Source organism: Plecotus auritus, assembly GCF_963455305.1.
Source record: "Plecotus auritus genome assembly, chromosome: 11".
Lineage (NCBI taxonomy): Eukaryota > Metazoa > Chordata > Mammalia > Chiroptera > Vespertilionidae > Plecotus > Plecotus auritus.
Window position 1 is genome coordinate 52,187,310 of NC_137777.1, and position 109,546 is coordinate 52,296,855.

Genomic DNA, 109,546 nt, shown 5'->3' on the forward strand with positions numbered 1-109,546 from the left:
CTTTTGATGTAGTCACCGTGAAAACCAGCCCAGAGTTTTAAGAAGCAAAACAAATTGAAGGATTTCAAAGGAAGAACATGAAGAATTTTATAACTTACGTTCTAACTTCGTTTTCAAAGACTTCCGCTTACACACATCTTGTGTCCCCAAGACCATTGGATGGATGGGGGTGGGGGGGAAGGGAGGAAAGGGGGGAAGGGGGGGAGAGGGTAAAAATGCTGCATGTATTTTTTTTTAAAATGTTGTCAGAATGATCTGGGGGTGTCATACCCTGGTCAGGGCTGTGCAGTTCAGTTTTCTCAGCTCTGGGCTGGTCCAGGTGTTCCTCCCCTCCAGGATCCACACTGGTCTATGCTGAGATGCACTTCATTTGCATATTCATCCCATTCAGCATTCATTAAGTGACTATGTATGAGCACCTGCCCTAAGCTCTACACAAGAGTCCATGTTTGGAAAACAGTGTTCAACAAGCCAAAAGACACTATCTTATTCTTGTTACTAGGGGCTCAGTGCAAGAAATTCATGCACTGGGGAGGGGTCCCTCAGCCCAGCCTGCCCCCTCTCACATACTGGGAGCCCTCAGGGGATGTCCTACTGATGGCTCCAATGGGGAGCAGACCTAAGCCTCAGTCTGGCCTCCCTTTGCAGAAGGTGACCAGGCTGAACAGGGGAAGGCGCCAGTCCCATCACCCTGCTGCTGCAGCCACTGCCAGTCACCGCAGCCACCAAGGTATTTTCATCAACACGGAATCCGGTCCCTTCACCATGAAAAAATGACAACTTTCTTTAGGCATTTTCAAGATGTGTCTTTCATAGGATATGACATTTCTTTATTTTTCTTTTTATCCTCACCTGGGATATGTTTCCATTGATTTTATCCCCTTCCCTCCGATCGCAGGCTCTGCCCCTTCCCAAGCCTAAAGCTTCCCCCCCAGGCTTTAGGCTTGGGAAGGGCCCCCCTCACCTCCCCCCGCCCCCGCCGCCCCTACTATTGCAGGCTCGGCCCCTTCCCAAGCCTAAAGCCTCTGGCTGGGAGTGAGCTGGGTGCCGAGGAGGTTCCTGGGACCCAGGCATGTATCAAATTAACCACTATCTTTGTTGGATTAATTTGCATACTCACTCTGATTGGCTGTGGGCGTAGCAGAGGTATGGTCAATTTACATGTTTCTTTATTATTACCGTAGGTAAGATAGTCTTTTGACAGCTTATAAAACTACCTTTTAAAATAAAAATAAAAATGAGACATGTCCCAAAGGATAACTTCCTGACCTAGACGCCTGAGGAGACTGCGTGGGCTTAGCAAACGTGTCTGGGTTTTCTTTGTGTGAACTTCATTTCTAGAGACTTCATGGAGAGAGTTATCAATATAATACTTGACAATGGAATCCTAGTTTTAAATTGAAAAGTTTATTCAGTGACTAATAAAACCTCCATGGGAATGATGGAAAGAATCTAGTGGCATAGGATAATTCTCTATCTTTTAATAATTTTTTAAAGTCTTTAATATGTTTGAGGAGATTTATCACAATTTTATTTTGTATTTCTATAATTATTTTTTAGTACTTAAAGTATCAATCCAAGTCCGGCTGGTGTGCCCAGTGGTGGAGCATCGTTTGTAGGGGGCATGCAGGAGGCAGCCAATCAGTGTTTCTCTCTCATCGCTGATGATTCTATCTTTCTCTACCTTCCTCTCTGAAATAAATAAGAATATGTTTTTTTAAATCAAATCAATAAAAGCAACATGCTATGCCATAGTTAAAATAAGAAATTCTATTAAATTCCAGATTAGATACATGTTAAAGTGTATTCTTAATAGAAATTTTTAATAAGAGGAAATGGAGTAAAAGAAAAGTGACTCAGGAAAATAATTTCACCCCTAGAGACACTGGAGAAAGCTCAAGCGATACAAGATTCTAGATGTTCTTTATTTTTTAAGATTTTAAAAACTTGATTTTTAGAGAAGAAGGAAGGGGAGATGGAGAGAGAGAAATATCTATGTGAGAGTGAAATGTCAGTTGGCTGCCTCCTGCCCGCCCCCTACTGGGGATTGAGCCCACAACCCGAGCATGTGCCCTGACCGGGAATCGAACTGGCAACTTTTCAGTGCACAGGAGGACACCTTACCAACTGAGCCACATGGGCCAGGTCTAATTTTTTTAAGTAAATTTAGATTGTGGAACACGGTTACAATAAATTTTTGAATATTGTTTGTGAGCATATAGGAAGTGAAGTGGTGCTCTCTAAGAAATCAAAGAATCTTAATAACATCATACTTTTAAAAAATATTTTTTTGACTTCAGAGAGGAAGGGTGAGAGAGAGAGAGAAACATCAATGATGAGAGAGAATCATTGATCGGCTGCGTCCTGCACGCCCCCTACTGGGGATCAAGTCTGCAACCAGGGCATGTGCCCTTGGCGGGAATCAAACCTGGGACCCTCCGTCCACAGGCTGATGAGGCTCTACCCAGTGAGCCACACCAGCTAGGGCACAAATCATACTTTTGTAACGAGCAGAATAAAGCCTGCTGCAAACACAGTGCCTGGTGCTCATAAGCCAGTTCTACCGTCTTTCACAGCATCTGTGCTGGGAGTGTAAGCCCGCACGTGGGATGCCGCCGTGCGCCCGGCCGCTCCTGGCACCCGCACGGCCTGGTGGCGTGATGGAAAGTTGGCAGGAACACGTTGTATCTACTCCTGTCCTGTGAACACTTCCTGCACGGATCGCAGTGAAGATACGGAAGGCACATTGCTACAGGGGCCAGTGCACACGGTTCCGGATGAGAGCTGCTGTGTTTGAAACGAAAGGTGAGAGTGAAACATCTTGACTGACTGGACCCACTGAAGAGGGCCAACCCGGCGGCGACCGTGAGAGGAAACGTTGGCATGGCTGGCAGGGCTGCCCCTGGGGGTGCACTGAGCCCAGAGCCCGAAGTGATGGACGCCTTTTCCCTACAACGCAGTTCATCGGCTCTGGGGGAAATCACTGTCCCAAAACCCCTAGTTATAACGGGAATGATAACTAGGTTTGTTGCGATTATTCAAGTGAATGAAGGTGTCACATTTTAGAATAGGAAAAATCCCACAGAAATAACAATTTCACGTTGCTGTTCAGATTCTAAGACACCCTATACGAGCCCAGATATGTGGCTATCAGGCCTTTGGTTGAGTTCTTCCTGGCTACATTCCAGTGTTAGGACAATGCCTGGAACTTAGCACAACAAATATTTGCAGATTGAACGATTTTAGGGAAAGGAAGCTTTCTTTGGCACTGAATTGTGTTTCTAGAAGGTACCAGTGGCTAGGATGATTTTCCTTACACTGCGTCAAACTCATTTTTCTACAACTCCTAGTTATTAGATATAATTATGTGTCCCTGATCCAAACAAAATAAGCCTAGTTGTCTTCCAAATATGTTAAGACAGCTAACATTTTCCTTTTAGGTATGTGTTATTTTTTCCTGGAAGAAGGTAATAAATTCCAGAACCTTCTCTATATAACATGGTTTCCTACCCCTTAACCATGCTTCTCATTTTTCTCCATATGTGCCTACAGTTTCAGATTTGCTTATACGGTGGTGCCCTGAATGAAACAGGTCTCAGAGGGAGGTCCAGCTGAACCTCACGCGGTGTTGTTGTAAGATTGGACTAGCTGTGGGAAAGAGCGCCAGAAGAGTAGCAATGGTTTCAGTTTGGTCTGAAAACAATTAAAATCTTGAACTGTTTTCTCAAACTACAAGGAGGTCCTAGCTGACATCTGGGTTAAACGTGGTCATTCCCCCCCCCCCCCAAAAAAAATAAGATTTTATTTTCCATTTTGTTTTCTACAGCAAGTCTTTTATCAGCCAAAGAAGAAAACTAAGACATGTCCTTTAACAAAAAGGGTTTATTCGAAGCCTCATTTAAATGTGGTTTTAAAATGTCACATAGGCTGACCCAGATGAACACAGATTGCCCCCTGCACGCAGTCCTGAGGCCCCAAAGCGACGCCTGGTCCCGTGGCCTAGAGCCTCCGTGGGCAGGGAGCCGTGGAGGCCCTGGGTCAGCACCGGCTCGCTGGGGACAGGCTGAGAGGCCAGTTAGGGGAGAGGCCGCTGGAACACCACAGACCACGGTTGCCCAAGGGCCTTTCTGGGTGGACAGGATGATTGCATCAACATCAATGGCCCACGGAGAGCCGGCCCCTGGGGCAGGCGCCTGCTCCTGCAGCCCGTGCTGTGCGCGGGGAGCCAGGAGACCAGGAGGGAGAGGAGGAGAAAGGCCGCCGGGCCTGCAGGACGCAGCGCTGCTCGCTCACGGAGGGGTGGAATGCGGGTCAGAGGGGAGTCTGTCCTGCGTATTCCTAGGAGCTGCACAGCCATTCGAATACGGATTCTGCCAATCCCCGCGCAGGGGCTCGGATGCTGAGCCTTTAGCGGCCCTGGGAGGGGGACCGTGAAGTGGGGAGCCCCTTCTTTATGTTTCTGCACCACAGTGAGCGGGGTCAGCAACCACACTCCCCTCGGGGCTGCCCTGCCCGGAAGCTGCTGCACAGGAAGGCGACCACGGCTGACCAAGACTCACATGGGACTCACATGGCCAAGGTACTCTGCCTCTGCCATTTAAGTGGGTGGAGGCTGGGTGAGCTCTTGTGGGGGTTGGGGGCGGGAGACAGAGAAGGAGGACCTCTGGTGGCTGGAGAGAAGCGATCCTCTGGGAGCCTCTCTCAGTTCCGCACGATTCCGCTTTGGCTCCAAACTTGCACTTCACTCAGCCAAACACAGGATTGGCTTAAATAGGCCGCTTCTCCTTGACGGCAGGTTAGCGACACCTTGCTGCTCGGGCATTATTTTTCTTGGCGGTCCTATCCCGACCCACCCTCCCACTCCACAGTGTCCTCTCCACACTCAGCGGGAACTCCAGGGACGGCGTGCTCACCATCCTGTGGCATCCCAGGCTGCTCTACGCCCTTGAGAGTGCCGTCCTGGGGGTGCTCCTGGCCCACTGGCCGAATACGGGGCCAGCTGAGAGAAGCCCTCGTGCTGCCTTCTCTTCATTCCCGGCTCTGGGCCCATGTCCTGTTCCTGGGTCAGGATGAGCGAGGTCTGGTGCCGGCAGGCACAGTGACAGCTGGCAGGGTCCTTGGTCACCTGCCGCGCTGGGCCGCTGCTCTCGCCTGCCAGGCGCCTGGCTTCCTACGGCGACGATGAGGAAGGTGATGGGGATGCTGACCTGCCTCCCCGAGCCCCTGGGAGGGAAGCCGGCCTGGCGCAGCTCTGCTCGGCGGGTGCCAGCCCTCCTGCTCCCCGCCCTGCACGCATGCACAGGCAAGAAAGGGCCCTTTAGTTCATTTATAGGCCAAAGCGTAGATCTGGGATTCCTCCCAAGAGAAAAAAACACACCACTTTTTAATTATTTTGGAAACTATAGTGTTTTCCACACATTTCCCTGACATACACATTTCCTTCCCTTGCAGTGAAAGTGGATGCTGATTTTCCTGTGTTCGTTTAGAATAACACGGTTTCACGCGTCGTCCTTCGTGTCCACAGCGAGAACGATGTCTGCTGGAGTGAGAGGCACCGTGCGTGCTGCTCGCTTCTAGCCGAAGCCCTTCGTGGAGCCCTCTTTCCCGCCGCCACGGGTCCCTGGCATCCAGCACATGCCACGTACCTAACGGCCCCTGAACAGGGAAGAGAGGCCTTTCTGGGTTACTCTCCACGGGAGGGAGGACAGGACTGTGGGCCCCCGTCTGCGCCAGCACCCACCTCCCCAGGCAGCGGAGGAGGCGAGGTTCCGGAAGCTGCTGGAAGGGGCCGGAACCGTGTGGCCACATCAGCAAAATCCTGGTCCTCCCTAGGGAATGTCGTGTGAAGGCCATTCCTGCCCAAATAGCCACTTTGTCGGGATTTTTATTATAAAACGTTCATTTCTGCATCTTTGTCACAGCGGTGTGTCACACCACGATGTCACGTCATTGGTACAGGACAGAGACACGTGGCGGGAACGTGAGTGACACGGGAGGGGGACCAGGCTTCCAGAGCAGAGCCTGGGTCTCACCTCAGGGTCTGTCCGTGGGATCAGCTCCTCTTGGAGCTTCAGAGAATGACCGAGGGTGTCCCCGCCGCTCCGGCTGCAGGCCCCTGTCTGAGACTGAACTCCCTGCACGGTGGGCGGGCTTTGTCACAGACGTGACCCCTCAGCCCAGCCACAGGGCTCCTGGCTGTTGATCTGGCAGGCACCATGCAGTGCTGACCACCTGGGCCCGCCCGTGAGTCTGCAGGCCCCACACAGTGCTGACCACCCGGGCCCGCCCGTGAGTCTGCAGGCCCCACGCAGTGCGTGACTAAGTGCGTGACTACCTCTCTAGGCCCTACCCAGTGCTGACCACCCGGGCCTGGCCTGAGAGTCGGCAGGCCCCACGCAGTGCTGACCACCCGGGCCTAGCCTGAGAGTCTGCAGGCCTCACGCAGTGCTGACCACTCGGGCCTGGCCTGAGAGTCTGCAGGCCTCACGCAGTGCGGTCACTGTCCCGGGCCTGGCCCACGAGCAGCTACTTCCCTGTGCTCAGCTGTCCTGTGGGTGAGCTGCCTTCCAGTAACTGGGAGAAGGGAATTGTTCACTGATGAGCATGACCAGCTCCTGAAATCCCGTCACTACACCACTGGCCCAGAGAAGCTCAGAGGCCCAGGGCCCAGGCCCCAGGAAGCCGCGTACAGATATAGGAGCCTTGCGGCTGAGCTCTGGGCTCCTGGGTGCTCAGGGTCCCACCGCTGGACTCAGAGCTTTGGTTGCTGATCCAAGAGTGGGCAGTGAGCCGTGACTTCCAGGTCACCACCCAGGTGGCGGCACCACAAGGCGGGAGGCAGCAGGGCCAGGCCTGAGGGGTGGAAGGGCACGGTGGTCACTTTCATCTGACAACAGTGTGACAGCTGAGGGCCAGTCTTGTCCACTTCTGAAGGGGATTTGGAGGCTTAGTGAGACCAGTCAGCTGAACACTGACGGAATAGCAGCGACCTATCTATAGGCGCGCACAGGTGTGCACACACACATGCATGCACACACGCACACATGCCAAGGAGTGCCCAAAGGGTGTGAAACCCCACAGCCCGAGTCACACCTCACCTGACCGTTCCCGTGGCACCGAGGGGACAGGCCGACTGGTTCCTAGGGAAAGGGGCCCTCCCAGGACTATGCTGCATCTGCACAGCTTCGGCCGCTGGGAGCAAGCTGCCCTTTCCAGGAGGGACGGCCTCTGTTTCCTGAGCCACAGGTCCCCGAGCACGCGCCTGGCGTCCCAGGGGCCACTGGGCTGCAGTTCACACCAGTGAGTGGTTTGTGCTCCAAGATCCAAGCCACTGCGATTCCGAACATGAAGAACTACTCGCAGCATCTATATTCACACATGACCAACGGCACGCAGCTCAGCGTGTGCCCAACACGGTGTGATCGTGACCACTTACACATTACTAACCACACCGACATATGTCAGATACAAAGACTTTTGATTTAGACTATCTGACTCAAGCATGCAAGAAAATGTGCAAAAAGGGAAAGTTGGCCAACTTTAATCTCTGAAACAACTAAAGAATGACTTTCCAGTGATTTTCAGAGCACCGAGATTCGAGTGCCCGAAGATTAAAAACGTGCAGACACACTCCCTGTGGGGAACAGATTGAGTTCTTTTGAAGTTAATGAAATAAAAATTATTTCCTTTAATATTTCTTCGGAAAGACTACATGAACTACATTTCGATGATTTATTCTGGCTACCATTGATTTGATCTGAGCCTTTTTTAAAAACATCTACAGAGCCAGAGAGAGCGGCCGTGGCCCCAGCAGCTTCCCCATGAGCGCAGCCGGAGGGGTGAGGGGGGTGGGCTGGCTGGGGACCGGCTGGGTCATGCAAAGGGACAGGCTCCCTCCAGTGGGGACAGACAGGAACGCATCCAACTCCTTCCCTTGAGGATGACAGGTTTCCATTTCTGAGCACTAACTCTTGGTTTTGGGCTTAGATTCTCACTCCAAAAGCTGCACTTTGTGACATCCAGTTTACCAGGCTCCATCCAGCACCTAGGAATCTTTTTGGCAGTTTACGTGTGTCTCCTCTGTGGTCTCTTTTCCCCACCGTGATTCTCTTCGTTGTTAAAGCCACTGAGCCAACAAGTGTGTGTCCATGCCTGCCTCGTGTCGGGCGTGGCTCCAGGCACTGGGGACACAGCACAGTGTGAGCAAAATGATTCAAAAACTTGTCACAAGGAGCTTAAAACACCATCAGACACGTGGACTGTGTGCGAGCGATTTGTGGTTATCATTTAACCGGATCCTCCCACCACCCTACCAACAACCTGAGAAGCGAAGAAACTGGCCAGATCCCACAGGTGGCACAGGGTACACCACCCCCAGACAGCTGCCCGGACGGACGGACCCCACAGCGCCGAAGCCGGCAGCCCTGCGTGGCGTTTTTTCATTTGCCCGTCTCCTCTGGTGACACGCGTGCACCGTGAGATGGGGCTGTGTCTGCTTGATCCTTGCTGTACCCGCACCCAGCACGGGAGGCGGGTCCTGGGGGTGCTCATGAGCAGGAATCAATGGGCACACTGAAGGCAGGACCGCTGCCTCCAGCCCCTCCTCACCCATGTGTTCTGCCTCCATGAGTTTCCAAAAACAGGAAGCGGCCCTTCCCGGTGGCACAAGCGTGTTCTTCTAGGGCAGTGGTCGGCAAACTGCGGCTCACGAGCCACATGCGGCTCTTTGGCCCCTTGAGTGTGGCTCTTCCACAAAATACCATGGCCTGGGCGAGTCTATTTTGAAGAAGTGGCGTTAGAAGAAGTTAAAGTTTAAAAAATTTGGCTCTCAAAAGAAATTTCAATCGTTGTACTGTTGATATTTGGCTCTGCTGACTAATGAGTTTGCCGACCACTGTTCTAGTGACAAGTCCTCTCCACTTTCTTACGGAGCAAGCGAAGGAATCGTAGTCTAGTGACAAGATCTGAATCTTTAGGTTTGTGATTTTTAACAGACTCATGCTTGCCACGTCTGCTGATACAGCTGGAGGGGGCGAAGGAGCAAACCACCTCCCCTGGCACGTCACGCATGGAGGGGAGCGTCACGCGTGGAGGGGAGCGTCACGCATGGAGGGGAGCGTCATGCGTGGAGGAGAGCGGGTGGGCTCGGTGAGCGGCCCCTCCCTCCCCTGCGGCTGCAGATGGAACCTAATGCCTGCGGAAAGGGCTGCCCCCACAAAGTTATCCGGTGAATTACTGTATAGCAGCCGCTCCCTCAGTGTTGCACGCCCTGTGCCACCAGCCACTCAGCCCGGGCTCAGAGCCTGGCCGCCGGCGCTCGTGCCCAGGGGCCCGTGTGTGAGGGGCGTGAGCGCCTCGGCCCGAGTCACTGGCAGCAGATAGGGAAATACTGGAGGAGCAATCTCGCCATTTGAAGTGCTTCCGGCTGGAGCACTGTTTGCTCAGTGGCAGCGCAGCCAGGGGTCGCTGGGAACGAGGCGGAGCAGCGCCCAGGGCTGGGCAAGCAGGGAGCACCACCAGGCCCAGGAACAGCCGCAGCGCGAGGCGGTAAAACGCGCACGAGGAGAGGTGTCCTCCCTCCGGAAGCCCGGGGTGCCTGCCTCTGCAGGCTGAACTCCCAGGGGACCCCACACCGCTCGCATTGCCCCCAGATTGTTTCTCCCAGTCGGATGGGTTTAGGTTTCATAACCCCCACCTTATTATGAGAGGACAAAGGCCAGTTCCTGGAGTAAAACTGCTCTTAGTCACTGTTTTCCGTTTATTTCATACCTGCCGAGCTCCCTGGAGAACCCTCCCAGGTGGACGGACCACTGGGAAGACCTTCCCGGGAGGAGCTTTATCTCCATCTGCTCCTTCCGCCTCCTGTAGTGACCCCTTCTACAGTGTCCGCTGCCACCTCTGGGGGGACCCTCCTGGCTGACCAGTCCTCCCTTCCTGAAACCCAGGTGCCCTCCGGCACCTCTGCCTGGACCCTCCCCCCCCACCACTCCTGCTCAGCAAGTCCAAGGTGAGCTCCTCCCGACCTGCTCCGCTCTCCCTAACCTCGGCCGGAGTCCTGAGGAGGACGGTCTCCCTGCCCTTGGACCTGCCCTCCCCGGGTCCCACTGCTCACAGCCACAGCGCACAGGGTGGCCGTGGTTAGGAAGAAGCTGCAGCCTCGGATTCTAACTCGGACGCTGAGCACGTTCTGTGGCGAGTCCTCGTGTAATCTGGACTCAGTTCTCTAAAAGTGAGTGGGGCTCAACTTTTTCACATTCAGTTGAGCTCTATGTTAACTGCAGGCCCACGAAGCGCTGGCCCTGTCAGCTCTAAGCACACAGCATCTGCTGTCTGCACCCCAGGACCAGCCAGGCCTCGCAGCAAAGCGCTGGCTGTTAGCTCCCTAGTGAGAGCCCAGCAGGTGTGGAGGGCGCCCAGCTCACACCTGTGTCAGAGCCGATGCCAGGCTGCGTCACCCAACGGCTCACACCTGGGTCTCCCAGAGCTTCCTCCTGGGAGTGACCAGACAGTGACCCAAGAGGGAAGTCTGCTTGCCGGGCAGACGCATGGGTGCAGCGCCAGCTCAGCCCTTCTCAGGCATGTCGGCTGTGGGCAGACAGACGGATAGTGAGGGCATCTTCCCTCCTTGAAACCTACCCAGACAATCTACGGACCCCTCACTTCCGGTCATCCTGGGAATCGCTCTCCAAAGCGCCCAATGCCTTCGTGGGGACAGCTAGCAAGGCACGGGCAAGGCAGGGATGGAGGTGGAAAGGTTTGGGGCCGAGCAAGAAGGGCCCTACAGCGGGCAGGGCAGGGCCCTCAGACGTCCACATCATAGCTTCCCAGGCCAGCCCTCAGCTGGTGCCATGCATGAGTCTGATGAAGGGCCACGGCAAGTAGTTGCTTTTTGATAGAAAACTTCAAAAATCGTTAACTGATCAACACAAGTGTTTGCATGACCTCATTCATATACTTTTATTATTTTCCTCACGTCTCACCAGCGCACCTCCATTATCACCCCACCCCCACCCCTCGCCTTACAACCAGCCCGCTAGGAAAGGTGAGCAGGACGTCGGAATGGCTTTGTGCACGGGCCGGTTATTTGACAGTGACACTGGACTCTACTGGTGGAAAGGCGTTCTCAAGTATAACAAGGCCCACACTTCGCTTCTGTTTGTGGTTAATGAGCCCCTGAAAGCTAAAGCTGGACAATGCTGAGGTCTAGGCCACAGGACATGCAGTACCTATGGCTTTGCCAAAAGGAAATAAGTTGACCCACAATGCAGGGTATTTCACTTTATGAGGAAACAACCCTGGTTTTGATACTGTATTATTAAACTCGAATACTAGCCAATGAGGTTATTTGAAGGAAAAATAAAAGGTTTTCCATGATGAAAATGCTAAAGGATGATTCCCTATGTGTAGTTTGCCATCTAGTGGTCATTTGTGGAAATAAAAAGGCCGCTACAATAGTTTCAAATCCGGCTCTCGCCCCACCAGCAAAGGGATGATGACTCTCAATGACATTTCAGTGTGAAGACACCCAGTCGCACCATGAAGCCCTCCGAGGCTGTGGAGGTGGCGAGGGCGAGTCGCTGAGGAGGCCACTCCTGAGAAGGCAGGAGAGTGGAGCAACCGGTGCTCACTCCTGGCCACCCAGAGTCCCCGGGCCCCTGACCGAAGGACAGCCGGCCAGGCCACAGCGCAGACCACGTAAGCCCAATTCCCTCAGGTAGGACCCAGCAATGCTGTTCAAAAGCCCGGGTGGTTCTGCTGGCGGCCAGGTGAGGACCGCTGGGCCGGGGCAGGCTGTGGGCTCCAGCTGTCCCGCTCTCTACGTGCGTTTCACCGCTTGTACTTTGAGCAGGGGAAGCGGGCTCATTAAATAACATCCACGCGCCTCCTGAAAACGAGGACAACAGTTCTCCTGACTGTTGTGGGGATTAAATAGGGTCACGGTGTCAAGTGCTACACGGTGCCTGCTATAGTGCTCGACAAATGCTAAATATTAAGGCTATTTCTTATTTTTAAAATGTATTTTAAGTTAAAAGAAATAAACAAAAATGTAGTTTAAACTATAAACCTTAATAAAAATTTCAATTATAATTTTATTTAAAATGTTATTCATGATTGTCTTAATTAAAATGTATTTAATTGTAAGAATACAGTATGAGATGTTTTACTGCACGTGACCAATAGCACAAATGCACAACGATAACACTCAAGTCCTAGTGCCACAGTTTAATGTGAGACACGCACAATGAAACAGCCCGCCCTGAACACTTCCATCCCTCCAACACCAGGCTTGCATAAGCCTATACTAAACTTAATAGTCTGTTCACATGCCAATAAACAATAAATAAATCTCTAAAAGCATCTATGAACTGAAGCAATTTTCTTTTTGAGTGTGATAAGCCAAAGACCTTAAGGAATATTTAAAGGCTGAATAGAAACCGGTCGAAACGAAGTGAAACAAGGAGTTTAAGAAGGACCAAGCTCAATATTATCAACTCCATCTATCTGCCCCGTGCAGTCTCCGGCGCTCACCCGGGTCCCTATGAGCACAGGGAGCCACAGCACATGCAAGGCAGGTCCCGGCGATACACTCACTGCGGAAATGCCCACACCTGGCGGGGTGGTGGTGGGAACGTGTGGAATGAAATGTTTTAGGAATGGTAATGTGAAATATAAAGGGTGGCTAGATAAGTCTTACTTCAAAACCTGAAGTGATCACACAGAATGGTGTGTATCTGCTGTAACCAGGACCTGCTCCCTCCAAAGCCTCGTGGTTTCAACGCTTTACTGTGGACAGCCGACCACCTGACAGGTGCTATGCCAGGTGCTACCTGAGCAGCCATGCATAAAGCCAGGCTCTCTGCAGACAGAAGCCCGGCCCGGGCAGGACTCGGCATACTCCTTACAAACCAATAAAACACGGCTTTTCAACCTAAAATTACTTTCGATCTAAATTCTTTTCCAAAAGGTTGACTTTGTAATTAAGAATGCTTAGGTACATCAGTAGCGAGTCAAAATTTCAGAGGCTCATACCGACTCGGACACTGAATGCTTACTACTTTGGTGGACGAGATACCACCGTATCAGCTGCCAACAGGTACATTCTCACACACGGAATTTTACAGCAACGAAACATTCCAACCATCCGTGCCCATCCTGGGACAATGTGGAACAAGTAGCAATTTTTAAACCCGGACATCAAGACAATGTAAGCTGATCAGATTACAGGGCTGAAATGAAGTCCTAAATTTTGTGACACCATCAGTGTCAGCAAATCTGGCGAGCAGCCGGCGTGGCTGAGGGTGAGGCGGTGAGGCTCAGTCTTCATCGTCTCTTTGAAAGGGCACTACCTGGATTTCTCTGGCTATTCTCTCCGCTAAGGTTTTACTGCCCGCAGCAATGATTCTCCGTGACATCAAATCGAACGGTCCCCCTGAAATCAATCAAACAAGGAAGAGAATTACGGCTCGTACCAAAACCACTCCTACAGAACTCGTATGGTGACAGGCACTACGCCAATCATAACATTTTAACACTGCCAGTCATCTTTTCAAAAAGCTATTCTGTCACATGACCATAATAGTTAAGCTTTGGCAAGACACAAATGCGTTTCTAGGCATCTTATCGGAATACCAGTTGGGGGTCCTCAATCAGACCAGTCTGAACCTGCCACCTTTCTCTGTTCTCCCTGAGTCACTGTTATGCTCCAACTGCCTCTGTAACGCCTGGGCGTCGTGGGCAGGAAACCCCCGCCCACTTCCTGACTTCTCCGTTGCCCTTCTCACAGACACTGGAGAATTTTAACCCAGGTTCTCCCGACTTCTAAAAACGTCTCCATCAGTTTGAAGCAGTGAACCGTTCCGGCCCGAGGCAGAAAGTGACGGAGGCGGAGGTCCGCCATCAGCTGCCACTCGCTCACCATCCAAAGAGCTGCTGGCACAAGCCTCAGGCCCGCGGACCCGCCAGACTTTCCCCGGCCTCTCCAGAGCTCCTGCTCCTCACGTCTGGAGAGGCTTAGCCACGTAGCGTGAGCAACCCCACACTACCCTTAGCCTCCTGTCCTCGCCTCTACCCGCAATGTCTATCTGGAAGGTGCAGACCGTTACATGGCCCTTTTGTCTTTAAGAGCTCAAGTATCAACACAGCACACACTGGAAGACCACAGTCCAACAGATGGGGCAGGAAGATGCTTTCCCGCCGCATCCGCTACCTGTCACGTCCATCAGCACCCCTCCGGCCTCAGTGACAATGATGCCCGCTCCTGCCATGTCCCAGCAGTGAATGCCCATTTCGTAATACGCATCCGCAGCTCCGCTGGCCACAAGGCACATGTTGACAGCTGCTGTCCCGACTCCTCGGATCCTAGCAGACAGCATTTAGAAAGGAGATTGGAAAAGGAATTCTTTCAAATGAGGTCTTCCTTCGCGTCAGTTCATTTTCAGCGTCGACTGAGACCATCTGAACCCGTCTACAGGATACATACCTAATTTTAAATTAAATAAAAATACATGAAAACCTAATTACCGTGGCGCACCACAGAAATGACCACTCTCACAAAGTAATTTAATAAGATAAACATTATAGCCATGACATTTTCAGGGGGAATGGCTGAAGAAAATATTAAATTCCACTGCCGTGCACGGGCGTGTGCATAACCACATTTGTCGAAACCCGGTAGAAAGGACTGACTACTTTTGGTATCACAAAGATTTGACTCTGCTCCCTGCTCAGCTGCTAATATAATAAGTGTGTTGGGACTTTTTTGGCTGATAAAGTCTTTCCCGAAAAAAACAACAATGAAATGGAAGAAAACTGAAACTGACATCAATCCAATCTCAATGAAACATCTCAAAGAAGTAGTTGTAAACACAGATGTTAAATCAGAAATACAAAACCTACACGCAGAAAAAGCGGGGAACAAAGCTCAGGAAGAAATAAAACGAGACGACTGAGCTCAGGGAAATGATGACTGAGCTCAGACTGCGATTCAGGGAGCCCTAACGAAGCGGCTGCCAGTGAAAGCCAATCAAGGCCCCCCAAAAAAGCAGGACAAACACGAGTAAAGGGTCAGAGAGAAAGTGGCTGAAATGGAGGACAGAGACCTCGCCTATTGGTGTCTGAAGAAGAAAATAAAAGCAGACCTGAGTTAATATTTAAAACTATAACTCAAGAAAGCTTGGAGCCCTAGCTGGTTTGGCTCAGTGGATAGAGCATCAGCCTGCGGACTGAAGGGTCCCAGGTTCGATTCCGGCCGAGGGCACATGCCCAGGTTGCAGGCTTGATCCCCAGTAGAGGGCATGCAGGAGGCAGCCTATCAATGATTCTCTCTCATCATTGATGTTTCTATCTCTCTCCCTCTCCCTTCCTCTCTGAAATCAATAAAAGAAAGAAAGAAAAATATATATATATATATATAGAAAGCTTGGGGAAAAAAAGACACAAATCTACGCTGAAGGAGAAAACTCTCCCAGATGTGACATTCCAAAACAGGTCCTTGTAAAACAACCAGACCTCAAAAGTGAAAAGGAAAACAAAATCTCAGAGGCTCCATGTAAATCAAGAAATAGTTTAAATGCCAAAAAAATCAGGCTGGCATCAAATGTCTCAAAAACAACATGCAAAGCAGAGGTGGCTAAAGAGGCAGGACAGACCAAGGCCACCCCGCCTGGCGCCTGGATCCCCATGGAGGACGGAACCCTGCAAAGGATGGATGTCACTAGATCCCCTGACCACAGCGAACGTGGACGGAAGATTAGAGAACAAGTTTATAAAGTCAGCAACACACTGTGGCTATGGGGGAGCATATCCCTGCTCTTAGGAAGTAACAAGCTGAAGTATTAGGGATAAAGAGCTATGCTGTAAGTAATTTACCTCAAGACCGTTCAGGGGAATGATAAAAGGGTAAAACAGGGTAAAATATTGATAGGTGAACTGGGCAAAGGGTATACTGTTGTCTTTTTACCTTATTTTATTTCTGCAAATTTTGTTAAGTTTTAAATTATTTTCAAATAAAAGTTTTTCAAGTTACATTAGAAAATCAGAATTATGGTCCTGATCCCACGTCCAGTATGAACATCTCACGGCTACGAGGAAATCGCCGTGCTGCCCGTGGCCGCGGGCACAGCCCACCTACCCGTGGATGGGGAGGCACAGCAGCTTCTCCATGTTGGCGAGGACGGTCCGCACGGTCTCCGGCGTTCGGGAGGAGCCCAGCTCTGTCACCAGGAGTGCCTTGGTGACATCTAAAGGGAAATGACTTCAAAAATCACTCATTTAATGATAAGAATTCTGGTAAGAAAAAGCAACGCTTGTGATTCAGAGCTAAACAGGACATTCTTAGCTCTCTTTCTAGTTGTATCAAATCTGTTTACTCCTACAGCTTTAAATCTTAAAATATGGAAACATTTGTTATACCTCAGAGGTCATTTTATGAGAGTCTAGCTTTTTAGACCATCCCCCCAAAATGCAGAATATAACCAACTACCTGCTTACAGGATAGCTTTAGTGGGAAATGAGCAAATACCTTAAATATTTAATCACACGGTTTCATTAAACACTGTGTAGGGCAGAATAATTATAAAGAGAGGAAGAGTTGCTGGTAGGGAAGCGACCACTCCTTCAATTCTGAGATGGACATTTTTCACACATTAACGTCTTGACAGTCGGGGCTTAGAATTCAATAAAAAGATAATGAAATAAATGTCTGCTCTCAAATTAAATGTTTGAGGAGAGAAATTATGACAGTGTGGGAGGATTCTGAATTTAAATGGTTTTGCAAGTATCTGTAAGTTCTTGGTGCACTTAAAAATCTGATGTGCAAACTGACAAAAGCTGGGCGTGGCTTATGGGGAAAGGTCCTCAAACCCTCTCAGCTGTCATGCAGAGAGAAAGAAGGCTTACCTGTCCATCACCCAGCTCTTACAGAATGTGCAGGCGTCAGTTTTAGTGGTTCCTAAATTTAAGTTTCCCTGATTTACTGCCTAATAAGTGGTCCCACCGCCATCAGCTCAGAGCGAGTCTACAAAGAATCCACGAGGCAGTGGCTGCAATAAAGCGCCATAAACTCCGTCCCCAGCCCCGCAGCAATGTCCCGAAGTGTGGTTTGCTCAATTCCACCAGCTTCCCCACTTCCACTACCACATTCAAACTCCAGTGGGAGCAAAAAGCAGAGAAAATAAATACAATTTATGAGTCAGGTAACACTCAAAACCACAGAACAGGAGCAGATGCTATCTCCACACCCACAGTGAGCCTACCTTCCTGCCGGGAGACCTGCAGCTTCTGGCCGTTACAGAAGGCGCCCCTGCCCCTCCTGCCTGTGTACATCTTGTCCTCCACGCAGCTGTACACAACTCCAAACTCCATCTGCAGGCGGAAACCAGCTTCCTTACAAACCTGGGTGTTTGTGATGCTTACCCTCAGTAACAGGAAATCCGGTACACTGACAAATCATGTCTGCAAATGGCTACACAGTGGGACACTGAGAAGGCTGATTTCTAGATTCATCGGAGGGAAGAGGTCCCAGCCATTTAGAACCCTCGCAGCGCCCACTGTGGCCCCCCTCCCTCTCGCCCAGAGGACAGAGCTTGCCCTTTTTCCAGGGCCAATCCTTCCTCCTGAGTGTGGCTGCTACCCTCTCCTACTGCTCCCTGCTGCTCCCTCCTCTGGAATATGGATTCTGGTTCCTCTTCACCAAGCTCTCCCTCCCTTACAAAAGCTTTAAAATGTTCATTCTTTTCCCTTCCCTGCCAAAGAGTAGTCTATACTCCGCCTCTCCCCTCCCCCTGTAACACACTACAGTTTGGCCTCTGCCCTGACCACGCATTCTTCTGAAACTCCCGCAGAGACAGTGATGAACTCCACGGGCCCCCTGACTCCTCTGGGGCGGAGCCAGGTAATCCGGAGGCTCCGAGTTTGCCCAGGACTCAGGCCCCCACCTCACTCCCTAACCAGTGGGCGTGTCACTTCTTTTAGGACCTTCTTCTCTGCTTAACCTTCGAAAGTTGTGTACATCAGCATTTTCCATTCTCCCACGTCCCTTTTCGCTCTCCACTGTCCGACAGCCCACAAATCAACTACCACTGGCAACTCCACCATCACAGGGAAGAACCTCTCTCCTAGGAACCTCAACCAAAGAGGCCGCACACTCACCACCTGATCACACCTCGATCCTTCCCCATTCTCCTTCCAAACATTTGTTTTTAATCCTGAGATTTTTTTTTTCTTTATAGAGTGGGAGGGAGGGAGCGAAGGAGGGGGGAGAGGGGGAGTGAGGGGGAGGAAAGAGGAGGGAGAAAGAGAGAGAAGGTTCGATGTGACAGAGACACACTGATTGGTTGTCTTCCATACATGCCCCGACTGGTGCGTGCCCTGGGCCAGGAATGGACCCCAGACCCTGCGGTGCTGGGGCCACGCTCGAACCACTGAGACACTGGCCAGAGCTCCTTCTTCAAATTCCGTCTTGAAAACACTTCCTGGCTTTGGCATTTCCTCAGCTATTCTCACTGCACCATCTTAGTTCAGAATCCCAACACGGCTGCAAACACCTGTAACTGCACTTAGAAACCTCCCGACCCCCCGGCTGCCCCTGCAAAACCAAGCCTCAATGCTGTGGTGCAGACAGGCCCCAGCCTCACAGACCTCCACGACCAGCTTCTCCCTGGACCTCCCGGCCACGCCCAGACTTCACAAAGCCCTCCCAGCTCCCCACACACCAGGCTCTTCTCCAAGCTGTTCTTTCTGATTGAAATGCGTCCCTTTTCTTCGTATCCCAAGGCCCAAACCACCCGATCAAACCTTAAGACCCTTCTGTTAGCAATCTCCTCAAACCCCTCCTGGCAGATGCCTGGACCCACTCACACTCTCACGGTAGATTTTCAGCGTCCACCACAGGATCCCATCTGCCCCACATCTAACTGGCGCTGACTGGGAGTCGAGGGCGGGACCGCACACCGTGCAGGGTGAGCACAGGAGAACGCTCGCTTGCTCGGCTCCTTGGCACGTTCCCCGGCTCACAGCCCCGCGGCTAATTTCATGTGCACTAACTTGTGTTTTCATTTCCAGCAACTCTTAACTCTCTTGTGTCCATGCTGATCAATACATCACAAGCCCCGTGAAGACAGGTCCACAGAAGAGATGAACATCACTCACTGTTTATCAATCAAGCAGCCACGCAGCATGGCAATGCCCGAGCTACACTCTGCTCTGCTGGGCTTGCACACAGCGGGTTCGGGTTCCAGACACGCTGCTCTTCCACCCGGGCCCTGGCCTTTCACCGACACCCACAGAAGCGTGCTAGCTCGAACCCCACTCTCCCTGTAACCACCTGACTCACTCACATATGCAGTGGTGACTAAATCAGTGTGTGTATTTCTCCCTTAAAACTCCTGCTGCTCAAAAAACATTCAATGTTCTTCACTGGGAAAAGTACCATGATAATGTTAACACTCCTGTAGCTTATTTCACAACAATGCAGCTGTATAAATTGAATGCAGAGACAAACCTGTACGTACTATGGAGACAGTTACTCTTTCTCAGAAATGACAGCAGGCATGTTACCAGCCATAATTAAACAGCGTACCTCTTTATTGACAACAAAGCCGATGGAAACAGCCACAAAAGGAAATCTTAAAAAAAACACACACACATACAAATTTACCAAGATAGGACTTATTTTCAATAAATACGTCTTCTCACAATATAATTGCTTATAACATTTTCCATATAAAGTCTCATTCTTCTGCCCCACAGCGGTGTGTACAGTATGCAACCCTTCGTGTACATGGGGGCAGGGGCTCGGGGACACAGATGCAGACACACAGGGACTTCTGTGGCAGTGAGCAGCTCTGAGAGGAGACACCTCCAGCGACGGGCCTGAGAAACTGGGGGCAGAAATGGGAAGGCCACTTCGCTCTCACGCCATTTCATATCTTTTGAATGTCGAATACCACAAATAAAGTAATGATGTACGGTATTTTCTCAAAAAATAAAAACCAATTTTAAGAGATTTTACATTGACCGCAGCTAAAAAGAAGTTTCTTTTCTGTGGTCATTTCTCCCCCAGCCTGGACCTGTAAGCACAGGCGTGACCTGCACAGATACACTGTTCTTGTCTCCCTCGAAGCCCCACCCGGAGCCTCACACCTGCAAGGTGACTGGTAGCCACATGGTTGCTATGGCTGCACGGCAGTCTGAGACAGGGGCGGTCATTTCTGACTCAGAAGAGAACCGAGATAAAAGACACAATGGCTTCAATAGAACTATCTATAACAAAAAAGCATAATATGCTAATTAGACCAGACCACCTTCCGGACCATGCACACATTTCGTGCATCAGGCCTCTAGTTAAAAATAAAAATTTTTAGAAATATGTAATAGCTTTTATTTTAACAAAAATGAGACCACCTGCATTATACAGTGCATTATAATCTTCTCTCCATTACAACATCCCAGGGGCATCCTTCCACATCCCCCTCCATCACCTCGAGTCCAGGTCTTGGTTTACAATATAACAATTCTGTGTCTCTACAGGCATGCCAGCCACAGGGCAACTCCCTGATCCCACCCAGCGAGGCTGCTCATGTTCACTCACCGGCAACCCCAACAGGCTCTCTCCCATGCACGCGCTGTGTGCCGTCCCTGTGTGCTGCCCTGTGTGCCGTCCCTGTGTGCTGCCCTGTGTGCCGGGCCTGTGTGCTGCCCTGTGTGCCGGGCCAATGTGCTGCCCTGTGTGCTGCCCTGTGTGCCGGGCCTGTGTGCCGGGCCCTGTGTGCCGGGCCTGTGTGCTTCCCTGTGTGCCGTCCCTGTGTGCCGTCCCTGTGTGCCGGGCCTGTGTGCCGTCCCTGTGTGCCGCCCTGTGTGCCGTCCCTGTGTGCCGGGCCTGTGTGCCGCCCTGTGTGCCGGGCCTGTGTGCCGCCCTGTGTGCCGGGCCTGTATGCCGCCCTGTGTGCCGGGCCTGTGTGCCGGGCCTGTGTGCCGGGCCCTGTGTGCCGGGCCTGTGTGCCGCCCTGTGTGCCGGGCCTGTGTGCCGCCCTGTGTGCCGGGCCCTGTGTGCCGTCCCTGTGTGCTGCCCTGTGTGCCGTCCCTGTGTGCTGGGCCAGTGTCCCGGGCCCTGTGTGCTGTCCCTGTGTGCTGTCCCTGTGTGCCGGCCCTGTGTGCTGCCCTGTGTGCCATCCCTGTGTGACGGGCCCTGTGTGACAGGCCTGTGTGCTGGGCCTGTGTGCTGTCCCTGTGTGCCGGCCCTGTGTGCTGCCCTGTGTGCCATCCCTGTGTGACGGGCCCTGTGTGACGGGCCTGTGTGCTGGGCCTGTGTGCCGGGCCTGTGTGCCGGGCCTGTGTGCCAGGCCCTGTGTGCCGGGCCTGTGTGCCGTCCCTGTGTGCCGTCCCTGTGTGCCGGGCCTGTGTGCCGCCGTGTGCCGGGCCTGTGTGCCGACCCTGTGTGCCGACCCTGTGTGCCGGGCCCTGTGTGCCGTCCCTGTGTGCTTCCCTGTGTGCCGTCCCTGTGTGCTTCCCTGTGTGCCGTCCCTGTGTGCTTCCCTGTGTGCTGGGCCTGTGTCCCGGGCCCTGTGTGCCGGGCCAGTGTCCCGGGCCCTTGTGCTGTCCCTGTGTGACGGGCCTGTGTGCTGGGCCTGTGTGCCGGGCCTGTGTGCTGTCCCTTTGTGCCGGCCCTGTGTGCCATCCCTGTGTGACGGGCCCTGTGTGACGGGCCTGTGTGCTGGGCCTGTGTGCCGGGCCTGTGTGCTGTCCCTGTGTGCTTCCCTGTGTGCCGTCCCTGTGTGCTTCCCTGTGTGCCGTCCCTGTGTGCTTCCCTGTGTGCTGGGCCTGTGTCCCGGGCCCTGTGTGCTGTCCCTGTGTACTGGGCCTGTGTCCCGGGCCCTGTGTGCTGCCCTGTGTGCCGTCCCTGTGTGCCAGGCCTGTGTGCTGTCCCTGTGTGCCGGCCCTGTGTGCTATCCCTGTGTGCTGCCCTGTGTGCCGTCCCTGTGTGCCAGGCCTGTGTGCTGTCCCTGTGTGCCGGCCCTGTGTGCTATCCCTGTGTGCCGGGCCCTGTGTGCCGGGCCTATGTGCCGGGCCTGTGTGCTGTCCCTGTGTCCCGTCCCTGTGTGCCGTTCCTGTGTGCCGGGCCTGTGTCCTGGGCCCTGTGTCCCGGGCCCTGTGTGCCAGGCCTGTGTCCCGGGCCCTGTACAGCATCCTTACGTATGTATACCACCCGAGTCCCCACAGTTCCATGAGGCAGGCACCAATAATATGTTCATTTCACAGATAAGAAGAAAACAGCATCTGAGGCTTAGAAAAGTGAAGGAACTTGCCCAGGCCGCAAAGCCTATAAAAAACACCAGCTCAAGCCCAAGAGTGCTGACCTAAAACCCATGCTCTTTCTAAGCTTCCTGGCCTGGACTGAAGGTGGCACCACAGCACGGCAGTGGGGCTGCAGAGCTCCCTAGCTGATCTCAAAGCAGCGCGGTGCTGGCTTATATCGCCCTTGCTCCCTCGGTGGGAAAAGAAGTGAGTAGGCCGCTGGGTCGCACAAGTCCCACCAGCAATTTCATCACTGCTGCCATACCTGATGAAGTCTCCTAACAGTTCACTCTACGAATTACACGATTCTCTAAAGCATGAATGTTCGTGAATGGAGCACTCAAAAGGTCCCCTCAGTGCCAACACCCGCTCGTACCTATGCACAAAGTTAGTTGTTCCGTCAATGGGGTCGATGATCCACGTGGGGTTGTCGGTGAGGACACTTTTCTCCCCAGCGGCCACGGATTCCTCCCCGATGAAACTAAAAGCAAGAATGACTCTTTACACCAATTTCCGCAAGTTCCAGGTTTAACATTCCCTTAGCTACAGAGTCACAACAAACATACAAGCCTACACAGCACCCACTTCCATCCCGGCTCCTTCCTCCAGCGGGACGCGAGTGGGCAAGCTTCACTTCCCAGATCACTTGGCAAGCGGTACTGGAACCTGCAGCGCGGCGCCGGTGGGCAAAGGCGTGGGCGTGCACAGGGCACTGGCACAGGTGAGGCCTTACTAGGGCACGTGGTGGTTTTAAAAGATGCCCCCAGGTCTCTCATCCTCCTCTCTTCCAGAGGCAGGCTTAACGCTCGCGCCTCGAGTGTGAACTTGGACTTAGTGACTCGTTTCTAAGCAACAGAATGAAGCAGAAGTGCCAACGTGCCACCCTGAGGACCCGCTCACAGCACGCACTGTGGTTCGTGTTACCCACTCCACTCCCCGTCCCTGCCATGCCCGGGGAAGCAGGCCACCCGTGCTGAGCTGTTCTGAGGGGGGCCCAGGTGGCGAGGAACCGACGGGAGCTGCCCACAGACCTCGGGAGGAAGGGAAGTCACCAGCAACCACCCAAGTGAATGGATCCTTCGGCCCAGTGCAGGCCTCAGGTGGCTGCGGCCCCCACCCACAGATTCCCATGTGTCATTGAGACCCTGCTCTCAGCTACTGCCATATTCTTGAACCTAGAAAACTCTGCTATAAAAGTTTACTGTCTGGAGCTGCTAATGATTAGGGTAATTTGCTTTGCAGCAATAGATAAGTAAAACCGAACATTAGATAAGTCAGCAAAAAGGCAAGTCGCCCACCAAATTTATCTGTCTTCCACAAACACCCTGTGCAATAAATCTCAGGTGATTCCGGAAGTGATGCCCGAGTTCACTCCTTTCTCTCTTCCCTACTTTCAGCTTTATATTTTCCCTTTATCCGACCATGAGCCCTCCTAACAATCACTTGGTGATCTTTTGTCTCTTAGCTGCACAGGGTTTTTGAGAGGACGTGTACAGGGGGGCTTTAACACGACCGGGAAGAGGAGAGAATGACAGCACTAAGACTTAAAGTGGTGACAGTTCCTGCTCTGGCTGTGCCTGTGAGAGCCCTGCCTCCAGTGGTTTCTTTCAGGTCCCCAGAAGCTACCACGCAGAAGAGTCTGCGATACAGAGAACAAAACTGGCCTAAATCATGCCTGTGGCAGCCCTTTCTCACATCAGCTTCCCAGCATCCAAACACGCCCTATCCCTCCTGGCTGGTGGCCCTGCCCAGGACCTGTAATAGTGAGCAATCGGGAAATCAGTCAAGAGCGAGGCAACCGGTGCCTCAGCAGCCGTGGCTCCTGTGGGGGGTCCAGGTGCCCCTTCCTCCCTGGCTCCTGCCCGACCTCCCTGCCAGGGCTGCCCACCGCCACCCTCCGGAGGCACTCCCTTCCAGGTTCAGGGAACTACAGTCAACTTCTGTCTAGGTCGGCATTGCTGCCTCGGTACTGACTCCAAGCAGGGTCCACTCTATCACTTGGAGTGGCAGTGACACACCTGTGTGATGGGTACTTTTCCTTTATGAAGGAGAGAAGCATCTTTTCAACCTTCTGGTCCGTCACAGTTACCAAGTCGGCTGGAGAACTTTTAATCATAACGTTCACTTCATTTTTCAGAGCTTCACGAACTACCTGAAAATTTGTTTGGTAAGCAAATAGAAAAGCGTAAGTAAATTTAAATCAAGCTAAAAATGAAACAGAGAAATGGTGTAATGTCTTAAATGATATTCTTAAAATTTTCTTATCACAAGGTTTACAAAATAAACCTTTAGTGATTATGTCCTTCTAGGTACAAAATCATAGCATCTCACATCCTAAGACAGATCCAAAAGTTAATGACACAAAATTGGAGTGTTCTTTCCATGTACAGTGTTTAGTGAAATGAAAAGCAATGCAAGTGCTTAACCCGCGGCATCGGGGACATGGCGGCATTGGTGAGCGACGGCATCAGGGACACAGTGGCATCGGGACGCGATGGCAGCCGTACCTCTCCAGCTCGCCTTGCCAGGGTCACCGCGTAGTCCATGCACTCCTCCCAGGGGTCAGCCATCTTCGAACAGGTCTAACGCATATCAGGGCAGAGCCGTGCCGAATCTCTGAGTCTTAACCACAGAACAGTTAGTTTACAAGTGCATCTCAATTAGCAACGTCCTTTCATTCAGGATTCTCTCCCCTCCTGAATCTGGAGTCCCATTTTTTTCCAAGACTCACTGGTAGATCCAGTAAAAAACATTTTTACCTAAATGACTCCACTTCTATTGCAGAAACATTCTTCATAACAAAAAGCACTATACCAAAGTGTCTCCCAAAGTGCCCATATCATGTCACATTTAAACCCTGGCTTGGAGGATGGAGAAGAAAGGACACAGGAACATTTTCAAAGATAGGGGTTCAGAACAAGTCTCCCCTACATGTGCACTCTGCACGTGGATCATTTTGAGCTGAAGGCATCAAGGCCCACCGACCAGGAGCTCCCACCACCCCTCACCGCTCACTGGCCGGTGTTGTCTCGTTGGGAGGAGGCGGCGCAGTTCAGCTCAGAGGCTGGTCTCCGTCTCTGCTAGCGCGGGGGTCGCGGTGGGAGCGCCACACGCCAAGAACACGCAGGACAATCTCTCTTCACAAGCCAAATAAAGCAATGACACACTCCAAGCAGGTGACAGATTAACCTCACTAGTGATCACAGCCAGGAGGATGGCAGGAATGGAGTCCCAACTTTGACAGAGGTGTATCTCTTATGCCCGGAGGAGGCCCTCGGCAGACCCGGAGAGAAAACTCCAGGACTAAAAAGAATAATAATAAAGCAAAAAGGAAACTTCTCTCCCTGCGTTTCAGAGAGGAAAAACACACAACACATTTGGGTGTTTGCTGCCCAGCTGAAGAGAGGACTAAAGCCGCCCGCCCAGGCAGGGTGAGCTCTGCAGTCTGAGCCTGGGCAGGGAGGCCTTCAGCTCAGACTCAGAAATGCATCATTTACAAAGCGACCGGAACTAAGCACCTTCACAGCGGAAATGCCTGCCAGAGTTTCACCCGAGGCTGTCCGGAACCCTACTCAGTGCTCCCGGTAGGAAAGGGCAAGGGCAGGCACGAGCTGCTTCTGCTAGCTGCTTTCTCTTCCTGGGATGAGCGGTTTAAAATTGTACAATTCTAAAGTAACTGCTTAGGGCGCGCAAGAGCTGTTTCCAAACTCTTTTTCTTCCTTTCCTGTCCTCCCATTCCTGTCCTCCAGGCTGAGCAGCAGGAAGGCTCTGCTCCAGCCACCCTCTCCCCATGTAATGGCACTGACAATGCAGTCAGTCTTCCCGCCCCCACCCCCAAATCCGCCATGTCTTCTGGGGTCCTCCTCCAGAAAGGACCCCCCAGAAGTCATGGTTTGTTTACCACCCCCAACTACTTGCTGAATACTCTATGCTGTGCCCTGCATGGCGGTTCCCACGGCCTCCCTAGTGGGGACTCAGATATTGGTCAAAACAATCAGCTACATGCACTGCCATGGATGAGACAAAGGTGAAGGCGGAGAGCAATGAGAAGCAGGTGACAGGGAGCTCTGACCAGCTCCCCGTCTCAGACAACCTTTCCCTGAGGACGTGACAAGTGAACAGGCATTAACAAGCACAACTGCAGGGCACCTGGAAGGGAGAGGGACTGTGAATGGCCTCAGGTGACAGCTCCATCCAGGGAAAGGGAGGGAAGAGGCGGGGAGAGCAGGGGCCTGAGCAGGCCTGGGAGGTGACTGATGTGACCACGTGGATTGTAGGCAGATCAGCTCCAGATTTAGATTTTCAACCCAGGAGACCCAGGCCCCCTGATGCCTGGCTGACACCTTTGGGGGTGGGGTGGGGCTGAGGTGCAGGAGGCACTCGCTTTGGGAGGTGAGGCTGGGGGCACCGAGTAACAGACTGGATTGGGTCCAGGAGGGACAGGAGGAGCTGAGGATGCCCAGATTTCCCAGGTGGCAACTGAACGGAGGATGGTGCCATCGACCGCAACAGGGAGCAACTGAAAGGAGTGCAATTCGGCAGGAGGTGGGAGAGCAAGAGTTCAATTAGTGGAGACCCAGGGCCCTTCCGCAAACCAGACGGGCACGCCCACTAGGCAGCTGGACATGGGGATCCTGAGCTCAGAGGAGGGGTGCGGTCTGCAGGGAGAAATGTCAGCCACCACAGTAGGGAAACTGAGGCCTGCGTCTGAACACCCTCCTTACATTTCCGCCACGTGCGTGCGTGCCTCGCCTCCCCAACCTCTCTGCGCCCATTTCTTGGTGGACCGGGCCACACCGGATTCACTGTCCGCACCCCGCAGGCCCCGCAGGCCCCGCCGCCCCGCCCGGTGCCGCCCAGCCCCCAGCCCCCAGCCCCGCCCGCCCCGCCCGGCAACGCCCGCCCACAGCCCCGCCGCCCCGCCGCCCGCCGGGAGCCCCGCCCGCGGGACCCGCAGGACCCGCTGGGGTCGCGGGGTCGCAGGGGCGCAGGTCTCACCTCGGCGGCAGGGGACCCAGCTCGCTGGCTGCCCACGGAACCGCTAGGTTCTTCCGGGGGCAAAGGGAAGGTCCCGGACCGGAAGTCCCCGCCCCGCCCCGCCCGCCCGCCGTTTGGGGGCGGGCCTCAGACTGCCACTCCTGCCTGGCTCCTGGCTCATCTCTGCTCCTGAGTGAGAGCGTCCTGCCTGCACTTTCTTCTGTGACTTTAAAAAAATTCCTTTCCTCTTTATGCTGCACTCCCTTCTTCCATTCCTGCCCCTTTTCCCATCTCTCTTTTTTATCCCTTTCTCTTATCCCAGACTACTCCTGACAAAACACAAATGGCAGGTCTCTTGCAACTTTTCTTAAAGCTATACTAGGGAGTAAATATAAATAAATATCATATGAATTATTTATACACCATATAAATTATATGTAAACCATGTAAATTATGTACACCATACAAAGTACAAATACATAATAGATAGGAAGACTGGTAAGTGATGGCCACAACCAACGGCCCCTATTCTCAATAATTCACTTGGCCACATGCTGACCTGACAGCTCAGGGAAGGCCTGCATGGCGGTCTTGCAAACTCAGAGACCTAAAGTAACCACAAAGGATGGTCTGAAATTATAACTAAAAGCAGTTATGGTGGGTAGTTCCGTCCTAGGTGGGTATCTTCACTGACAAGGTCAACCTTAACTGAGCCTGTCTGTCTTTTTTCATCTATAATAATAACATACCCTTTGAAATGTCTGGGTAACTTGTAACCTCCCTTTCTCTGGACCCCTTGGGGCACAGCCTAATGTGCCTGGGCGCCAGGACAGATACCACAAATTCCTTCATTATCATGTTAATTGTTCCTGCACCCACCTAAGTATTTGTCTATCATTTTACTTTTTACCCAATCCCAGGGGTTCCTCTCCCTTTCCCCCACCCCCACCCGCCCCATTTTGCTTTCTCCCGCCTCTCTAATATATCACCAATGAGTTTTATGTAACCCACCTACATCCCCTCCTTTGATTGCAATGTATAAAAATAGATGAGAAACCGCCATTCTCTGGAGCATTATCTCAATCCGTTGAGGTTCTGCTTCCTGGCAACTGTCGATAGTTTGGCTCAAATAAACTCACAAAAATTCTTTACAGGTTTGAATGTTTTTATGTTAACATTACCATTTAGTGAGGACTTACCATGCTTCAGACAATTGCATTTTTATATGCATTCTTTTCCTTAAACATCGCAACAGTTTCAGGATGAAGATATGACTAGCTTCATCATACAAAAGAGGAAACGAAGGCCCAGAGAAGTCATCTGTCCTCAGGGCACACAGCAAAGGCAGAGAGTGGGACACACGGACCCAGAGTCCACACGCCGGGACGACCTGGCACGGCGAGGCTGCACTGTGTGAAACACAAGGACTGGTCTGGGACCCTGGAGGTCTTCAGATAGCAGGTCTGGCACTGTGGGATGTATAGTCTTCCCGTTTTAGTGAAAAAAGCAATGCACACATCCGAGACATCCCAGCCACATCAGGAACAAGAAAGTAGGTTATCTGGTTCCTTGCTTGTCAAGAGGTTGCTTCCTGTTTTTCACCAAAAGGCAAGGTGTTGTCACCACACGCTGCAGATGAACGAGCTCTCAGATGAATGACCAATTCTCAAACCTCACAGAGCCAGAATTTTGTTTTTATTCTTCTGAAAATGCCTTGTGTATCTGAATTGGATACATCGATTTGTCTAGCAAAATATGCTTATATGTTCTTAATAAAAAAGAAGAAAACCTCAGAAATTAGCTTTTTTGGTTCTTTGTTGTCAGACACTTAAAACAAACTTGCCAACTACATGGTGACGAGTTGATTCATAAGCAAATAAAATTTTCCAGGCATTTGCAGAAATGTCATCAGCATCCTCTTTTAACCTCCTTTAAATGAACGTAGTCCCCCTCATAAGTAGAAGATCAAATATCTTATTCTCTCAAATTAAAATCACTTCACACTTCCTACCTCAAAGGAGCAGGAGGTCCAACCTTTTTCTAGGAGCCTCCACTGCTGCCTCTCAATTGTTCACAAGTAACTGCGGGTTTTCAGTCAAAGAGGCTGTTCTGCTCCCTAAGGCCTGCCTGAAAGCAAATGAAGAGTCCTCTAGCGCACAGGGCAGTCCAGCGCCCGGCTCTCGTTTTGGATGTATTGCAAACTGGTTCCACAAAATCCAAGATTTTTGTCTGTGAGTCCAGGTGGCTGCAGGGTCCTCAGTACCTGGTGCGTTGCTCCCGAGTTCTCAAAGGGGCAATTTTGAAAGCCGCATTTGCAGTCATTGTTCCCAATCCCAAAGATCTACCACGCCAAGGTGGTTGGGAGATAGGGAAGGGCCAGGCTCCAGCCTCAGCCACACAGGGTGAGACTAACCACCCCTGGTGTGCAGCCCAGGTCACAGTCCCACATTTCACTGATGGGGAGTCCCTTAGGGGGCCTCTGATATCCCTTTTCACCAGCTGACTTCATCCCTGAGAGAGGTGCTAATGATGCTAACCTCAAAATGGAAGAGAGGGGAGATCTGAAGCCCTGGCTCCTCCCCAGACACCTGACTGGACATGGAGAGGCTTCTGGGGAGGATGGCCTCTGTCAGTCAGTGCTCAGGTCGGGCTTCCGCAAGGGCAAAAGGTGCCCAAGTTGCCCTGTATTTGCACTTGGGTATCTTGCTAAGCCTACTTCCTCCCAAGAGATGACTGCTTGTAAATGGCAACTCCTTTCACTAAAAAAATAAATCAGGTTCACATCACAAGACTTTCTTGGTAAGAGTTGTTTAGGGGACTGATTTTTTTTAAAAAGTACACGGGCAATGTGCAGGTCCTCAGGGGGTGGAGTCTCCTGGGTAGCTAACAGCACTTACTGTTTTGATGTAAAATAGGTTGGAGCTGCTGATATTGGTTAAACCCTGATGTGCCCTGTAATGCCAACAGCTTTCCCAGATCTGAGAATCCTATCTAATAAAAGGGTAATATGCAAATTAACTGTCACTCCATCACAAAGATGGCAGCGCCCATAGCCACAAGATGGCGGCGCCCAGTCCTCTCAGCCCTGCCAGACTCCCCCAGTCCCGGGGGGGCTGCTGCTGAGAGTGGGCAGCGTGAGAGGCCTGGTGAAATGCTTGTTTCGTCGCCGCAGTGACAAGGCAAGCGTTCCGTGCCTGGCCACAGATGGGCCTCTGGGCTGCAGAGAGCCTCTGGGCAGCTGGCACAGAGCGGCCAGGCCCTGAAGAGAGCTACTGGTGCACGGATTCGTGTGCAGGGCTACTAGTCTATATAATAAAAGCCTAATATACAAATTGTCCCCTCGACTGGGAGTTCGACCTGGAGTTCGACCACTCGCTATGATGTGCACTGACCACCAGGGGGCAGTGCGAAACATGGTGGGTGTTGGCGACGTGGCGCCGGCAGCAGGTGGCAGTGGAGGTGCTGCTGTCCCGATGGGCCCTGACGAGAGCGGGACCGCAGCAGGATGGTGGAGCAGGTGAGCGGGCGACGCCAGGCCAAGGTGGGTGCAAGCGGGGCCCCGATTACCCCACTGATTGCCCACAGACGGTGACCAGTGGCGGCTCTGACACTTCCATTACAGAGAAAGGGCAAATAGCAATATTAAAATATTTCTTCTAATTATTTCCCTTTCAATGTACACGAATCCGTGAACCAGGCCACTAGTATATATCATAGACAACATATCACAGAATCATCACTCTTAAGGGGTGAAACTTAAAAAAAGGAATTTCATCCCAATCCAAATGAGGTAAAATTTATTATGTAAAAATCTCCGTTTTCCACAATACATCTATGAGAGAAATAAAATAGATTCCAAGTCCAAGGACAGAGTGCATTTTCAACATGGAAGACCAATCAGATATTCACAGAGTAACAGTAACCTGTGTGTTGGGCAGCTCCGAGAGCCTTGCTCCTATTAACTCATTCAATCCTCACAACAAGAGCATGAGGTAGGCACGATCCTCACCCCACATTCCACATGCATTTAGGCAGAGAGAGATTCAGTAATTTGATCAATGTCATCCAGCTGATGGGTGACAGAGCTGAAATGGCAGACCCAGGCACAGTCTGGCTTGGAGCATATGACCTTGACCATTATAGATATTACTGATTAATTAATCCAATAAATGTTTAATGAGCACCTACTCTACTCGAGGCATGTGCAACACACCGTAGGAATTCAAAGAATGCAGGGTCCCTGCACTCAAGAAGCCGAATGCTGATCGCTGCCTCTACTACAGTGGCTGGGTGTGGTTCCTTTCATCAGCCTGAACCTTCTCTCCGCCCATCACCCTGCCGTGCTGCTGGGTCCTGGAGTTTCATGCCACAACCACAGACTCAGGAGTTGAGCAAAACCTTAAACCTCAATTGAATCTTTTCCTTTTACAGATGTGAAAACTGAAGTACAGAGTGTCTTGCAAGCTCTCAAGATAAATGATAAAGTGCAACTAGAATGCAGGTCTCTCATCTCCCGATCACTAGAATATGCTCATAGGAGTTAAATTGGTGCAAGTTTAATTATATTTTCTACCCCTAAATGGAGGTTTCTGTTGAAAGGACTCAGCAGTAAAAGATTCCATGAGTGCAATTATCATTTTATAAAGTAAATAATAATGAGCCACCACCAGGCTGAAGCTCATCTTTCCTCAATCTTGGTATCTGTATACTGAATTTGATGACATTAGAAAAAAGAACTTTGGCTGTCTTAGCTGGCAAACTAATTAACTAATACTGTGAGAATGTAGGGAATGCCCCTTCTGTAAAAAGTTGGGGTATTCTCAGAATCACTACAGGAGGTGTTTTTAAATTGCTCTTTCCCTCTTAAGAGACTGTAATGAAGTATCATAATCAAATGCCACTCTATAAAGCATTTCCAAACCAACACAGCGCAGGGGCCTCCTCCCGAGCTCCAGGTGAGGATGTATGCTAGGATGATGTACATATTATAATGGACACGCCTCCCTCTGGTGCCAAGTTTTCAATCAGATCAGAAGGGGCTGCGAGCCACATCACTGTAGATACCCTCTGACACCCCACAGCCCCTCAGGGCGGGCATGCTGCGGTGCTTTGGTTGCCAGAGCGGGGAAGGTGCTTCCTTTTCTCTCCTGTGATAAGGATACACCTTTTCTTCGCCTGGTACAACAGGAGAATCAGCAGCATTTCACACCCAGAGCACAGCGCCACTGTGAAGGGAGCCGCGGAAGCTGCGTCGGCCTGGGCCTGGGGGAGGGCAAGCTGGATGATGGCCAGAGCCAAGAAGCTGTTCAGTGCCCCGCTTTCGATAGCAACAGTCTTGCACACGGCGGGAGGCAGCCTGCAGATTTTAGCAGGGCAGTACCCGAACAGCAAGCCCAGAGCGGGAACTAAGACACCCAACAGAAGCACCTCCGGGCTCTCTGTTCTTAGAAACACCAATCCCATCCTGAACATCAAATAAATCCCTACAGACATTAAAATAAAACTCAGAGGTCTAATGATTCTCTCCAGGATGTTTGCTTTTTCAGGTATTCTATGCTTGATGACTATTCCAGCTGATATAGGTACAAGTATGAAGAGGAGTGTTGACATAATTTTCGAAACAGGAACATGGAATGTACCGGATAGCCCTAAGATCCTACTGTACAGGTAGGAATTGGCAGGCATCATTACCAGGGCCAATACCGTTGATGTGCAGGTCATCAAAATGGCCAAAGTGATATCTCCTTCTAGAAGCAGAGCAAAGAGGTAGCCCCCACCCCCTCCTGGGCACGTGCAGGTCATTACAAACCCAAAAGCCAGTGCCTCAGGCAATGCCAAAACCTGAGTCAAAAGATATCCACAAAATGGCATCAGAAAAAACTGTGTAGCTGCCGCCAAAATTACTGGCAAAGGTCTCTTCCATACCACGCGAAACACCTGCAACTCAATCTTGCAACCAAATGCGCACTTATTTAACAGGATCATTGGCAGAATGAGCAGGAGGGTATTTCTATCCATGCGCATCGACGCCTGGAAAAGACTGTCTGGCCTCTGTTTGAGCACTTTGACTCTCACATTCTTTATTTCTTCAATGAGTCTTTCTTGCCTACCTTCAGAGTCCCACAGCTGAATGGTCAAGTTCGTCTCTCCTTCTTCCTCTGCCACTAGTTTTATGATGAAGTTTGTGGCACCCGAGGTGGCCCTGGTCACATTCACCACCTGCAGCTTGTCAGGGTCTTCGAGCCGCACAGAGAGGAAGCTGGCGCTGGGCCGCTTAGCTCTGTAAGTGGATCGGACGAGGATGGTTTCTTCGGTCTTTGTGAAGAACAGTAGTTCAGTCCTCTCTGTACTCAGAAAATTGAGAAATGGCTTCCTTGCTTCTCCCAGCGTCACAAAAAGCAAGACAATAAAAAGGCGTCTAATCATTTTGAAAGCTTAAATCAATCATACATGCGAACGCATCAAAGGCAACTAGAGAACATTCCTGGGAGAGGCATCCGAATGCCGGGCTGAGGCTGAGGCAAGAGCTGTTTTGCTGATCAAAGTCCAGGAGGAGGGCCTGCACTCTCAAACAATACCTCGCTCCCTCGTGAGTGACACAACCTGCCCAACCTGTAGTTATGAAAATGCACAAGGCCCGGCACTCAGCTTCAGCAGCTCACAGCAGAAACCCAATCTCTTCCTCATTTCCTCGTTTCTGCTAAGGAGAAAACAGCCTCCTCTTCACCTGCATTTAAAAACTTAGACATTTTTTAGTTTTCTTTCTTCCTAAGGAAAATCTACACTAGAAACAGTCACGATCCAAAAATATAAAATAGATATTGAGGGGCCCTGCAGGTGGGTGAGTCACGTCAAAATCAAATGAGTATTTATTGGCCACGTTTGCTGGGCGCTGGGCCTGGAGCAGGGCGGAGCAGAGCAATCCAGCCAGTCACCGGCTCCACCCTCTCCTCCTGCAGCTCGCTCCCTGAGCAAGACTTAGACAGCCGCAGAGCCCAGAAACTAGGCTTGCCATATCCTGAGGTGGCTAATAGGTTTCCTACAACTCCAGAGAGAGTGCATCAGGTAGGCAAAATCTGAAAGTGGTTTTGGAATCCTTAATTAGAAAAACAATTTCCTGGATGGTAATCAGGGAGCTTGGGAACCTAGGGAAAGGGGGTGGCCAGATGTATGGCCAAAGGGACAGCCTGGTTAAGGGACCCCTGCCGCTGGACACCTGGAGCCTGACACCATGGGGCACTAGGAGGCCACGGGCACTAATTCTGTAACACCCATGCCTAGTCACAGCTAAGGGCATGTCATCCCACGGGCCCAACTGAGGTCAGATGCCTGTGCCTTGCCCGCCGGAAATAAGGAAAAGTATTGGGGTTTTTCTGGTGAGGACGTACTCCCCACATGCTCCCATACTGATGTATTCCCAAACAAGAGGGGGTTCAGATACTAAGGAGAGAAAAGGAAAGAAAAGAAGAAAAATCCACTGTGACTGTCTACTTACTATAGAGTGTCCCCAAAATACATATATATATACTTTAACAGCTGATAACTCAATTAATTTTCACTTCTTTTCAGGTTTAACTGATTTGAATAGGTGAAGCCAGGCTAAGCTTTGAACAAAGAAAACTTATCCTTAAGTGCCACTAGACTTTTTTTTATGGGGATACAGACAAGACAAAGTTTAAGGTAAAAAACTGGAAACAGTTGATGAATTGAGGGCGCCCAAATATCGAACGAAATGATTCTTGATGTTTGCGATTCCATTGCTTCCAGTTAACAGCAGTGCCTGGACCAGAATGGTCATCAGTTTGAAAACAGACACTGACAAAAAAATTTATTCATTTCTGTAGATTCTTTTAAATATTTTTGTATTGATTTTTAGAGAGAGAGAGGAAGAGGGATAGAGAGATAAACATCGATGACAGCCCTAGCCGGTTTGGCTCTGTGGATAGAGCCTCGGCCCTAGGACTGAAGGGTCATGGGTCTGAGCCAGTCAAGGGCATGAACCTCAGTTGCAGGCCAGATCCCCAGCCCTGGTTGGGGAGCATTCAGAGGCAACCAATTGATGTGCCTCTCTCACATTGATGTTTCTCTCTCCTTCTCCCTTCCATTCTCTCTAAAATCAACGGAAAAATATCCTCCGGTGAGATTAACAACAAAAGAAACATCGATGAGAGAGAAACATCATCGATCAACTGCCTCCTGCACGCCCCCTATTGGGGATTGAGCCTGCAACCCAGATATATGCCCTCACCAGGAATGGAACCATGACCTCTTGGTTCCTGGGTCAACACTCAACCACTGAGTCACACTGGCCAGGCATTTCTGCAGATTCTTTTAAATTTTGAAAATGAATTGTTTGTTAATAAATATTGCCTTTATAATCAAAGTGCGTATACATTTTTTTTTTTTTTTGGACACCCTGTATTAAACCTACAGACCTGGTAGTCTCTGAATATATTCCCACTTCAGCAGATCCTTCATGTAATCAAGGCAGAATCTGTGTTCAATGCAAGAAGGACAGTTTGGAGTAAGTATTTTTACACTATAACATCTGCTCCTCAAAAATTGTTAAAGCAATTTTATTGGACATTTTTTAAGATTTTAAAAATTCTACTTATATAGATTAGTCTTTCAAATGCAGTAGACTTTACACCTGAAACTAATATAATACTGAATGTCAACTGTAATTAAAAAATAAAATTTTAAACTTTTGAAAAATGCAATAGAACTTGTAGTTCATAAATTGTATTTCCATGTACCAAGACATTGGCTGATGCTAAAAATGGAGAACAGAACTAATGTTTCTGATATCTCAGTTGAATTCCCAGAGAACGTTCCTAGTTTAAAAAGACAAAAATAAAACAAACAGAAACTTCATAAAACCAAAGCCATCTGTACAGTATGTGAGCAAGTATTTTAGCTCCCAATTTTTGTTGCCCAGGTCACAGGTGTGAGGGACATTTTGTCTTCCGGATTGCTATCTGCACCCTTTCCCTTCACCAGGCCCTCTGGTCCTGCAAAGATATCTGTAGGGAATAAAACCGACACATCTAGAAAAGTTTAATGATCTATCCGCCACACGCCTTTCCTGGATAATGACATTTCAACTGGAGCTCAATTGTACCATTCTGTTGTTACAGCTACAGTATCTGAATTTAAAGCTGTTTGTGGGTTTCCTACTTATAATTCTAGTCGTCTGCAAGGCTATCTAGGTGGAAAGATATTAGGGTCGGGTGGGAACAGTCAAAACCTAAAATTTCATCGCGCATACTCAACGGAGAGCCCTAGAACTATGCCCGAGAAAGCTGTCTTGTCAGTCATTGGGACGTGCGAAGCTCGGGCTTTTCTCTCACCCACAACCTGAATCTTTAGGAGACGGCTCATGCTGGAGCCCCGTCCCTGGAGCCTCTGAGGAGGCGGGTACCTGTGCCTTCCGGACAGCTGGCCCACTGTCTGGAAACTGACCTCCCTCACCACGGATGGGACACCCACTGACACCAGTCCTTCCCTCCCCGCCCTGGCTCTCCTTTCCGTCTGATCACTGACAGGCCAGCTCTGCCTTCGCCTCCAGGTGCCTCAGTTCCTGCCACCTTCCCTCCCCTCTGCTCAGCCCCATTAGGACTTCCTCTCCCATATTTAGCCTTAGCTGAGTCATGAGACCTGTGTTGATCCCCTGACACATGCGAGTAATTATGGTACATGCTAAGGTATTCGCGTGTATGAAAACTTTCTGGTGTCTGGGAATAGATTTAAGGATTATTTCTACTTCTGGTCATACAGTTTGTGAAAAAAAGCTGTTGGAACACAGCTATACTTACTATCCATCTGTTCATTTGGTACTTGTCACACTGCTTTGCACGGTAGTTACCATGGAAACTAGAATCAAATCCTTATCCTTAGTAGGTACTCACATAATCACACTAATAAATGAGTGTATAAGCAGCTGATGAAAGTCAGAAGCTATCTCCATTCTTTGCATGAAAATTATACGATGAAAAATTAGAGATGAAACGAACATTCTGAATTTATTCCTTTAATTAAACCTAAAGCCACTCTGCAAGTCCATGACAATTAAAATAGCAAAGGGACAAAGAACAAACAGAAATAATTTCTGTTCCCTCTATACAGTAGTCCTTTGTTGAGGGACAACGTAGTCACTCTTGGCATGTATTTTGCTTTGGTGGGTATAGAGAGACTGCAATCGAGTTGAGCTCGCCATCTTTCTTCTCATTTGAATCCATTCCCACAAACACACACAGGTGGTGACTCCCAGGAGGAGAGCCTCTGTCAGAGCCATGCCCCACAGCGGGTAGGTGACAGCAGGAAAACCACTTCTCCTCCCCAGGCCTGAGATTCCTCATCCAAAAACTCGGAAGCGTGAATGAGACAAGCCCTCAGTGCCTGGTTCACATACACACATCAATGCGTACGCCATGAAGCAGGCACACGGAACAACCCCACTCCTGGCACCATGGTGTTACGCTTGCATGTTACCTGCTCAAAGAAGAGATGCATGTGTCCTGAGGAACATCTCTCTTCCTCTGCCACAGAACAGCAATGTCCCAAAAAGGACATCTAAACACTCAGTGTGGATCCGGAGTCAAGGTGACATGGAGCAGTCTCAGGCAAACAACAGCTCATAGCCCCATGAGCAACATACCTAATAAAAGCAAATTAAGTACGGTAACATGCTAATAACTGTCAATTCATAGTTAAACTTTAAAACAAAAAGTTTAAATTCAATTTATAGAAAACTGATAATGGACTTTATGACATAATGAAAAAAAATGTAAGAGCAGCTTTAAAAAACACTTATAGTATTTGTAGTAAAAGAAACTGACTTCACATAGAATTTTCCTCATGATTCCTGGATTGAATCCTTGAATGACTATTCCAAGTAAGAGTCGACATTCTTTAAAAACTGTTCTTCCTCACGAAGATATTCCAAGACAACATTCCCGCCGTTGTATAAAGGACAGTCCTCCCTGGCCATCCAGGCTTCCAGCGTGTGGTCCAAGGGCAACGCTTCTCCAGAAGTCACGTGACAGAGCCTTAACTTCTGTTAAGAGAGAGCAAAGCACACTGTTGCATAACAAACATGCGTGTGTGGCATAGCCTAAACCCCCACGGCAGAGCAGTTACAACCAGCTGGTACCTTGGCCGTGGACTTGTTATTGTCGTTTCTGAGACTGGCTGAAGAAGCTGCAAAGTCGATGACCTTCCCAACGCTCCATCGGTGACAGAAGAACATGGGTTTGCTCTTCTCTTTGCTCCCCTTGGGTAAGAACACCTGCAAGTAGATTCTTTCCGTCTGTAGGAACAAAACAGTTACAATAGATTACATACATGAACTAGACAACGGTTTTTGTCACTTCCTCTCTTCTCCTGGTCAGCGAGGGACTGCCCTCTGATGGTAAACCTGGTGGTGGGAGTACCAGTCAGAGTTGCCCAGCAGCCACCTGAATGCATGGGTAGAGGACTCAAGACCTGGCCAGGGTGACCTGTGCAAAAACGGGTTACGTGGCCTCGGTAAGCCAACTAAGGTCTTCCCTGGGATTTTACATTCAAAGGCTGGGTGGGAAGGGCAGCACTCTTTCTCCTGAGAGTTGAAGGCTATTGAATTAAACCTGGAATTGCCGACAGCTGTCGCCCAGGCCCCTCAGCCATTCCTGAACCAAAGTGGAAAAAGTCCTGTGGGATGGGAAAGAATGGGCCCAACACAGAGGGAAGTCAAGGACACAATGGGCTCTTTCTACTGTATCTGCGGCCTGGAACTCAGTCATCCTGGTGACCAGATCAACGCCACTCCCATCACACGAGGGGAAAACAGTTTTCAGTAAGCTAGTTGGTATCAAGTTTCTGTCATTTGCAAATGAAAGATCCCTGAAACATGGAACACATCTTCCTAAATGAAAGACAAAGTGTTTAGAGATAGCAGGGCTTTTGAGAATAAAGAAGCTAGAAAAAAAAGAAACAATAGACAAGTTTCATAGAAGATTTGGATGGTCCCTCCAGTATTCTAACACTGTATGCTTCCTCATATTGTATTTTCATGCTAAGTTAATAAATGCAGAGGGGAAAGAGTAAAGCAAAGGTGTTCCTTGATTCCTGAAAATTGCTTTAAAAAGAGTTGGCCTTACAGACCAATTCCTGTCACAATGAAATTGTTGGCATAAGAGGAGCATCTCTAAGTCATAGAGGAAAAATTACAATTATTTTAGGAAACATTAGATTCAAGACCATTCCCAGCACCAAAGAATTTAGATTTGTTGAAGACCAGTGGAGTGTGTTATTACAGATAACAAGAATTAAAAGAAAAAATAAGAAACCATTGGAAGTTCAAACTCTGGGCCAACTCTATAAAATCAAAGTAATAAGAGTATAAATATGAAAAGAGAATATTAAAAAGATATAGCCTCACCTAAAAAAAAAAAAGATAAATATGCTTGAAGATCACAAATGGAACAGAAATGCAGAAAGGTGAGTGGGCAGAGAGAGAGAGACCAGAAGCGAGTTCCTATTCAAGACCAACATGCACAATCTGTAAACTGAAATTTCATAGCAAACCAAGGATGAAAATAACTAAGTGTGAAAAAGACGTTTAAAAATGAGACAAGTTAAGGGATAATATCCATAAAAAAAGGAACAAGAAGTTATGAAACCAAAATCAGGCAGAAATAAAAGAAGCTATAAATGGCTAATAAGAAATATAAACATAAAAAAATACCAGTTTCTGAAATTAAAAGTTCAAACAGGATAAATTTCTCTAACCTTCCAGAAGAAGGCTTACTTGATGCCCTAACCGGTTTGGCTCAGTGGATAGAGTGTTGGCCTGCGAATGGAAGGGTCCCTGGTTTGATTCCGGTCAAGGGCATATACTTGTTTGGGGGCACATCCCCAGTAGGGGGTGTGCAGGAGGCAGCTGATCGATGTTTCTCTCTCATCGATGTTTCTAACTCTCTATCCCTCTCCCTTCCTCTCTGTAAAAAAAAATCAGTAAAATATATATATATTTTTAAAAAGGCTTACTTGATAGGGAGATGGAGTTGAGGAAGTCATCCAGAATGCAGCACAAGGAGACAGCAAGATAGAAACTGTATGTCCCCAAATATGTCTGAAACTAACAAGAGTTTCAGAAGAGAAGAAATGATGGAGGAGCAATAGTCAGAGAAAAATGACATAATTTTCTAAAAGTGAAGACATAAGTTAAAATTTTAAATGTATCTCAAGGGCCAAGCTGGGCAATTAAAATAAATCCATGCCCAGAAACATTGCACTGAAATTGAAAAATACCACAGGTAAAGTCTTAAAAGCCACTAAAAAAGATAGTTACCCATATAGCAATGAAAATCAAGAGACAGCAAATATTTCCCCTATACCAGATCACAGAGGCCACTGTACGTAGATCCAAGGAAGTGAGAGTCTAATAGACAACCAGCTCGAGCGAAGGTAAAATAGGGCACTCTCAGACAAGAAAGACTAAAAGAGTTTACCTGCAAAGACTCTGAGTGAATCACTAAAGAATGGAACTCAGAAAAATAAATGTAAGTCCTAAGGAAAGAAGAAATTTAAAAAAAAAGGTGTAGATTTACACAGGTATTGATGACAATAGTCTTTATGTGTGAACAAAGATGATGGGTGGGAGACATTCGAGTGGACAGGCACATCAAGCTCCTTGTGCTGTTTGAGAGGATGTAATACCAAGTAACTTTAAAGAGGAAAATTGGTTTTTAATTTTATACATAAAAAATATAAACACATGCCTGTTATCACCATTACTATAATGCATTATATTGGAGATTCTAGATAATGTAGAATAAGAATGAAATAACTAATATAATTATTATAAAATAAAAGCTTCCTGCTAATGGGGTGTGACTGCATATCTAGGAAATCAAAGGCACTAATGGTGAAAAAGAAACTTCTAAAATTAATCACAAGAGTTTGATGATGTGGCTGAATCAGATGAATATACAGAAATTAAGACTCTTTTCTCTATATTAACAGTAAGTATCTGAAAATAGAGGTAGATGTAAATATTCTGTTCACAATAGAAATAAACTCCAAAAATAATTGGAAATGAAAATAAATAAGGAAAGAGACTTAAATGAAGACAAGCATGTTACACAAGACAAGTGATCTGAATAACAGGAAGGACACATAAGGCTCCTGGATAGGAAGGCCACGTAATAAAAACATTTCTCTAAAAACTGATAAATAACATGTAATGCAAGTCCAGTATGAATCCTAAAGGGGAAGTTTGCTTTTTCCTTTACACATCTCTTAATAGTTACACTTGCTAAAAGTGTGTACTACCTTTGCAAATTTAAAAACATTAAAGAAAGATTTTTAAAAAGGAAAATACTAAGGATAATCACTAAAAGAAGAATACAATCAATGGTTTCTAAAAGAGTAGAATAAAAGAAAACATAGAAAATCCAATCACTATAAAAGAAGACAGGAAAGAGAAATAAGGATGATGAGCAAAAATCTTAAGATGGAAGATATACATTCAAATGTATCAGTGATCACAATATATATAAATGGATTCAACTCACCTATAAAAGAGGAATACTAGCAAACTGGATTAAAAAAACAAAGTCCAGCTATATGCTGCTTACAAGAGACACCCTAAAACAAAACAACACAGAAAAGGTGAACATAACATGATGAAAAAAGACATAGTAGTTAAATCTTAACCAAAAGAAAACTAGTGAAACAATCTATATATATATAAAACCCTAATATGCAAATAGACCGAACGGTGGAACAACTAAACAACCGGTCGCTATGATGTGCACTGACCACCAGGGAGCATGGGGGTCAGCAGCAGGCGGGAGAGCGTGGAATGTGGTGGGCATCGGCAGCAGCAGGATGGTGGAGCAGGTGAGCAGGGGTGCCAGACCAAGGTGGGGCGCCAGTCGCTGTCATTGGGCCAAGCCTCTAGTGGTTACTGAACAGTCTTTGCTCCTGCGCGCCGCGGTCCTGCCGGAAGCTCACACCTGCTGCTGGCGCCAGCCCTGCTCGCACCCACTGCAGCGCCGGCCACACTCGTACCTGCAGCTAGCACCAGAGCTGCCACTCGTACCTGCTGCCCGTGCCCAGCGCCAGTCCCAATCACTCGGCGCTGTCAGTGGGTGTGAGTGGTGGCTGCCCGCCCCGATTGCCCCTGAGAGCTTCTCCACCTCCCCCTGCTCCTGAGGGGCGATCGGGGCAGTAGCCGCTGCTCACACCCGCTGACGGCACTGGCCCCAATTGCTCTGCGCCATCAGCAGGTGCAAGTGGGGCTGGCGTCATCAGTGCATGGGAACGGCGGCGGCAGGAGCGGGGCTTCAGGCAGACAGGGGGCTGGGGGCCACGGCGGGAGGAGCCAGGCGGGGGGGCAGAGGATGGGCTGAGACCCGCCCCTGTGCCCACTGCAGCCTCGCAGCCCACAGTTCATTTCAAGGAGCACAAATTCGTGCACTGGGCCCCTAGTACTATTATAATTCAAAATAGCATTAAAGGAAAAATTAATAAAGAAGATATAATAATGGAGAATTCCACACACCTGATAATATACAACTCAGCAAAACCATTAGAATTACAAGAAAAACCCTGACAAAACCACAGCTCCAGGAGATTTTAACACACCTGTCTCAGAAACTGATAGATAAGCAAACCAAAAATTAGTATGCACACACATACAAATGCAGGTACACATGTGTAGACATATGTACAAAGAGAGAGACTGCAAATGATAAAGCAAGTGAAGGCAAAATGTAATTAACTGGTACATTTGGGTAAAAAATATGGAAAAATTCTTTGTACTATTCTTGCTACTATTTTGTGTTTGCAACTACATCAAATTAAAGTTACCTGAAAAACACACCCAAACAAGTAGGTTGAAAACAGGTAAGTTCATCATTGAATGAGAAAAGTTGACAAAAGAACATCAGAAAAAATATGAACAAAGAAAAAGGACACCCAGAGTTTGGTGAAAAAGAAAGCAAAGCAACAATACAGAGGACAAAACCAAAATATGGTTCTTTGAAAAGACTAAAATATAAATAAACAAAATAAACACAAACATCTAGGAAGACTGGCCAGGAGAAAACAAAGAGAGATGCAAATGAAAAAATATTAAGAATGAAATGGAATGACTAAAGACACAGCAGAGATTCTGGAATTCTCTTATTTAAGAGAATAAGTTGAACAAGTTTATAATAATAAACAGGAAAATCTACACCAGGAATTTTAAGAAAAATATTATTTACCAACATTTATTTCAGAAGCAACAGATTATCCAGGTAAACCAAGAACTATGTAACATTTTGAAATCATATTAGATATTCTCTGCTTTTTCAAAAAGGCTATAATAATTATTACCAAAGCTTCAACAACGAAGAGTCCCACCTTCTACAACTATTTCAAAGAATAGAAGAGGGAAAGCTACTCAACTAATTTTATAAGTATAATCTGGCTACTAATGGCACAAAATAATACTGAATAACACATTAGAAAATAAATTTAACAGTGCATTTTAAAAGAATTTATATACCAAAGTCAAATGGTTTATCCCAGAAAATGTGGGTGATTCAACAACAGAAAATCAATCAACATAATTTATCACATTGATAAGGAAAAACAATAACAAAAAATACATCAACATGATCATCTTATTAGATGTAGGAAAAAACCCACAGAAAAATGTAATATGTATTCATGACATAAATTCCTAGCAAGGTAGGAATAGAAAGAAATATTGTTAAGCTGATAAAGGCTTCTATCAACAACCTACAATAAAGATAATATTTAATGTTGAAACTTCAGACTCATTTGGATTAAAGTCAGAACTGTGATGAAGACGGCTGCTGTCATCCATATTACTCAGTCCTGTTCTGTAGAGCTCAACCCATGCATTAAGACAAATAATGATGAAAAGCAGGAGTAAGAGGAAAAAAATTTGGGGAAAGAAACACCAAAACACAAAACTGTCCTTTGCAGAAAATATAACTGCATGGAAACATCCCAGAAAGCCTATAAACCAGGGGAACAACCAGAGGTTTCTTTGCAGGAGAGAAGGACAACACACAACAACCAGCATAACCAATTAAGGAAACAAAGTGATCCTACAATTTTTACAAAAGAATAAAGAGCCAAGAATAGACACAGCTGAAAGCAAAACATAAGGTGGAGAAACATGTCCTGCTTCTTACACAGCTATGATAATAAGCCAGCTTGATATTGATGCAAAGATGGACAGACAGTCCCAAACTAGTCCCACATGTACTATTTGGTAGATGACTGAGGTGTAATTACAAGGATGAACTCTCAGTACCTTATGTTATGACCATAGGTAATCCATTCAGGTATGTGTGTGTGTGTGTGTAAATCTTTACTTGTACTTATAATTAAACGGAATAAAGAGCTACACAAAATAAGCAAATAAAATAAAGCTTTTAAAGGAAAATGTAAGAAAATATCTTAATTTATTTTGAAAAGAACAAATCTTAGAGAAATCACTAATAAATTTGAACATATTAAAATTTTAAAAGTCTGGACCACTCAAGAAATAAAAAACAAAGAGAAGAATAAACCACAAATTGAGAGAGGAAATGTGCATACATGTAGTAAAAAAAATTCAGAACATCTAGAGTAAAAAAAAAGTTCAACCGCCCAACAGAAAATATAGGCAAAGGATATGAACAAATAATTCACAGAAGAAAGTCAATAGCCAATAAACTCATGCAAAATAACTGAACCTTAATTGTCAAAAGGGAAATTTAACTTTAAACCTCAGTGAGATATAACTTCATATCTATCAGATTGGTAACAATGAATAACACCCAGTGTTGGCAAGAAACACTGAACCCTCAGATGGGAAGAAGAAAAATTAGCACAACCACCGAGCACAAAGTTGACAGTATCCAGGAAACCTGAGGATAAGCAAAGGCCAGGACCCAGCTTTTCTATTTCTCCGTATCTTCCCTAGGGGAGCATTTTCCAATCTGAGGGCCTCAATCCTTCAGGGGTTATAAATCAATACTCTTTAAAACAAAACAGAATTAAAAAATACCAGTGTAAGGTTAGGTGAAACTGTGTTAAGGTATGTATGTATGTATGTATGTATATATGTATGTACCGGGTTGCTGTATAAAATGCAATTATATTATGGCTTTTTAAAGGAACTGCCCTAGTGAGACGTTATTTATATACACACAAGGACATTCACTGTTGAACAACTTATAATAGCAAAAAAACTTGGAAAAATTCTGAATATTGTTCATCACAAGAAAGAATAAATGTGGTATATTCATACTATGGGATATGCAGTTATCACAATGAACAAACTAGACTAAATGTGTCAACATGGATAAATGCTGAAAACAGATGCCAAGTGAAAAAAAAAGAGCTGAAGAAGGATACGTATAGCTCCCTGCCATTTTGTTAAAGTGAAAATCTCACAAAACGATGTACCATTTTTTATGTAGCTAACACACCTGTAACACTAGGAAAGGTACACCATCAGGTTCAGGTTAGTTGTTACGATATGGGAGGGACGAGTAGAGAGGGGCTTCGACCGTATGTGAACATCTTGTTTTTCAAAGTCTCCAAGACCAACCTGGGGCAGTGACTTATCCCCATCAGCATGCATCTTCAATTTCATCAGTGCTACCTTGGCAGCTGTAGCGCTATTTTTTGCACCCTTCCGTCGCTTATTCGCTGTCTCTCCTGCCTTGGAATCTAAGAAATAAAAATAAGCATATAAGCACATAATGTTTACATTATATTTTCTAGACTTTTATTAACTACTAGGGACCCAGTGCACGAATTTGTGCACCTTGAAAGGAACTGTGGGTTGTGAGGCTGCAGTGGGCACAGGGGCGGGTCTCAGCCCATCTTCCACGATTAATTTTTTATAACATACAAAAACTACATACAATGGAGCTCTACAGAGACAACATATTGTGTACATATTATATTTAAAATATTGACAATCTCCACATCAAAACCCTTAGCATGGTGCTTCTTTCCAACTTAAGCTGATTTAATCTAATCACTAACACTTCTACAGAGAACTTTAAGATTTGGTTATAGAAGATTTTATTAAAGGTAGTGTCCTTAGCAAAGAAAGAAAATTCTGCTGAACTAACATGTTGGCAGAGACTGGTCTAGTTTATAGATATACTAGAGACCCAATGCACGAAATTCATGCAAGAGTAGGCCTTCCTTCCCCCGGCTGCCAGCGCCAGCTTCCCTCGGTCACCTGGGACCCAGGCTTCTGTCCGGCACCCGGGACCCAGGCTTCCCTCTGGCCGCCAGCAGGCACCCGGGACTTGGGCTTCCCTCGCAGCCCCGGCTTCATCCGGAAGGTCATCCGGTCTAATGAGCATATTACGCTTTTATTATTATAGATTCTTTCCTGGTACCTCAGATTGTAACGGCATTCTTAGGACAGTAGATTAGGTTTAACGTTTAGTCTTTAGAGCCTACAAACCACTACTTCAGCCCTGTGAAACCATTTCTAGCTGTGATGGTTAACCAGCTGATCTGAGGGTCGAGCAGGAAAACCTCTGGCCTTGTGAGAAATACTGCTGCAAGAATATCATCAAAACAGATTGCAAGTTGCAGCCCACAAGGGCTGTTAGCAATGCCTTCCATACCGAAAAGCAGACATAAGCAGCAGGAGCTTTGGAACTAACAGGCAGAGAGCAATACAGAAAGCAATGAAACAAGTTTCCTTGGTACTTGCCAATAATGTCTCTAACGAGTTTCTGAGTGGCAGCCATGCGAGGCTTAGGGAATTCCAGTTTTTCACATTCATGATCTGACTGGTGACGGTGTCTGTGAGCAGAAGAGTGACACCAGTTCAAGTATTTGCAAACAAATTAAACAGATACACTGAGTGGGATGATCTGAGTGATCACCTCAGGCAAAAGTTCTTCTCACAGTGAGGACAGGTCACGGGTACAAGCTCTTTCTCAGCACAGCCCTTGAACGCACATGGGTAAGATGCATGTGTATCTGACTTCAGCCTCTCCTTGACTACAGTCACCTGAAAATGTAAAAAAGGAGAAATTGGCATATTTCACATGGAGAATAAGTCAACAAATCTATTTTGGAAGGCAGGATTCATGTTACTGCTACTTTAATTTATAAGAGCAACTTAGATGCTCCCACAAAACAGATTAAATATTTGTGTGAGAAATGATTATTGTGTTGACTATTCTACATTTTCATAATCTTCCTACTGTGATATATTTATCTTCTAAATCAAGTTAACGTGACTACTGAGTTACTCTTTATAATTTTAGTCTTCTACTTTGTAACGGTCCAACACAAAGATGCCCCCATACTAACATGCTCAGGGAGTCATCTCAACATCAGTCCTCAACGGCAAGTCTACCTATTTTCTACACCAATTTTAAGTAGTTAAGTATATATAAATGAACACTTAAAATGATGTTTATCGCCCTAACCGGTTTGGCTCAGTGGATAAAGCATTGGCCTGCGGACTGAAAGGTCCCAGGTTTGATACCGGTCAAGGGCATGTACCTTGGTTGCGGGCACATTCCCCGTAGGGGGTGTGCAGGAGGCAGCTGATCGATGTTTCTCTCTCATCGATGTTTCTAACTCTCTATCCCTCTCCCTTCCTCTCTGTAAAAAAATCAATAAAATATATTTTAAAAAATTATGTTTATCCATGATACAGAGGGTTAAAGACAGTTTTCATAATGACATACTGCTTGCAATGGTGTGTTTAATATTGTATTTCCAGTAAACATTATATCAGAAAAAGATGAGATTTTATAAGATGAAAGAAAAATCCAGATCAACCAGTCTATTCTGACTACAGGTGTCCCCCTCTATCCAAAAGTAGCTAAGAATTCCTACCTATGAAACTTTCCATAAACCGAAATGGCGCAATTACCATTAATTACATGGAGAATTTTTTCACTGTTCCCAGACCCCAAAATGGGTCTCCCAGATGCTCAGACACAGTTCAAAGCCAGGGAGCCCTAATGCCGAGATGCTGAGCATGATTCCGGGGAAGGAGCTGGGTGGGCCGCTCTCACAGCTCGGGGTGCCGCCGCCCGTGCAGCGAATGGCTCACTGCAAAACAGGTGTTAAATGCTATTTTCACTTCTCCCCTTGTTTTGTAAAAGTGAAACCCTTTTTGGATTTCCTTAGGTTAGCACAAACAGATACTAATGTGGGTCTTTCATAAAAGTGAAGGGGCTTAAAGTGAACTTTTGAAAATGGGGAAGTGTATTAAATAACTACGTTTCTAGAGTTGAATGAATTTAGAGAAATAACTGCTTGAAATCCACAATCAAAGACACTCCTCCATATAAACAATAGTTGCATCTTGTTGGAATTGACTTAACTATTTTTCCAAATTTGTTCCCACAGTCTCAAGGTAAATGATTTTTCTTCACTATTTAATTGAGATCCAATTGAGAGACATTCTGTGAGAGACATTAAAAGAAAATCAAACGGTATCATAAGAAAAAGGACAGCACAGGGCAGATTTCCAAGTTGCATAAGAAACATCAGCATGTTTCTGTGACTTAAATGAGATTTTCCTCCCAGTTAACCCTACGTAATACCAATAAGTTCGTTAATTTTTAGTTCCCTCAAATAAATCACCTAAACTTCTCAGGGCCAGACTGTGACTGAAGCCATTTAACTTTAATTTTCTATAACTGAGAGAACAGATGTAAAATCCTTGTGCTTGGCAAACAGTGGGCAGGAATATGTGTCCCCTGCAAAGTGTGAGGCAAACGCTTCCTTCCAAATGGAGAATTCAGTTTAACTTCCCGCCTCTCCTGACCCGAGGGAGGCAGGGCCACTTGTCTGACTGTCAAATGTGAGAAAGTGGGCTCAGCTTTCTCTTTTTCCTCTTGGAACTGAACTTGGGAGTCAAGGAGGAGGCCTGGCGGGTCCAGCACTGCTGGGACTGGCAGGCAGTGTGCCTAATCCTGGCGTTCTCTGCAGACCTGCTGGGCTCTCCTCACCAAGCCTTACCATTCTCCTTGTCCTTTATCAATAACACAGATATTTTGGTTTCTGTCTGCCAGCCACTTTTTAAGCTCTCCATGTGGTCAGAGTTAGAATGGAACTTGGTGGGACCACAGGTTTGTTCCAGGTGCTCTAAGGCTGAGTCAGAACCATATGCTGTCACCAAATCCTATCACCAGGCACCATGCAAACGAACTAGTGGAGGAAACTGGCAGGGGTGCATGAGGGCGGCAATTCCGTTTCAGATCTGCAAACAGGGAGCCTAGAGCTACAAGTGGCCACCCAAACAGAACCGGAGTGTGAAGAAATAAGAATTATGAGACTAAGAAAGTAAAAATACCAAGTAGACCAACTTTTTAAAAAACAAACTGAGAAAAACAATATAAAGCAAAAACAATAATTTGCATAATTAGCTTAGTATGCCAAATTTTAATCTGCTGTATACTGGCTGGTTTGAAACCTCTTCAAAATTAGAAAAAGCCCAGCTGGCGTGGCTCAGTAGTTGAGTGTTGACCTTTGAACCAAAATATCACAGTTCAATTCCCCAGTCAGGACACATGCCAGGGTTGAGTGCTCAATCCCCAGTAGGGGACAGGCAGGAGGCAGCCAATCAATGCTTCTCTCTCATCATTGATGTTTCTATATCTCTCTCCCTCTCCCTTCCCCTCTGAAATCAATAAAAATCCATTCTGAAAAATTGGAAGAAAAGTACATCAATACAAATGTGAGTTATTAGAGAGGAGAACTATTAACATACCTCTGGACAGCCGTGCGACTCTCTGCTTCTGTGCTCAAGGCTTAAATAATTGCAAAAAATAGTGTTTAGTTAAATGCAATCAAATAATGTAAGGATAACTGCAATAATCTGAGATATTTCAGTTGTTAGCATCCTTAAGATTAATTACATTTATGCTACATTAAGAACTCTACAAATAAGGATAAGCTGAAATACTAGATGAAGATAGAGCATCTATTGCCTCAAAAGGTTTAAAACACAGTTGTTCAACTTCCATATGAGAAAAAACAATTCGCCACTCTAAATTACCTTTACTCTGAGTGCTTTCAGGTGTGTGAACTGATAAAAAAATCTTTTGATTCCTTTTATTTCTCAAAGACCATCAATAATAAAAGGTCAAAAATGTGCTCTAGTTCTGATTTTAAAATATGCATTACTTTCATTTTATTAATTAAAATAAAGAGTATAATCATTAACTAGATTTTTTCCATATTCTTTATATTGTGGACATGTTCTCTCCTTGTGATTAAGACACAAATACAACTTTTACATACAAAATCACACACAGCCCAGCCAGTGTGGCTCAGTGGTTAAGTGTGGATCTATGAACCAGGAGGTCCCAGTTTGATTCCGGTTCTGGCACATCCCGGGGTTTCAGGCTCAATCCCTCGGGGGAGGGGGGAGAGGTAGGAGAGGGGGGTGCAGGAGGCAGCCAATCAATGATTCTCTCTCATCATTGATATTTCTATCTCTCTCTCCCTCTCCCTGACTCTCTGAAATCAATAAAAATATATTTAAAAAAAAGAAAAATCACACAGATAATGCCATCTAAGAAGTTTAAAGATTAGCTAAATATATGCACAAATAATCAGAGCCATGACTAGTCTATTTTTTCCAAGTATTCATTTTACCATAATGAACATTAAATATCAATGGCTAAAGTAAGAGCTATTTTACATAATTCTACTGTTCAGAAGTAAACCTCATATTACAAACATCAAAGTTACTTTCAAATCCTGTACAAAAACATAACTTACCAAAATGTTCCTGAACAACCATCACATACAAATGGAAGAAAATCTAAAATTGAAGGAAAATGTTATAGGTACTGGTCAGTATTGGATTTTGATTTAGTTTTCTTAAGCATAGAGAATCTGCAAGCACTGCGCCACCTCCATCGGAGAACTTTCCTTCTTGACCAATATCCTAATGCAGCAGGTAAACAAACACCATCACAACCTTACGTCCTCTGGAGAAGGTTACTAGGTGATCGGGAGACAAATGTTACTTAGAGGAGCATGTTAAATCCAAAAAAATGTTCTGTTTTTTTCAGTTTGTTTTTGTTTCCCAGAGTTAGTAGGTGTTGCTTTCGAGGACTGCATTTTGCAAAATTCCTGCATTTTAAGGGAAAAATCTGGTTTCAATTCTGATCCACTATTTACTAATTTAGCAATGCTATGCAAGTTACTTAACAGTAGAGTTTTGGAGATTTTATATATAAATACATTTTACAGTATATAGACACATATATACACAAAACCAGAGCTATTATTAGGTATATATATATAGGTCTGTATGTATATGTGTGTGTATATATATATCTATACCATATGCTATATCTACTTCACAGGGTAATTATAAAAACCAAATGATATACATAAAAGGTATGAATAGTTAGAAAGCAACTATAATTCCTAAGATAATTACAACAATTAATTTGTCTTGAATAGGCTCTGAGGAAAATACTGTGGTGACTAGGTGGAGATGTTTTTAAAGAAAGTCCAGAAGTTCGATAGATTGATGGATTGATACTGCAAAATTTAATCCTGAATTGTGTTTTTCCTTGCTGTTGAGGAACAACTAAGTTAGTATTAACTAAATAAATAAATAAATAACTGCATTAGGAACAGAATTTTTGCAAAGCACGTGGAAGTATCCATTCCCAGATGTGACAACTATTAACCACCGATATATCAGTTATTCTGTTTTCAATGTACCTCGTATTAAATTACAGCTAAAGTAAGGCTGGCTATATCTAATTACACCACTTTTACAAAGTGAAAACAAGATACTGCCCTTTAGAGAAAGCTGCAATTTCCCCTCAAAGATCTCATCCTGCAGGTCATCTAACTTGAAACAAAAAGGATCTTATAACCGAAAGGAACCCTGGGTAATTCTGTGGGCCAAGAGGGCCCCATACAGTTCTTCCTTCACCTGAGAACGGGCTTGGGGAACAGCCCCTGTGGTTCTGGCTGCATGACTCCATGAGCGTTTCATACCAAGAAAGTGTGTATACATTTGTCAATGAGACAGAAACAGAAACTTCTGGTGTCTTTTTCAAATTGGAAAAATTGTACCTATTTGCTATTTTGAGACTTCTTCTAGTGACTATGTAAACATTAGATATAAACCAAGAGGACTAAGGGGGGAGAGTGAAATCAAGGTAATTTCCTGGTATCTGACACCATCTTTCTATCCATCAGGAAGCTAACAAGAATTTTAGGATACTCACACTCCCAATTTTAACTGCTGTCCACTAGTCCAAGAGCTAGGCCTTGGCCTCACTTCAGACATTCACACTTTAGAAGACCCCTGAAGTTGGCAAGGAAGCCGACCGTCTCACAAATGGCAGATGAGCTGGACTTATCAGGGTTAATCAGGTACACCAGAGATACATAACTCACAGTCAGAACCACTGGCTAAGCTTCCATATGAAAGTGCCAGGAAGCTGCTGAGGGGCTGGGACCGCCGCAGTGAAAGACACGGAGCGCCGTAAGCAACAAGGACCCAGCGGGATGCTGTCCTTTGCCCAGCCCACAGCAGGTGCACTACTCAGTGGCGGCACTCCCACTAACGGGGCTGAACCTGGTCCTCTCAGCAGTGACTGAAGCTGCAACGAGCGGGGAGACCTATTTGCCACCCTCTTGCAGTGTGAGCCACAAGTGATAACGCACATGCGAAACCCGGGGACCCAGGACGGAGCCTGCTGTGTGCTGTCATGTTTCAGGAACTCGCCCAAGGCCGGGCCACACTGCCCTGCGCTGCTGCCGGATGGGCTGTGCGGTCAGGGGCCTCCGGCTCAGGGGACAGAGCTCACATTATTATTAATGCTCCGAAGTGCCGCTACCTACCAGTGTGAACGCTGTTCTGGCTAACTAGCTGCTTGGTAGATGTTTGCTGCCTGGTGACAATCGGAGTACAAGAGTGACCGAGCTGGGAGAGCCATCACCTGGCGCAACAGTCTGAGGGTCAGAGCCCCTTGGGGGAGCTGGCAACGCGAAGGGCCTTCGACTAGAACTGGTCTCGGGAGGGGCCCAGGAACCCAGGTTAACCCTGATCTCCCCGCTGCCTTCGCCTGACAGTAGCAGGCTAAACATGAAGTTGGGGGAAGAGAAGCGGCGGCCCCGTGGTCGCAGTGCCAGGGCCAGAGGGGAGCGGCAGGCCCCCCGGGGCGCGACTTCCCGGCGGGCGCCCCTGAAAACCCAGGTGCACGCCCAGGTGTTTCCAGGAGCTCCCGGGTTCCATGCCACGGAGGCTATGCGTTTCCCTCCCACAGATAAGCTCCGCCCAGGCCACCCCTCCCGCCGCCACTGTCCGTGGGGCAGAGCGGGGCCGACTCCGCCATCACCTCGCTGCCGGCAGTGCTCCACCTGGCAGTGCTGCCCGACGTCCAGCTCCGCCATCTCTCCCCGCAGCTGGGGCGGGGCGGGGCGGGGCCACGGCGCGCGCGCGGCGCCTGCTGGGAACGTGGGGAGCCCAGGGGCGGAGCCTGCAGCTGGGGCGGGGCCAGGGCTGGAAGCGGCGAAGCCGCTGTGTTTAGGGTGTCCTGAGTGTTTGCGTTTTGTCCCCAAGTCAACCCAAAGAAAGGGCACGTTGTCCGTCTTTTTCCAGGACTGGAGTCGTCACGCCAGCCTTTAAGGAAATGCTCGACTCCCGCCCCGGAGGGCCCGTGCTGCAGCCGGCGTGGCGGAAGGTCTCACCGGGTTGTCGGTTGTTACTAGTGTAGCTGGGACTGGCGCGGTGCCTGGCGCAGGTACTTGCTAGAGTCAAGTGACGGAGATGACGTGGCTTGTGCGATTCCTGATTTGTTCTACACCAGTGTTACTTGATTATATAGTTTAAAAGAAATGCCCTTTGTAAGGAAGACATTAGGCTTTTTTATAAATAAAGGTTCCTTTTCTTTTTTCTTGCCTTTTAAAAAATTCTGGTAGAAAAAAGTCTCTAGCTCCCGAGTGCGTAGGGCACCGTAAAGGCCCCTCGTTAGAGAGTCCAGACTCGTTACACAAACCCCTGCAGCGACGGACGGGCGGTGGCATTGCTTTGGGATGCAGGAGTTCTCGCGCTTGATGAGCCACTTCAAAGGTACAGAGGAAGGAGAGGTTGGCTAGGTGAGGAACAGATGGATGCCATTCCCAGTGACCTGACACCAGACGCCAGTCAGAGTGCATAAATGACAAATCAAACTGTACTCATGATAGGGACTGGAAAGGTAGCCAGTGCCTCTTTCATGACCTTGGGCATTCCAATGCCCGCTGTATGACCTTGGATTGTCCCTAGTCAGTATTCATTGAGGAAGGGGGAAGGCTTAGGAAATAGGTATCATTACTTCAGGGTTTGCTCTTGAGTAACTCTGTTTAAGAAATCCATCTCTGACTTTCTTGGATCTCTGGAAACACTTTAGATTAGAGCTGGAAGCAAGCTAAGATATCATCTAGCTATCTCAGCCTCCTTACTGGATTTTGTATGTTTATTTTAGCTGATTGGATCAATCAATCAGTGGTTAAGTTTTCTAGAATTTTACTGTTCATTAGAATTTACTAAGTAAATTCTAATTTACTAGAATGTTCTAGATAGGTGGCAAATATATATTTTATCTGACCTATCATAATGAAAAAATTTTTTTATTGTCTAAAGTTTTACATATGTCTCCTTTTTCCCCATTTGACCCCCTCCCCCATCCCTTCCCAGCCCAGGCAAGCCCCCACCGCCCCAGTGTCTGTGTCCATTGGTTATGCTAATATGCATGCATACAAGTCCTTTGGTTGCTCTCTAACCCCCCCCCCCGCCATTTGTCTCTAGATTGATCTATTCTTGTTCATCAAATTATGTTGATCATTATATCCCACATATGAGTGAGATCATGTGATATTTATCTTTCTCCGTCTGGCTTATTTCGCTTAGCATAATGCTCTCCATTTCTATCCATGCTGTTGCAAATGGTAAAAGTGCCTTCTTTTTATGGCAGCATAGTATTCCATTGTGTAGATGTACCGCAGTTTTTTAATCCACTCATCTGCTGATGGGCACTTAGGCTGTTTCCAAATCTTAGCTATTGTAAATTGTGCTGCTATGAACATGGGGTGCATATATCCTTTCTGATTGGTGTTTCTGAAAATATTTTTCATTTTTTTCAGTTCACTTAGCCTGGGAGTATAGGTATTAAATAATTAGAATAGCCAAGATTGCAGTTGCTAGCTTTTCCATCTCTACTTAGTCTCCTTTACTGACTTCTCTCTAGTCTAGGTGCTACTTAAACATGCCTGTTTCCCCAAAATTTTGTCCTCGGTCCCTTTATCAGCTTACATCCTCATACGAAGAGAATTCCCATGCTTCTGTGGTAGGCAGCGAGAGAGGCATGAGCAGAGCAAGGATGATGGACCAGGCACGAAGGTCACCAGGGTGGAAAGCCCCTGGCGCCCAGCAGTGGGTGGAACTGGGCAAACAAGGACCTCACCCCCAACGTAACCTTTCCTCCCCTTAGCATATTGCTGGTCAGCGGTGCCCTCCCCTGACCTTTCCTCCCCTGGCATGTTGCTAGTCATGTGGGTTAGACCCCCTTAGAGGGGGAATGAAAAGGGAGCTAAAGAATAGCCCTTAAGCATTAAGCCCCCAGGGCAATGAGGTTGTGACCCACATCAATGCATCTAGGCCTCAGGTGTGTTTCAGCTCAGGGCCCAGAAAAGCAGCAAAACCAGACAAGCCTGACCTCAGGACCAGCTTCAGTGACTAAGGACCCCTGCCCTGGTGCTGACCAATCCGTGGAGACCGAGATCCTGAAAGGACACGCCTGGAAAACTGATACATAGTCTATGGAGATGTTCCCCTGGGACCTCTCCTAAAATATCCACCCTTCAAACCATTAGGATGGAGGACCCAGCGCTCTCCCTCCCAGGAGCACACCCACACCTTTCCCATTCCCCTCTCCTTCTTCTCCCTTTCTTCCCCTTCCTCCCTCTCCCATCCCCCTGCAGGCATATTACCATTACCTTCCTCTCTCCTAAGCTCCAAGGCCTCTTCTTTTGCCTCTGTAACTTGTTTCCTGAGCCCATTTCTCCTACCACTCACTTCTACCTCTGTGACTTTCTTTTTTTTTAATTTAATAAATCTTTATTGTTCAGATTATTACAATTGTTTCTCCTTTTTCCCCCCATAGCTCCCCTCCACCTGGTTCCCACCCCACCTTCTGCCCTTACCTCCCTCCCACTGTCCTCATCCATAGGTGTACGATTTTTGTCCAGTCTCTTCCCGTACCCCCCACACCCCTTTCCCCCTGAGAAGTAGCAATCAACTCCCATTCTATGCCCCTGATTCTATTATATTCACCAGTTTATTCCTCAGATTTTTAATTCACTTGATTTTTAGATTCACTTGTTGATAGATATGTATTTGTTGTTCATAATTTTTATCTTTACTTTTTTCTTCTTCTTCCTCTTCTTAAAGAATACCTTTCAGCATTTCATATAATACTGGTTTGGTGGTGATGAACTCCTTTAGCTTTTTGTCTGTGAAGCTCTTTATCTGACCTTCAATTCTGAATGATAGCTTTGCTGGGTAGAGTAATCTTGGTTGTAGGTTCTTGCTATTCATCACTTTGAATATTTCTTGCCACTCCCATCTGGCCTGCATAGTTTCTGTTGAGAAATCAGCTGACAATCGTATGGGTGCTCCCTTGTAGGTAATTAACTGTTTTTCTCTTGCTGCTTTTAATATTCTGTCTTTTGCCCTTGGCATTTTAATTATGATGTGGTCCTCTTTGGATTCCTTTTGTTTTGGGTTCTGTGCGCTTCCTGGACTTGTAAGTCTATTTCTTTCACCAGGTGGGGGAAGTTTTCTGTCATTATTTCTTCAAGTAGGTTTTCAGTATCTTGCCCTCTCTCTTCTTCTGGCACCCCCATAATTCGGATGTTGGTATGCTTGAAGTTGTCCCAGAGGCTTCTTACACTATCTTCAAATTTTTGGATTCTTTTTTCTTTTTGCTTTCCCGGTTGAGTGTTTTTTGCTTCTTGCTATTTCAAATCTTTGACTTGATTCTTGCGTTCCTCTAGTCTGCTGTTGGGTCTCTGTATAATATTTTTTATTTCAGTCAGTGTATGTTTAATTTCTAGTTGGTCCCTTTTCATATCCTTGAGGGTCTCGTAGAATTTATCGGTCTTTTCTAGGATATTTTTGGAAAACCTCATAACCATGGTTTTGAACTCTATATCCAGTTGTTTGCTTTCCTCCATTTCTTTCGTTTGTGATCTGTTTCTTTGTCTCCGCATTTTTGCTGCTTCTCTGAGTTGATAGAGTGGCCTTGTGTGCTAGGTGTCCTATATGGGCCAGTGGGTCAGCCTCCCAGTTACCTGAGGTGGACACTCTTGGTGCACCCCTTTGTGGGCTGGGTGCACAGTCTTCTTGTGGTTAAGCCTTGATTGCTGTTGGTATCACTGGGAGGAATTGACCTCCAGGACAATTGGCTGTGAGGACCCGTTGTGTCTATAATGGAAGAACTGCTGCGCTGGAGACATGCTTAGGGGGCAGGACTTGCTTCAGTGGGGCTTTGGTGCTCACTGAGTCTGCCTCTTGAAGCAAGTATTTGGGCATCTGTTGCATATCAGGTACTTCTCTAGGTCTGATACAGAAGACATGATCCCCGACCTCAAGGAGCTCACAGAGTCTACAGAGCAATGTCTCTACTTGGCATTTAAAGTCTTTCAAATCTTGGCCCAACCTACCTTTCTTTCACTCATTATCTCTCTCATGCCTCCTCCTATGCTGTGCTCCCCATGGCTCCCCGTCCCTGAATGCTGGCACCATTTTGGGGCTCATCCCATCTGGTTTCCAGATGACCTAATAAATTCATAATCCCTTACCACTTTGGCCTCGTGCGTTCCCCCTTTGGCGACCCTAACAGCATCCTCATGGCAATAGCTCACTAATGTACAGAGAATAAATAAAGGTAAGATAATCCACAATTCACATGACAAATAAATCGCTGAGTATCAGTTTATCGTGCATACCAAGTTCTAACTCAAAGCCTCCCCAGGAGTGAACAAAACAGTGTCTGGGTCAGGCTTCCAGACATAAGAGCAGACAGTGCAGAGGCTCTGCAGTGAGAACGTGCCTGGTGAGTTCCAGCCCAGAGGGGTGTGAGGCCAGGGCAGCTGGCGCAGAGTGGACCAGTGGGGGTTGGTCAGGGAGGTACTGGTGATGATGTAACTGGACAACCAAGGGGTCCAGGCTACCTGTCACTACTCCAGCCAATTAAGCAGGGACAGGGTTGAATCATATATGAGCGTTGATTCCAATAATACCCGCAGTATGGAGAGCAGCAGGTCATCCACACAAATCTGCTCTGCCTCTCCCCATAAGCCAGCTGTTTAAATTATGTAGAAGGACAAAGATTATGTGGGAAAGTAAGAATTACAGGCATAGGAAAGTAAGCACAGGATAATCATCATGCAAGTTGCAAAGGGGTGAGGAGGGGAGGTGGGGAGGGAGGAGTTTGCAGGAGGGTGGGCACCTCTGGGCACCCCGGGACCAGACTACAGGTAACAGGGGCTTGGGATTGTAAAGAAAAGGTGCCTCCTGGACTTGATTGTTTCAGCCATGAGGTTGTAAATCTTTCCGTGATGGTAGGCAGTTCTCGGAAGGAGATTGGACTGCATTTCGATGTTAGCTCTCATGTCCCAGGGTGTACAACTCTCAGCCAGGTTAGAATGTGCTTTCTCTAATCAGAGCAGAACCATCATGGTTAACAGAACAGGATTAATATTTCTTATAGTTTCTAATATTCTATTTCTGCCTCTAACATTCACCCCTGCTTTTCCTATCATCTCATAGCTATGAGATTAGCTTTAGATGAAAAATCTCATCCTGCTGGACTGCGTTTGCTTTTTGTCTTGAAAGCAGTTCCCAGGGATGGAATACAGCGAATGCAGGATCTTGGGAGATGGTTTTCCTAATTTGTTGAATGTTGTTTTCTATCAATTGAGAATTGTCAGAAAGATTAAAACAGCACATTCCTTTAAATTCCTCACAAGTGTGGTTATGCCGCAATAATAAATAATCTGCTGCTGCCTGATTCTCTAGAACTGCCTCCCTGACCTGGCTCAGCTCTTGCTTTACCCCCTGTATAGTCCTGGTGTGGCATTCAGGGCTTTCACCACGCTACAAGCCAGCCAGGCCACTTCTACAGGAAGGGAGCCAGCCTACCATGATCAGCATAACAAACATGGCTAAAGCAGTATGTTCAGCAGGGCTCCACAGGAGGGCATTGTCATTGCAGGCCAGTGCCACGGCCATGAGTTTGGTTCAGACCCTGTGATGTTTCTGAGAGATAAAGACAGTCAGTCGTCCTAAGAAACAGGCCCCCGCACCCCCGCCGCCAGTGCTGTTAGCGGGGATATATGAATAAACACCCCACATATCAGAAACCAAACAGCCAACAGCTTAGTATGTCCATTAATATAAAGGGGGGTGTGTGTGTGAAATTACCAGAACAATTCATATTGTAGTTATTAGATACTGAAAGACAATAACTAGAACACCCAGTAAAAGTCAGACATTTGCCACTGGGAACTACTGCCGCAACCTTTAGAGCAGTGTTTCTCAACCTTTCTAATGCCGCGACCCTTTAATACAGTTCCTCATGTTGTGGTGACCCCCAACCATAAAATTATTTTCGTTGCTACTTCATAACTGTAATTTTGCTACTGTTAATGAATCGTAATGTAAATATCTGTGTTTTCCGATGGTCTTAGGCCTTACAGCAGCGGTTCTCAACCTGTGGGTCTTAGGCAACCCTGCTAGCGGTTCTCAACCTGTGGGTCTTAGGCAACCCTGCTAGCGGTTCTCAACCTGTGGATCTTAGGCAACCCTGCTAGCGGTTCTCAACCTGTGGGTCACGACTGTAAGGCCTAAGACCATCGGAAAACACAGATATTTACATTACGATTCATAACAGTAGCAAAATTACAGTTATGAAGTAGCAACGAAAATAATTTTATGGTTGGGGGTCACCACAACATGAGGAACTGTATTAAAGGGTCGCGGCATTAGAAAGGTTGAGAACCACTGCTTAGAGAAAACATCCCTGCATCCTTTTCCCAGACAGTGGGTCCCAGTATGTGACTTTCTTCCCAAAATGAATGGAATAATCTATATATATATATATATATATATATATATATATATATATATATATAAAAGGCTAAGTGACTGACTGTATGGAAGTCCGACCGTCCAACCAACCGACCAGCTGGTACATATGACACGCACTGGCAATTTAAAAATAAACATTGACTCGCGCATGCACAATACATATAAAGCTCTCACTGGCACCAATCACATGCATGTGTTTCGATCTATCATTATCGATCGTGAATTTGGTTGACACTTCTATTATAGAGAAAGGGCGAATAGCGATATTAAAATATTTCTTCTAATTAATTTCCTTTCAATGTGCATGAATCCGTGCACCGGGTCACAATAGGTGTCCCAACTCCGACGAGGCAAAATGTGAAGATCTGTTCCGCACAGGTTCCTCCACTGCCAGCTTCAGAGCAGTTGAGTGATGAGAAGCATGTCTCAGGGTCCCATCCATTTCTCCCCTGGTTGGCCCCTCGTCCTTGCTCTGCCCATGTCTGTCTAACTGCCCACCACATCCCCCAGGGGCTTGGCTCTGAATTCTCTCAGAGAAAAGCGGTGCACTGTCACTTCTGTAGCTGCTTCAAGCTGAGGAGGGTTGAAATTTTCTTTCAGAGCCAAGAGATCCTTGCTCTCTGCCAGAGGGACGATGAGGCCTGGGCACAGAAGGAGGTGGCAATGGTGTCTAGAGGTGGTATTCTCTGAGTCTTAGTAGGGCTTGTAACCTAGTGGAGACAAACTTTGTTACAAATGTTAGTATTATTAGGGTAAAAGCTAGAGATAAATTCAGGATCCAGTTCAATTCACAGGTGAAAACAAAGTTTTGAGTTTAATATTCACAACTGTGTGTTATAGAGTCTACTGAAACATAATTTCCCCCCTAAAATCACCCTCATTTTTATTAAGGAGACAAATTAAGACCAATTTATATTCTGTATTAAGTCTAGTTTTAATTTGGCCTGATTGTTTGCATGAACACAATAAGAATAGCAACTGATCATATAAGCTTTTTTTTTTTTTTAATCGCTTTGCTGGCATCTCATGATTGAGCTTTAATTGGCTCCCCAGGGTGAAGAAGCTGAGCCACCTAATTGCCACCAGGTTTTCCTGCAATTCCTGTAGACTTAGGCAAATTCCTCACATTCTTGAGGTTCCCAAAATGTCTTGGGGTTCTTCCCTTGCCATGTCTTAGGAAAGCAACCTTCGTTCCTTACCTGGAAAGACTGCCATGAACCACTGACCAAGTAAGGTACCAGGCTATTTCTCCAAGGTGCTCTTATTGGCTTCAAAGTCAGTCTGCATTCCTTAAAGCTTTCTGGTAACATCCAGAGTCAGAGCATGTCTCTTTCAGACATGATATTCCAGTCATAGTCTTGGTTAATAAAACCACAATTGGAAACTGGTCTTATTGAATTCATAAAAAGAAAGTATTGCCATGACTCACTTATTAAGAATTGCCAAAGTCTGGAGGGGTAGGTAGGGTAGGGAGAAAAATAGATAATTTACCAAATAGCTTTAAGAAAAGTAACAAGTTTCCTTATGTCTGAAAAACAAAAATTAAAAATCAGGAATACTCTCAACAAAAGTACAAAAACTATATAATTATTTGTAGTTCATTCAGTCCCATATTTTTTGTTTCTCCTGATTTTTCCTGCCAGTACTTCTATAGACCCAGATACTCTATAGAGTTCTAATAATTTTCATCCAGTTTGAAGAGGATGATCTGAAAATGTCAGAGTCCTTTCCATGGATCCCTCAGAAGACGTAACATTTTCCCAAATGCATTATGACAAAACAGTGACTGTCTCTAAATAAGAAATTTAAAAGGACACGGTTATGGATTTTATTAAAATGCAAATTACATGGAATCTTGTCCTTTCTGCAAAACACAATATTCCAGAATAACAATTAGAGCATATCAGAATCTATTTTAATAATGTGTATATAAGTAGAATATAGTTATTATTTATTTATGTGACAAAGTTTCCCATGTACCTTAAGCAGAAAATTTTCTTCATAAAGAGAGAAAACAAATTCTTGAGGCATTCCAATGTCAAAAAAAAGTTTCTTAAAATTCAAACCCTGGGAAGGTTGTCAAACTTTTTTGACCAAAAGATTATATATCATCATTATTATTATGAAACAGTATTAGACTATTTATTTATTCAAAGTGACAAAAGGGTATTAAACACAAATATAGGCTAGCAAAACTTCAGTTCCCACAATTAAGAACATCACCTTTTATAAGTAATTAAGTACCTGATTAATATAACATAATATATAACAATTTCAATAATTTATAGAACTTTTGCTTCCTGTGCAAAATCTGGAAAAATTTTCTGCTTAAGGTACATGGGAAACTTTGTCAAATAAATAAATACTAACTATATCTATTTACATGCACATTATTAAAATAGATTCTGATATGCTCTAATTGTTATTCCAGAATATTATGTTTTGCAGAAAGGACAAGATTCCATGTAATTTGCATTTTTTCCCTTTTAACAGACTAGAAAAGACTTAACAAATTCTGCATTAGCTTACTTTAAATTCATTTATCTAATTAAATTTATTATTCAGATTACCTATAATTTCTTTTTAAAATTTCTCTTCACAGCCCTCCCATAACTTTCACAAAGCTTCTTACCCATTCAGAAATAACCAGCTTTAGAACTCGGTTTCTTTTTCCTTCCAAATGCGTCTCCCTGCCTCATGCTTTCTATTACCAAAACTACACAACTGCTTTCCAATTGGTTAGATTCTTAACTCTTAGAAACCAATTTTTAAGTGATCACCAAAAATTAAGCAGTTATCATTCTTTAAGATTGGCAAATACATTACACTTTTGAGAGACATATTTCTATTATAAAATATTCACTAAGTTTCAAGTGTATTTTCTAGCTTTTCTGTAATAAATGTCAAAGTGGGCAAACTCAGATTAATATTTCAGTATCCATTTATTTAAAAATACCTAGCTATTTAATAATTTCTACAGAAGGACTCCAAGGTTTTAAGTTACCAAGACCTTTACTTTGTATTTTCTTTACATCTCTGGAGTGGCCCCTGCCCAAGGGCACTTCTGCAGCTGGGGGGAGGGGGAGGGTTAGCAGGTTTACATCCAGTATTTTTCTCTCTGAATAGACTGAAACAACATGAAATCTTGTATATAAGAAGAAATATTATCCTCTTTCAAAACAGAAACAAAACACCCCCTAAAGTAAATAAATGAGTACTCCCCAAGGAAGGACTGGGACATTAGCCTTAGAACCTTACTTTACACTAACCCAGCACAGCAAATGACCTTTGCTTCTGCGTGGCACAAAGTCCAAACAGCAGAGACAGAGGATTCCCTGTGTTCATAAAACAGAAAAGAGTAAAATAAACTAAGTCCCCAAAAGATAAGAAAGCAAGCAAAGAACATCTTTAACCAAAGTTACATTACAGACAGACCAAACTCTCACTAGCTAAGCATTTCAGGCATCTGATGCCTTGAGAAGGAGAGCAGGGAGGGTCCCCAAGATTAAGAACTCTTGGCAGCTGCTGGGAAGTTCCTGCAGTCAATGCTATGGGGTCAGCCTGCTACAAGCAGCTGCCCCCCCAACCCCCTGCAGAGTGGGATATGCCCCATCTTTAAACAATTAAACCAAACAACAAAGAGACACAAAACAATGATCAACAGACACTCTTATATATGATATTTATAGGTGCGCACAACCCACAGACAGGAGCTTCACACCATGTGTTCCCAAACACTAATCTCTTGTTCCCAGTTGAGGATATTTAAGAGTGAGGCCAAGCCGTATTGCAATAAAACACCCTTTTCCTTTTTTTTTTTTTCCCCATTGGTGGATAAGCGTAAGTAGCCCAATCTTTTGGGATCAGGCCACCAGCACCCATCATTGAACAATGTAAGCAAGCTTACAGGCAAAGTTACATCAGGCAAAAACCACCCTAATATACTAGTACAATGTTTACAACTGTGATAAAACCCACAGACAAGAGCTTCACACCATTCTCCTTGTCTGTCCAGCCACAGAAACCTCAGGATGCCCTGCGTTTAAAAAACCACCAAAGCAGAACAATGTCTCTCATCCCAGAGTGGATCAGACTAAGGGCGAGGAGACCAGGCAAGGACCTCTGGAGGTCCCTTGCCACCAGTTCTTGATCAGGCTCACCCAGTAAATGCACGCCTTTAGCGCAGACGAGAGGCAGCAAATGCTTCTTGGGCCATATAAACACGCTGATTTCTCCTCCTGCACCCTGGGACCAGATTACAGGCAGTAGGGGCTGGGGGTTGTAATGAACAGATGCCTCCTGGACTAGACTGTTTTGGCCACGAGGTTGTAAATCTTCCCATAATGACAGGCAGTTCTCTGAAGGAGGATGGACTGCATTCTGATGGAGCTCCCAGGTCTAAGGAAGTACAACTCTCAGTGAGGGTAGAATGTGCTTTCTCTACTCAGAACAGAACCATCATGGTTAACAGATGATTAAAATCCTATATAATAAAACCCTAATATGCAAATCGACTGAACAGTGGGAACAACAAGTCACTATGATGCACACTGACCACTAGGGGGCAGACGCTCAACACAGGATCTTCCCCCGGTGGTTAGTGCGCTCCGGCAGGGGGAGTGCCGCTCAGCCAGAAGCCAGGCTCACAGGTGGTGAGCGCAGCGGTGGTGGTGGGCGCCTCTCCTGCCTCCGCTGTAGACAGACATCCCCCAAGGCGTCCCGGACTGAGAGAGGGCGCAGACTGGGCTGAGGGACCCCCCTCCCCACCAGGGCACGAAATTTTGTGCACTGGGCCTCTAGTTTATTATAATTATAGTTTCCAATATTCTACTTCTGCCCCTAACAATGTGAGGGTGGGTAGGGGTCTGTAGCACTTCATGAAGGGGCTTGAAAAGTCAGGGGGAGGGGATTGACCCTGGCTTACTAGGCAGAGAGACAGCAGCAAGGTCAAGGTGATCCGGGAGGTTGGTTGGAAGTCGACTATCTAGCAGAGAGCGGGGCGGGTGGGAGCAGGGTGCTAGCTGTGGTGGTGGTGGCCAGGGATCAGGTTTTGTAGCAGCGAGAGCCCATGGGCTTGCTGATGGGTTGGCTATGGAGTATGAGAGGAAAAGTGGGGGTAACTCCTAGGTCTCTGGCAAAAGGAAAGCTATAATTATTAACTGAGAGGTAAACTGCGTTCCTTACTTAAGTCCAAGATCACATGGGATTGTATTGAGGTACAATGAAACTCTAGAGGGCAAGGACGGTGTAAGAATCAGCCTTGGGTAGGTTATGCCCAATACAGGTGGTACTGTGGAAGAGCTGCATCTCACTGTATATCCATTAAGTGGTTGGCGTAGAAAACATTTTACAGCCAAATCTGTCCCCTTTTTTTAACCAGTTTAATTTTTTTTTAGTCTTTATTGTTGTATTATAGATGTCCCCCCTTTTTACCCCTTGCCCCCACCTCCACCCCCTAGCTCCTGCCCTGCTCCAGGTCTTCACTATCCTATTGTCTGTGTCTTTGGGTTAGGCATGTATGCAAACAAAACCTTCGTTAGTCTCTTTCTGCCCCTTCCCTCCGAGATTCACCAGTCCGGTCTACGTTTCCATGCCTCTGGTCCTATTTTATTCATTGTTTTATTGTGCTCATTAGATTCCGTCCCTTCTTGTCTGGTCAGGGATAGAGAGATAGGAAACAATATGAAGAGCTATGCAGGCAAAACTCAGTCACAGGCCCATAACTCTTCATTACCGACTAGGGCAACACAGCTTTTATTTTTGAAAAAATTATTATTTTTCATAATAACTACTTTTGTACTCATTATCGTGATTCGGTATTATATATGATGAATATTTGGTTCTAAGAAACAGAACTGCTGATGCAAAGAATGTGTACATTCTTGTTGAGCTGCTTAATAAATAACTATTTGATGATCATTCTGCAGTGTGTTTAAGGGGCAATTCTTCGGTTGCCTTAGAGAGTTCATTGGCATCTTAAAAATGGATGTAATTATAAGGGGTGGCCAAAATGTATCAATTAGCCTGACACTATGGTCTTTTCCACCGATCTATAAATTTCCAATTTCCTTCACCATCTTAACGGCGGTAAATCACCCTGAACAAGACCATTCTTTTGCACAACAGCCTCCTTATTAGCTGAGATCAATTGAGACTAGAAAATGAAAAATATACCAGATGTTGAGAACTCTTTATGAAACCACATTTCTGGGATGAGTATGGAATGAAGATTAATGTGTTATTTTTCAGCTTCTACATCATTGATTTAAAAATTTATTCTCTATATCTTATGCTGGATTAAGCACTGATATATATTTGGAGGGTTTGCTTGCATGCAAATATTATCTTTTTCCTACTGAAGTTATGTATTAATAGAAGGGAATGATACATTTCAAATGTATCTTGCTGTGCATACCACATGCATTTCTGAAAGTACTAAACATTACATTTGGGAAAACTGATTCCTTTTTCCGTTGAATTATAAATTAATGATTAAACCACTTGTTTCCATTTCTGATTGGTTTTCATTTGCTCTACAGATAAAATACAAGATCCTTACTGGCACATCGTGTGGACCCTGGACTCTGTCTGCCTTTGGAGATGTCTCATACCACTCTGCTCTGCCTCCAAGCCCCGCTGTCCTGGCTTCCTTTGAACCATAAGACTTCAGACTCAAGACTTTGGTATATGTTGTCTAAAACTTAAATTCGCTAACACTCCACGCTTTATTTTTCCCCTTCACATAACACGTATAATACGTTACTTCCTTAATTCACTGTCTGTCTTCCCCCAACTAGAAAGTAGGCTCCCCAAAAATGCATGGGCTGCCCTGGCCGGGTGGCTCCGTTGGTGGGAACTTTGTCCCATACACCAAAAGGTTGCAGGCGAGTATGGAAGGCAACCAATCCATGTTTCTCTCTCTCTCCCTTCCTCCTTCTCTAAAATCAGTAAAAACATATCCTCAGGTGAAGATTAAAAAAAAAAAGAATGCATGGGTTTCAGTCTTTCTTTTTTCTCTGTGACACTCTAGCATCTGGGACGGTGTTGGGCGTATAACACGCACTCAGGAAAAAAAATGTTACTGCTATTGGCACAGGCAGTGAGCCAGGACAAGGGGGACAGGGAAGCAGACCCCCAGCTGAGCACACTGACTGCAGTTTACCGCAGAGACGGGTCACCTCCCAGAGAGAACATCTCAGCCTCAGTTGTATTTCAGTTCCACACCCAGAAAGGCAGCAGAACCAGGTGGGTGACACCAGGACCAGCTGCAATGACTGATGTCCCCCTGCCCCGACACTGACCAATCAGTGGAGACCACGCCCTGGAGCAGCACACCTGGAAAACTGATAAATATTCTGCTGAAACCCTCTCCTGAGGCCTCCCCGAAGATTCCTGCCTGCAGAGAGAAATAAAAGCCTCAAGACAAAGGACCCAAAGGACCCAGCGAGCTCTTTCCCTCGGGGAGCAGCTCCCCATTCTCTTTCCCCTCTTCTTCCCCCACAGGCACACATCTCCTACCGTAAAGGACCCCAGAGGCTTGCAACCTGGGAACACTGGGCAGCGGCAGGTCATCGCGGGCTAGTGCCCCGAACCTGTTCCCGAGCCCCCTTTTCTCTGACTCCCCAGACAGCGAGGGCAGCCCAGCGCAGGCTCTGCTGTTGCTTCTTCCAGACCAGTGGTCGGCAAACTCATTAGTCCACAGAGCCAAATATCAACAGTACAACGATTGAAATGTCTTTTGAGAGCCACATTTTTTAAACTTAAACTTCTTCTAATGCCACTTCTTCAAAATAGACTCGCCCAGGCCGTGGTATTTTGTGGAAGAGCCACACTCAAGGGGCCAAAGAGCCATATGTGGCTCGCGAGCCGCAGTTTGCCGACCACTGTTCTCGACTAAGCCCGTTTGTGTTTTACATCCCCAGCTTTAACAACTGTTCCCTCAGGGTCACCTGGACTCTTGTGAAACTTCCCGTGTGATGTCAAGAACCTCACACTACAGGCAGCCCTAGGCAGACCCGCTCAGGGCCAGGCCCCTGTCCCGAGGCACTACCCCTGGAAGGCAAGCCCTTTGGGGCAGACTACCCCTGTACTGCTAGCACCTTATATAGAGACACACTCAACGAACCAGCAATGGGAACCTGAGCACAAAACGTGCTACTTCTCAACTCTCCAGGGCCTACCGTCTAACAGAGAAAATACGTTCTGAAACAGTTACAAAACATTCAATCATAAACTACAATACTCATTACAGTTTACAAGAAGATTAGAGCCAAATATGTGTTCCAGATCACAAGTGCTTTGGATGGCCGGGGGAGATGGGGAGAAGTGGCTGGCTGTGGTGACTGGGGAATGAGGAGCTTCTATGCTTGTGTGTAAGATATAAACCAATTAGTCTCCTATGAAAATGACTGATTTCTTCGGCAGAATTTGACGCTGGCTATTCCAGTGCTGGATAAAGTGGATCGGCCTGCTGCTTGTGTTGGTATGATGGCAGACGAATTGGGTTATTGATCTTGAGTGCCAAGGTGTATTTGTCATAGTAAGGGATGCTTTTTCCCCTGAGACAATCAGTGCTTAGCTAAGGATCACAAATAGATCCTGATGACGTGGGTGATGTTGCTCCAACAGGTGTGTTGTGTGGGGTACATACAGCCCTGGAAAACCCGGCTGCAGACTCAAGTCCATATGTACTGCGTCGGCCGTGGTCACTGTACATACTGGTGTCCTTCCAGCTTACCACACTGTCGGGGGTCTCCGAGATGGGATGAGAACGAGCATGAACTAAAGAGCATGTCTTTTCTCTGGGGCTTTTCTCTCTTTGTTACTGAGGTGTCTCTAAAGGCATTTGACACATGGGCAGCCTCTTACAGGCGATCGCTACACTAACCGTCACGCTGAAGGCTCAGCTTCAGGACAGAGCTGAACGCAACAACCAAACTTACTCGGAAGTCCTGACATTGGGACAGAGAGACCACCACCCTCCAGTCCCTTCCAGCTCCGTAAGGATGAGGTAAGGATGAGGTAAGGATGAGGGGAAATGACCCATGCCGAGGGCAGAGCACACAGGCACCTGCCCACATTCCTGCTCTGCAGAGACAAGCCCGGTCAGACCTGCTGCTCCTAGAGGGCTCGTCACACCTGCCGCTGTCATACGCACAGGACACACACCTGGATCCACATACCTGATGTTCTTATTCACAAGGGAAGAGACTGTGCAGGGACACCATGCACACACACACACACACACACACACACGCAGGCCCCCACAAAGACTCTGGAACATGGGTGTGCTGACCTCAGCCCCATGCACCCCAGCACGGACAAAGCCACAACTTCGTGGCGGCACCCCGGAGTTTTGTCCTTCTTCCCAGCCGTCCCCAATTCCCCAGGCCCGCGGCACCCGCGGCCACGTCCCACGGAGGCGTGTCCCCCTCCCCGCCCCCCGGCCGCCGAGGGCGGGGCGGCGCCAGGCGCCAGGAAATGCCCAGGGGTGTGTGTCACCTGCCCCGACGGCTTGTTGATCCCAGAGCGCCGCCTCGGAGATCAGAGCGCGGACCCAGGACGCGGCTCCGGCCCTGGCCCCGGCCCCGGCCCAGCATGAGCAAGTTGGGCAAGTTCTTTAAACGGGGGGGCTCTTCCCGGAGCCGCGCGGCGCCCAGCCCGCAGGAGGCCCTGGCGCGGCTCCGGGAGACGGAGGAGATGCTGGGCAAGAAGCAGGAGTACCTGGAGAACCGCATCCACCGCGAGCTCAGCCTGGCGCGCAGGCACGGCACGCACAACAAGCCAGGTAGGCTGGCTGGCTGCCCGGCCCTCCGCCCGCCGCCCCGCGTGGCACCTGCTGGGGGCACGGGCTCGCGGCCCTAGAGGCGGCCAGCTGCGCTCCCCCAGCCTTTCCAGGCGCTGACTGCAGGGCGCTGGGACCGCCGCTCCTGGAGGGCAGGGTGATTGAGATGAACAGCGCTGTAGGCAATATTTAAAACTCAAAATGAATGCCAAAAAATTCATGATGAACAAAATATCAAAATTTTAAATAAAAACAGGATCGGTGTTATTGATCCCCCCCCCCCCGGCCTTTCGATACTGGCTCTTGTTTTGTGCTCTCACTTCTTTATTTACAATTCTTTTTTAAAAAAATATCTGCTTTGTTCAACATGGATTTTTTTATTCATTCATTTTGAGTTTTAACTATAGGCACAAAAATATTATTTATCTCGATGACTGCAATTTTTGGCGGCCCCTTACATTTTGCTCCTGGCTGGCCTCACCCTAGTCCAGCCCTGCTGACCTCAACACTAAATATCAGGTTTTCTCCCGTGTGTTTGCATATGGAATCACACACTTCAACTTGCACGTAAACCTCCACTGAAGTGCATTCTAGTATGTTCCGGTGTACCAGGTGCCTCTGCTGTTGAAGACTTTAATCGGCTGTCGTGCAGTTGAGACATTATAACAACCACAAAAATAGAAGTCAGGGAATTAATTATTAAATTTGTTATCACTGGTTTTTGCCACCCTCAAGGGACTGAGTCGGTAACAATACCTAGTGTTTCTGTTGCACCTTGAACCCTTTATTCTTTGCCAGTTCATTGGTTTCTCCATGGTACAGCTCTCTGTATAGAGAAGAGATCTAAACAGCTCCTGTGGAACATATAAAACCAGCGAGACGATGAAGGGATTTGCTCTTGTAACTCGAGGTCAATGGCAGACCCAGAACTAGAGGTGGCCGCACAGGACTCTGCTCTCACCACCAACCCCTGGACTTGCCTTTTTAAGTCATAAAGAACCTTGGGAGATGGACTCTGTCCCCCCAAGTGATGCTGCCATCGTTAAACCCAGGACAGGAACACTGCCTCCTGGGCGGACCTTGAAACCCTGCTGCTCCCATAAAAATGCTTCCTGATACATCTGTGCCCATTATTACCAACAAGAAGAAGGTCAGGTTTCATTTTTCTCTGCTAGCTGTCTCACTTTTCACCATGGTATAGTCTGTTTTCCAGTGAAGTGCTGGTTTCTATTTTTATTTTATGCCTGAACATATGTGGGGAGGTTATTAAATGCTGTTTCTACGCGAGACTAGGCCCCTGGGGCTTGCTGAAAACTCACCACCCTTCTGTCCCCTGGCCTCTTCTCCCCTGTGACATGTACCTGCCATTTCCTTAGTGTTAGTCAGGGATTTTCTTTTCTTTTTTCTTTTGTCATCCATTTGGATCTGTAGAAAGCTTATTTACAGTAGTTGCTCAGGAAATATTGGTTTAAAAAGTCTGAAAAAATTGAATATTTGCTTCTCAGAAGTGATAAAAATATAGATTTGCTTTCAGAAGACAAAAATGTAAAATAAACACGAAAATATTCTCCAAATGGCAATTCACTAAAGTGTATATGACTAGAGGTGACAAAGACAGCAAAAATATTAAAGACAACACTAAGAACATCAGCCCAACTTCCTTAAGTCAGAGACGTTTCAGACAGATGCCAGTGCCAAGTGCACATTAGCGATTGGTGTCAGAAAGCCATTTCCTCTTTGTCCTGCCTCCTTGGGGACTTTTTTGGTGCTGCCCAGCCTGTCGTAGCCTTGGGAACAGGAAGAGGCTGATTAGCAAAGGTCATCTGTAATCTGAACTATGGAAGGAATTCGGTTGGACCCAGTTTTGGAAGCACTGTCAATATCCTCATCCCCAAACAGCCCAGATCATTTCCTATACACACAGTTACGGACTTCCATCAGCCACCAGGGAATACTGTCACACACATAGTAAGAGCCAGTATACTTGGTGCTAATGGACTTTGTTCACTCAGTGTCAGTGCTAGAAGGGCCATAATTTACACAACCAGAATGACATCACGCATGTGCAGTTAAGCTTTTGCTTCTAGAAGGGGCGGCCAGCTAACATGCTGTCAAGAACACGAGTTGAGTAGCCAGCTAGTATTGTATGAGGAAGGACCACACTCCTGGCCGGTGCAAATGCTTCAGCGATCTATTTCTCTACAACAACAGAAGTCTTGAGAGCATTCTGAATGTCAAAAATGGTTTTCTTGGTAAAATAAGTAACAGACTTGCATAAGAAATGTGAGAAATGGAAAAACATAGAAAAGAAACCAGATTAATTGAGTATGAAAACATGTGAGAAACGGGGTCTCACTGGTGAAGTTGTGGGCACTCTCTCTAAGTATGTGGACTGGCGAAAATAGTCAGGAAGCCTTCCCTGCTGCCCACGGGAGAACTGGTGATAAGAATGTGTCGGGTGGATAACTAACCTAACATTAGGGTGGTACCTGGGCTCCACCTCAGCTTAGTGCCGAGGCGCATCCTGGTTCGGGTGGGTCTCACCTCCCGCAGGGGACAGCACCCCGCCAGGGGACGGGGCTGTGTGTTCAGTGAGCCTTTCATTCTCAGTGTATTGAACCTAAAGAGACATAGAGTTGGGACTTCACTGAGCTCATGGGACAGGCTGACAAACTGCTTTTTGCCTGCTTGGCCAACGTATGTTTGTTTAATGCGTGTGCCTGTAGAACTTAGTCCGAGACATGCCTTCACCATAACATGTAGCAAGGCTGTGCCGTGGTAGCGAATCCTCACTTCAGACTTCTTTGGCAGTTACTGTAACCCACCAGAAAGACCCCCAGTCTGCATCCCCAAACTGGCTTGGCAACCGTCATGATGCTCCCGGCCCTGCTGATCTAAAAGAGGAATGCTTGGAGCAAGACTTATAATTTGGTTAGAAACTTGCGAGGTCAGACTTATAATTTGGTTAGAAACTTGCGAGGTCAGACTTATAATTTGGTTAGAAACTTGCGAGGTCAGACATCCTTCAATGCAGTTTATTCAGATGGCGACGTAGCTCTCCCGTGTTATAGCTAGTCATCTGCGTGTGAAAAGCACGGTTTCTATATGTCCCTGAAGTGTTTTCTACTCCTGCTGAGCACCGTCCTCCGGAGCAGTTTCCGTCCCGGCTGTGCATTCAAGTCCCCGTGAAGCCGGGCCCCACCCCATGGATGCTGAGCTAATTGGCTGGGGTGCGGAGTGGGCACCGGGTGATTCTTCCCTGCGTCCTGGGGTGGGTAAGGGTTAGGACCCTAAGTCCACAATCATGTTACTGAGGCAGAAGGACAAGTTCTCTTATCTTACCTTGTGCCCTCACCCTTTTCACAGCATGGCACCCATGGGCACTGATAATATTTGGATGCTTCACTGGCTGGTGGCCTCTGCTGACCCCTCCTGCCATAGGGATTGATGGGACCCTAGGGGTCACTGTTCTAACCTCCCTATGGGCGTGTGTGTGTGTACATGTAAGTGACATCATGAAGGGATAGAGGGATTTTGCTGAAATAGAATATCCTGGTCCGATCTTTTCACATTCGATAGGAAGTGACTGGGTGTTGGAGTGAGGAGCTAAGGGTGTCCCAGCAGGCAGCCCGGGTTTGAGTCCCAGCCGGGCCTGCCCTTGAGAAACCCGGTAGCTGTAGACCATGCTCAGAACCTCGTGCTCAGTTTCCTCATCTGCATCTCGGCGATGATGAGGCTGAGAGCGGAGTGGGGAGGATGGGTGACATTACTGTGTGAGGCCTTTCTCCAGTGCTCTGGAAGCAGCAGCCAGTGTGACAACAGTAGCTGTTTCTGTCGGGCTGAAACTAGGTTCCACTTACAGCCCAAACCGTGTCTTCTGGAATAACAGGGACTAACCACCCACCTGTGCCACGTGAAGGCTGTTTGCAGCATGAGGACAGCAGTCCCTTCTCGGGGTGGCGGGTTCGCAGCCACCTTTGTGGCTTCCTCAGGAACCTCTTCCTGGCTGAACGGTCCTCACCAGGCTGGGTCTGGGGCGAGCCGGTGAGACCCTAGGACACCCTGCAGGGTCTCACCCTGGACCTGAGGGTGAACGCCCCTTAATTCCCACCCCAGGGCCTCTCTGCCTCACCCCAGGCCCTGGCTGAGCAACAAATGCAAACGTGCCATCATGTGAGAGGGGTGTGCCCGGCCGGGTGTGCTGGGCCTCAGGGCTGTTGGGCTGACAGAGAGGAAAGGTTGGGGCAGCGAGGAAGCAAGTTTGGCCCAAACCCCTGCATTACATGCGATTGCAGTGAAAGCCTGGTGCCGGGGCCTCTCCCCTCTTTAGCTTCTATTTGAGTAAGAGGCCCGCCTGTGCCTGGGCGTTCTGGGGGCGCCTGGGGTTCTGTTGGCAGGCTGAACTCCCTTTCAGAGTCCTGGCTCCGATGTCGTCCTGGGCGCCACGTTGGGACCTCTTTGGGCTTTTGAATTTGCTTTTCATTACCTTCGCGGAGCTGAATTCTGCAGTATGGGCCCTGGGGACCGGAGGACTCTGTGCGGAGAACCAGACCCGTGTGGGCAAGTGCAGTGCCAGCGCTGTGCGGGCAGAGCGGCTCAGGTGACCGGCCAGACCCGGACTGCAGGGCCCGAGCACGCAGTGCCCCTGGGAGGGGATCACTTACCTGGCGGCCTCCTTTGGAAGAGAGTTTCCAAAGTGGGCGCCTCGGGTCCCCTGGTCAGCCGTCCTGAGGAGGCTGGTGAAATGTGCAGCCTCCAGGGGCCCCTAAATTCTGACTTGGTGGAAGGTTGAGTGCAGGACCCAGAAAGGAACGCGTGAAGCTGTGTTCTGAGGCGCACTGCCCTCCGCACCCCTCTGCCCCGCCCCGCCCTCAGGGGGTGCCTGGACCGGGAAGCGCTACCTGCCCTCCCCCTCGGTTTATCCGCGAAGGACCTGCCCCGGAGTTTCTGACCCATCCTCCCCGAAAACGGAGCTCACGTGGTCCCGTGGTCCCAGCCCTCTCGCCGGCCAGTTCTCCAGGCGCAGTGACAACCGAGCACCTAATAACGTGTCCTGTGCGCCCCCGCTATCTGGTCTTTCGTACCACACTCTGCTCTGGGGCCTGGGAACAGCGTGAGGTTATTCCTGGCTCAATAACACAACCAGTATCTGGGTAGTCTCTTCTGGAAAAGACAGATCCATGGAAATGTGACCCTCCTCAGCCCCCCCCCCCCCGTTCCCTCCCCAACCCCCCAACCTGGGGAGCTACTGCCGCCCACCTCTCAGTGGGAGGACCCAGCCTGGGGGGCCTGTCACTTCCTTGAAGCTCCTCACTTCCTCCCTCCTCCCTCTCCCCTGGGAGCCGGGCACCCTGCGGACTTGCCTGGCACTCACACTTCAGTTGTGGTAAATAGCCTCGTCTGCACCTGCTGATTCAGAGGCCCCCTCACTTGCTTTCCCCATTGGATTTGGAAAGAGTTAAAAATGCCAGCCAGATTGACCCTCTTCCCCTTATGAAATCAATTTGTTAAAATATATATTTTATATATATTTCTATGAAATCTCTTATTTTCAGTTGCCTTAAAATAAAGATTTAAACATTTTAAGTGTATGATATAAGCTGTTTCTTTTAGTTGAATCAGACACAGATTTGATGGGCGCCTTTTTTTTTTTTTTTTTTTGTGGCTGTCAGAGTCTCTAGTCTGTTAAAAATATTGAAGAAGACAGAACCGAGGGGAGAGCCTCGTGGCCTGGAGCCCCGTGCAGGCCCAGCTCCGTGTGAGCGGGAGGCTTGTCCCAGGTGCGCGGGCCCACAGGTCGCACTGCGGGGTCAGCGATCACTGGCTGTGAACACAGCTGACCTGCATCTGCAGCCCAGGTCATCTCAATTTCCCAGCCGCTTCTCTCTTCACCGTACCGTGTGAGTTATCCCTAAAACCAGTGCTGTTTCACGAGCTGATGGGGTGTTCCAGCCGTCAGCTCACCTGGGAGCTTTTTAAAATTCTGTTGTGAGAACCTGAGGGAGGCTCACAGCTTTCCTGAGGGTTTTGCTGTGAGCAGGTTTGCAGGACAGTGTGGGCTGCAGTGTTTCCTTAGTCGGCACCCAGGAACCCACAGTGAGGATGGTATTTCTCATCTTTGTGAACTCATCTTGGCTTCTGGTTACCATCGTCTTCGTGGCTCTTCCGGGGACACCGCAGGCTAGCGTGTTGCTAGTCCGTGCGGCTCGGGGTGGACAGTTGGCTGACTGAAGGGTAATGGTACTGCTTCCGGGAGGTAATGGTACTGCTTCTTGTGTGATGAATCTTACTTCGATCTGCCTTTCTCCTCCCTGAACTTGGAGCAGCATTACAAATTTTGGAGCATTCATTTATTCTTCTTCACGTAAATTCCCCAAACTGGGTAAGAGAGCACCGTATTTGCAAAGAATAGGATTTTCCTCAGTTTATGCTATTTTGCTTATGGAAACAGAGTTTGTATGGTCCTGTTTTAAAGCAGGCAGAGCTCCTAAACCTGGACCGTGGCTGCTCCAGCCCACGGCAAAGCCTTTACCCAGGTGTCTAACTCATGGGTATTTCCAGGGAGGGACAAGGGTAGCTAGAAGCCCCACACCCATCCGCTCTGGGCCACACCCATCCGCTCCATCAACCCTTCCTCAGCCTAGCAAACTACAGACCCTCAAAACAAAGGAAACCCAAAAAAAGTGACAACAAGAATGGTGATTTTAAAATTACAGGAAATGAAAAGTTGATTATTCTCTGTTAAATTAAGTCAGGAATCCTTGCAGTAGAAGTTAAATTCTTTATTTAAAAATTAAAATTTAATGCCAATCATTTAATTTAAATGAAATAAAGTTTACAGTTTTATATTTGGCTTACCTATAAATTTAGAGGAATAAAATTATGCATCCAAATATTTGACAGGCTCTTAGGACATTTTCTTTTTTATTTTAACATGAATTTCTAGAATCTCTTTATTCTTCCACAAAGGGGTATATGCCACCTGGCCATACTGGGTGTGCCTTATTTGCTCAGCAGTAACATTGTTCAACAGGCCTGTTTCAGTGCACAGCGCTATTTACACGACCAATTCTCTCCATATATTTTATGTATATAAAGTGAAAGCAAATATAGCTTTGGAGCTTGAGTATTCTAACTCAAAATTTCTAAAAAACTGCAGCAAGAAAAAATTATGATTATGTTAAATCAATATATACATATTTTAAAGATCACAAATACAAGCCTATGATTTTGTGAGCAGTTTGAAAAGATCTATTTCTGTAAGCACTCTTGATTTATTGGGTATTGTTCTCCTACTTATATTTGAGAAATTAAAGAACATTATAGTTCATCACCAGTTTCATGGTAAACCTCTTGGTAGAGAACGTTAGATAGCAGTAGTCATCATGAGGACAGGAGCCATGTAAGCATTTCTTGAGATTTCGGTAATAGGATCTCAAAGGAATAATCTCACAATTACAGGCAGTGAGAGCCGCAGGCAGGGGCTGTAGGGTTTTCATTTGTTGGTTCTCAGGGGTCCCTGCACAGTGTTAGGAATATCACTGCATCGTATGAATGTTACAGAAAACCGGAGAAGAACCAAGCAACACTTAGAGAGATGGAGTTACATTTATTACGCGCGGGTCCAGAGGAAAATGTCTCTCAAATTCTGGGCCCCAGCATGGAGGAACTTTCCCTATTTATATGTTTTTACCTTCTTTGTCTCCCAAATATGGGGTGTTTCCGGCCCCCTTTGCAAGTTCTTAAAGAGCCTCTATGTGCTGGGGCCTTGAGACCTCAACCAAAGGCTTGGCCTGGTGCCAGCACTGATAATTTCGTCTGGGGAAGGTTTAATGGCCTCTCTGAAGTGGGAGTAGTCTTATTTTCCTTATTATTTAAGCAAGCAAGCATTTACAGGAGCCAAATAGCAGGATTAAAATTTCAAACAGCAGTTTTTATATAAGATGGATGCTTCATGAACAGGAAACGTTGTTTACAAGTAGAATATCGAACCATATTCTAGAACACACACATGCAAACATACATATATACACATATACATACACATATACACACAATATAAAATTAAGCATAATCTTTCTGGAGATGGGAGGGGGCACTGATCACTCTCCTTCTAATCTTTTATACTTTATAATATTAATAATCACCCTTTCTTTTTTTGGTAAAATATTTATTTATTAGTTATTTACTCAATTTTCTAACAAAGATAACATAATTGAAATATTTATTTTAACATATCTCCATATAAAAATGGCTTTCCATTCTAGAACAGAAATCCAAGTCATTTTATGACTGGTTGAATTTATAAGATCAAATCCTGCTAAAGATTTTTAAAACATTTTTATTGACTGCAATTTTTGTTCATTAATTTCATCAATTATTATTATATTTTGAGGGGAGGAAATTTCATATTAAATTTATATGTTTGCTGAAAAAAATCTTAATATTGTCTACATTATATCCAAAGGAGTTTATAATATCTTATGCAATGCAATAAATAACATTTTTGCCACAACAATTTGCTATTGTCATTTCATGAAATTGTTGCATACCTTTTCTCTTCCTTTTTCTTTCTTTCTTCCTTCCTTCCTTCCTTCCTTCCTTCCTTTCTTTCTTTTCTTTCTTTCTTTCTTTCTTTCTTTCTTTCTTTCTTTCTTTCTTTCTTTCCTGCTTTCTTTCTCCCTTTCTTTTATATATATATTTTTTTATTGTTGATAGTATTACAGATTTCTCCCCTTTACACCCCTCCTCCCAGCCCCTTCCCACCCCCCAGGTCTTCACCGCCCTAGTGCCCGTGTCCATGGGTTATGCATATAAGTATATAACTTCTTTGGCTTATCTCTTCTGGTGCCCCCAACCCCACTTTGAAGTATGTCAGTCTGTTCCATGCCTCCATGCTTCGGGTCTTATTTTGTTGGTCAATTCATTTTATTCATTAGATTCCACAAATAATTAAGATCATGTGATATTTGTCTTTCTCGGATTGACTTATTTTCCAGGCCCATCCATGCTTTTTTATAGCTGCATAGTATTACACGGTATAAATGTCCCACAGCTTTTTATCCAGTCATCTACTGATGGGCACTTGGGCTGTTTCCAAATCTTAGCTATTATAAATTGTGCTGCTATGAACATTGGGGTGCATATATTCTCTCTGATTGGTTTTGGGGTTTTTAGGATATATTTCCAGAAGTGGGTCAAACGGAAGTTCCATTTTTAATTTTTGAGGAAACTCCATACTGTTCTCCACAGTGGCTGCACCCGTCTGCATTCCCACCAGCAGTGCACGAGGGTTCCCTTTTCTCCTCATCCTCGCCAGCACTTGTCATTTGTTGATTTGTTGATAGTAGCCATTCTGACAGGTGTGAGGCGATATCTTGTGGTTTTAATTTGCATTTCCCTGATGATCAGTGACTCTGAGCATCTTCCGTTCTTTTTCACACGGAGTTTAGCCCAGTTCCTGGCTTGCTTACAGCAGTAATCCTCTCCCAAACGCCCTTTCCTCAGAATGTCCCTCACCGCTCTGCAGGCCCATTGTCCCTGTTCTCCAGGCTCCTGCACCCCGCTGTCTGCACACGCCACTGCTGTGTCTTCCTCTAGCTCCCCATTTCCCCTTCTCTGGCATTTGATATTGATGACATTGCTGTGACCAGCTCAGTTCTGAGGATTGAGTCTCTGATTCCCAGTGGCGCTGGGCCTGGAACTTGGCGGGCTTCAGTGCGGGAGGTGTGGGCTGGTACCTGCGTCGTCAGGGCCCCCTGTGGCACCTCCCCTCACCCTCCAGAGCGAGCTTCCACATCCTCTGTGCATCCACTGACTCCGGTCCTGCTCCTCTCCTCTGCCCTGGAGGTGAAGGGTGTGACAAGCACACAGGCCCCTTAGGATCCCTGGGCCTAGTTCCTGAAACACAGTAGGTGCTTAAGCAAATGCTCCTTGAATGAGGACTGGGACTGAAGACCCATTTCCTCCTTGGCTCCTGTAGCCCCTGCCGTTGTCCCTGCAGGGGCCACATGGTGCTGGGCGTGTGCTAGATCCTCAGTGTATCCTGTCCCGTGACTGACAGGAAAGGATAAGGAATGGTTTATAAAAGTGACGAGGGCCAGGGAAATTCATAGCAGGGTGATGCCAGCCAAATGATAATAGAATTTTCTAGTATCCCCCCAACTGTTTCCGTCTAACTGTGACTTTGAAACACTTTGGTTTTTATTCCATTTGTGAAATGCTCATGATGATGGGTATCCAGATTGTGCTTTTCCAGAACCAATACCAGCTGCCACAGACAGAAAGCGGTGTTTGATTGACGAAGCGATTTGGACGTAAGAACAGGGCTTCCATTCAAGTTTCTCACCTAAAACAACAAGATGGTGAGACTTTCTAGTTAAAAGCTAAAGACGATGAAGTGTGACGTATGTCTTTTAAGCACCAAGGTTGCTCCTGCGAGCCTCACCTTTCAGTCCTTCCGTGGAGCTTGCCCTGCCCAGGACGGGGAGAGCGGTCGAAACAGTCTCCTCTTTCACAGACAGGGTGTCTGCAGTCATGGGTGTGATGGCTCCTAAAAGGTGCTTGCTTTTTGCCAACGAATGCATCAGCGATGCACGCCTGCACACACCCTGAGTGAGAGTCAACAGGTTGACCTTGAAACCCAAGATGCCCTACTCATTATGTGAGCAATCAAGCTGCTACGCTTTTCTGCTTTTTGTTGTTTTTTTCATCGGTGACCGAAGCCTTCCTCTGGCAGCACTGTGGAACAGAGCTGCATGGGGCTGGTTGGATTTCGTCAAGGGGGTAATTCTCAAGTTTCAGTCCCAATCCTCGGGGGGCTGGAGTGAGGGCTCTTCCCAGCTCCCCTAGCAGCCAGGACTCCATTGTTCTGTGACTCCAGCGCTGAAGGCGGCCCTGGCAGGCCGGGAGACCAGCCCCACCCCTGGCTGCTTCTCCACCACAAAGGAATACAGTGCGTTCCTTTGTTGTAGGAAGAATGCCGGCCAGTCTCACCTGGTGCTTTCATGCCACACGGGAGCTCGGAGGATTAAATTGCACCCTCTCCACAGGCTAAGTGACTCGGCTCCAGAGGCGTCCCTTTTTGCCTAACCCAGAGCGCTGCTGGATTTGCAGAGTCTGTTGCATGTCTTTGGAAAAGTACAGTTGTTACTCTCCCAAATCGTTTATTAGAAAACAAAGTCAGACGGAGCCTGTCCAGCCCAAGGTGGTGGCATCATCGTTTCACGTGCAGCAGCTCCCGGAGGGCGCCCTCCCGGACAGGTCTTGCTCTTTGGAACAGATCCCCCTTGTCTGAGTGTTTGTGAGAGGCTTACTGTGCCTGGCAGATGTCACCAGACGCATCAGGTGTCCTGGGGCCAGGTCCGGCCGCGCAGGAATCATCGGTTTTGCTCACACATGGTTCTGTCTGAAAACTGCAGATCAGTTTCTGAATGTGGGGATTTTGCATGCAAATCTGGATCTCTGGCTTCTTTGAGCGGGTGGAAGCCACAGGAGCGTGTTGCCTCCACGGAGCTCAGGCCTGTGTCCTCCGGGCACCGACTTCACATCAACGCCCTCCCCGCACCCCTCCTACCCTCACTCAGGTGGGAAGACAAAGAAGGCCTCTCCCCTAGCCTCTCTCTGCCCCCCTCCCCTCACCACCTGGCTGGCCCTGTGAGTGGAGAACTCCCTGGAGCCACTCTGAGTTTGTGGTGTGGTAATCACAGTGTAAATCGAGATCTCAGCTCTGGGTGAACGGTCTAGTTTCTCCCAAACATTTCAAAGGGCAGAAACTATCTATTAACATAGGTGTTGAAGACTGTGCCCAAACCAGGTCTGGTTATGATTTATAACGAACACTTGCAGGGGTGGGCATTAGACAAGGGGCTCCCACACCCTGGGCTCTGACAGCCTGTGGGGGAGGGGAGGGTGATGTGGAAGCCCCTGGCATTCAGTGGTCACTCACCATGTGCCGGCCACTGCACTGGCTACTCTACATGTTAATTTCATTTAAGCCCCAACAGCCGAATGAGTTATATCTCCATTTCCCAATAAGTGACTCATGGGAGGCCACAGAACTATGGCTAGATGGAGCCTGGATTTGAAAGTGGACAGCTGACTCCAGAGTACAGTGTTCTACTGTGGTCTTCTAGACGTTGTTGTCATTCAAATGGAAGAACACCACTAAAGAAGAGTGAAGGTCCCACGCCAAGGTCAGTGCGCACAGTGAAGGTCCCACACCAAGGTCACTGCGCACAGTGAAGGTCCCACACCAAGGTCAGTGCGCACAGTGAAGGTCCCACACCAAGGTCAGTGCGCACAGTGAAGGTCCCACACCAAGGTCACTGAGCACAGTGAAGGTCCCACACCAAGGTCAGTGCGCACAGTGAAGGTCCCACACCAAGGTCACTGAGCACAGTGAAGGTCCCACACCAAGGTCAGTGCGCACAGTGAAGGTCCCACACCAAGGTCACTGCACACAGTGAAGGTCCCACACCAAGGTCAGTGCGCACAGTGAAGGTCCCACACCAAGGTCAGTGCGCACAGTGAAGGTCCCCCATCAAGGTCAGTGCGCACAGTGAAGGTCCCACACCAAGGTCAGTGCGCACAGTGAAGGTTCCACACCAAGATCACTGAGCACAGTGAAGGTCCCACATCAAGGTCAGTGCGCACAGTGAAGGTCCCACGCCAAGGTCACTGCACACAGTGAAGGTCCCACACCAAGGTCAGTGCGCACAGTAAAGGTCCCACACCAAGGTCACTGCACACAGTGAAGGTCCCACACCAAGGTCACTGCGCACAGTGAAGGTCCCACACCAAGGTCACTGCACACAGTGAAGGTCCCACACCAAGGTCAGTGCGCACAGTGAAGGTCCCACACCAAGGTCAGTGCGCACAGTGAAGGTCCCACACCAAGGTCAGTGCGCACAGTGAAGGTCCCACACCAAGGTCAGTGCGCACAGTGAAGGTTCCACACCAAGATCACTGAGCACAGTGAAGGTCCCACACCAAGGTCACTGCACACAGTGAAGGTCCCACACCAAGGTCACTGCGCACAGTGAAGGTCCCACGCCAAGGTCAGTGCGCACAGTGAAGGTCCCACACCAAGGTCACTGCACACAGTGAAGGTCCCACACCAAGGTCACTGCGCACAGTGAAGGTCCCACACCAAGGTCAGTGCGCACAGTGAAGGTCCCACACCAAGGTCAGTGCGCACAGTGAAGGTCCCACACCAAGGTCAGTGCGCACAGTGAAGGTCCCACACCAAGGTCACTGCACACAGTGAAGGTCCCACACCAAGGTCAGTGCGCACAGTGAAGGTCCCACACCAAGGTCAGTGCGCACAGTGAAGGTCCCACACCAAGGTCAGTGCGCACAGTGAAGGTCCCACACCAAGGTCAGTGCGCACAGTGAAGGTCCCACACCAAGGTCAGTGCGCACAGTGAAGGTCCCACACCAAGGTCACTGCACACAGTGAAGGTCCCACACCAAGGTCAGTGCGCACAGTGAAGGTCCCACGCCAAGGTCACTGCACACAGTGAAGGTCCCACACCAAGGTCAGTGCGCACAGTAAAGGTCCCACACCAAGGTCACTGCACACAGTGAAGGTCCCACACCAAGGTCACTGCGCACAGTGAAGGTTCCACACCAAGATCACTGAGCACAGTGAAGGTCCCACATCAAGGTCAGTGCGCACAGTGAAGGTCCCACACCAAGGTCACTGCACACAGTGAAGGTCCCACACCAAGGTCACTGCGCACAGTGAAGGTCCCACGCCAAGGTCAGTGCGCACAGTGAAGGTCCCACACCAAGGTCACTGCACACAGTGAAGGTCCCACACCAAGGTCACTGCGCACAGTGAAGGTCCCACACCAAGGTCAGTGCGCACAGTGAAGGTCCCACACCAAGGTCAGTGCGCACAGTGAAGGTCCCACACCAAGGTCACTGCACACAGTTATTAATTGGTAGCGGTGGTATGTAAATGTAGATCTGGTGACTCCAAAGCCTCATCCTTTATAGCAAATCGAATTCCTTGATTTTCAGAAAGTAATCTAAAATGAGTTCTTATTAGGAAACGTAGCATACTTTTTAGTAGAGAACTTCAACATTTTTATTTTTAAAAAAAACACGGATCAATCAATAGGTCCAACTAAGTGTAGGTACTGAGCCAAGCTTGATGAGCCCGGGAGGGGACACACTTGGAACCTTCGCTTCTGGGTGTGGCGGGTGGAGATGTGCACTTGGAGTTTAGTTGCTTCGGACTCTGCCCAAGAGCACTGTGTCCTGTACCTACTGAAGTGTGAAGCTGTCTCATTATGTATGTGCCCGGTAGGGTGAGCTATAGCGAAAAAAACCCGAGTAACCTGTTGCTCAGTGGTCTCAGAAATAAGTTACACAATCTCATTAGTGAAAGAGTGTTGTATGAATTGCTGTTATTAATAATATCTAGTTGCCAAGACCCTACCATGCACAGGGACTGTATAAACTGTTTTGCATAAATTATCACTAATTCTGAACATCACCTCGCCTGAAGGGGATTACCTCCCCATTTCCAGAAGAGCAAACTGAAGCTCCAAGAAGGGAATGACTTAGCCACAAGCACACAGCTAACAAGTCATGGAAGAAGGACCCACACTCTGGCTCTGAGCCCACACTTTTTTCCATTAGGCCATGCTGTCATCATACTGTGTGCACAAAATTACCAGACTTATTCACTTAACGTTCACTCACTTCATCTGCTATAATAATGTCTTCTCTTGGAGCTTGTGAGTGTTAATGACATAAATCACATTGTGTACATAAAGCACATCGGCTTGGTACACAGCAAAAACTCAATCGATGCTGGTTTTTGTTATGTACTTTGTTGGCCATGTGCTAAGGATTGGGGAATTAGGAGAATAGAATATTGCCTCCCAGGGCTTATAATCAGTTTGGGGAGGTGGAGGGGAATAGATTTTACAAATTATTATAATACAGTGGGATACATGCAGCAGTAGCTGTGGGCCCAGGCGGGGCGTTCGCACGGGGGCCAGTTGGCCGTTCCCCTGTGTGGGGAGAAAACCCACAGCTCCGACCAGTAATGTGAGGAGCCTCTCTGCAGAGTGAGATTGTGAAAGGCCTTCATGCCAGAGGACTTTTAAAAGACTTGTTTTTGTTCTTTCCTGGAGGAAAGGTTAAACAAATAGAAACTGTTCTATAAATAAAGGGTAAGTACTGTTCAGCGAGAACTTAATGGTGGTGTGGCATCTGGGAGGGAGGCAGAGCAGAGCCACCGCAGTCCGCAGGGCAGGGAGGGTGCGGAAGCAAAGCCACTGCTCAGAAAAGTGCCCACCACCCAGATGAAGGCCTTTCTCAGGCAACTGTGGGAGCCCCCAGCCTGTCTGCCTGCTCCCTGCCCCCTGAAGGCAGCTGCCTCCGGCATGACCCACCACTTCTCCTGCAGAGCTGTGGGCAGCCTTCCCTTTCAAGGGAGAGGCCACAGGGGAACACACTTCTGTATATAGAAGAGGCACATCTATGAGCACTAACTATCCTAGTCTTTCATTTATACATATCAACCTATAACACAGGTTCAGAAGAATTTCGAGCAAAGGTAATTGCATAAAGAGAAACATCAAGGTAAGCAAAGCAAACAGCTGAATCCAAGAGAAGAGAGATATGTAAGAAATTTTTTAAAACGTTAAAAACAAAATGTATATTAGTATCTTCAGGGAGGGTCCAGAGGCCATTGTGTTATAGGACAAGAATGGCTGCCAAATAAATGAACAGCTAGAAGGAAAAGTTCTTAGAAATTTAAAACATAATTAAAAATAAGTAGGGTAAAAGAAGAATAAATAGAGCTGAGGACTAGTTAGTGATCTGGAATATAAAGTTACGGAATTCTCCCAGAACACAGAACAAAGAGATATGTTAATAGACCGAGGATGAGACCCAAGGAATCTAGCATCCATTGTACAGGGATTTCAAGAGGGAAACAGAAAGAATGGTTTGGGTAGAGTCGTGGTGTGGATAATAATATGAAAATAAGTAGGGATTTCAGAAGAAAGTAGAAAAAATGGAAGGGAAAGAAGTAATAAAAAATTATCCTATATAATAAAGAGGTAATATGCAAATTAACCCTCACAAGTTGGCTGTGCCCACAGCGGAGGCGGGGTTCCTGTAATGAGTAGTCATCAGGGACCTGAGGCTGTGTGGCGCCAGGCTGGGGCTGGGGACCTGAGGCCGTGCCCCCCGCCTGGTGGGGCTTGACAGGTGACCTCAAGGTGCGGCCCCCGCCCCGGCCTGGGCCAGAGGACCTCTGGCTCACCCCCTGCCCTGATGCCAGGCCGGTGGACCTCAGGCTGCGGCCCCCACCCAGCGGGGCTTGACGGGGGACCTCAAGGCGTGCGCCCTGCCCTGGTGCCAGGCAGGGAAACCTCACGTCACACCCTTCGCCCTTGGCCGGGGAACCTGAGGCCGTGCCTCCGCCCCGGTACCAGGCCGGGTGACCTGAGGCCGCGCCCCCCACCTGGTGTGCGCCAGGGGACCTGAGGCTGCACCCCCTGCCTGGCGCCAGGCCGGGGGACCTGAGGCTGTGCCCCCCACCTGGCGGGGCTTGACAGGGACCCTGAGGCTGCGCCCCCCCACCCAGCGGGGCTTGACAAGGGACCTGAGGCTGTACCCCCCTCCCCCCAGCAGGGCTTGATGGGGGTGGGGCCAACCAGGTCCGGATCTCGCCCAATGGGGGTGGGGCCAGTCGGGTCTTGGTCTCACGCAATTTTGAGGCGTGCACGGTTGGGGGGGACTTGACTCTGGGTCCCATGGTGCGCCCCAGACTCTGACAGGAGGAAGGTTTTCATATATATTTTACTAATTTTCTTTCATCTCTGACACTTCTATTATAAAGAGCAAATAGCAATATTAAAATATTTCCTCTAATTAATTCCCTTTTAATGTGCACGAATTTCATGCACTGGGCCACTAGTAAAGAATATAGTTTCCATAAGATGAAGGAAGATTTGACTCTTCAGAATAAAAATATGAATGAATGTTTACTTAAGAAAAGGGAAAAAAAGGCAAATGCCTAAACCTATACTTATGCAATTTCCTAACTACAAAGTAAAGAAGAAAGTCTTAAACATTTCCAGAGATGAAACAAGCAAATTGTTTTTCTTGTTTTTTTTCTACAAAGGGATGAGAAGAATATTATTATAGTATCAAACTTTTGAAATACTGGATACCCAATGATAATAGAATCATGTCATAAAATTTTAAAAATATCCTGAACCTAGAATTCTGTAAAAATTCAAACTATCATACAAATATGAAACAAAATGAAGACATTTTCAGTCCTTTAGGAGTTTAGAGAATCTATGCACCTTTTTCTGAAAAAAAACACTTCAAGAGTTATTTTGGTAAAAAAAAAAAAAAAAAAAAAAAAAAAAAAAAAAAGAAAAATCCAAGAAAGGATGATGTAGGAAACAAAAGCAATAGTAAGAAAGTAAGCCAGCAAACACTATAGTTGAGTGCAAATAACTTTTGAAATTGTGCCTACCAAGCTTAATGCAATTACTAAGAAAAGTTTCCTTAAAAATTAAAAAGATAATAAAAAACAATCAGTAATCATCTGGAACTAATAACATTGCAGATTATTTTAATCAAACATGGGAAGGTTTTGGGGGAAAGGAATCTTTTTGAGAACAATAAATTATATACTGACTAGAGGCCCGGTGCATGGATTCGTGCACTGGTGGGGTCCCTTGCCATGGCCTGTGGGGATCGGGCCAAAACCAGCAGTCCAACGTCACCTGCTGCTCCCACACATCCTGGCCCCACTGCACCTGCCGTGGGCCGCAGCGGCACTCACCAGCTGTGAGCCCTGCCTCTGGTGCCCATCAGTCAGCTGAGTGGCGCTCCCACTGTGGGAGTGCACTAACCACAGGGGGCAGCTACTGCATTGAGCATTTGCCCCCTGGTGGTCAGTGCATGTCATAGCAACTGGTTGACAGGTCATTCGGTCGCTTAGGCTTTTATATATGTAATTTTTAACATGGATAGAAAACTTAATTTTAATTATATGTGTATATTTTAATACAAGGATATTCATTAGAAGAATAAATTCAGTATATGTAACTATCCAACAAATTAAAGGGGGAAAATGTACAAAGAAAATTTGACCAATTTACATAAAGACAAGAAAAACAAAAAGAAAACAAAAAAATAACAAAACAAAAAACACACAAAAAGGATGACAGTAAAAAAGACTATATTAGATAACATATCAGTTACAACAATAAATAAATATAAGTTAAAATCTTACATTAAAAGATAGATACTATCTGACTGGGTTAAAAACAGTCACACAAATACCCAACTATATGGCAACTGTAATAAGTTTATAGAAAGAGCCAAATATAAAACACTTTTGAAATAGAGGTTCCCATAAAAATTATTAGAGGCAAATTGTAACAAAAAGAAAACTAAAAGGTTAATTTAAATATAAAACAAAATATACCTTAAGGCAAAAAGAATGGAACAGAGTGATATTTCTTTACATTTTTAAATTATTTATTGGTTTGAGAGAAAGAGAGAGATAATGTAGACAGAAAGAGAGATTTGTTGTTCTACTTCTTTATGCATTCATGGGTTAATTCTTGTATGTGCTTTGACCTGGGACAAACTGCGACATTGGCATATCGGGACAGTGCTCTACCTGGTCAGAGCAATATTTCATATTGATCACCAATAAAACTCAACAAGTATAATGACTATGTGCACCAAACAAAAAACATTGGAATAGATAAACCAAACCTACTGTAATTACAAGAAAAAGCTGACCAAAACTGAGTGAGAGCCTTCTCTCAGAAATCTGTAGCAATAACTTACATGTTTCACTCCAAAACCATTAATCTTCGAGTTCTTTTGCCAATTCCATTTCATTATCTTCATGGTAACACTCCTCGGCCATGCTTTCCCTGCGCTTTCTCCAAATGTCTTATCACAACTCACATTTTAGGGCCTGTTTTTGGGTGCCTTCCAAGTTGCGTAGTCAAAAGAACTCTTAGTTTTGTGATTTCTGAATGGAGCTGATAAGGTTATTTGTTAAAATGCTAATGGCAGGGTATCTAGAGATTCTTTGTCTGAAGGCAACACTCTTTTTGCTCACCAATATGCCAGCTAATCCTCGAGTGGGACTCTAGGATTTCATGGGGCTCATAGTTCCTTGTAATCTTACTGGCCATCTCATAACCATTTCAGACCAAGACAGGCAGCTCAGCATCCTGGGTATGGGACAGCCACTCACTGTTTACCTTCAAGCAAGCCATGTCACTTCTTTAGGTCTCCATGAACTTGTCTTTGAAACAAGGAAGCAGGGCTACAATAAACAGCTGTTAAATTCTTTCTTCCTCTTAAGTTTTATTTCTTTACTAGAGGCCTTGTGCACGAATTTGTGCATGGGTGGTGTCCGGCTGGCCCACCCTGATCTGGGCCAATCAGGCCAGGTGGTTGGCTGGCCAGCCCCGGCCCCTGGTTGAACTCCCGGTTGAACTCCTGGTAGAACTCCCTGTCGAGGGGACAATTTGCATATTAGCCTTTTATTATATAGGATTGCATGATTTCTATTCATATTTTTATGCCCATTCTTTGTTTTTTTAATCCAGTGTCTGTGGTCTACTTTATGGAATGTGAAAATGGACTTTTCACCCTCTGGCACTTGCCTGTCTTGGGAAGAAAAAAATAACATTGAAAATGTTTGAGGGGTGGCCCTTGGTGCAGGCAATGGAGGGGCACTTGTACCCCTGAGTTTCTCTGCTCCCTCTGGTTGTCTCTTGTCCGTAGGTGCCAACAATGCCCAGTCCCCGGTTGGTGCTGCGCGAATGTCTCTGGAGTAAGTGACGGGGCTCTCTCCTTATAAAGGTGGCTTCTTCCTTATTTAGCTGCGTTGCAGGCACTAAAGAGAAAGAAGCGGTTGGAGAAGCAGCTCTCACAGATCGACGGCACCCTGTCCACCATCGAGTTCCAGCGCGAGGCCCTGGAGAACGCGCACACCAACACTGAGGTGCTGAGGAGCATGGGCCTGGCGGCCAGGGCCATGAGAGCGGCCCATGAGGACGTGTGAGTGCCCCTCCCTCCGCGTCCTACGCGCCCGCAGTGTCGGGAGAGCCAAATGGTGATTTCAGCAGGAATGGCCTATCCTGTTGAGGCTCTTGGACACACCAGAGTGGAATGGTCCTTCAGAGAAAGATTAGAAGTTCCATTGGTAGAAAACAAAACAGAAAAAAACAAAACTCCATGACAACACAAAGGACCTTCATTCTGTCCATTAGATTTCCCAGTCGCCTCACTATTGTCTGACACTCTGCCGGTAACTTTCCATCAATAAATCACAGAGGCTTAGATGTCAGCATCTGGGCTGTTAGACACAGGACGGCGGTGGTCACCCTGGTGGCATTCCGCATCTCCCGGATAGTGGCTGACGAGAACGCCGGCGCCAGGCTCCTGGAAGCGGGCAGGGCTGGGCCTTCTGTTCTGAGCAGGTTCACCAGGTGACCCTGACACGAACCGACACATGAGAGTCATAGCTACGGGCACGGGATTGGGGCTCAGACTTTCAGAGTGAGGCTCCCAGTTCCCCTGCTGACTGTCCCGGGCAAGTTACCCTGGATTCAGTTTTCTTGCCTGTAAATCGGGGACAATACTACTCCTTATGGTTATTGTGAGATTCAGTAAGATACCAGACATCAAGTGCTTAGTCCCTGGTACGAAGTAAGCCATCCATAATCAACAGTCAGTGTGGTAGTGGGGCTAGCGGCAGATTGCTGTACATTGACACGGGGGTCAGTGTGGTACTGGGGCTAGCGGCAGATTGCTGTTCATTGACACGGGGTCAGTGTGGTAGTGGGGCTAGCGGCAGATTGCTGTACATTGACACGGGGTCAGTGTGGCAGTGGGGCTAGCGGCAGATTGCTGTTCATTGACACGGGGGTCGGTGTGGTAGTGGGGCTAGCGGCAGATTGCTGTTCATTGACATGGGGTCAGTGTGGCAGTGGGGCTAGCGGCAGATTGCTGTACATTGATTGACACGGGAGTCAGTGTGGTAGTGGGGCTAGCGGCAGATTGATGTACATTGACACGGGGTCAGTGTGGCAGTGGGGCTAGCGGCAGATTGCTGTACATTGACACGGGGTCAGTGTGGCAGTGGGGCTAGCGGCAGATTGCTGTACATTGACACGGGGTCAGTGTGGCAGTGGGGCTAGCGGCAGATTGCTGTACATTGATTGACACGGGGTCAGTGTGGTAGTGGGGCTAGCAGCAGATTGCTGTTCATTGACACGGGGGTCAGTGTGGCAGTGGGGCTAGCGGCAGATTGCTGTTCATTGACACGGGGGTCAGTGTGGCAGTGGGGCTAGCGGCAGATTGCTGTTCATTGACACGGGGGTCAGTGTGGCAGTGGGGCTAGCGGCAGATTGCTGTTCATTGACACGGGGTCAGTGTGGCAGTGGGGCTAGCGGCAGATTGCTGTTCATTGACACGGGGGTCAGTGTGGCAGTGGGGCTAGCGGCAGATTGCTGTTCATTGACACGGGGGTCAGTGTGGCAGTGGGGCTAGCGGCAGATTGCTGTACATTGACACGGGGGTCAGTGTGGTAGTGGGGCTAGCGGCAGATTGCTGTTCATTGACACGGGGTCAGTGTCATTGCCACTGGGAAGTCGGTGCCTGGGACCTGACCCTTGCTGAGTAGACGTGACAGTGAGGTCTGAGCCCCCACGCGTGAGAGCGGTGAGCACCGGGCGATGCAGCCATTCCCACGGGGTCCATCGATTTGACTCAGCAAGCCATCCCACTCACTGCCAGTGCGAACCCCTGCGGCTGCTGCTAACTGGTGCCACGTGCACCGCATAGCAGGGGGCTCGGCAGCCTCACCCACTGAGCTCGAACCCGCACCGCACCTCCCACACTCCCTTTCAGACATAGATTCCTCACATATTTGTTATAAAAAAAATTGGGATTAAGGGCCGGTAGCACGTGGAGAGTCTGAGAAACTTTCAAAGGTTTATCCCACTGGGAATCAAAATACCAGTGAGGAACCCACTTTCCCGGTATCCACTCAGTTCGGCCTCGCTTCAGAGCCGGGGCGGCGACTTGGAGACAGGGTCCTAGAGCGCAGGCGGAGCCTGACCCTGGGCCCCGACCGCTCAGGCTGGTGGTGGGGGGCCAGGGGCTCAGGGTCCTCGAGGCAGCCGCCCGCTGGGGCCTGTGGCGCTGCACCCCGGGATGCAGGGGCCAGGTCTGCTGAGGGCTTCCCAGGCCTGTGCTGCCCTCGGGGTCAGGATGGCAGAGCTGCCCGGCATCTGGCAGACGGTCCTCTGGTTCAGAGCTCGGCCTGAGGGCTGCTGGGAGGTGGGGCTGCTGAGAGCTGCGGGTCTCAGTCATGTGGGCCTGGGGTCCCCGCACCATTTCTTGCAGAGTTGATACAGAGCAGCATATATTTAAAGTTTACATATGCCCTACCAGACAAAATTTCAACATGGGTCTACAAATATTGTAAACTATAAAGTAATTTGCTCATTCGTGATTCCCAAATGTGATGGCTGTTTATTTAATATTTAAAATGTCTGTGCTTATGCAGGGTTATTTTTTTTTGAAATGCAAATTATTTTTAAAGTTGATACATAATATCATTTTTGTTATCCTACAGGAATAACTAAGAGTTTACATTAACTTGACTCATGTTTTTTCATATGGGAGTATATCTAACTAAATGCATAATTTTCAAGTGAGATTCTAAAATATTCCCACAAAATATACTTTCCCAGGGATTTGAACAAAATAGATGATTTGATGCAAGAAATCACAGAGCAGCAGGATGTGGCCCAAGAAATCTCCGAGGCATTTTCTCAGCGCGCTGGATTCGGCGAGGACTTCGATGAGGTGGGCAGCACGTGTGAAGGACGGACGGAGCGCGGGGAGGACGGAGCGCGGGGAGGACGGAGCACGGGGAGGACGGAGCGCATGGCTGCTGGGCTGGGCAGCTCCCACCGTCCACAGCAGACGGGGCGCCTTAAATACTTCCTTAAGTCTCATCAAAGAATAAGTGATACTTGATAGAAACCTACTTAAGAGGGAAATGAAGTGTTGGTAGCTCTGATTTAAAGGAAAGATTAATAGGGTTTGGCAGACAGCCCCCCAATTAAGTTTCTAGCTGTTAAGGAAGAACAGCCCGTGATTATGTGAAGTTAGAGACTCAGTGGCGGCGCCTAAATAGCCCATTAGGGGAGGAATGGCGCTTGCACATCTGGGCGGAACATAGCAGACGCCCGCTCTGCGAGGCCGACAGCAGGAGGTGTGGCTGGGACAGGGGAGGTGAGTTCGCCTCCCTTCGCTACTCGGGCTGGGAAACGCATGAACGTGGACGGGCATTAAGAGCACACGGTCCATTTGTACTCACCAGCGAAGTGAGACACTCCCGAGAGGCGGGGCTGCGCTGGGAACGGCCCTGGCTCTGTTCCAGTGCACACACCACGCAGATCTGAGACCGGCTCCCGTTCTCAGAGCAGCACAGCCAAGACCCTGGCTTCCTGCATCTCCCTGGTTTGAAAACGAAGCCTGTGGTGAGAAGGTGTGGCTCCCAGGGACTGAGAAAACGGTGTAGCTCAGCAGTTGGGAAAAGTGGGCTTTCAGGCCAGATCCTTCCTACGGCCTGTGTTGGTAAGACCCGAGCACCGAGCACCGAGGATGGTTTTTGCACGTTTAAGGGTTGCAGGAAACCAGCACCACCAAGAACAGCAGCAGCAGAGAAGGCTGCGCAGAGATCATGGCGGCCTGCGAAGCCTAAACTAGGCTGTGTGGCTCTTGGAGAGAGCTTGCCCACCCTGGGGAGACAAACAGGCCTCCTCAGGCTCTGGGCTCCTGACGCTGGGGCTCGGACATTGGTTACTCAACCTTTCATCCATGAAGGGACAAGTGGCGGGTACCTGCCGTCTGGAAATGAGGGAGGAGGTGATGATTCTGTCATCCCATTTGCTAAGGAAAATGTCAATATCTTGGTGGTGCCGTTGCTACCTGCCGAGTGCGATAGGCGATTCTGGGCATGTACTCCGGGTGGCATAATGCGTTCTGCTATGACCGCATTTGCTATATTTGTTCCTGATTGCTTGTGAGCAGAAACAGGACATGAGAGTATTCATTCCAAAGGCACTCTATTCACATAGCCTGCGGAGAGCCACAAGCCACACAGCTCCACTGACCACCCACCCCACACTTTCCTGTTCGTTTCCTTTCCACAAGTACATTCCAGTGGTCAGCTTGCTTCCTGTCTGATACACACCGCCATCATCAAATGTTGCGGTTGCCTCAAGTATCTCCTCTGTGGCCCCTAGTATTATTCCTCTCACTTTAACGCAGGATAATTGTTTGTTTATGTGCCTTTCTCCCACATTTAATAATAAGCTCCTTCAAGGTAGGAACTCTTGGTTGAACCTCGCATCCCCAGCTATGAGTTCAATACCTGCCAGGAGTAGCTCACAATCAATTTGTTCAATGATGAATTAATGAGTAAATGAAGACTTTCTTTGGTTGGATATGAGACTGTCTTGGGTCATTTCTAATGGGGACGGACTCAGAATTCTAATGGGGACAAATTAATTCAGCCTCTCAGCCTCTCAGGGGCTGGGTCTGCCTGAGGATGCCTGGAGCCAGGTGACCTGGACAACCACAAGTCACCTCCTACCTGACGTAGGTGACTTACACTCCAAGTCTCCCAATAGTCTTGCGAATCGAAGGTTCTTGGGACAGAGAGTGGCTTAGGATTGAACTGGCCGCTCTGAGGCTATTGATAACAGAAAGAAATGCAGGGCACCTACCTTGGGGTGAAGTTTGCTTAACCCAAACACCTATTGGCTTTAGTAATTAAACAAAGAATCATATTACTTTTGATTCTTTTTACCTTCTGCACGTTCTGCTTTTGCTAAACCTGTTGCTTATTTTTAATAACATTAACCCAAATAAAAGGTTTCACAAATTCTTAATTTTTCACAGTAGAAAGGAAAAGCTGCATTGGAAACGGACAGGCGAGGTGTGAATTCCCTGGAAACTGTGGAGGCTTTATATTCCGCCTGCACAAATTACTTGCATAACTGTTTGCTGAAGTATTGTAAGATTAGCTACGACAAATTTGCACAACCCCAAATATTCATTTTTTAATCATTGCTCAGTGTTGCAAAAGAGCCTTAGTCTTAAAATAAATATTCCATTTCACTGGGCTCTCACATATCAATTGGGTAGCAGATGTTCTTGTTATTGTGTTTGAGGAAACCCATGGCTTGAAACGCAAACTCCATAATTCTTTCTCCCTCCTGTGTTCAGGATGAGCTGATGGCGGAACTTGAAGAACTGGAGCAGGAAGAATTAAATAAGAAGATGACAAATATCCGACTTCCGAATGTGCCTTCCTCCTCCCTCCCAGCACAGCCAGTCAGAACACCTGGCCCCTCGGGCCCGGCCCCCAGGCCCCGAGCAGGTGTGTCCCCACCTCCACGACCTGAAATAGGAGCCTGACCCATATCCCTGTTAGCACTTACTTTTACTCCCTAAGTAAACACCTTTTATACACAATTCACACCTGTTTTCTATGCCAACGTGTGACTGTCACCAGTTACTAACTTCATCCACTTTCTGTCCCAGCACCTTCCCGGCGGGCAGGAGGAGAGGACGAGGACATCAAGCACCTGGCAGCGTGGGCCTCTTAAGTGGAATGGCGTTGTTTTGACACCTGAATCAAGGAGCTGTACATAAGACATAAAAAATATTTTTGCCAAGTTCAGAAGTGAGCAGAGACCCTGTTTTATATTTATGGGTGACAATTGTCTTTCAGCCTCATGAGTAAAAGTAAAAGAAGGGAGTGGTGTCAGAGGAAGCAGCGGGAGGGGACTGCCAGGGCACCTAGGAAGACCTTGCACGATGGGGGGCCTCTGCCGGCTCCCCACTGAACCCCAGGCCTGGGACACGCCAGTGCTCGCTCTGTATCTGTGGACAGGAAACGGAAGTCTGTTCACATATCAAACACAGAACCGTTTAAAAGCCACCGAGGAGCGAGGCGGCTGGCGGAGCTGGGGAAAGGGACTTCTGCTCTGCGCGGGCTGTGGCGCCATGGAAGGTGCAAAGGCGCCGTGTCCCGGGCAGAGGCTGCAGGTGGAGGTGACCTGGCGAGTCTACCAGACAGAGTTTCACTGGAGTTTGGCTGTTTGAAATCTTAAAGGATCGTTGATTGACATTTATTCTGCCAATGAAGCTGGGAAGGGGCCACGGATGCAGCTCCCGAATGTCTAAAAGCACTAAGAGCTCCCACTGCTCGCTGACTCTCCCGCTGTGACTCAGGCACCCAGGCAGCTGCTGAGTCCCCACAGCAATGCGGCGGAGCGTGCTAGTGTTCACGCTCGTCTGTCCTACGCTCTGCACATTAATTTACACTGCAGCCTTTTCTTGTAAATACATTAAAAATATAGGCATTTTAAAGTATATCTTGAATGACATTTTGGCCTTTATTATTATTACTAGTGGCCCCGTGCACGGAATTTGTGCACATTGAAAGGGAATTAGAGGAAATATTTTAATATTGCTATTTGCCCTTTTTCTATAATAATAGTGTGAGAGACAAAAGGAAATGAGTACAATGCATATGAAAATAATACATAATTTTATTAATAAATAAATAATAACAAAATGATATAATAACAAACTCATGATATAAAAACAACATTGATGCAAATAATGACTGATAAAGTGATTAAACGTATTCTAATATCTCCCTGTATACCACATTAAGAGTGAAAACACGTTCAGAGTGCTTGACTAATTTCCCTTGGGATAAAGTATTTACAACTTTAACTTTAACGTCACATGCTCTTCAAACTCGAGAGAAAGCGACATATAACTGACCATGTGCAAAAATGGGTTCAGGTAGGAATATTCCTACCCTGTCTAGAGTTTGTCCTTGTGATTTATTAGTTGTCATTGCAAATGCTGGCATCACGGGAAACTGTCGTCAAATTAATTTAAATCGGAGGCCAGTGTCAGACGGGACAAATCAATTCTTGGAATCAGAACAACCTCTCCTTCTGCAGATCCTGTTAATACTTCAGCTTCGATAATGTTAGGTCATAATCTTTTGATAATAGATCTGGTACCATTACAAAGACCCCATTTACTATTAAGATTTCTCAGTAGCATGATGATTGCACCTACTTTCAATTTTAATTTATGACACAGCATTCCTGAAGGAGTAATACTATTAAGAAATTCAATGGGAAAATTTTCCTTTTCAGCATCATCTGTTGAGTCAATGGAATCATCACTCATAGGTGTGAAAATCTCCATCAAGTATATCCAAAATTTCTTCATTTAATTTTTGAACATGCTCATTTTTTAAACAAAGAATCGCACGTTTAGATATATTTTTATTATTATCTATAGATATACTATTTCCAAAGGTGGCTTCAATAATAGATCCATTACAAATCATTTCATGGGGGATTTCAATAATATCCATTCCTAAATGAAAACTGCTATCAAGTTTGCCATCTCCAACTTTTACTAACCATTTGCTATAAGCAGAATCCTCTGATCTCATATTTGTTTTAAGAGACAACTTCCGGAAACATCCTCAAACATCACAGTATTTTAAACTCGTTTGTACTATGGCCTATCGCAGAGCATGCAGCACTATACTGAGACATTGTCAAAAATCCCCTCTGAGAAGGAGAACTTTCCCATTAAATGCAGCATTCAAATTCATAATTTCTCTTAGTAATCTGTCTATGGCGTTTATAGCATGACTGGATGCCATGGTGCATTCATCAATAATGAGAAGTTGGGCCTTTTTAATGGTTTTAGCAACTTCACTCTTTATATCGAGTCTAGAAATTGAAGTTTTATTTAATGGAATTGGTAATATATATTGGGAATGAAAGGTTCTTCCACCAAGAAGTAAATTTGCAGCAATTCCTGTAGATGCTGTGGGTAAAACAGTACCACCACGACCTCTAATATAATGTATTAAAACTTTATACAGATATGTTTTTCCACTACCACCTGGACCATCCAAGAAAAAGCATTTGGGGTGTACAGTTTGATCTTCGATGGCTGCAGTTATAGTCTGAAAGGCTGCCAACTGTTCATCATTCAGAGAATTGATCAAAACCTCTGCCTGTTGTTGCTCGTACAATTCATCCCATGTATTTGCATTAATTAATAAAGGATAGTCTAGAAGTTTGAAATGTAAACATTTCATTCCATGCAATGCGAATACTTCCTGAATTTCGTTAAGGGCGTGCATTTCACAGTTCACACAGGCACCTTCTCTTCGGTGCAATTTCCAACAGAAATCTTCAATAAAATGAGATTTATTCTCATCCCATAATTTGTCTGCAGCAGAAGGACATCCAAACACACATATGCATGCAAAAAGTTGCCGTAGTTGTTTGGGCATATTAAGGATGATTGCATCATCAATCGTATCTTTCCAGATAGTGTCGTCAAGTAATAATCCTCGGTGTTTAGCAGCTTCATGAAATGTATCATAAATTACACCTCCTACAGTTCGCAGATCCTCAAAACTTATCGCACCTTTTACATGCAGAAGCAAAAGTCTAAGGTAATATCATTCTGGTCCTCTAAAGCTTACAGTGAACAGTCTACCTAATACTTTATTCCCACCCTTTCGGCGTTTTGTCCACAAAGAATTTTTTTTTTAAATAAATCTTTATTGTTCAGATTATTACAGGTGTTCCTCTTTTTCCCCCTCGCTCCCCTCCACCTGATTCCCCACCCCACCCCATGCCCTTACCCCCCGCCACTGTCTTCATCCATAGGTGTAAGCTTTTTGTCCAGTCTCTTCCCGCACCCCTCACACGCCCTCCCCCCTGAGAATTGTCAGTCCACTCCCTTTCTATGTCCCTGATTCTATTATATTCACCAGTCCATTCTGTTCTTCAGATTTTTTATTCACTTGAATTTTTAGATTCACTTGTTGGTAGGTATGTATTTGATGTCATTTTGTTGTTCATAATTTTTATCTTTACCTTTTTCTTCTTCTTCCTCTTCTTAAAGAACACCTTCAGCATTTCATGTAATCCTGGTTTGGTGGTGATGAACTCCTTTAGCTTTTTCTTATCTGTGAAGCTCTTTATCTGACCTTCAACTCTGAATGATAGCTTTGCTGGGTAGAGTAATCTTGGTTGTAGGTTCTTGCTGTTCATCACTTTGAATATTTCTTGCCACTCCTTTCTGGCCTGCATAGTTTCTGCCGAGAAATCAGCTGACAGTCGTATGGGTGCTCCCTTGTAGGTAACTAACCGTTTTTCTCTTGCTGCTTTCAAGATTCTCTCTTTGTCTTTTGCCCTTGGCATTTTAATTATGATGTGTCTTGGTGTGGTCCTCTTTGGATTCCTCTTGTATGGGGTTCTGTGTGCTTCCTGAACTTGTAAGTCTATTTCTTTCACCAGGTAAGGAAAGTTTTCTGTCATTATTTCTTCTAATAGGTTTTCAATATTTTGCTCTTTCTCTTCTTCTGGCACCCCAAAAATTCAGATGTTGGTATGCTTAAAGTTGTCCCAGAGGCTCCTTACACTATCTTCATATTTTTGGATTCTTTTTTCTTTTTGTTTTTCTGGTTGGGTGTTTTTTGTTTCCTCATATTTCAGATCTTTGGTTTGATTCTTGGGGTACGTTGATCTACAGTTGAGTTTCTGTATATTCTTTATTTCAGACAGTGTATGCTTAATTTCTGACTGGTCCTTTTCCATTTTTTTGGCATTCTCATTAAGGTCCTTGAAGGTCTCACTAAGCTCCTCGGAGGTCTCATCAAGTTTCTCGGCGGTTTTTGGAAGATTCTTGAGTAACCTTATAAATGTGGTTCTGAACTCTATGTCGTCCATTAGTTTGCTTTCCTCCATTTCTCTCATTCGTGACATGTTTCTTTGTCTCTGCATTTTGCTGCTTCCTTGTGTTGATGGAGTGGCTTTGTGTGGTAGGTGACCTATAGGGGCCAGTAGCTCAGCCTCCCCAATCACCTGAGGTGGACGCGTCTGGTACACCCCTTTGTGGGCTGAGTGCAAAGTCTTGGTGTAGTTAAGCCTTGATTGCTGTTGGTACAGTGGGAGGAATTGACCTCCAGGCCAATTGGCTGTGAGGACCCGCTGTGTCTATAATGGAAGAACTGCTGCGCTGGAGACATGCTTATGGTGCAGGACTTGTTTCAGTGGGGCTTTGGGGCTCACTGAGTCTGCCTCTTGAATGTGTCACTTATGGATGTGAGGAGTTGAAATCTGGTGTCTCACACTGACCACTAGGTACACTGGCTTCTGGATCTCCAATGGGGTGCAGGTCAGCTACTGTCTGAGGCCACCCAGCAGGAGCTACAGCAAGAACTACAGTTTTCTCCTCTTTGCTTGGGGTTTGGAGGTTTTGGAGCTGTCTGACCCGGGCTGCAAGTTTGCTAGGTTAAGCTGCCATAGGGCAGGCCATTCATATGCTAAAGCCGCTGCTTGGAGCTTGGGTGGGTTCATAGATTGTGCAGGGCGGGGTCTCAGGGGTGACTAGGCTAGGGCGTGGCAAACAGCGATGGCTGCCAGTATGCTGGCTCTGCAGCTCTGCTTCTCCGACCGTGTCCCTGCGTCCCACGCCCCAGCACAATAAACAATTGTTCCTGCGCAGCCCTGCAAGCAAGCCTCCCTCACTTTCCGACCCCACGGCAGACAGTCCAGCTTCTCCCCGTAGGAGTTTGGGTCCCCCGCGTCTCCCCAGAAACTGGAGTTCAGAGTAATCGGGAGCTTATCTCCCTTCGGGTTGAAAACAGCAGCGCTCCCAGTCACCCGTCGCCAGCCCGATTCGCGTGTCTCCGTACCTCAGCTTTTCAGCACTTGTGCACCCCTCAATGCTGTTTGCTCTTTCCTTCTAGTTGTAGAATTTCCACTCAGCCAGCTTTCTTGTGGTTCTGGGTGATAGACGTTTTGTCTTTTAGTTGTAGTTTTGAAATTGTTGTGCGAGGCAGCAGTTTAGGTGTTTACCTACGCCGCCATCTTGGATCTCCTCTATCACAAAGAATTATTAAACACATAATGCTATGGAATCTCCCAATAATAATAATTACGTGCATCAGAGTCTTCTCTATTCTATAAGAACCAAGCCATCAAAGTTGAGTTATGTCTTTTAGCCCTATCTAAAACTTCAGCAAAATCATCGGCATGAAAATACAAATTCTGATCATTTGGCAAATTAATAGCTAATCTTATGATTGCATAAGATTGGTCATGCATTCGCATTCCAAAAAGTCTCCAAACAGCCTCAGGAGCGCTCACATACCTGGAGTCAATGAAGTCCTGTACTTCATCATGATTGATAATATTTTTTTCAGAAATTTGAATATTTGCACAATCATGCCATTTATAGATGTATTTAAATAGATATTTGACACTTCTAATAGATGCACAGACTTCAACATTTATATGAGTTATATTTGAGGCACAAATAAGGATTATAAGGGACAATCCAAGTATTATCGACAATTTTATTTCCAATAAAAATGGTACTACCAGATCTTCGTTTGTATTTGGAATATCCATCAATATTTCCAATGGTCACATTTTGAAATTCTTTTGGATATCCCTTTGAACATTTTCCATTTTCCATACATGGACTATTTGGATTTTGTATTCCACATGGTCCATGTACCATATTTGATTTTACAATTTGAAAAAGTCGAGGACACTGGTCCTCATCTGGAATTTCTGCCTTAACTATATGGTCAATGTCATCTTCTGAATGTAATTGGGACTCACTATCTAATATCAATAATATGTGAGCGTGAGGCATTCCGCATTTCTGAAATTCAAAGACATGAATCTTAGCTATTACTTTGCCAAATAAATGGAATTTACATACATCATTTAAAAGAGCGTTCAGCTTAATATTAAAAACTCTGGCTACCAAGTCAGGTCTGTTTTCAACTTTTTGCTAGCGTTGTAAATTGTTTGTAATATCTGCCCATTTGGGGTTGCATGTCATGGTTATAAATAAATCGGGCTTGCCATACCTCATTACAATTGCCATAGCATCCTGATATCGCTGCCGCATATTTCTGGGACTACCGTCAAAAGATGATGGAAGTATTATCATTTTACCAATTGGCACATTGACATTTTCAGATCTAGATCTGAGATAACCCATCAAACCACTATATTTTTCAACTCTCAACTTAGATTGGTTTGCTTTAATGAAATTTATCCGATTGGCCTCCATTTTTGAATATGAATCCACAATAAACTGTTGAGTTAATTTTCCTGCATATAAAATAGGATTGAACGTGTCCCTCACAGAGAGATGAAACCCATAATACTGCATTTGTGTGACTCGTGTCCTTACATTTTGTCTAGTATTATTATTGAGTACACTGTTGTCTCTGAGTCTTAATGCAATATCTGTTCCCCAGCCTTTTTCACCATGTGGAAAAAGAATAGGATATGTCATTGCATCTAATGTAGGAAACAGGATACTGATTTGTTTCATTTTAGTGGCACTTGGATTATTGGGATCTGGTTTACAGTGAATGACCAAGTCCCTTTCAAAAGGAGGTTCTCCATCTTCGTTTCTGAATATGACGGCAACCTCGGTTACACGGGGAGAATTATATCTCCCTGGGTCACTGTTACGATCGTATTTAATTGCCATAGTTACTTCCGTGGGAGCTATACCTTTTGCTGCTGCTTCAGATTGGGCTTCCTTTTCTACCTCATGTAGCATCTTGTACGATTTTGTTAATTCATTTATTTCATGCATGAGGTTGTTGATGTTGATCATGGGTCTTTCTGAGCAGCCCTGGTTTTCTGGCATTGCTAATCTTTTACTTGTAGCTTCGGCTGTATCCAAAATATAGAGCTGAGCAAACTTCCGAGAACCGCATCCGAAGGATGTAAAGTTCCAGTACAGTGATAAACTTGTCCGTGTGTTCTAAAACAGCATGGCCCATACCCTGATGGCGATGCAATATTTGCACCCATGGAAGCAAAAGCAAAAGAACTATTTATGGATCGAGTATTTTCCATGAAATTTTTACTGTCAGAATCTTAGTTTGTCATTAATCTTTTTAAATATGCCAGGTAATCTGGAAAATGTATATCATTTGGACAGACTTTACCTTTGCTACAACATCAAGTAAATTTTCCATCGGATGGTTTTTCAGCAGAGAAATTTAGTGATAGGCAAAATTGACATCTAACATCATTCCACCACAACTATGTTCGAGAATTGCATCCTCATGGACTCCATTTTCGCTGAGCAGGCAGTTCCTACCAGTATTGGTGGTACTTGTTGATGACTGTTCTCTAGACATATTCGGTCTTCACCACCGCCTTCTTTCAACTTCAAAGGCACGTTGCTTTTCAGACATTTTCTGTTGATAACGTCGGCATCTTTCTGCTGCAGAGCTACGTTGTATCAACGGTTTTTCTTTGGACATAGTCCCACCTCTCTACGGCCACGGTCTGAGATACAGGTGAATGAGAGTCCTGGCTGTCAGGCCTTTGAGAGCTGTGTGACTAATGGTTGATTCTGTGGGGGTGGGACTTCCTCCTACCTGTTGTCAGTTTCCACAGCTGGGATGAGGAAGCTGGGGTTCCAGAGGGAGTGATGCCCTCTAAGCCACCAGCTTTCTCGCTCTGCTGAACCCCACAGGCGGGCCTTGGCAGGGGCTGCCTGGGTCCCCGCACCTTGGACCCCGCTGCCTGCCTGGTCCCCCATCTTGGCTTGGATCCTGCCGGCGGCATCGGGCGCTGACCCACGCCGCCTACCCAGGTCCACGATTGCGGCTTGGATCCAGCCCTGTGGCATCGGGCGCTGCCCCACGCTGCCTGCCCGGGTCCACGATCACACCTTGGACACGGGCAGGTGGTGCAAACGTGGCTTGGACCCAGTCGGCGTCGTCGGGCACAGCCCCACACCGCCTACCTGGGTCGGCGATCGCGGCTTGGATCCAGCCAGTGGTGTAGGGCGCTGCCTGTGCCGCCTGCATATGCAAATATAGCCGCCATCTTTGTTGGGTTAATTTGCATAGCACTCCTGATTGGCTGTGGTTGTAGCGGAGGTACAGTCAATTAGCATCTTTCTCTTTTATTAGTGTAGATTACTAGAGGCCCAGTGTACAAAATTTGTGCACTGGATAGGGCGAGTCCCTCAGCCTGGCCTGCACTCTTTCGTAGTCCAGGACCCCTGGGAGATGTCTGCCTGTGAGCAATCAGACACCCCTCTCACAGTCCAGGACCCCTCGCTCCTTACCGCCCGCCTGCTTGCTGCTCCTTACTGCTCTGCTCGCTGCTCCTTAGCACTGCTGCAGAGGTGGGAGAAGCTCCCACCACCGCCGCTGCACTTGCCAGCTGTGAGCCTGGCTTCTGGCTGAGCAGCACTCCCCCAGTGGGAGCGCACTGACCACCAGGGGGCAGCTTCTGATTGAGCATCTGCCCCCTGGTGGTCAGTGCACATCATAGCGACTGGTGGTTCTGGTCGTTCTGCTGTAACGGTCGCTTAGGCTTTTATTAAGTAGATTTTTAATCCTCACCCAAGATATTTTTTCCAATGACTTTTAGAGAGAGTAGAAGAGAGAGGGCAAGACAGAGAGAAATATCGATGTGAGAGAAACACATTGATTGATTGCCTCCTGCCCAAGCCCTGACCAGGTCCCAGCCAGGGAGGAGCCCGCTACTACTGTACATGCCCTTGACTGGAATCAAACCTGGGACCCTTCAGTCTGCAGGCTGACACTCTATCCACTGAGCCAAACTGGCCAGGGCTGGTCGTAATTATTTTTAAATAAAAGTATGTTGCATAATTATGTATTGCCCAAACTATGTCATGGACCATAAAATGACAATGTCATTATATAGGATGTTCTAGTGTTCCCTGCATTCACTTAGCAGCACAGTGAAGTGGAGAGTGCTGGGCATGGAGGTGGGGTCCTGATTCCTGTGTCTGCCCTGCCACTAGCACCTTTGAGGATCCGGGCCTGTGTGTCTTCATGGGGAAACCTACGAGCTGCATGCGATGACCTCTAATGGTTCAGGCCTGCCACAGGCCCTTTGCATATGCAGTTCTTCTTAGCAGTCTTCTCATTCTCTACAGCACAGGTACCAAACCCGACTTAAAATGTCCATTATCTGGGGAAATGTTTCTTGATGGCACAGACTAAATCCAGTCTCCTGTTATAGTGTCCACAGCACTTTGCTTTCTCGCCTATCACCTGTCAGGGCTCCCATTGCATCTTTACTTGAATTATTACTCAGTTATCGCTGTTCCTCCCCGAGGTCTGGTGACCACGAGGCCAAGCTGCCTCTCTCAGTTCAATGGGGCCTCCCGGGCGCTCTGCAGAGCTCCTTGCAGGCCGGAGGCATCGGTAAACATTTAGTGAAGGTCAGGTTTTTACACCTTCTGGGCCATCGCAGGAACTTGATTGACCTTCTACCTTCAAAACCAGGCAAAGCACATGAAACAGCAGTTTCCAGACATTGGACAACAGGCATCGCTAGACTGATTCCTGAGAGAGAAACCAGTGAGGGGTCCTCAGTGCTGCAGGTGCCTTAATGGGAAGGGGAGCCCAAGAGCTTGGTGGTCTGAGGGAGGGAGGAGAGGAGGGAGAGCGCGAGTGAGAGAGAGCGTGCGCACAATCTGGGGACCAGATGGGCAGAGGGTTCCTGTGAGTCGGGCTGGGCACTGACCTGCATCCATGTAGTAAGAAATGACTGAGGGGCAGGAACCACCAAGAAGGAGTAGGCAGGCCCCTCCCAGAGCTCACACAGGCTGGGGACAGTGTGTGATGCCACAGCCTCGGGGGAGAGACCCCCTAGCCTGGGGGCATCAGGCTGAATCCTCAGAAGGGCGTGGCTCAGTAGTGAGGTCAAATTGTGCCCAGACCAAAGGCTGCTCCAGGCACCCCCTGAACTACGTAAAAGCAAATGTCAAAAGAATGAAATGATTCCAAGTCACCTAACGCATCCCAGGACAAACCCCCTGTGACTTAAAGGAATATAAAAACTAACAAGAGGGAGAAACCAAGATGGCGGCATAGGTAAACATCCAAACTGCTGCCTCACACAATAATTTCAAAACTACAATTAAAAGACAAAACAGACATCATCCAGAACCACAGGAAGGCTGGCTGAGTGGAAATTCTACACCTAGAAGGAAAGAGAAAAGCACACTGAGACTCAGGAGCTGCGGAAGGCAGAGGTATGGAGGCGCGCGTGCACGGAGAGGGCCGGCAACTGAGTGCGCGGCTGGCTTTCTCAATCAGGAGGGAGACAAAAGCTCCCGACTGCTCTGAACTCCAGTTCTGGGCTTGACTCTGGGGACCCAGACTCATACGGGGAGAAACTGGACTGTCTGGCACCGGGTGAAACTTGAAGGCGGCTTTCTCTCAGAGGTGCTTGCAGCGATTACCACAGGACACTGAGACCCGGGGGGCCTCTTAGGGCAGGGCTGACAGGAAGCCATTGCTGGTTGCTCTGCCCTGAGACTCTGCCCCATCCAAGCTGAGCACAGAGGCTTTTGCATATGAATGGCCTGGTCCTTTGAATTCTAAACTTACCTAACAAACTGCAGCTGAGTCAGTGAGACCTAGAACATCCAAAAGAAGGCCTAAGGCCCCACAGCAGCTTGCATTGCTTCACAGCTGAGCCTCATCTGGGCACCTCCAAAACCCAAACAAAGAAGAGGAATCTGCAGATCTCTCCATAGCTCCTGCTGGGTGGCCTCAGGCAGAGGCTAAATTAGCACCTCCTTGGAGATCCAAGAGCCAGTGTACCCAGGGGTCAGAGTGGAACCATCCAGATTACAACTCCTCAGATCCATAAGGGACACACTCAGGGGGCAGACTCAGTGAGCACCAAAGCCCCACTGAAGCAAGTCTTGTCTCATAAGGGTGTCTCCAGCACATAAATTCTCCCATCGTAGACACAAATGATCCTCACAGACAATTGGCCTGAATGTCAATTCCTCCCAGTGATACCAACAACAATCAAGGCTTAACTACAGCAAGACTGTGCACACAGCCCACAAAGGGGTGCACCAAGAGTGTCCACCTCAGGTAACTGGAGAGGTTGAGCCACTGTGCCCTATAGGACACCTAGCACACAAAGCCACTCTATCAACTCAGGGAAGCAGCCAAAATGTGGAGACAAAGAAACAGGTCACAAATGAAAGAAATGAAGAAAAACAAATGACTGGATATAGAGTTCAAAACCACGGTTATAAGGTTTTTCAAGAATTTTATAGAAAAGGCCGATAAATTTAGCAAGACCCTCGAGGATATGAAGAAGGACCAACTAGAAATTAAGCATACACTGACTGAAATAAAAAATAATATACAGAGATCTAACAGCAGACTAGAGGATCGCAAGAATCAAGTCAAAGATTTGAAATATGAAGAAGCAAAAAACACTCAACCGGAAAAGCAAAAAGAAAAAAGAATCCAAAAATATGAAGATAGTGTAAGGAGCCTCTGGGACAACTTCAAGCGTACCAACATCAGAATTATGGGGGTGCCAGAGAAGAGAGAGAGCAAGATACTGAAAACCACCCTGACCGGTTTGGCTCGGTGGATAGGGTGTCGGCCTGTGGACTGGAGGGTCCCGGGTTTGATTCCGGTCAAGGGCTTGTACCTTGGTTGTGGGCACATCCCCATTGGGAGGTGTGCAGGAGGCAGCTGATTGATGTTTCTCTCCCATTGATGTTTCTAACTCTCTATCCTTCTCCCTTCCTCTCTATGAGAAATCAATAAAATATATTAAAAAAAAAAAAGATACTGAAAACCTACTTGAAGAAATAATGACAGAAAACTTCCCCCACGTGGTGAAAGAAATAGACTTACAAGTCCAGGAAGCACAGAGAACCCCAAACAAAAAGAATCCAAAGAGGACCACACCAAGACACATCATAATTAAAATGCCAAGAGCAAAAGACAAAGAGAGAGTATTAAGAGCAGCAAGAGAAAAACAGTTAGTTACCTACAAGGGAGCACCCATACGACCGTCAGCTGATTTCTCAACAGAAACTATGCAGGCCAGACGGGAGTGGCAAGAAATAGTCAAAGTGATGAATAGCAAGAACCTACCACCAAGATTACTCTACCCAGCAAAGCTATCATTCAGAATTGAAGGTCAGATAAAGAGCTTCACAGAAAAGAAAAAGCTAAAGGAGTTCATCACCGCCAAACCAGTATTATATGAAATGCTGAAAGGTATTCTTTAAGAAGAGGAAGAAGAAGAAAAAGGTAAAGATAAAAATTATGAACAACAAATACATATTTATCAACAAGTGACTCTAAAAATCAAGTGAATAAAAAATCTGATGAACAGAATAAACTGGTGAATATAATATAATCAGGGGCATAGAAAGGGAATGGAAAGGGGTGTTGGGGTGTGGGAAGAGACTGGACAAAAATCATACACCTATGGATGAGGACAGTGGGGGGGGCAGGTAAGGGCAGAGGGTGGGGTGGGAACCTGGTGGAGGGAGCTATGGGGAGAAAAAAGAGGAACAATTGTAATAATCTGAACAATAAAGATTTATTTAAAAAAAAACTAACAAGTAACAAGAATAAAACAACTAAAATAAAACCCTGCCACCCAAATCTTTGATTTTCAAAGACAGTATAAAAGGAACATGGGCTATCTCTTTAATACTTTTATAATGTTTCAGGTTGAAATATTATTTTATATATATTGGGTTACATAAACTATTCACATTTATTTCAGCTGTTTCTTTTTGCCTTTTTATACTGTGGCTATTTGGAAATTAAACATTGCATATATGGCTCACATTATATTTCTGTTGGTTAGCCTTGGGCAAGAAGACAGAGTCCTCATTATCAATGAGTGCACAGATAATTTGAAGTACTAAAATGACAAGTTGTTAAAAATAAAAGAGATTTTTCAAAAGGTGACATCTTATTTTGAAAAGAAAAATGCTTTGAAATAAAATCACAATATTGCATCTCTGTTGACAGTGAAGAGAGTGAAACACAGGAGAGAAAGGTGTAAAAGTAAATCATGCTCAGACGGAAGAGTATTAAAAATAACAGAGGCATTAACCTGACACTAAGGTGTTTCCAGCAAGGCAGCCTCAGAACAGAAGGGCTTTTGTACATCTGAGAGGTTTGCCCCGGTTGGTCTCAGTACACCACCTGTTCCTCAGGGCAATGCTGCGTAGCTACTCTGTTGTATTTTTAAATAAATGTTTTCCACTATAGCAGTTGGGTTCTAACATTCTTTTTGGCTGTATGATACACATTCCAGATAACTTAAGCGACAGACTTGGATTTCTTGGAAGCGACT

The 109,546-nt window shown here is 47.0% G+C and overlaps 4 protein-coding genes across 9 annotated transcripts; 1 reads left to right on the top strand and 3 right to left on the bottom strand.

Annotated features, from left to right (window-relative positions):
* Window positions 1-10,934: 10,934 nt before the first annotated feature.
* On the bottom strand, window positions 10,935-27,349 carry IMPA1 (inositol monophosphatase 1). Of its 2 annotated transcripts, none has more exons than XM_080647033.1 (9): window positions 27,289-27,349; window positions 24,798-24,912; window positions 24,309-24,442; window positions 22,667-22,771; window positions 19,577-19,622; window positions 17,253-17,361; window positions 16,130-16,238; window positions 14,207-14,358; window positions 10,935-13,429 (listed from the first exon to the last, which is right to left on the bottom strand). In XM_080647033.1, exons 2-9 carry the CDS (start codon window positions 24,858-24,860, stop codon window positions 13,314-13,316), a joined length of 834 nt encoding a protein of 277 aa, XP_080503159.1. In that variant the 5' UTR covers window positions 24,861-24,912; window positions 27,289-27,349; the 3' UTR covers window positions 10,935-13,313. The 2 variants fall into 2 exon arrangements, 1 of the variants encoding a protein (XP_080503159.1); XR_013959346.1 differs by having other exon boundaries at window positions 12,012-13,429; window positions 14,207-14,479.
* A 3,705-nt stretch (window positions 27,350-31,054) lies between these two features.
* Window positions 31,055-37,794, bottom strand: SLC10A5 (solute carrier family 10 member 5). The gene is made up of 3 exons (XM_080646140.1): window positions 37,759-37,794; window positions 35,703-35,761; window positions 31,055-33,611 (listed from the first exon to the last, which is right to left on the bottom strand). Exons 2-3 carry the CDS (start codon window positions 35,743-35,745, stop codon window positions 32,353-32,355), a joined length of 1,302 nt encoding a protein of 433 aa, XP_080502266.1. The 5' UTR covers window positions 35,746-35,761; window positions 37,759-37,794; the 3' UTR covers window positions 31,055-32,352.
* Window positions 37,266-53,751, bottom strand: ZFAND1 (zinc finger AN1-type containing 1). 4 transcript variants are annotated; one of them, XM_080646142.1, is made up of 9 exons: window positions 53,634-53,751; window positions 51,043-51,085; window positions 50,027-50,066; window positions 47,175-47,302; window positions 47,000-47,091; window positions 45,869-45,990; window positions 38,420-38,575; window positions 38,106-38,323; window positions 37,284-37,924 (listed from the first exon to the last, which is right to left on the bottom strand). In XM_080646142.1, exons 1-8 carry the CDS (start codon window positions 53,686-53,688, stop codon window positions 38,153-38,155), a joined length of 807 nt encoding a protein of 268 aa, XP_080502268.1. In that variant the 5' UTR covers window positions 53,689-53,751; the 3' UTR covers window positions 37,284-37,924; window positions 38,106-38,152. The 4 variants fall into 4 exon arrangements, with proteins under 4 accessions (XP_080502267.1, XP_080502269.1, XP_080502270.1 ...); XM_080646141.1 differs by having other exon boundaries at window positions 37,266-38,323; XM_080646143.1 differs by having other exon boundaries at window positions 37,266-38,323; window positions 53,656-53,701.
* A 16,168-nt stretch (window positions 53,752-69,919) lies between these two features.
* On the top strand, window positions 69,920-96,873 carry CHMP4C (charged multivesicular body protein 4C). Of its 2 annotated transcripts, none has more exons than XM_080646460.1 (5): window positions 69,920-70,214; window positions 90,110-90,287; window positions 92,990-93,104; window positions 95,538-95,691; window positions 95,856-96,873. In XM_080646460.1, the coding sequence occupies exons 1-5, from the start codon at window positions 70,025-70,027 to the stop codon at window positions 95,918-95,920; spliced, it is 702 nt and encodes a 233-aa protein (XP_080502586.1). In that variant the 5' UTR covers window positions 69,920-70,024; the 3' UTR covers window positions 95,921-96,873. The 2 variants fall into 2 exon arrangements, with proteins under 2 accessions (XP_080502586.1, XP_080502587.1); XM_080646461.1 differs by lacking the exon at window positions 90,110-90,287 and adding an exon at window positions 90,012-90,060 and having other exon boundaries at window positions 69,959-70,214; window positions 95,856-96,690.
* The last annotated feature ends 12,673 nt before the right edge of the window (window positions 96,874-109,546 follow it).

Bases quoted from the DNA above. Each gene is read 5' to 3' on its own strand.
- IMPA1 (XM_080647033.1), bottom strand. From the start codon at position 24,860: ATGGCTGACCCCTGGGAGGAGTGCATGGACTACGCGGTGACCCTGGCA. The intron at 24,443-24,797 runs GTACGGCTGCCA...ACAAATTTTCAG, and splicing joins TGGCAAGGCGAGCTGGAGAG to GTAGTTCGTGAAGCTCTGAA. The intron at 13,430-14,206 runs GTAGCGGATGCG...GATTGATTTCAG, and splicing joins GGTGCTGATGGACGTGACAG to GGGGACCGTTCGATTTGATG.
- SLC10A5 (XM_080646140.1), bottom strand. From the start codon at position 35,745: ATGAAGGATCTGCTGAAGTGGGAATATATTCAGAGACTACCAG. The intron at 33,612-35,702 runs GTCTGTAGGTTT...TTCTGAGTACAG, and splicing joins ATATATTCAGAGACTACCAG to AGAGGACTGAACTACTGTTC.
- ZFAND1 (XM_080646141.1), bottom strand. From the start codon at position 53,688: ATGGCGGAGCTGGACGTCGGGCAGCACTGCCAGGTGGAGCACTGCCGG. The intron at 51,086-53,633 runs GTGATGGCGGAG...CTTCAATTTTAG, and splicing joins GGAGCACTGCCGGCAGCGAG to ATTTTCTTCCATTTGTATGT. The intron at 50,067-51,042 runs GTAAGTTATGTT...CAATTATTTAAG, and splicing joins GGTTGTTCAGGAACATTTTG to CCTTGAGCACAGAAGCAGAG.
- CHMP4C (XM_080646460.1), top strand. From the start codon at position 70,025: ATGAGCAAGTTGGGCAAGTTCTTTAAACGGGGGGGCTCTTCCCGGAGC. The intron at 70,215-90,109 runs GTAGGCTGGCTG...TTCCTTATTTAG, and splicing joins CGGCACGCACAACAAGCCAG to CTGCGTTGCAGGCACTAAAG. The intron at 90,288-92,989 runs GTGAGTGCCCCT...ATACTTTCCCAG, and splicing joins AGAGCGGCCCATGAGGACGT to GGATTTGAACAAAATAGATG.